Source organism: Phyllostomus hastatus, unplaced genomic scaffold (genome assembly GCF_019186645.2).
Source record: "Phyllostomus hastatus isolate PE091 unplaced genomic scaffold, TTU_PhHast_1.1 phas_scaffold_501, whole genome shotgun sequence".
NCBI classification, from domain to species: domain Eukaryota; kingdom Metazoa; phylum Chordata; class Mammalia; order Chiroptera; family Phyllostomidae; genus Phyllostomus; species Phyllostomus hastatus.
This window is the reverse complement of record NW_025334033.1, coordinates 47,165,428-47,309,606: the sequence shown is the minus strand read 5'-3', so window position 1 is coordinate 47,309,606 and position 144,179 is coordinate 47,165,428. Positions and strand designations below refer to the sequence as shown.

At 48.3% G+C, this 144,179-nt stretch overlaps 1 protein-coding gene and 1 pseudogene across 2 annotated transcripts; one reads left to right on the top strand and one right to left on the bottom strand.

Moving 5' to 3' along the window:
• Positions 1-24,224: 24,224 nt before the first annotated feature.
• SUSD6 (sushi domain containing 6) lies at positions 24,225-117,069 on the bottom strand. Of its 2 annotated transcripts, none has more exons than XM_045822515.1 (6): positions 116,785-117,069; positions 73,819-74,019; positions 34,926-35,123; positions 33,806-33,944; positions 30,114-30,541; positions 24,225-28,176 (listed from the first exon to the last, which is right to left on the bottom strand). In XM_045822515.1, exons 2-6 carry the CDS (start codon positions 73,937-73,939, stop codon positions 28,151-28,153), a joined length of 912 nt encoding a protein of 303 aa, XP_045678471.1. In that variant the 5' UTR covers positions 73,940-74,019; positions 116,785-117,069; the 3' UTR covers positions 24,225-28,150. The 2 variants fall into 2 exon arrangements, with proteins under 2 accessions (XP_045678471.1, XP_045678472.1); XM_045822516.1 differs by lacking the exon at positions 116,785-117,069 and adding an exon at positions 116,411-116,719.
• LOC123809066 lies at positions 106,330-106,419 on the top strand (annotated as a pseudogene).
• Positions 117,070-144,179: the final 27,110 nt, after the last annotated feature.

The following is a 144,179-nucleotide window of genomic DNA, read 5'->3' as shown; positions in this document are numbered from 1 at the left end:
TGTCCAACTTATTGGAGGATACCCTAATAATTACCTACTGCGCAAGGGATTTCACAGGGTTATCTCAGGTAACCATAAGATGGCTATTGTGAACCCTCTTTTATGGAAGAGAAAATATGTTCCAAAGGTCTAGTTCCCAAGTTCAATAACTATTAGCGACTGTGAGGGATTCCAACCCAAGCCTATCTGAGCTCAAAGCTCATATGCTCTTTCCATGGCCAAGGCCAATTCCTGTGTGGAATGGAGGCGTGGAGAGAGTTGAGTCGTGTGCCTTGGAAAGTGGGTGCTGAACGTGAAACTGAGGCTCAACTGAGGGAGTCAGACCCTGTGGGCATCCTGCCTAGTGTCTGAGCTCTGACCCTGGCTGCCCGCAGCCCTAACTCAGCACACCGCCGTTCTGACTCCACCTACCCCAGGAAAAGGGGGCTGACCAGACCAGGAGCAGAGTAACGAGATGGCAGCAACAGGGCTCGAGATTCTGTACGGCGATTCGTCTGCTGCGTCTCAAAGCAGTTGTCATGGGCACGGCCTGTCCCGGGAAGGTTTCAAAGGTTACCCGAATGTGGGGTAATGGCCAATGACAACAACAGCTCACGTTTATTGAGTACTCACTCCTCCTGGCCCTGCGCTCGGAACGCCACGCGCATCGCGTCACTGAGACCTCGAAGCAAAACGAGTTGGCATCAGCGCAGTCTGAGGCTTAGACCGTCATTTCCAAAGGGCACCTGACGAGCATGCGTTTGAACTCTGGCAGTTTGTCTCGAAAGAGCTCAAACTTTTACTACCCTGATAAAGAAATCGATACTAGATGGGTGCGGAAGGAAACCTTGGGGATGTACCCGGAGAGGTTTAAGGGAAGAATGTGTCACTGGAACAGGAGGGCGAGCCCAGGGAGGCCGCCTCCCACCAGAGGGCCGCCAGCGCGGCGCGGCGCCGGGCAGGCAGCACGGGCCGAGACGGGTCTCGAAAAGCAGCCCAGAAGCTGCCGCGGCTGCCGCCTCCTCGCCAGCCGGGCCGCGGGCGTCTTCCCGTCCAGGCCGAAGCCGCAGCAGCCGCTCCTCCGGCTCCTCCGCCTGCGAGGGCCTGGGGTCTGCGAGCCCTGGGGGACACACCAAGGCTTTCTCGGGGATGTCTGGGTGATGATGGTTCTATGTCCAGGGACCCAGCCGCCGCTCTAGATCCCTGTCTTAGTCGGTGTGGTCACAAAGTACGGACAGTCTGCGTTTTTCGGGAACCCTGGTTCACAGGGGAGGCGGCACGAGGCAGGCGCGGCTCAGAGAGTCCTAAGGATTCGAAAGGAGTGAGGCGTGTGGCCTTCCTTCCCCAAGCCTCTTAGACACGTTGTTTGAGGTTCTGTTAGAAGTTCCAGTCCGGCTACCGCCGGGGCCAGGAGGCGAACCCCTGACTACAGGAGGTGTAGTTCCCTTACTCCGAAGGGAAAAGCCACGTGTGGAATGTTGCACCCCGAGCCCCTCCTCCCAAGCTCTGCGCCGTCGGGAGATTCAGGTGGCTCGGTTCTGGTGACCCTTGTGACTCAGAACCTCAGGCAAAAATGGGACGGCCGGTCCCTTCTCACGGAAAAGAGTTCAAGTAGCAGAGTTCCTCCTAGCCACTGATTGCGGGACGCGGGGTTTCTCAGCCCGGTCGTCGATGATGAATAGCCCCAGCAGGTCTTACGGTTCCGAGGCATAACGCGTGTGAAGCGAGGCAATACACGCCAAGTGCCTGGTGCTTAATAAGGTCTCGATACCTGGCAGCTGCTCTTATTATCAGTGAGCACTCGTCTCGGTGTTCGTGTTCTTCAGCGAGGTTTCCTGGAACACCGTTCCTTTCCTTCTGCTTCGGGGGTGCGGCCAGTTAAAAGCTGGACCGTGTTTACTTTAACACTGAGCCCTCGGCAGAGCGCTCCTCGCGGAAGCCCCGCCAGCTCCGGGCCCAGGAGCCCCAGCGTCCCGGAGGGCCCCTTTCCATCCACCGCCGCTGCTTTCCCTACTGCGAACGCTGGCTCTGCTCCGCCAGGGCTGCCGTCTGCCCTGGGTTTGGTTTTTCATGTGCTGTTTACCTAAAGGCTTCTGGGGGAGAAGAGCCGAATTTCGTCACGAGTCAACCACCTATTTTTTTTTAATCCTCACCCAGAGACATGTTTTACTGATTTTATAGAGAGAGGAAGGGGGACGGAGAGGGAGAAAGGACAGAAACATCGTTGTTAGAGGGGAACATCGATCGCCTGCCTCCTGAACGTGCTCCGGCCAGGGATTGAACCCGTAGCCTAGCTGTGTGCCCTGACCAGGTGTGTGCCCTGACTGGGGGTGGAACCTGCACCTTTTGGTGTTCAGGACAACGCTCCAACCAACTGAGCCACCCGGCCAGGTCCAAACAGCTATTTCAACCCTGCTGCTCTAGATCAGGGCTATCTGCCCAAGGTAGCACTTACATGCACACACCCACACCCACACCCACACACACACACACACACACACACACACAGTGCTCCCCAGGTGCTGCTGGGTGTCCTGTTTCCTTTGCACCACACCCCGTCTGCACTCCGCTGATGCCACTCCCCTCCACACCTGAGGAAGGGGCGTGTCTTCCATCCCCACCCCCACCCCTCCCCGACCTGCCTTCATCCGACTGGTTTTCCCAGCTGCACCGCCCAGCCTCCGTATGCCCCATTGAGCGGTGCTTCCTGTTTTCAAAGCAACAATACTGGGCTTATAAAATAAAAATGTATATTTTTAAAGTGCTTTGATTGCTCTTAAGCAAATTGTTTACTTCTCTATTTGCATCTCATAGGGAAAAGTAAACAAAGCGATAAGCGAGAAGAAACCAAATGTCACCAAAGCAGACCCTGCATGCATCCACTAGCATGTTGTCATCATCTCTCCCGGCCTTCTTCCTGTGCACAGGTTCCGCTGTCAAGGTCCAAATTAGGATCTCCCTGTTGGCAATATTATAATTTATTTTCCCACTTAGCAAAACATACCCCAACGTCTTAGCCGAACAGAGTTCTTTGCTTCAATCCTCACCCAATGATATGTTTATTAGTTTTAGAGATTGAGAAGGAGAGGGAGAGAAACATCAATGTGAGAGGGAAACATCGATCAGTTGCCTCCTGTATGTGCCTCAACTGGGAATCAAACCCACAACCTAGGTATGTGCCCTGACCAGGAATCGAACCCACAACCTTTTGGTGTATGGGACGACACGCTAACCAACTAAGCCACCTGGCCAGGACTTCCCTACTCATATTTTTACAAATAGGTTCCAGTGTGCTCTTACACTCCAGCTTTAGTTTTCTGCCACCACACCCCAGTGTTGGGAATTAATGAATACTCAAGTTCAGTGGAGATGAGTAGCCAGCTTGGAGCAGAAGACCAATCAGGAGATTTAGGGCAGGGGGCCTGCCTTCCCTCCAGAAAAGCTACTGTAAGGTGAACAGGGCAGGCGGCAGAGGATGTGGAAAGGGAGCCAGCTGTTGTGCACAGCCACCTGGGCCCTTTCTAGGGGAGCCGCAGGTGCCCAGATGCTTGCCCACCCTGCCTCTGGCTCAGGCTGAAGGTGACACTACCTGTCTTTGCAGGTGGGCCCTCCAGGAGGGGCTGCCCCTGCGCCCACCGGACAAGGACCGTGCCTGGGTGCCCGGAGGATGCTTGGTGATGGAGACGGGGTGGGAAAGCTTCCCCAGGGAGCATTTTTGGCTTGCCCCTGCCTCCAGCACCCTTTGCCTACCCCTGCCCTGTGAGTGTGTGGCCACAAAGGACCCCAGAGCTGCACAGAACCGCAGCCTGTGCTGGCAATGGGGCCCCCAGGCCTGCAGATGTCAAACAAACAAACAAACAAAGGATTGATCACTTGCTTACACAGAGAACAAAAACCTCCACCCTGCAGACTTTTTTTGTTTGTTCTTTGTTTTGTTTTGTTTTGTTTTGTTTTTCTCTTTCATCTTTCACTTGCATAGTATTTAGAAACCAGAATAATAAACTGCTAATATTTGGTATAAGACCAAAGTTATCACTGCTAACAAAGCCTAAAAGTTTGTATTTGAGGGCTTGTTTAAAAGCATCTGGAGATCTGTCTTCAGACCTGTTGGCTGTGGGGGCCAAACAAGTCTCCCCCTCCCCCAGCACCCCACTGGCCTGGCTGGGGGGAATGTGAAGTCAGGACCCTTGGTGACAGACCCACAGAATGTCAGATCTTCTAGCCCAGAGGGCTCCAAACTGTGGGCCATGAAATCACTTTATTTCTAATGAACTAGAATAGAAGAGGGGAGAACAGAAGACAGGAGGAGAATCTGGCTATCAGAGAGCACATCAAGAGCCCTGTGTAAGATGCATCCTACAGTGAAGTGCATCAAAAACCAACCAACCCCTGCCAGTGCTGCTCAGCTGGTGGGCATCATTCTCCAAAGCGAAAGGTCATGGGTTCGAATCCAGATCAAGGAATGCTTGTGTTGGGAGTTCATTCCCCGGTCGGGGTGCATATACAGAAGGCAACCAATCCATGTTTCTCTCTCACATCGATGTTTCTTGCCCTATCTTTCCCATCCCTTCCCCTCTCTCTAAAATAATATAATATCAAAATATAATATAATATCAAAATAATATAATAATTTAAAAAGACTCTTCTTTTAGAGTCTTGAAAATTGCTGAACTAACCTAATCCTCACATTTTACAGATAAAGAAATTAAGGACCAGTGAGGAGAAGTGACCGACTCCAAGTCATACAGCAGCCCAGTGAGAGAGCAAGCAGGAGAATGTGCCATCCCTGACCCCAGGCTACCCACCTCACCTGCGGCCGAACCAGGCTCAACTTAGTATGCGTCAATTATTAGAAGGGAAAGACCCCCTGAAGAGTTGAAAGAACAGTACAAAGAACATCCATGTTCCTTCTACTCAGAGTCAACAATTGTTGACAGTCTGCCACACTAGTTTTATTAACTGACTGATGTGTGTGCGCGCTCATGCGCGCTCGTGCGCACGCGTTTGGCTTAACCACTTGGCAGTAAGTTGCATAATCATGATATTCACCCCTAAACACTTTACCGTGTATCTCCCAAACAAAGACATCCTTCGATGTAACCCCAGTGCCATTGTCACACACAAGAAAATGAACCTTTTCCTGCATGTTCATGTCACAGCAGCTTCGCAAACCCAGGCCTTATTCAAATGTCCGCAATTATCAAAAAAATGGCTTCCCAGGGGACAGAAGATGGCGGCTTTTCTCGGCTTCTGTGAAGAGGAGGGAAACTAGCAGATCGGTGGAGAAACAGAGCAAGTGGACTAGGTTACCGAATCACTTTTGAAAGCAGGACATCAAAAATTATTGCAAGCACTGAAAAACCAGACGGTAAGGAGACTGCTTCAGGACAAAAGGGGCCCAGGGATCAGCGCGGGGTCTAGGGGTGTGCAGACCCCAGGCCCGGTGCTCCGGGGTCTGCCTCAGGGCTCCTGGGAGAGGGGAGTCACTGCTCCCTCCCCTGAATACGGGGGGTGAGCAACTCCAGGGGAGAACGTGTTGCTAGAAGGAACAGATTGGCCAGTTGGACTGGGAAAAAATCGCCCAGGGACTATATGAACACCCGCCCAGAGACCTGGGAGAAGTGAGGGCCTCTAGCCGACAGGACCAGGGGCAGCCTGGAAGAGTGCCCGCACCCCTAGCCCGGTGGAAGTGCAGATCAGTGGAGAGTACAGGGCCAGGCTGTGCTCGGCTCGCCCCCAAAGGGAGGCCTGAATCGCGCGCTGCGATCCCGATCCCAGGAGGGACGTGGCGCTTGGTGCGTTCCTACAGTACGTGGCTCAGGGATTTCCAGCCAGCCGACCGGGGGAGCCAGGAAAGGCGCCAGCGCCCCTAGTCCAGTTGGAGTGCGGTTCGGCGGGGGACACAGAGCCGGAAAGGGCTCGGCTCGCGCACCTTCGTGAAGACTGACTCGCGCACGCTGTGAACCCGGAAGGGTCGCGGCGAGGCACTTAGGACGATCCTAGACCCCGAATCTCAAAAGTTTGGGGGAGGGGTGCACCCTTTTACGATTCCCAGGGAGGGCACAGTGAATCCCAAAACATTACGGGTGCCTCCTGAGATCATAGAGCTGGAACCCTGCAGGACCCCGGAGTCCGGAAGAATGTGGAAGTGAGATCCAGAGAGCCAGTGTGCTCGGGAGCGCCCAGGGTACCTGACAGACTTGCTGAGATCTGGCTGGGAGAGAGAGAAGCATTTCAAAGGTCCCTCAGCCAGCTGAAGCCAGCAAGATCAGAAAAACCGGTCTGGCCAGTTAGAAACCAACAAGAGGTTTTTTTTGTTTTTTTATTTTGTTTGGTTTGGTTTGGTTTGGTTTGGTTTTTGTGGCTGTTGTTGGTTGATTGATTTTATCTTGTGTTTTATGTGACATTTTATTTTTCAATTCTTATTATTTTTATCTCGCAATCCCTTATGTTTCTCTTCCATTCATCCTAATATTATTCTTTCCACTCCAAATTTATCTCTCCTGCCCTACATCTTCTGCTTTTCTTTCCTTTTTTTTAATCTTGCAAGTTACTGTAAATTTGTATTATCTTTTTCTCACTTTTCTGACATTTTTTATTTTAATAATATTTTGGTATTCTTTTTCTTTCTGTATAATCTCCTTTGCTTGGCTGGTTATACTGTCATTTGATAGGTTCCCCCTGGTATCTCAGTCACAAGGTGTTGATAAGTTACTATCCTTCATCTGTGTTCCATTAATACACCTCTCAAGGTTCTATACTCTTTATTCTTGTTATCTAGACCTCATCGATTCTGCCACAAGACTGTCACTTTACTATTACTGTTAGTAAGACCTAGTCTATACAATTGTAAATACTACTCAATACCCCTACCTGATCTCAGCCCACTTTGCAATTTTCTGAACTATACTATTGTGGGGGTTGTCTCTATTCTTTTACACACTACTCCTATATACTAATCTTTAATCCAACCCTACCTTAGAATCTGACCTCCCACAGCCCCACAGCTTTCTAGATCCAACTAACAATCCTCTCGTCCCCAATAAGAGTTTTACCTTCTTTCCATCCTTTCTAAAACGTGGATAGTGGGATGGAGGATCACGGTTAACACTATAAGGAGCCAAAGGATAACCCATCTCTTCTCTACTGGCTGCTAATGTAAATATCATAGTATACTGTCTTGCTGTCTTAAACCATTTTGCCTTACTCCTCCAAATGATCACAAAAAAGAGTAGGGGGAAGCTGTGAACACCAGGATACACGAAGGAGATTGCACCACTGAATCTCACAAATATTCTACCACAGAAGTTCACACCATAATTACAGGGAATCAGAACAGATCCATTTAACAAACAAGAAGAAAAAAGAAGAAACCCACGAACAATGAGAAAACAAAGAAACAACCCCCAATTGAAGGGAAACGAGGAAGCCTCAGGAAAAATGCTAAATGAAATAGAGGCAACTCAACTATCAGATAATGAGTTCAAAACAATAATTATCAGGAAGTTCAATGAACTCACAATGAGCTATCAGAAATTAGAGGGAAACTACATCAATCTCACTGCAAACTATATAAACATGAAAAAGGAAATAAAAACTCTCAACAAAGGTCAAGAGGAAATGAAGAATACAATTTCTGAACTGAAGAACACAGTAGAAGGAATGAAAAGCAGGATCGATGAAGCAGATCGGATTAGCGAGCTGGAGGACAAAGTAGAAAACAACACCCAGAAAGAGCAAGAAAAGGAAAAGAGGCTCAGAAAGAATGAAGAGGGATTAAGAGAAATGCAAGACAATATGAAACGTAATAATATCCGTATAATAGGGATACCAGAAGGAGAAGAAGAAGAGCAAGGGATTGAAAACCTAGTTGAACAAGTAATGAAGGAGAACTTCCCTAATTTGATGAGAGAAACAGTCACACAAATCCAGGAAACACAGAGAGTCCCAATCAAGAGGAACCCAAAGAGGCCCACCTCAAGACACATCATAATTAAAATGGCAAAATTTCAAGACAAAGAGAGAATCTTAAAGGCAGCAAGGGAGAAACAGGAAGGAACATACAAGGGAGCCCCAGTAAGGCTAACAGCTGACTTCTCAATGGAAACACTTCAAGCCAGAAGAGAATGGCAAGAAATACTCCAGGTAATGAGAACCAGAGGTCTGCAACCAAGGCTACTATATCCAGCAAGGCTCTCGATCAAGAAAGAAGGCCAAATAAGAAGCTTCCCAGACAAAAGAAGTCTAAAACAATACACCTCGACCAAACCAGCTCTGCAAGAGATTCTAAAAGGACTGCTTTAAGGAAGGGAAGGAAGAGAGAGAGAGAGAGAGAGAGAGAGAGAGAGAGAGAGAGAGAGAAACACACGTACATAAAAGACAATGAATAAGTACCTATCAATAATAACCTTAAACGTAAATGGATTAAATGCTCCAATCAAAAGACATAGAATAGCTGAATGGATAAGAAAAAATGACCCACATATCTGCTGTCTACAAGAGACCCACCTCAGGATAAAAGACCTACACAGGCTGAAAGTGAAGGGCTGGAAACAAATCTTCCAAGCAAATGGACAGGAAGAAAAAGCCGGGGTAGCAATACTCATATCAGACAAAATAGACTCCCAAAAAAGATCCATAAAGAGAGACCCAGAAGGTCACTTCATAATACTCAAGGGAAGAATCCATCAAGAAGACATAAATATTGTAAATATATATGCACCCAACATAGGAGCACCCAAATACATAAAGAAAATCTTAGAGGACTTCAAGAAAGATATGGACAGCAACACAATTAAAATGGGAGATTTTAACACCCCACTATCAAAAATGGACAGATCTTCCAAACAAAATATCAACAAAGATATTGTGGCATTGAACAATACCCTTGATGAAATGGGCTTTACTGATATATACAGAGCCCTCCATCCAAAATAAGCTAAATATACATTCTTTTCAAATGTACACGGAACATTTTCAAAGATAGACCACATGATAGGACACAAAACAAGCCTCAAGAATTTCAGGAAAATTGAAATCATACCAAGCATTTTCTCAGACCACAAAGGACTGAAGCTAGAAACCAACCCCAAGGAAAAAACCCCAAAACACTCAAAATCATGGAGATTAAATAGCATGCTATTAAACAAGGAATGGGTCAAGAATGATATTAGGGAAGAAATCAAAAGGTTTCTGGAAACAAATGAAAATGAACTCACAACAACCCAAAACTTATGGGACACAGCCAAGGCAGTCCTGAAAGGGAAGTTCATAGCGATACAGGCATACCTAAAAAGGTTAGAAACATTCCAAACAAACAACCTAACCCTACATCTACAAGAACTCGAGGAACAACAACAAAGGCAGCCCAGAGCAAGCAGAAGGAAGGAAATAACCAAGATCAGAGCAGAATTAAATGACATAGAGACTAAAAGCACAATTCTAAGGATCAATGAATCCAAGAGCTGGTTCTTTGAAAAGATAAACGAAAATTGACAAGCCTTTAAGCAGACTCATCAAGAAAAAAAAGAGAAGACCCAAATAAACACAATCAGAAATGAAAGAGGAGAGATTACAACAGATACCACAGAAATACAAAGGATTGTAAGAAATTACTACAAAGAACTGTATGCCCAAAAATTTGAAAACCTAGATGAAATGGACAAATTTCTAGAAAAATATAATCTTTCAAAACTCAATGAAAAAGAAGCAGAAAGCCTGAACAGACCAATAACAACAAAAGAAATTGAAGCAGTAATCAAAAAACTCCCAACACACAAAAGCCCGGGACCAGACGGTTTCACAGGAGAATTCTACAAAGCATTTAAGGAAGAGCTAACCCCTATCCATCACAGACTATTCCAAAAAATCCAAAAAGATGGGAGTCTCTCAAACTCTTTTTATGAGGCCAACATCATCCTAATTCCAAAACCAAATAAAGACACAACAAAGAAAGAAAACTTCAGGCCAATATCACTGATGAACATTGATGCTAAAATCCTCAACAAAATACTGGCAAACCGCATCCAACAATACATTAAAAAGATCATACACCATGACCAAGTGGGATTCATTCCAGGGATGCAAGGATGGTTCAATATTTGCAAGTCAGTAAATGTAATACATCACATAAAAACAAAGACAAAACCCACATAATCATATCAATTGATGCAGAAAAAGCATTTGATAAGGCACAGCACCCATTTATGATAAAAACACTCAGCAAAGTGGGAATAGAGGGAGCATTCCTCAACACAATAAAGGCCATATATGAGAGACCTACAGCCAACATCATGCTCAATGGGCAAAAATTAAAATCTTTTCCACTAAGATCAGGAACAAGACAAGTCGGTCCACTTTCACCACTTCTATTCAATATAGTACTGGAAGTTTTAGCCACAGCAATCAGACAAGAAAAAGAAATAAAAGGCATCCAAATCGGAAAGGAGGAAACAAAACTGTCACTGTTTTCAGATGACATGATAGTATACATAGAAAATCCTATAGACTCTAGCAAAAAACTGCTTGACCTAATAAATGAATTTGGCAAAACAGCGGGATACAAAGTCAATATCCAGAATCAAAGGCATTTCTGTACACCCACAATGAAACGGCAGGAACAGAGATCAAGGGGAAAATCCCATTTGAAATAGCAAAAAGAAAAATAAAATATCTAGGAATAAACCTAACCAAAGAGGTAAAAGACCTGTATTCAGAAAACTACACAACAATGAAGAAAGAAATCAAGGAAGACACAAACAAATGGAAACATATACCGTGTTCATGGATTGGAAGAATTAACAGCATCAAAATGTCCATGCTACCCAAAGCAATTTACACATTCAATGCAATTCCTATTAAAGTACCAATGGCATATTTCATAGACATAGAACAAACACTTCAAAAATTTATATGGAATTATAAATGACCCCGAATAGCTGCTGCAATTTTGAGAAAGAAGAGTAAAGTAGAAGGGATCACAATACCTGACACTAAACTATACTACAAGGCCACTGTAATCAAAACAGCCTGGTACTGGCATAAAAACAGGCACATGGACCAATGGAACAGAACAGAGAGCCCAGAAATAAGCCCAAGTCTCTATGGTCAATTAATATTTGACAAAGGAGGCAGCAACATAAAATGGAATAAAAATAGCCTCTTCAATAAATGGTGTTGGGAGAACTGGACAGCCACGTGCAAAAAAATGAAACTTGAGCACCAACTTACACCATATACAAAAATAAATTCAAGGTGGATAAAAGACTTAAATATAAAACATGACACCATTAAAGTCCTAGAGGAGAACATAGGTAGGAAAATCTCAGATATTTCACGAAGAAATTTTTTTACTGACTTGTCCCCTAGAGCAAGGGACATAAATGAAAGAATAAACAAATGGGACCTCATCAAAATTAAAAGCTTCTGCACAGCTAAAGAAAACAGTATCAAAATTAAAAGAGAACCAACTGTATGGGAAAACATATTTGCCAATGATACCTCAGACAAGGGTTTAATCTCCAAAATATATAAAGAACTTACAAGACTGCACTCTAAGAAGACAAGGAATCCAATTAAAAAGTGGGCAGAGGACTTGAACAGACACTTCTCCAAGGAGGACATACAGAAAATCCAAAGACACATAAAACGATGCTCAATATCGCTAGCTATCAGAGAGATGCAAATTAAAACCACAATGAGATACCACTTCACACCAGACAGAATGGCCATCATAAACAAAGCAACAAACAACAAGTGTTGGAGAGGTTGTGGAGAAAAGGGATCCCTAGTGCACTGCTGGTGGGACTGCAGACTGGTACAACCACTATGGAAAGCAGTATGGAACTTCCTCAGAAAACTAAAAATGGATCTGCCTTTTGACCTTGCGATTCCACTGCTGGGACTCTATCCTAAGGATACTAAAACACCAATTCAAAAGAACCTATGCATCCCAATGTTCATAGCAGCACAATTTGCAATAGCTAGATGCTGGAAGCAACCAAGATGCCCATCAGTAAATGAATGGATCAAAACACTATGGTACATTTACACAATGGAATTCTATGCAGCAGAAAGAAAGAAGGAGCTCCTACCCTATGCAACAGCGTGGATGGAGCTGGAAAACATTATGCTAAGTGAAACAAGCCAGGCAGTGAAAGACAAATACCATACGATCTCACCTTTAACAGGAACCTAAATAACAAAACAAAGAAACAAGCAAAATATAACCAAAGACACTGAAATAGAGGTCAGGCTGACAGTGACCACAGAAGAGAGTAGAGGGAATTCAAGGGGACAGTGGGAAGGGTTCACGGAAACAAACTTAAAGGACACATGGTCATAAACTAAGGGGAGGGTGGTAATGGGAGGGAAGTGGGGAGGGGTGGGAGGAGGGGCTGGATTGGGAGTAAAAAGGAGAAAAACTGTATTTGAACAATGATTAAAATAAAATTTTTTAAAAAATGGCTTCCCAAATTGTCTTTCCTCCCAACGCAGGAGCCAATCAAACATCACACCTTACATTTGATTGTTTGTATCTCTCCAGGCACCACCTGTCAGCCGCTTCCTTGAAGAGGGAGCAGGGTCCAAGGGCCTCCAGCTGCCCCCTCAACTACCCCAGCCCCGCACATCCACCACAGTGGGCCTTCCTTGTTTTAGCTGCTGTGAATTTCTAAAACAGTAGACATACTGATGCTTAAATGAATGTGAAAATCACTTTCTAACAGCACACAGAAAGAACCTGGGAGTATTCTAAGTTTTCACGTTCTCTCTCTAGGGGATCTGGATCTCCAGTTAAGCTCTGCTGCTATCTAGCAACATGACCTTGGCAAGCCCGTGGTGACAACCAGTAAACATCAGATGAGTGAATGAACAAATGAATGAATGAACAAAAAATAAGTGGATCAAACAATGTATTTCACTTCTCTGGATTTACCTTTGTAAGGAAAAAAATTCAGAGGATCTAGTCCAGACTTACACCTCTTATTATAAATTCCTGGTCCTGGAACACATAAACACACAAGTTATTGGATATGGACCTCTCGTCTTTCATTGAAAAATCCCTTATTCCTTAACATTGTCTTTTTACTGAGACCTCTTCTTCCAGCGGAAATGAGCTCCCAACTGCATGCTTAGCGCGCCACCTGGTGGTCATGCTGCATAGACGCAGTCTCTCTCTGGAAATGACTTAAGGTCCTATATGTCAGAAAGTTCTTCAAACGTTCTGAAACAGATGATGCCCCTCGTTACCAAATCCATTTTCATTGCCTGACAACCATTTGATGGACCTAAACCCATTTCTAAACTTCACCAGGGTGTTTATTTTACTTTGAAAGAGGACCATGTGCCTAAACAACTAACTATCCAAATAGAACAAGTGAGAACAGAGCTTAGCGTTAAAATGAGATGAACGCATTTGCAAAGTCAATGTGGTGCGTGTTTCTGATAGTGTGGGAGAGCGTCCGAGCACAGGGCAAGCAACAACGGCCAAAAATTCAGGGAGAACTACCTATGTGAACACTTGTAGTTTAAAATATTACTACGCTCCTCTATGGTTAAACAGAGACATTGAGGACCAGAGCAATATCATTACTAAGGCTGAGATATTAGCTGTATATAACACTCTGTACCTGGGAAAAATGGAATCCACATTCTTTTTGAGATAGGCAACATTCAAAATATAATAAGCCATAAGGAAAACCTCTACACACGTTAAAGGATCCTTACCATTTAGACTACATTCTTTGATGCCAAAGCAATAAAATTGGAAACTTATAACAAAAGTAGAGTTTTAAACAAAATCTCAGGATAAGCAAAGGTCTTTGAAATATTTAGGAGGATAGAAATGACCTCAAAAGTTTCAGAAAGACTTTGGTGGCCTAGGAGAACAGGAATACCATCTTTTGGATTCCCAACTGGCTAAGGCCAAATGCACAACAGATCTGAACAGGCATTTAAACCAAAAAAGGACAAATGAATGACAAAGAAGGAGCTGAAAAGATGCTCCACATCAGTAGTCAAACATGGAAATAGCCCGAATGTCCTCCAAATGGTGAATGAATAAACAAGTGGTACATCTTCCCTGACCTGTGTGGCTCAGCTGACTGGGCACCATCCTGCAAAGCAAGAGATCACAGGTGCAATTCCTGGTCAGGGCAAATGCCTGGGTTGCAGGTTCCATCCCCAGCTGGGGTGCATTTGAGAGGCAACTGATTGATGTTTCTCTTTCACATGGATGTTTCTCTCCTTTATCCCCCTCCCTTCCCCTCTTTCTAAAAATAAAATCTTTTAAAAAAATGATACATCCCCACAATGGATTCTATTTAACAATTAAAAAATGGCTTACTAATACATGGAACTGCATGGATGAAAATCAAATGCATTATGCTACATAAAAGAAGCCAGACTCATAAGCTACATAATGTATGATTCTACAGGGTCAGGCACAAATAATGCCCCTCTTTATTACACAGTCTTTTATGACAAAATCATAAACATGTAATTCTCTAACATAACAATATCACACTCAAGCACACCATATAACATTTTAGGTGAAATGTTCAAATTAAAACTATAAATTATCACACCCATATTATTACCCTACCAACCACACTCAAGCAGGCCTTACTTCTGCTGTACCCTGTATTTATGATGTTCTATAAAAAACAAAACTACAATATAAAGACAGAAAACTGGTCCTTGGTTGCCCAGGGCTGGTTTGGGGAAGGGCTGGCTCCAAAGGAACTGGGGGCCGGGGTGATGGGACGGTTCCGTGTGCTGACCATGGTGGTGGTTACACGATTGCGTGTGTCAGCCCTAAACCTACAAAGGGTGAGTTTCACTACATATAAGCTACATGTTAATAAACCTGACCCAAGCAAATAAAACTAATGACACAGACAAACTTCTGGTGGGACTGATCAAGCAAAAAGAGAAAGTCACACAAGAAAAGGATTTGTGAGGTTAAGAAGAGTAAAAGAGGACATGGTTACAGATAATAAAATTTTAAAAATCAAGACAGGATATTTTGAACTGCTTTATACAAGTGAATTAGAACATTAAAACAGATAACTTTATGGGAAATCACCAAAAGTATCTCCATACAATGAAAAATCTAATTAAAGCAATCATCATTCAGGAAGTTTCGCTGGAAATCAAAAGTTTCTCCCACCAAAGGACACCAGGCACACATGGTTGTACAGGGTTATCCAACTGTAAAAAAACTAATAAACTCTAGACTCTACAAACTCTTTCAGACAATTAAAGAGGGGATCTATGCGTTTTGTTTTATGGGGTCCACATAGTTCTTATAGCAAACAAGGACAAAAAAAATTGTAGACCATTTTCTCTTACTAACATAAACGCATAAGTTAAAAGCAGCAGTGGATTTCGAAACACACAAGCAATGGGGCCGCACGCTTTATTATGACCAAGCAGAATTTAGCAAGGATACAAGAATGGTTCCATGGCAATAAATTCTATCAGTACTCAACAGTCCAATGCATCACATGAACAGGCTGAAGAAAAGTATGTTAGCATCTCGAGAGATGCAGAAAAGTATTTGATAAAATCAAACACTGGTTCATTGTTACCAACACTCAGCAAACTAGGAATTAAAAGACAGTATCTCCACCACATTGATGCCCACAGCCAAGGACTATGAGGAGCCCATGTACGGTGATGCAGATTGGGTTCCTTGGTACTCGTTGCCACAAGAGGTTACACACCTCACTGAAAAGATGCTACCAGGGGCTTGTGGTACAAGTCAGGCTTGTGTTAAATATTTTGGGGAAGTTCCAAGGTAGCATGTTCTATATTCTAAGTGCCACCAGAAAGTGGGGGATGTTCTGTGATTGGATAGTTTCCTTTTTTCTAGGAGGTCTTCTGGCCTTGGCCTCCGTCTGCTGCACCGTCTGTACCCCTGGTCACTGTGACACCTTCAGCACGTGTTAAAACCTCCTAGGTTACCCCTCCACCTAAGGACAACATTTAAAGCCATAAGGATGGCCCTCAGAGCCGTTTATCTATCAGAGCCAGAGTCTCCAGGCCCATGCCATTTGGCAGTGTGCCCCGCCCCTGCCCATACACCCTTGCCAAACCACACTGAACCACACCCCCCCACCACCATCACGGCCCCTTTCACGGTTCTAGGCCACTGTTCACACTTTTAGCTCGGCCCAGAAGCCCTCCCCTTTCTGCCTGGCGAACCCCCATTGCTGCGAGACGCAGCTCAAATGTCACTTGCTCTGCAAAGTCTCCAGCCAACTGTTCTGCACCTCCAACCCTGTTTATCATCTCCCTCCTCATCATTCCTGCACCTTTATTCCCTCTCCCCTGCCCTTCCCCCGTCCTTCTTCCCCACTTCCGTGAAATACTGAGTCTCTGGGCCAGCCCTGCTGGGTGCCGAGGAACCAAGGGTGAAGCAGAGGCCACAGCAGACACGAAACTATTGAAGAACCTCACCGTGAGGACCTGAGGGACCGAGCAGTGTCCGTGGATCCAGCTCCCCCGGCCCAGCCCCCGGCACAGCCCGGGCACTTTGCAGGCGCTCCCGGACCTCTGCGGTAATGAAAGGAAGGTCCTGCGGGTTGAAAGGCGTCCCAGCAAAAGACAAATCCTAACCTAACCCCCCAGCACCTGTGGATGTGACCTTATTTGCAATCAGGTCTTTGCAGATGTAATCAGGTTAAGATGAGGTCGTCCTGGATTGGCCAGATCTTAATCTGGTGACCTGTGTCCTCAAAAGAGAGGGAAACTTGGACGCAGACATACAGGGAGGACCGCCATGTAAAGAGGGAGGCGGAGATTGGAAGATGCCAATAAGCCAACAAACGACAAGGATTGCTGGCAGCCGCCGGAAGGTGGGAGAGGCGAGGAAAGATTCTCCCCTACAGTCTTCGGAGACCCACCGACACCTTAATTTGGGGCTTCTAGAGTCCAGAACTGTGAGAGGATACATTTCTGCAGCTTTAAACCACACCTAGTTAGGGGTACTTTGTTACAGCAACCCTAGGAAACTAATTCAGTGTCCAAGAGTCAATGCTCATCAACTCCTGGGTCGCGTTTCTACCATGGCCCAACCCAGGAGGCAGAAGCTGCCCTGAAACCACTGCAGGCTGGATCTCAAGTTTCCGGTCCATCCCATCCATCCACCTGGCCTAAAGCCTCCCCGCATCCGACACTAGATGGCGCCAGCGGGCTGATCCGCCCGGCTCCGTGGGCTCCGGGGACTGCAAAAGGAGCTGATAATGGGGAGTCACCCATGGGCTGAACTCCCAAATCCAAGACAAGGATCAGACATCAAGTTCTTTACGTTCTCCCCAGAGAAGTGCCTTTTGTTCTGTCAGAGTGAGGAAATCGGATCCACTCCCCTGCACACTGTCCTGCAAACAATCCCTAAAAGCCCTTCGCAGCCTCAGAGTTTGAGTTTCTGGGGCAAGAAATCAGAGGAGGCAGATTGCAGCGCCGCAGGTTCTGCCCTCACAGGCTGGCTGTGCTTTGGACCTCCCAGTTCCCCTACATGTGCCTGTGGGCAACCAGCCACTCTCTTTTCCGCCCTGATGCAACTCCCTGAAACAGGCGCTGGAACTCCCCACCGAACCAGTGTGATGGCCCTTCCCTGGGTCCTGGTCCCTCCGTCCCTCACTCCTCCATGATTACTTAGGCTATTTTCAAATTCTGACTCTACTAGACAATCACACTGAATGGCTTGTATATACAGGATATTTCATATATGCAAGGGCATCTGTAGGGAAGGTTCCTGAAAGAATTTCTAGGCCAATGGGTGCATTGTAGTATTTTTAAGTAAATAATTTTATTTAGGAACAATCACAAAGTTGCAGAAACTTTTCTGAACCTTTTGAGTCTTTGTTGCCCAGTCCCCTTCAAATACTTGAACAGTATTTCGTATAAACAAGAACGTTCTCCCACATGGCCACAATGTAACCTACAACTCAAGGCATTAACAGGGAGGGATACATGTCTGCCATCCCGTCCTCACACACCATTCAAGTTTGGCCAATTGTTGCAATAAATAACATCTTTCATGACAAAAGGATCCAGTTCAGAATGTTGCCTTGCATTTCCCCTTGTGTCTCTTTAATCTTCAGTCTGAAACAATTCAGTCTTTGCTTGACTTTCATGACCTTGACATTTTGAAGATTACAGGCCAGTTCTTTTGTAAAATAGTACTGTTTGGGTTGTATCATTTTCTTCTTTTTTCTTTTTGATTGCTCTTCACTTTATTGCACTTTGCAGATGTTTCATTTTTTACAAATTGAAGGTAAGACCTTCCACCATGAAAAGGTTCTCTCACTGAAGGCTCAGATGACAGTCAGCATTTTTTATCAATAAAGTATTTTAAATTAAGGTATACACATTATTTTAGTCATAATGTTATTGCACACTTAATAGACTACTGTATAGTGTAAATACAACTTTTAAATGCACTGGGAAACCAAACATTTTTGAGACTCACTTTATTGCAGTATTTGTTTTATTTTTTTAATGTATAATCTTTATTGTATTTTTTCCATTACCATTTAGTCCCCTTACCCTTCACTGCTCCCAGGTGTTGTCATTTTTTTTTGTTTAGACTTACTTTGCATTTCGGTGGGAATATCGTGAAAGTGAGGACGGGTTCTCTCATTGCATTTTATCAGGTGGCACATGATTCTGATTTGTCCCTCTTGATTAAAACAGTGCCTACCAGGCGTCTCCACTATAAATGTTGTCTATATGGACTCATGGTCTCTTATTTTGCTCAATGAATCAGAACCCATTATCATCACTGTTTTCATGCTCAAATTGTTCCTGATTTGGCCAGGAAAGCCCCCTCGAGTGGGGGTCCTTTGGGCAAGAACCCATCATTCTTTGAGCACTTTCTTGCTTTCTGACACAAGAAAACATGCCCGGCTGCTCTTGGGATCTTCCTGCCTCGGCTCTAGAAGTCAGCCATTTCTCCGAGGAGTCCTGCTTCCTTTCAGTGGAAAGAAGTATTTAAAAGCCCAGATCTGAACTCTCTGTGTGCTCACTGCTATTGGAGTGTCACTGCCCCCACGCCCTCTGGGAAGAGCTCGGGACTATCTGAGCCTGTGCGTCTCTACATCCATTTACGTAGATTAGGAATCATGCGTTCCCGCCAGTCCCTGCACTCCCAGTCTGATCCTGCAGGGTCTGTCTGCTTGTTTTGCTTCCCTTTCTGCGTCTGTGGCTCAGCCCCCACTCCAGGGCTGTACAGTGGAATTGTTCAGCAAGGGAAGGGAAGAGGAACTGCGTTGCACTTTGATGGTTGTTGCCAAATTGCCCTCCATAGAGAACGTACCAGTTTACACTCCCACTAGATATTTTAAAGCTTTTTCTTTTGCCAACGTGATAAGTGAAAAGCATTGTTTCTGATGTTGAAACATGTATTACTATGATTGTAAGATTGCTTTATTACTCTTTAATGGTTCTCATGAAAAACAGAGAAGAAACTTGACAAGGAAAGAGTGTTGCCCCTGGATTTAACTACCACCCCTCCTATTTTCTGCCCTAAGGAAAATAGGAACAATGAGTGAAAGACCTGTCCACACTGGAACACTGCCTGGCTCTTGCGGCAGAAACTGGGTTGCAAGCCATGGGCGTCACTTCTGTCGTCTGTCCCAAAGAACAGCGGAACTGCTTCTGTGTGGGAGACTCGAGCCACGTACATGATTCGAAGACGCCCCCCACATCAGGGGACAGGAGCTGGTGGGCACAGCCCAGAAGGCCGGCTGTGCTCAGTGCTCTGCTTTTTCAGGAAACAGACTCTGGGACAGGAAATCCCTGGACCCCCGTCTTTGGGTCTCCTGAAATTTCTCTCTTGTGATTAAAATACTTAAAGTTCAGACGACCCAGAGAAGAAAGGCACTTCTAACTTTGGCAGATCTTACAACAATCGTGTGTGAGGTTGACATTGCCCATCTGTGATCTTTTTCACTGACCTGCATCAGTTTCATAGGATGCTGGTGCCTTCGTTCTGTAGTTCTCTGTAGCCTAGAAAAGGTTCTCTTCTTCACACTTCCCACCCCACAGCTCCTTGCTCACCCACCTCCCAGTTCATGCTGGTGCTTCACGAGAGCTCTGTCTTTCTAAATTCTGCCTTCGGTGTCAGGCGGTTGTTAACGCTCCCTCTCCCACACTTGCCTGCAAGCTCTTCCAGGGCAAACACTGAGTCGTACACACTGCAGTGCCCGGACCTAGTAACAGCCTCTGTGTAAAGTAAATGCTTAAAAACCAATTCTGGTTGTTGAATGCATTAGCAAATGAATGCGTGGGGAAATGATTGCAGCTGGGGTGGCAGTGGGCATCCCACAGGAGGGCTATGGAACCAAGAGTTCCTGCATCTCTTCGGAGCCCAGATGCTGAGGGGCTCAAGGGGTCACCCAGAAGCCACAGCAGCCCCCATGCTAGGTGTGTCTGGGTTGAGCCTTCCTACACACACACACACACACACACACACACACACACAGATGTTTAGCCATGGCCAACAGGCTTAACTTGCAAACAGGCTGCGTTTGCCGGAGGCGGTCCGGGCTGCCTGCTTCCCCCCGAGGCTGCACTGGGGAAGTCCATGCTTGCCCAACCTCCTGCCGTGCCCTGCCAAGTTGAGAATCATTTCCTACCCCAGTCTCAGCGACAGATCAAGCTGCAGATCAAGCTGCCCCGGGCAGGCCGCTCAGGACATTCCTGTGTTGTGAAATTTCCTTTTCTAGGGACGCTGGGTGTCATGGGAAATATGAAATGTCAAACAGCTGTTCCCCTCTTGGTGTGGGAGGGGACGGTCCCCGAGCCCTGTGACACCCGAGATGCCCCCCCCCCCCCACCACAGCCAGGAGCTGGGAGGGGCACCAGGCCTGTCCTGGGAAATACTGCCCGTCTTGCCCCAGGTTCAGATTAACTCCCTGCCTGAGGAGCTTTCGTTGAAATTCCGTGTGTATGGAGAAGTCAAAACTGTGATTCCCCTTCTAAATAAAATAATCTGTGTATTTTATATACTTTAGATTCCAGTTTTAGAGGGGAAAGCACAGTTTTGACTTCTCTCAAACAGGGACATCTTGGACATCAAACTTGGACAGTTTTTAACAGGACAACGGCCGCTTTCTCAGGCCCTCTTCCCCAAAGCTAGCTCGTTCCCGTGCAGCTTGACTGACCCTCATTGTTTTATGGGCCTTTATCCTCAGGACTAGAAAACTGCTGGGAGCACCCCGAGGGCGCAGGGGCCCCAGGAACTGACTGGCAGGCGTGTACCCAGAGATAACACCGAGACCCACCGCAGCCCCCCACTGAGAGACCCTGCTGTGCAGCCCCCCAACCACCGGCGAAGACTCGCAGCCGAGCCAGCCCCTTCGTGCCCGCGCAGCTGCGGTTTCCCGCACCGAGGCCTCCCCCGCCTCCCGCCCCCCCGCCGGCCCCGGGAAAGCGAAAACGAGAAACGTCGCTGTCCGCGCGCCCCGTGCCTTGCCCCTTCCACAGCCCGCACCGCTGTCTGCCCTGGCGGTTTCCAGCACGTCTCTGTTATGAAGAGCCCGCAAACATGTACTTTAAAAGTAAGACAACTGTGAATCAAAACAGTATCTTTTCCTTTCTACTGGCATTTATGTTTAAATCCTCACCCGAGGATATATTTACCGATTTTGGAGAGGGAGGGAGAAACAGCGACCTGACAGGGAAATGGCGGTCCGCTGCCTGCGGCACACACCCCCACCGGGGGTCGGACCCCCGCCCAGGTCCGCGCTGCCACCGGGGGTCGGACCCCCAAACCTTTGGTACAAGGGGCAATGCTCCAACCCACCAAGCCTCCCCGCCAGTGCCCCAATGGTATATTTTTTTAAGTTGACAATTGCCAGTGCTGGTGAGGTTGTGGGAACATGAACTTTGCCAATGAGGATATAATTTGGAATAAGTTTCCTTGTGGGCAATTTGAGGTATATCAAAAGGCCCGAAAATGTGCGTTTCTTTTGATCCAGCAATTTCATTTCCAGTCATTGATCCTAAGAAAATAACTTAAATGCTATCCAACCACTGGTCTTAAGATGATTTAAAAAATGGCAACCTGAGAGTCCAAATAACTAGTGTGATAGAACATTTTGCAGCCACTACAGTGATGTTTCATGGGATTATAATAGACTGAGAAGTTTAAAAACCAAAACACTATTAAAAAGTGGTCCTTGTAAAGAAGAAAATACTTATAGTCACAGCAAACAAGAACAGCACTGCCAATAGGAGCTGTTATTACGGGTGATTTGAATTTTCTTTCTATTGAGATAAAAATGTATGCCCTGGCTGGTGTAGCTCAGTGGATTGAACGTGGGCCTATGAACCAAGGGGTCATGGGTTCGATTCCCAGGCAGGGCACATGCCTGGGTTTTGGGCCAAGTCCCCAGTAGGGGGCACATGAGAGGCAACCACACATTGATGTTTCTTCCCCTCGCTTTCTCATTCCCTTCCCCTTTCTCTAAAATAAATAAATAAAATCTAAAAAAAAAATGAATTACCTTGGCGCATTTAAAGGAACTGTTAAGTAGTCTGAGGAAGACCCTGAGAGGTGGTTACTACTTCTGTTGCTGTCCAGGGGGTCTCAACTTCCCAAGCCGGGAGGTGGGGGCTCAGCAGCAGGGCAGGACATTGCTCCTCTCTCCTCCCATCCCCCTTTCCCAACCCCGGGGAACCACTTCAGAGACAGCCCTTCCCACAGCAGCTCTGCAGGTTTTGTGGGCTTTGTCATCTTTGGTCCCCACCCACCACCTGCCTCGAGAGCAAGGCGACAGCCCCTGCTGACCCCGTGTTGACACGTCTCCCCTCCGCGGCATTCCTCACTGGCGGGATGCGTCTCTGCCCGTTTCTCCCGAAGCTCGCTGCTTGGAGAGACTCCAAAAGGCAGGAAGGAGGTGGCGAGGGCCTTGGGAGGCAGGCGGGGCCTGGTGGGGCAGGAAAGGGGCAGAGGGGGTAGTCGTCTCAGCAGCACTACCGGGGTTTGAGTTCAATCTGCTCCACCTTGAGCGAGTTAGCGCCTGCCTTCCGCCTCAGTCTTGTTATGCGTGGCCTGGGGCTGCCGAAGGAACAGGCCCTGCTCCTAGGGTTGCTGTGTGGATTCCACACTAAGTGCTTTCGCCCTGCCGGGTACATTGCAGTGTCTTTGAAGTATCAGCTATTATCACCATTTAAGAGTTGGTGAAACGCTCTTCCTTTACCCTCCTTGCAACTTACTGATGGCAACGCATGGCTGTGTGGACCCTCCTGTGCACTGGCAGTATTGAAGTTAAAACTAAAAGGTTTCCCTCCCCACATAGTGTGTTAGAGAAACACATCCTGGCCACTGCCCCCAGAGCCAGTCGCAGCACAGGTGGTATTTTCTGTCCCAAGCACCCTGTCCCTCCCTCCGCTCACACCCGCACAGCCTGTTGTGACTGCCCCATCCTGTCAACCTCCCCAACCTGGCAGTGACCTCTTCAGCTCCACATCCTCTGCCTCTTCATCTTCAGACCTCTGACAATCGTCCCCCCTGCCCCGCCAGACTGGCCCCCCTTCTGTGCCTCAGAGGCTGCTGTTCTCCAGCAGCTGGAGCTGTCTGCTTCCCCTCCGGGCCAGCCAGTCCTTACGCAGTCCCCAGGCACAGTGTGCTTTATCCCCTAAATTCTCTTCCTCAGAGATGGCGGGAGCTCCCCCACCGCCCCCAAATGCAAAGCGTAGTAAGCCAATCAGCTACTTAAAGCTGCTCAGGCACCTCCCGTAGCCCTTGGGGGGAGACCTGCCTGCCTGGCAGGTGAGGCCCCCTTGCACCTGGCGCCTGCCTCCTCCCCCAGCCCCAGCCTCAGCCTGCTGTGCCGGCCCTTCCTCTCTCTGCTTAAATGCCCTTGTCCACAAGGAGCCTTGTGACGGCCCACTCCGACACTCCCTGACCACAGCCGTCACGGCCACGGCCATCCGTCCGCCTTCCCGCACAGCAGCAGCCACGCAGCTCCCATGGGCCTGCTCGCTGCTCAGCCCCAGCCTCAGAGCAGTGGCGGGCCCACTGAGGGCATTTTTAAAGACAGAAACACATTTCCACTCACATTCGTGGCCTCTCCTCCTTACAGCACGGGCCACCTCCCTGTCCCACCTCCATCTGTGGCCAGGGCCCCCCTCCCGGAGCATGGGCTCCGCCCCTTCATGAGCTCCAACCCACATTCGCTCTTTTCATCTCAGTTTCCGTAAAAACCATGAAAGGATCACACCTCACAACTGACTCATAAGAACCTTTTTTAATTATTATTTAGAAATGCAGTTATATACATAGAACAATTAAAATTAAATTAAACTTTGTACAAATATTAAAATACTATCTTCACACCCACTGCCATGTACAGGATACCAAAAAATATATATATATATATATATAAAATAAAGCAAACCCAAACTGATTGAGTGACATCCTGCACAGAGTCAATGATGCATGTGTTGCTTTAAACCATTACGTGAGTACCATTCTGCAAAGAAGTCCATAGTGGTGCGATAAGCCAGGGCAGGGTGTGGTGGGTGGCCCCGAGACCTGCACCCCTCTCTCCTCCCTGCGTGGCAATCCAAGTGCTTTGCCCCCGCCCCTCTCCAAAGAGCTCTGCTGCCTGGCGCAGGGTTCAACTTTGGGGTTTTCACTCATAACTCTACTAAGTCTTCAACTGGAAATTAGGAGGAGTTTCCCAGCAACGCTGAGCCCACCAAGCAAAACCCTCTCGGAGCCCTTCACTGAGCGCCGATGATGACTGTCCCGTGCTGAGAGCCGGGAGCCCCAGCAGGCCCCACGAGGGACACGCCCAGCAAGCGCATCTGGAGCTCAGCTGGCAAGCCTGCATACCACTTCCCTTCTGGGTTTATTCTCTTTAAGGAGGAACAGAGGGCGAGGGTGTGGAAACCTTTGCTGCACATCCCACTCCTGACCTAAGGATGTAACCTGGGAATGGAAGCGACGCTGTTGTGTGCAAAGCAAGTGGGCTGAGAGCTCGGCTGGGACTGGGAGGCAAAGGCCGAGTGCTGCCGATCCCTGTGCCCCCGCCGCCGGGGCGGGAAGGGCGCACCTCTGTCTGGCTGCCACTCAGTTCCACACAGAACTCTGGGGGGAGGGGGAGAACAGGACGAATGGGGAAGATAACATTAGTTCCAGTTTTGTTTGCAAATGGATTAGTAGAACACGTGCTGAAATGCCTTATAAAAAAACAAAAGATCTCACAGAGTGGCCAGGACTCAGCCCATTTCATAGTTCACACCGGGTGAAAGGGGAACACGGCATACGAAACTCAGAAACGGCAGAAGACAGAGCCTACGTGCGAAACTAAGGCATTGGAGAGGATGGGGATTTTAAATGGTTTCACCATGTACTGGCCCTTGAAAGTCACTGGAATGTAACCTCAAGTTGCCAGGATATACAACCTGCATTGAGTCAGCTCACATGTGCAAAATAATACCATTAAAAAAAAGTCCTTTGGTGCTGACCATCCGCTGGGACAAGCCCCCTGCTGCATGCACTCCCCTCAAGGGGAGCCCGGAGCAGCCAGGCCTGGGACAGCTCTCCTGTCTGCTCCAGGCTCCGCTGACAGCCTGCCACTCAACCCCGCCACCTCTCTCGGCCAGGCCCCACCTTAAGGCAGCTATAAAGTCTCCAATCCCTAGCAAGGGACAAAACCCAGGAGCCCCTGAACAGCAGCACAGGGTGAAGCTAGGAAACTGCTTTGAGGACTAAGAGCCATCTGGGATGCATGTCGGCAGCAGGGAGGACTCCAGGGGCGCCCGTTCACCCTTCTTCCTTTCCTACCAGGCGAACAAGTCTGGGTTTCTGACCCCTGGGACAGCGTTAGCGGTGGCTGGTTGGAAGAAGGCTCCGGAAAACCTTTTCACCTTCCCACGGTCCAAGTGGTAACCTACGTGGCTGAATAAACCCAAAACAAAAAGTGCAATCTCTTAGGGAGGAAAAAAGCCCAGAGTAATATTAAAAAGAGGCAAGATCTTTCATTAAAAGATTCTAGGTTAGAATTCAGGGTTTGGACGGTTGGAAATAAAAGCTGCAGGCTCCGCAGTGAGACCTGGGGCCCCACACCAGTCGCTCTGCTTTCTTTCCGGCGGAGGGCCAGGGGACCCCTGTGGGGAGGAGGAGCCCAGCGGTAGCTGGGCTGGCCGGGACCCACCGCCCAGACGGGCCGGAGCCAGCAGCTGCTGGCAGGCACTCTCTGGAAACGGCCTCGTAAGAGGCCAAGGACAGTTCCTTGGTACATTTCATCTCTCTCAAAGGCTTCTGCCTTCTAACTTCCGGAATCTTCGACAACCTGTTCCACATCTAACCACACTGACCGGGACTCTGGGCTCCTCGGCTGGGGGCAGGGAGAGGAGGGAGTGGCCGTGAGCCCAGCAGGTGCTGCCCTTACCCTGAGAGAAAGGAAGAGGAGGGGCAGCCAGAGGCCAGGAGAGAAGAGGCAGTAAAGTGCGAGCGTGAGAGTGGGGGTGGGGGGCTGAGAGCAGGCTGTGCCCCGAATCTCCGGGCCACGGGCCACCCACTCCTGGGGCTCCCCAGTTCTCTGGGTATTGAAAACATACTCTTTATTACTCTCTATTGCTCTTACCCCACAAAACAGAGACACTCGGGGGAGGCGCAGAAGTGCAGGGCAGAGTCCACTTTGAAATATCCTAGCCCCGATGTTTCAAAAAGAAGCTTTACTCAGTCATATCTTCTGAAGATGGAAGCAGCCTGCCCGAGCTGTGCCACCCTGGCCTTGTCAGCACTGAGCACGCGGCCGAGCAGAGACAGCCGGCAGGAGCGTCTGGGGCATCCAGCCCACTCCTCCGACACCAGGGCCCGGTGCCGGGCTGCTTGGCACCCCTCCGCCCACTGCCACCAGCCAGGTGAGGGTGTGTGTGAGCACTGTCTCTCAGCCTCTCCCCCAGGTGCCAGAGAAGATCAAGGAGCCGGCTGCCAGCTGTGCGCAGGAGGAGGGGACGGGCAGGGGTGGCAGAAGTAGGAAGAGCAGCAGTGCAGCAAGCAGCAGGATGCTTCCTGGGAATGGTTACTAAGGCACGTGACTGCGGTGAGGAGGACCCTCAGGACCGGGCTGAGCTGCCCGCAGCTGTCTGGGGACTTAGTCTGTGCCTCTCCGGTTTCCCTCCGTCACCACAAGCCCAGAACGGGGCAGCCTGCCCTGCCTGCCAGTGACTGGGTGGGTGACCCACGGCCCCTCGGCCTCTCCCGCCCCAGGGATGGTTCACCTCAGGCCTCGGGGGGCAGCAGGGAAGCAGGAGCTGCCCAGGATAAAACACGGCAGGCAGCATGCAACTTCCCCTTACACTCCAGGGAAAGACAACACAGAGGCCAGGGAGGCCCATGCTTAAGTAGGAGGCAAGAACTTGCATATTAGTAAGACAATCATTATCGGCCGCCTTCCTGCCTTCCCTGGGGGTATTCTGGGTGATTCCTGGAAACTCAATTCAGCAGGGCCAGGAGGCGGCACCTCTGGGCTAGACAGCCGGCACCGGGACAGCTTTGGCAGGACCTCCCACACCCTCCCTGTGGGTCCTCCGTTCCCGGTCAAGGAAACGTGCCACCACCAGTGCCGACCAGGGCCGGGCCGGGGACCCACGCTCTCGCTCCGGTTGGAGCCGTTCTTGTCTCCCCAGTGCTCACTCGTGGATCTGCTCCTGCCGGCCCTCAGGGGAAACAAGCCAGACGGAGGCCCAGCCCTTTGTGGGGCAAGGGCAGCAGTGCAGCCCGGAGGCGTGTGGGACAGCAATAGGCCTGCGTGATGGGGCACTGGATGGGGCGGGGGAAGGCACAAGTAAACACAGCGGCTCTCTGGCCCATGTGGGCTGGTGGAGGCTGCGCCAAACAGCTGGCTGGAGGGGGACCCAGAGGGTTCAGGGGAAGGAAAGGTTCAGTCCAGCACATTCAATTATGTCCCCGGCACAGACGGGAAGGCAAAGAGCCAGCTCCTCCAGCTGTCCAGCAGGCAGACGGCGGGAATCCTCCTCGAGTTTCCAACGAAGTGGGCCTGCAGGCCCTCAGAGATCCACAGATGCGCAGGAGGCAGCACACACGTCCAGGTGGGGCGGCTGGAGTGCAGGGTGCTCAAACCCACAGGGAGGGCGGGAGGGCAGAGCGGACCATTGCAGAGAGGAGAGAGGCTGGCGGCGAACCTCATGCTTCTTTCAACAGTGGGATATCTGCGGGAAGAGAAGGCAGGACACCCAGAGGTTACCACGCCTGGTCCCGCCGCAGGGGTCCCCACGCAGCCCCTAGTTTTAAGAAATAAAATGCACTACTCATACACTTTTAGGGAGTCTAAATGCTCTGCCTCGATTTTAGGCCCTTTTTGCTTCTCTCTCCCGCTGCCCATGTGATAAATCAGTGTTCAGTCTGACACTCAAATCCCTGCTGGTCCTACCAACTTGAAGCTTCCTCTGCCTTAACTAACTGCTGGTCTGGTTGCCTCTCCTTCTGTCATTAATCTCACCCTACGAGAGTCCTGAGCCCTGCTTACGTCCCCCCTCCTCCTAATGCCACCCTCAGGCTGTGTGACAGTGAACACACCCTCCGCCCTCTCTGCGGGGCGCAGGCAGCAGGGTCGGACCAGCCGGCGGGGCCCTGGCTCCCTACGGCGCTGTCAGTCTCACACAGCGAAGGTGGGGCCTGCAGCGGGCTCCGTGACCTGCGTGCTTGGTTTCCGAACCCCTCGCTCTGACAGGGGCCCTGTGACTCCTGGTTCCACTGCTTCTCAAGTATACACCCCATCTTCCCAACTGACCGACAGTCCAGGCGGGCAGAGAGAGTGTTTTATATTTCTCTGTTTACCCCTGAAAACTAATCTGGCACTGGGCACAAGACGGGCTCTCAAAAATGATCGCTGGGCACATGGAACAAAGCCAGGTGGCAAAGGGGAGAAGGAAAAAAGCAGGCATCATCTTCAGTCCGTAGGAAGGGTGAGGGCCGAGATCACACCTGGGCGCCTGTCCGTGTGTGTGGATACACAACACGTGTGCACTCGCACACATGGTATGTGTGGCTGGGGGCCCACAAGTGGATGGCTTCCACCCTTAAACCCGGGCCCTCTGTTCAGTGGCCTTTCCCAGCCCCACATGCTGCCGAGAAAAGGCAGACATGTTGCAGATCATCAGGAAACTCCATCAACACGGGCTGCGTTCAACCAGTTCCCATTTCTTTTCTTTCAGATAAGCTAAACCTTAGATGCCCACGGTGCCCAGGGGTTCCCAGAAGCACGAGGTGTCCTCTGGGGGGCGGGCAGGGAGGAGGTTTGTAGGTGCAAGGTCCTCACTGTCGAAAGGGAAACCTCTAGGCTTCTCTCTGCACCCCGAACCACACTGGGGCTTCTGTGAAGACTTTTCTTTAAGTGACAGAGTCGACCCCAACTTTCACCTCCCCAGGCCCCAGCAAAGGCAGAGGTGTCAGGAGGCGCCAACCTCGTCCCGAGGCTGCTGTGCCACAAAGGACCTGGCGTCTCCCGGGAGGCAGCGTGGCACCGAAGGGTTACACACACAGGCTGCGGAACCGGATCCACCTGGCCTCATATCCCGGCTCCGCCAGTTACCAACGGACGAGTGACTTACCCTCTCGGAGCCTCAGTTTCCCCTGTAAAACGAGGACAGTAACAATATCTACCTCTTAGGATCACTGTGAGTGTTAACTGAGGTGGCGTAAGAAAGCCAACTAGCACAGGCCCTGGCACACTCCTGTTTAAGAGGAAGCAGCTGAATGCTACGGAAAAGAAACAAGTGCCGGTTTTCTCTTCAATGCGACCCCCACGTACTCCTCGTCATTCCTGTCCTTTTAGGAATATGAGCATTACAAGAGGACAGACCCTCACCTCCACCCAGCTGTCTCCCCTTTGATCAGGCACCGCCCTGTGGGCATCATTTTTGGAGACTCCCAACTATGAAAATTCACAGACCGCGGTGCAAGCCTCCCTATGCAAAGCCCGAAGAGCTACCTGGAGCTGAGGGTGAAAGCCTGGTGTGCAGAAGAATACCCAGGTGTCGTCTTTCTTTGCCCCCATTACTCCAATCATCAGAGGGGCTCACATCCTTCCTTACTCCCAGAAAGGCCCTGGAGCCTCGGTAATCCGCGATCGGTGCGGCGCACCTACCGTCTGTGTAGTCCTCCGACGTGAGCGACAAAAGGCTCTGTATGTCACTGTTCTCTGAGTCTGGGGCTTCTTTGTGTGCCAGCTGGCTGCTCCCTGAGCCGGCCACCCAGGAGGAGGTGGTTGCCTGATGCACCATCACAGTCTCTGAGCCCCGAGAGCCCCAGGCTTCGCACAGTCCGGACTGCCCCGGGGCCTCCTCCTCTCCCCCCGCGGAGGAGCAGGCGCCCTGGTCCTGCAGCTGCTGCTCCCTGGGCCCGGTCCACCCGCCAGGCCCAGACCCTTCAGACAGCACAATCTGCACTCTGGGGTCGGCGGGCGGCACGCAGTGGCCGGAGCTGCCGTACACAGCCTCCTCGTACGACGGCAGTGCCACCTGAACTCCATCCACCACAATGGAGACCTGGTCCCCAGACACCCCTTGGTCACGCCTGCATCAAGAGGAGAAAAAGACAAGGGAGAATTAAAATGCACCGGAGACAAATAAATACCATAACACTAACAGTACCAACCATTTTTGAGCACTTACTACTATATGTCAGACACAGCACTAGGTGCTTTACATACTTTATCACAATGAATCCTCACCTGAGCGCTTTCAGGTAGAAATTCATCAAAAATGCAAATGAGGCTCAGAGAAGTTAACTGACTGCTCATAGTCACACAGCTGGTAAGGGAGGAGGCTGGGATTCGAATCCAGTCCCACCTGCTCCCAGAAGCTGTATTCCTAACCTCTGGACAGGCTGGTGCCTCGCTCTCTGGTCCTGTGCAGAACCAGGCACCGAGGGACCCGGGACCAAAGCCGCTCCTTCGGCACAGCCGGGTCGGGAAGTGAGCACATGATGGCTGCACACGCCTGCGAATACACCGAAGCCACTGCTGCGGACTCCAGTGAGCGCGCGGAGTGATCTGCACAGTGAGTCTCCCTGAAGCTCTTGTTTAAAAGGAGAGGGAAAAGCAGCACTATGGTCTGGAGATGGGACAACAGACTTGAACTCAAAAGAATTTTGTTCTTCTGACTCAGCCACTTTGCTTGCCTGTTATTATTAACTTTGTGAACTATTATATGTGAACTATAATACAAATATAGAAAAGAACACATAGAAAAATGTGCTACTCCCTGGTGTATTCCCAGGGTAACATTGAATAACCCCTACCTAGGTCAAGAAAGAGAACACTGCCAGGTCCCAACACCCCCGTACCAGGCCGATCGATTCCCGCTTCCCGCTGCCTACTGTAAGTGACCAGCATCCTCACTTCCGCGTAAAGCGCTCCTTCGCCTCTCACTTCAACAGCTGTAATGCCTGCCCCGGAACCCTCCCACACCAGCAACTGGTTCTGCGTTTCTGCTCTTCATGTGAACGGGGTGCACAGGAAGTCTGCGTGTGTGTGTTTGCGTGTGCGTCCAGTTTCTTTCCCTCAGCACTGTGCTTACGGGATTTATTCAGGCTGACACCGTTCTGGGGACCCCTCGTTATACACACACCCTTTTTTGCTACCTGAACCATTCTGAAAGTAAGTTGAAGACACTGAATGCAAACCTCCCACAAACCTTGTCTCCTACACAGCTACGGTATCATTCCACCCTGGAAATTTACCGTCGGTACAACACTGTCACACAGATTTCCCCGACTACCCGCACGCGTGTCCACATGTCCACCTGGGCTGTTGTCTGTCTCCCCCCAGGACCAATCAAGGGCCCGCACCACACCTGGCCGTCCTGGCTCTTACTTCCGCTACTCTAGCACAGTCCCCACAGCTTTTCCTTCCTGGCGGCGACATTTTCTCTGGGCTGCAGGCCCGCCGTCTCCGGGACTGTCACTGTCCCGCATTCTGCACTCGTCTGACCGCTCCTCTGGGACGAGGCGTAGGCCAGTGTGTGCTGGGCCACCACACGGATGGTGCGTCCTGTCCTCGCGGGAGACGCGCGGTCTGCGGCGGACTGCACTGCTGCCGGACTGTCACCAGTTCTCCCCCCTCCTCCACACCTGGAGACGAAGCCCCGGCCGCCCGGTTCGGACGGCGCACACGCGGTGAGCACGAGGGAAGTGGCCCTCATAAAAGTACTCGGAGGCTTCTGGGAGGAGGGCGAACTTTGACGGCACAGGGGCGTAGAAAGCAGTGTGCGTTCTGCCAGGTACTCAACCTTCACTGTCCAAAATGATTTTTTGTTTAAAAAGTAATACATAAATGCAGTACAAACTTTAAATAAGGTCTCATATGAAGACCAAATCCCCCTTCCACTCAAGTCAGGCAAAATCAGCCAGTTACTTTCAACAGACTTACTAGTTAACTACAAGGGGGGAAACTCCCTAATGTGAATAAAATGCCAAACTGACCAGCTTGATTTTATGTGGAAATAGCTGATTCCTTCAAGTAAATGGCCCCTTCCAAATCCTCTTTATTCTACTAATTGCTTAACAACCTCTCAAAGTAGCTGCTGCCCTTCCCCTGCAACAAAAGAAAAGAAAAACCACACACGGTGCACGGAGATTAAACTGAGCCCGGTCCTCGTCTGTAAATCCCAAACTAGAAGCATTCTGTTTAACGTGGTGCGGCCTGTTCCGCCCCCCCTCCGGCCTGGGAGTGACTGCAGTGAGTGACCACAATGAGGGAGGGCGGGCTCCGAGTCCACAGAAACTGGCCCCGAGAGAGGGAGCGTTACCGCAGAGGCCGTGGCAGCAGGGAGAGAGGCCCGTCCTCAGGGACCCACTGGGGCCACGCCCCCCAGGTGCCAACCCCTCACCAAACACACCCACCCAGTCTGGGGTGAGCCGTGCCTGACGCACTCAACCAGAAAAAAGTCGGGCAAGAAAACTGGTCCCCTGTTTCCAGTACACGGTACAGTGCACTGGCTGCACCTAGTGTCAGCCCAAGAGCTTTACAAAACACCAGTGCCAGGTCCTCACTCCAAACCCAACACACCAGGACAGCCAGGGATGGAGGCCCGGTGCCGGAACTTGTCTGCAACCCCAGCAGGAGCCTCTGCACACATGGCCAGGGCTGGAAACCAGGTACACGGGGCAGCGACCTGGGACTGCGCGCCTGCCTCGGAGCCACCTGGAGGGACTGCGGGACCCATCACCGGGCCTCCACCCAGCGTTTCCAACTCAGTGGGTCTGGGACGGGGCCTAAAAGTGTGCATTCTTAAAAGTTCCCAGGTGATACCAATGCCGCTGGAGCCACACTCTGAGAACCACTGACATAGGGAAAAGGACATGACTTTGGAGTTGGACAGATAGTTGTTCAAAACTCAGCTCTGTCGTCATCTAGAGCAGGGGTGCCCAACCTTTTGGCATCTCGGGGCCACACCGGAAGAAGAGTTGTCTTGAGCCACACATTAAATACACTGCAACACGTAATCACAAAAATATCTCATAATGTTTTAAGTAAATGTACGATGCTGTGTTAGTCCCCATTCACAGCCATCCTGAGCCGCACACGGGTTGGACACCCCTGAAGAGGGATGACCTTGAGTAAATGATTTAACCGCTCTGAGTTTTCTCGTCTGCGGCATCCCCGTGAGGATGAAGACAACGTATGCGAAGCAACCGGCACGGTGCCGGGCACATTCCGGGCATGAACGAGCCCCTCCCTTCGCCAGCACCCGCCTAGCAGAGGCGGGCGGACGTACCAGCAACCCTCTGCCAGTCAGAGGCCAGTCCCCATGGGGAGGCCCGCCACCCCGGGCTCACCTGCTGTGGTGGAAAGACTTCAGCTTTGGCTGCAACAGCACGAACAGCACCACGAGCAGGAGAATGAGTGCCACGGAGCTGGCGGTGGAAGCCACTATGGACAGCGTGGGGGACCCGAGTGATGTCTTGGTGTCTTTCTCTACAGAAACAAGTCATTGTCAGAAGAGGTTTACAGCCAGACACACACAACATGAGTCCCACAGCTGATCTTACCAAGGGCCCCTACCATGCAAGGATACGCCACAGCCAGGGGCCTTGCAGGAGTAACAGTACAAAGCACTTTACACACACACAAGGGCAGGGGCTGTCTCCCTGCCCCACTCCAGAATCTAACATCCCTTCACCGTGGGCCTGTGACAACCGCCTGACCCCTCACTTCATGAGCCGCTTCTGGTGATGCCCCCCAGGAGCCAGCTGGTAGACACCGACTGTTCAGTGGACACACTGGTCCACCGTTTTAAGTCCCACCCGTCTTCTCTCCACGTGACAGGAAAATCTGTAAGAACTGGGCTGTAGTAACCCCCATTCTAAGACCCTGTAGCTTTAGTGGTAATGCTCAGGCCAGCCCCCACCCTTCTCTGGCTGTGACAGCCTCAGAGCCCAGGTGCAGGCACAATGATGGCTGCGTGACACACTCTCTCCTGCAGGCAGCTGGATTTTCCTGTCATGCACGACAGCAGGTGGGAGGGGGCAGGCCTTCTGTCCAGCTGGACTGTAGCTCCATGACAAAACAGTCCGTTACCATTCAAGAAAAAATAACATAAAGGAGACGCTACAGACGGTGTCGGCATTGTGCTCCTGTGCTGGCAGAACACAGTCAAAGGTCACCGGCACGTGGCTCGGCAAACATGCAATCATGAGCAACAAAGGGACCTTATATAGCAGAACAGATGCCTTGGTAAAGCCACGGAGCCCCTCGGTGGCGCGGCCAAACCACAAGGCACACGCGCCAGCGACCCGGAACACCCTTCACGGGGACAGGAAATCCCAGGTGAAGGGAGGCTGCAGGGCCTCGAAGGGCCTGTACTGCCCCATACCACAGGGGACGTTCAGGGGAAGCGGGCGCCACTCCCCTGGGGTCAGAAGAAAACAGAACCCCTCTCCCATCGGCCCAACTGACCCTCATTAAGATGGCAGCTGATCTCCATGGCTGGTTTCCACTCGCCATTCTTACACGTCAGGTACTTGTAATCGCCCTTTAACATGTAGCCTTCGGCACACAGGTACTCGATGACACTGCCAGAGTTGAGGGGGTCTCTGCAGGGCCGGGGGTGGCAGACGTAGCCACCATTCTCTGGCTCCGGGGGCAGGGAACACACTGCAAAGACAAAGAGAGAGCGATGCCACGGTGATGAGGTTTTCAGGGGGAGACCCCCAGGGACTCAGGACTCAGTTCTAAAGGCCTCAGCAAGAAACACGCGAGGAGCACAGAGCCAGCCCCTCAGAGAGGCTGCAGGCCCGAGCCTGGGCGTGCAGGCTGCCACGAGAGAGGGATGGGCACAGGCAACAATGGAAATTCGGCTGCTGGCAAATTCCCCCGCCTCTCCTCACTATTCCGTAACTGCACCCGCGACTGAACGGCAGACTCTGACGAAGTCCTGCACTTACAGAGATCTGGCACCTAATACAGTTTTAGGAGCCCTACGGAGACACACAAGTCAGTGAAAGCGGACAGAATACTCCGACCCTGCCCGGGGGAATGTCAGCCTTGTCTCCAGTATCGATGCCAGGAAGGACTCCACCATGCGGCAAAAACAAGCCTCCTCGGTCGCAGAGGGGGTTTCTGACGGCTTTCCTGGGAGCACCTCCCACTCCCTGACTCACAGTCACTGCACCCCTTGTCCCAGCCCACAGCAAGTCCCACCTGCTTACTGAGGTAGGACTGCCTAGTTTTAAAAGCACTTTCCACAATACAACACACACATGATGTATTACAGAATTGTACACTTGGGTCTTACATAAATTAACTAATGCAACCCCAATAAATTCAATAAAAATATTTAAAGAAAAATAAAAGCACCATCACCTCCTATCCTATTAATTCACTCTGATGCTCCATGCAGTAGGGGTCATGACCCCCTTTGAAAATGAGGACACAGGCCCATGAGAGTTAAACGACTCCCAGCCAGGGAGATAGCAGACTAAATGGCAGACCTGGGGGCAGAGTCACGTCTTCTGGTTCTAAAACCTGTGCCCTTTTTCCCAGCAGACACTGCTTCCACCCCATGAGCTGAGCAGGCCTTTACACAGTGCGTCGAGTGCATCATTCAGACAGGTCAGTTAGGGGGATGGCAAGCGGTGCCTAGGCATGGTGGGTGGGAACCCCAGGGTGGATGAGCTGCAGCAAGGATCAGCCCAAGGAGCTAGAAGGCGGACTGTCTGAGCAGCCCTTGTGAGGAGAAGGCCAGCCTCTGATTCCACAGCCCACCCTTCTGACCCTGGACGGATACAGCAGAACTGAAGTCCCCAGGAAGTGAACGAAGAGGTGTACTGAGCCAAAACGGGAGGGGCACAGTGTGGGCGCTCGGATCGCTGTTTGAAAGACTAAGCTGGGGGAAAAGACCCGCTGGCAAGATGGCCAGGCATCCACAAACTTGACCTTTCCAAAGATAAAAGATGTGTCCAGACAAGGACCTGCCCCCACTCTGAATACCACAAGGACCTCGGTGTGAGAGCAGGAACTGTGGGTTGCCTTTCTCCGCAGCCTCTCACGGATCTGGAGTCTGTGTCCGTCCCCGACAAGGCCATCTCTCGCTCGGAGGCCCACCCCCCACTCGCACTCAGAGGAGCCCCGGCAGCCCCTCACCTCACGCCTCTTCCCTTCCACCTACAAACCGCCACTAAGCAAGCCGGCTGCTGCCCAGGCTGGGGGGTGGATCCAAGTCTAAAAGGAGAAGGCAGCTCCCTGTCCTCAAGCTGCTTATCACTAAGATGAGGACAAACTCTGTTTTTAAAGAGCTATTAACAGAACAAAGCTGGGGTGGGTGCTGCGGGGATGGGGAGCAGGCGGCTGGGCAGCTTCTCTGAAACCCGCAGATGAGCCTACACGAGTTTCCGCAGTCCCCTCTCGGGGTGAACCTCCTCCAGGCTGTTCCCAAGCCACCCACCTCGCCCAGAGTCATGAACAGGAGGGAGACAGATGCAAACGCTCCCTCTGGTGCCTCTTTATACTTCAGCCAAGTGGTTCAAAGAGCTGGCCAGCTGAATTTCCAAAGAAACCTCAGCAAACTGCCTCACCCTCTGCACTTGCCCTCTTTTGTTCGGGCAACAAGCCCGCCACAAATCCCTCCCGCTCTCCTCCAACTGTGTCTAATTGGTTCATTTCCGCTGCATAATTAATGCCGAGCACCCCAGGACAGCTCCTGAAAGCAGGCAGAAAGCAGGCAGAACCCATGCACGGGTCCAGTGTGCTGGGTAAGATGCCCTCGGGGGAAGAGCTGCTGAATCTAAAGCCACTCCTGCTTCACTGGGAATTTCTGCCCTTAACATCCGCATCCTCGTAGAATCTTTGAGCGAGACCCTGAAGGTCACCTGGCACTCACGAGTGAAACCTGCGAGGAAGTGACTGGCAATTCAATTTCATTTCAACTAATATTCATTAACTACTGTGTAGGGGTCACTGCCCCACACTCTGAAAAAGGATAAAAACACTTCGGGTACTGGTAGCCAAACAGGGATATGACAAATAAGCACACACTTACATTTTGAAAGTTATTTTCTTCATGGCACCTGATTTTGTGTCTTACTTAAGGACACGTCCCTACTCTGTAGTTACAAAAACATTCTCCAATATTTATAGATTGGATCGGTTACACAGATAATAATACTTTTATAGGGAAAAAACCACAGGAAGCATATACACATGGAATAAGATTTAAAAGCCAAGATGAGTGTACAGGCCAAAGGAAGTCCTTCTCCTGGTCCCTAGTCACTCGGTTCCTCTCTCCAAAGACCCTGTACCAGCTTCTGTATTCTTCCAAAGATATCCGACACAGATTTATTCTAAGACACATCAAAGGATGTAACTGGTGCCACAAGAGAGGGAGCTCAAAGCAGATCGCATCCGGTGTGGGAGAGACGAGGGAAGGCCCACCGCAGAAGCAGCATTTCAAGTGGGGCTTCAGCCCCTTAGGAGAGAGGGCAGCAGTCTGAAGCACATGCACTGACTCAGGAAAGCGAAGGTGAAGCCCGGCATAAAGGGGAGCCTCTGCAGCATCTCGAGAAGGGCAGCTGAGTCCGACAGACGATGGCCAGAGGGAGAGAGAGCCTTTACAGTGAGTCAACAGTATGGCTACCCTAAGATGGTAAAGTCAACTGCACAGAAATCTTGTATGTTGACCTGTGAAGGTCACACAAAGGAAACAAACTAGAGTATATGAGCTCCAGCATCACGAAGAGGCCACCCACCCCCACCCATTCTTTCCAATGAAAGAAATGAGGAGGACTCAGAAGGGAAAAAAAAAAAGCCATTTACGACATCAAGAACGCAAGAAAAAAAATGGCCCTCTTGCTCAAAGAGCACAGTGGGAGGGGCCTGGCAAAGGGCAGGTGTTGGCGAGGACCCTCTCCGCGATGCCTGGGGTTAACAGGAAAGAGAAGATCAGGAATAGCAAATAAATTATCCAGTGGCTTCCTGAAGCTACTGTTTTGGGCAAGAGGCTGACTTAATCTGAGCATCAGGCTCATTGTCTGACAACCCCAGGTCCGCAGAGGGAGTTTCAAGCTCTGTTCTTAACCCCAAGAAGACAATGAACTCATCTGATTTGGCAAAGCTGCCTGACTTTTAAGAGAGGGAGAAAGCCAGAAGATAGAAATTTTCAGGAAAAAAAAATCAATTCTCCTCAGCTTCCTTCTCTGTTTTCCATTATCTCTTACAGCCACTTAGGCCTCCGGCGCACACAGGAAGCAGTGACGTAACTCTTCAGGGACCCGGCAGCACGCCTGGCACCCGGCAGTCATGCAGTGACAGACCGTCCGTCCAGCTGTTGAGGGTGCAGACAGAGGAGACGCAAAATGCAGCTGACACTTCCACCTGAGTGAGCGTCGTCACCGCAGGCTCAAACCCTCAGTAGAAACCAACAAGAACCCTTGCAATCTGCCCTTCAAATGTTTTTTGCATTTGTTGTTTTGGAGACCAGCTTTTTAGGAGGAGGAGGCAAATTAAAACAGAACAAACCTTCATAAGACTGCATAAAAAGCCTATCAAAACAAGCTCCAGGAGAGACCAGGGGGTCACCATGTTCAGTTTAACAAACTGAACTCGAGTCCCTTCAAAATCAGAGTGGGGAGGAGGGCGTGTGAAGCTCAGCTTGAGGAAGGGAAGCAGACGTTTAAATACCCAGCACATTTTTAAAAGGTCTCAGCCGAAGAGGTGTGTGGCCGACGACAGGTGTGGAGAACACACGGCAACTCCTGCACGACGTGACTGAGGGCGAGCATGAGAGGCTGTGTCCGTGTGCACTCACCCGTCTGAAATAACGCCGTTTTAGACAAAACCGGTGCGGTAGAACTCGCCCGGGCACGGAGAAACAGGTTGCTGGAAAAAGTGTGGCTGGAGAAAGATTTCCTGGGAATTTAGGGGAGAAAAAGAAGTTCCCCAAGCCCAGCTACCCACATGGCAGTTGCAATCATCAGGGGCAGAGCTGAGGTAGTACTGTAAGTGTCCCTATTTGGCTGCAATCCCACCAAAGGAGTAAAGCAGGCCTCCCCACACAAGACGCCAGAGGAAGGCCATGGAACGGAATGTGACAGGACTATGCCCTCAAAAAGCTGGCGGTCCCAGGAGGACACAGACACGCTCACAACAAACTACAACGCCAGTCAAAGAAGGAAATGTTCAAAGATGAGCTTTCCTATCAGCCTGGGCGACCTTCCGGGCAGACACCTCATTCACCTGAGCCCTGCCTGCACCCAGAGGAAGGGGAGCGCTCTGGACAAAGACAGGGAACAGAGCGGAAAATCCCAAGGGCAGGAAGCGGCGGACAAACCCCACACATCTAAGTCAGCGCTGTCCAGCATAAAGACAATGGGACTACACAGGTCATTTTAAATTTCCTAGTAGCCACATTAAAAAGGTAAAAAGAAAACAGGTAAGATTTATTTTAATAATATATTTTATTTAACCCAATATATATGAAAGATTACTGGTTACACCTCAACATGCAATTGACATAAACATTTATTAATGAGATAATTTATATGCATTTTGAGTAGGCCTTTACAGTTACAGCACACCTCAAATCAGAGTAACCACATTTCAGGTTCTCAGAAGCCACATGGGGCTAGTGACCACTGTGCTGGACAGCACAGGTGCTCGGGGCAGGGCGGGTCTGTGTCCAGGACCCGAAAACGGGGGAGGGACTCGGAGCCACACCCAGGGCATGGAGCGTCCAGCCCGACAGCAGAGATGGACAGAGAGGGCACTGAGCGCTGAGGGTCCCTTCTCGTTGTTTTAAAAAGCACCGCTGTGTGCTTGCTCTCAAAACCTTTTCTTGGTATATGAAGGTCCAATTTCTACTTCTAGCCCTAAATGGTGTGTTGGGAACAGAGAGAGTCAGAAGAAAAGCAAGATGCAAACTGAGAAAAAAGGTGTTCAGGAGAGCACGTGTAGGGGCTGGCGGAGGGACAGGACCTAAGGCAAGGAAGATAATGACCATAAACAGTGCATTAATGGGCCAGGAACTCTCTCTGTACATGAAGCAGGTGCTGTATTTTCTTCATTTTACAAATAAGAACAGGGAGTCTCGGCTGAGTTGAGCAATTTGCCCCCACCACACATTTGTAAATGAGGAGGCTGGATTCCACAGGCACTCGGGCTCCTGAGCTGCAGGCCTGAGCCCTTCGCTCACCTGGGCTGGCTGGGCAGGACGTGGCTCCAGGTTCCGCTGAGGGGCTCACCCTCTGTGGCTTTTGTAACATCTAGCCACCGTGTGTGTGAAAGGGAAAGTCACGCTATACACTGCAAAGAGGCTGGTTCAACAGGGAGGTGATTCTCGTCAAGAAAGTTTGAACTGAGCATGCCAGACACAAGCAAACAGGAGTCGAGGATAGAAAGGTGATGGATGTAGTCACATCCGATTAGTCAAAAGGTTTCTTCTGAGGCCTCCTTTAAATCTCAGTAATAACATATTTATCAGCCACCTACCACACACCAAGCAATAGCCTAAGCACTTTCCACATATAACTCATCGTTAGAGCTTCACAAAACCCCAGTAAAAAGCATATACATTAGACAGGTGAGCAAATTGAGAGGTGAAGAAACTTGCTCCCAGTCGCTCAGCAGGGGGCGGTACTTGTTCAGGGTCATAGCAGCAGTGGGTTGGAACAAAGAATTTCTGAGCACAGCCTCTCCTCCCAGTCCCACATCTGGGAGGAGAGCCCAGTGGCAGACAGTCTGGGTACAGCCTGTGGACACTAGCCACTCTGGGCCTCAGTTTCAGTACATGAAGGCACTGAACCAGATGACCTCGGCAATCTCTTCTGGCCTCTGCAAATCTGTCTGAAGCGGGGCGGTATCTCCACCACACCATCGATAAGAGTCCTACAGCCACTGTGGTTTCTGAATTGAGCACAGAATGAGAGGCTTAACCAGAACATCTTGCCTGTGCAGAAGCTGCTGCATCCGTCAGGGCAGGTGGGAACAGGGAAACAGGCAGGAGGAGCTCCATTTCTCAACAGGTAGCCAAGGGCTCTCCAGTCCATGGCTCTCCCTGGCCGTCTGCCTTCCTGGCGCCCGCCCCACTCAAATAGTCGAAAGTGTAAAACCGGCCGCAGTGAGAGGGAAGAGACGATTTCTCACGCCATTTGCAACCTTCCTCTTCTCCACAACACAACTTCCCAGCAGTCAGACAGGAAGCTCATTGTCCAGCCAGGATTCCTTCTCTCATGAGAACTTCCCACTTGCTGGGGGAGGGCCAGCCTTCCCCAGAGGGTGGCCCTGAGGCAGGGGTGGGAAGACAGAGGGAGAAACCGCCCTGGCTTAGGCTGCCTGCTGCAGCCTCCTCGGCCTCCATCCCTTGCCTGAGACAGGCCCAGCCCAGCCCTGCAGCTCACAGGTGGGTCTGGCCTCAGAGCCCATCCACCTTAGTTTAGGTCCCTCCACTTCACAGGAGGGGGAAACGCCAGTCAGCAGCTTCAGAGCCAACGAGAGGGAACATTTTCTTTATTGGACCCTGGCCCAAACAGGAAAACTCCTGTCACCCGGAAGCTGCCACCAAAGTCCTTAGTCATTCTGAAAGAAGAAATGCTGTTTCTCTCTGCAGCCTGGAAACCCTGACCTCAAAGCACAGGCGGTCAGCTGGAACCACACCCATCTGTCAAGCTTCAGCCCTGTCGTACGCCAAGAAACCCAAGCCAGCCCAAAAAGAATGGCCAGAGGGAATTAAGCGGCCCAAGGTACTGCTCACCTGCAGGGGCCGAAAATGGGAGCGCCCAGGCGTGTTCTGCTCTGACAGTTACCCACAGTGTGGGCTTGTGTAGGTCTTCCCACTCCTCAGTTCCCTCATCTGCAAAATGGAGACACGAAAGGTGTCTCCCGCACAGGGCTGCTGTGCAGATCAATCATACCTGTGCAGGTAAAGCACCTGGTGTTGGGTCTGCAGTTTTATTATCCCTCTGTGTCCTCGTAGCGTCTCCTTCACTCCTCTCTGCGAACTACCGCCACATTGTCTCTGCAATTACTTTCTCATAGGTCAGTCCCTCCCCTACCCCTCTACACCCCACACACCCACCCACCCACCCCGCAGGGCAAGCATTTGTTCCGCTCATTTCTGTATCTCTAGTTCACGGCATAGAATCTACACAGAGTAGATGCTTAGTAGGAAACTACTTATCTTGCAAAACTTTGCCCACATTTCAAGGCACTGTCTTGTTTCCAACAGTAAAGGGTCACATAGTTTCTAACTTGAGATAAGTGTCAAGAACAGATGACAGCAAAGAGACCCCCAGGATCATGGCTGTGGGGTGGGGGTGAGGTGGGGGGGTCAGAGCATGGTCCTGGGTGCCAGGCAGGTGAGTCTGGGTTTGACCAGGGGGCTACTCTGCAACCCTGTCGACTGCCTGAACTCTTCCGAGCCTTACTCTTCAACAGCCCACACCTGCCCCTATGAGGCATCTGCAAGGACAGAGAAAACTGCCCTTGAAAGTGTCTGCATCTTGCCTGGCACATACCAACCACTGACAGCTTTTGTACATTTATTTTCACACAGCACAAACTAAACCCTTACCTCTAGTTTGTGGAATGGGGTAGGGCAAAGAAAAGAAAAAGGATTGTTTCAGAAATTTCTGGGTATCTGGAGAGGAAAGAAGCAGAGAAGAAAGCAGGATGAGCACTCTGGGAAATCGTGCTTTGCTCTCCCCTTGCTGCAGCTCAGTAACATGCCAGCTCCTTTCCTTACTTCCCTTCTCAGCAGAACAGACTGGGCTGCTCTTGGCTGACAAACGGCTTACTTCCACATGGCCTGTTACCCTCCCACCTCGGCGTGTTCTCGCAGCTCAGGAACTCAGGGGAGCAGGCTTCCAGGTAGGGCTGCACCCCCCCCAGCCCCTCTACTATATGACCGCTAAAAGAAGGGTGGGCAGGAGGACCACTTTCATTCATTTGTCCACGGTAGGCCTGGGTCACTCAGTGTCTACAGCCGCCCACCCAGTGCCGTGATCTACAGAGCAGAGCACACAGCTGTCCCCCACTCTCATTCCTAGGATGCTGGGGTGACGGCAGAGCTGGGGAGCCAGGCCGTTCCATGTGCATTAACAAACATTACTATGTCCCCCTTGACAGTGCTAGTTAAAGGATTAAGAGAAAACAAGTGACGTTCATTTACTTCCTCATCAGCTACTGCTGCTTTCTGGTTTCTCTTCCTTTACCCTATCATGGAACTAAGCTACACTTGCATTTGCTTTTCCCCTTAGAATTCCCACATCCAAGAGGATGCAGGCTGGTCCTCTGGAAGAAGAAGGTTCTAGGTATCTGTTTAAGGTACTATTCAACCTCAGAAGGGTGAACAAGTGATAATTTAGGAGTCTGCCTTGAAGTTCAAAACAGGTTAGGACTCTCAGTCACAGCTATGGTTTCACTTCCAGCTCCACAATCTAACTTTAACTCCTAATGCCAAATCCAGTGCCAAGAACACACAGTAGGCCTCCAAGAAACACAAATTTAAATTTAAAATAAATTTAAAGATGTCTGATATTCAACAGGGTAAAATTGAGGAATAGAGTTAACATTTATTACCAGGCACTACACAGAGTACTTTATATATTTTTTATTTTTTTTTAAGATTTCATTTATTTATTTTTAGAGAGAGGGGAAGAAAGGGAGAAAGAAAGGGAGATAAACATCAACGTGAGAGAGAAACATTGATCAGTTGCCTCCCTCATGTGCCCCGACTGGGGACCGAACCCGTAACCCAGGAGTGTGGCCTGACCAGGAATAGAACTGGCAATCTTTTCTTTTGCAGAGCGACACCCAACCAACTGAGCCACATAAGTCAAGGCTATACTGAGCACTTAAAAGTTGCCATCCTATTTACTTTTCCTGCCCTGTGAGGAAGGTGCTATAATTGCTCAGATGAAGAAACAGAGGCTTTGAAAAATTTAGGAATGGCCTGAGGTTACAGGGCTACTATGTATTGAGAGTCTAAATTCAAACTCCGGCTTGTCCTTCTATTAGAGTTTGCAGAGCGGAGCACAAAGAGAAAAAGCCCCTTCTGGTTACATATGCCACTGAGAAAATCTAACCCAAGACGCGCAGAAGTGTAACATGGGGTGAGGTGTATCTGGACAAAAGCTGCAGTGATCCCGTGTGGAGAAGAATGTGGACTGGTGAGTTTACTTGAGCCCGGAGGATTTGGCTCAGATCTCAAATGGGGCCACATTTTTCTAGAGAATTTGGAGGGAGAGGAAGGCAAGACAGATAGTTTCCTTCACTAACCTCTGAGCACTACAAACAATGGAGCTATTTAAGCATCACAGACACCAAAGCTGCAAGTGAGAAAGGTATAGGAGGGTTTTCAGCTGCGAACACAAGTCTTCCAAGGGGGTTATGTGAGAGGAAGGCCGCCACTCAGCACAGAGGGGCCTGCGACCTAGATGTGTGCAAAGGGCTGCCCTTCCGCCAGCCAGCTGCCCGGCACGCACAGGGTCGCTGGGGTGTCTCTGCCGCAGCCCAAAATAAACAGCCTCTGCCACGAGCCACCGGACAGCGACTGAGGCAGCACTTCGCTCCTCCCAGGTGCTCACAGGCCACGGCTACGCACCGAGGTCTACACAGCTACCCAGAGTGACAGGAAGTAACTGGTCAACTCCAGTTAGGAACAGTGGCAGAAATCTGCTGAGGTGATGGCCTAAAACCAGCAAAACACCATGTGGTCTGAAAAACACTTACCAGACACTGAGGGGTAAAGGTCTAAATGGACTTTCCTGAAGAAAGAGATGTGACTGGCTCTCCCGGCGACAGAGCAGGTGTGACTACCAGACCTCGAGGCGGAGGCAAGCCATGAAGTAAGCCCTGTGCGTTCTGTAGGGGCTGGCACCAGATCTGACCGGGGAGAAAGGGACTAGGAAATATAAAAGGGAAAAGCAAAGGTGGGGTTTTCTGAGAGGAGAGGGGTGGAATGAGGCTGCCAGGGCTAAGGGGCTTGCCTTTATAACCTCCGACACCAACCAAGAGAAGGACCACTGACTAGTGAGCATGGGTACGTGGAGTCGAACGTTACGAAGGCCACTCTCTGATGGGGACACTCTTCCTCCTCTGTCGTGTCGGGGTGGGAGTCCCCTCTTTACAGCGCCCGTCTCAAACTCCCCCTTCCCATGCAGCCACCACAGGAAAGGCGGCTTCTCACACCTTGTTGGTTTCCTCTGAAGCCCCCGGAGGGGGGAGCTTATCACCTGTGCTACCATCAGCTGATCAAGGGCAGAGAGGAGTCTAAACTACCCAGGGTTTTCGGGTGTTTTTTCTGTGGGTTTTTTTTGTTTGTTTGTTTTTCCACTTCCCTACTTCTAAGTATGTGGGTCTTCCTAAAGATCTGGACCGTACGGGGTAAGGACGGTCAGCCCAGGGGCTGCGTGCCACAGAGTACTCCCAGCAGATCCCTTTCCTCCACTCAGACGAGAAAGACCCTCTCCCCTCCCGTGAATTCCTCCCACATAGTTTCCTGAGAAAGCCTCACTGAAGCTTCTTTAAGGGACTTTAACAACAACAGGAATCCAAATAAACCTGCCGTGAGTCCAAGGCAGGGCACCTGGCCCCCAAGGTGCTTTCCCACAAGGCTGGGGCTCGCTGGCCTCTGAGGCCAGCCTGCGTCCTTACCAGCCTGGCTCTAGCATACTGTTGTGACTCCTTGGTCATAACAGAGCGACCTCAGGGCGGGCATTCTAGTAAGGATCGGCCCTTGATCGGGACAGAGTACGGGGCAGAGTCCCAACCCTGCTCTATTGGTCACACTGAGGCCCATGGCTTCCCCTTTTCTCTCCTGACCTTTGGACTCTTGACTCTGGCGAGTCACTTTGACCTGTCGGCGATTCCTGGTAAGTCGGGGCCTGTTGCAGCCTCACCCATTCCTGTATCAGCAGGTAACTATGTCCAAATGTCACACAGGTGAACAGAAAACACCCTTTAATCTTCTGTCTTTTAAAGAGTGGGTTTCATACCTTTCACCCAGAAGAGGGTAAAAACACGCACACGGGTTGATTCTCACTCTGTTTCACTGTCCTCGCAGGACCTCCTTCGTTAATGTAACAAGTGTCTGCCGAGCACCCAGCAGTGCGCCTGTGCATTGGACTTCACAGGGAAGTAGGGCTGGGACGTGTGAAGGACAGGACTCGGGCTGTGCCTGTGATGCAGGAGCTCGGGGAGAACGTGCACAGAGGAGATAAGGGGAGGAGTGAGGGCGGAGAAGCAAGAAGAGGTGGTGTGTGTATGGAGCCCAGCAAACGGCTCCCGGTTTAACCGGAGAACGCTGGGGACTCAGAAAATCAGGCTGACACCAGAACAAGGAGGGCCCTGGACACAAATCTAAAGAAAGAAAACCTTGGGCTCTTCTTCCATAAAACGAGATTTTAAGGACCTTCCCAATCCTAAAATGCAAAGTAATATATTGCTAATAATAAAATGGAAGTCTGTCCTATAGTACTAATCTAGCCAATGGAGCCAAACATATAAATCTGCCTGCCTACTCTGAAAACTATTTTTCAGTGGAGCTGGGGAGGCTGGTATGGTGGCGTGGGTAGGAGGACAGAGGGGAAAACTGTGAGTTTTCATCATGTTCTCAAGTTTGCCGGGAGGAGGGGACCAAGAAAGAACTGGAGGGACTGGACTGGAGCAGAGGAGAGAAACAACGATATCTTGTGGTCAGTTTCTTTTCCCAGGGTTCCCTCCCAGGGCAGCAGATGGCCTATCCTTGGAGGACTGGATCTCAAAAAGCAGCTGCTCCCAGGTCCTGACTCGAACAGCTGGGGTCACAGGACCTCTCCGCCGCGCTGAATGCCAGAAATCAATGGACTCCATTGTGCCCGTTTGCGTGAGTTCTCACGTCCAGGCTCCTCCTGCCCGACGCCTGCTTGGAACAGAGGGGCTGGGAAAACTAACACTACTCACTCTGAAAGACTGCGTCCTTGCAAATTAATGGAAGATACAGTATTACAAAGTCCTATTTTATTTAAATTACCTTGATTTTGCTAGGAAACTATTGAGATGCTAATTATCTGAGAGATAAAAGACTTTGCCCTTTATCTCTCAAGGGGTGTGGGGGGGCAGCATGGAGCATTGGGGGCAAAGGCGCAGATCATAACCAGTGGAAAACCACTAACTGCCTCTGGTCTTCTTCCTGCCCAAAACATGGAGTCTGGCTCCACCATACCAACAAAAAAGCAAGTTGGATGTTTCATGTCCTAGAAAAGAGGATAAAAATCCATAAAATGATATGTATGTACACAGAGGAGTGTAAGTGTATGATTACATAATTAGGCACATTAAAGTATTTATACTGCTGGGACTAAAAGCCCCCACTCAAAGGCATTCCACCAAAGTTGAAAGGGGAACAAGAAAACAGAAAATAAAGCATCTAATTGCAATCTCTCACAAAGCCAGACATCCCCAGCTGGTGCCACAGCTGAATTCTCTTAATTAACATGTTGTAATGGCAAGTATGAAAGACACTGTATGCTTATCAACTCCATGCCTCGGCCAGCCAGGCACGGGGGAAGCCTGCAACACTGCTCTAATTAAAGAGTCTTTTTCTCTATTATAATGGTACCCTGGTGTGGGGATGTTGGGGTTTTTTGTTTGTTTTGTCCTTAGAAACTTAGTTGCTTCAAGCACACACATACAATAAACTCTGTACCCACAAAGTTAGGTACTGAGACTGAAGAACATGGAAAGTTTACAGTCTAGGAGCTAGGTTATTTGTTGTTGGTTGTTCTTCTCTTACCACCCCCCACCCCCGCCAAATGTGGGGCTTTACCAGACAGAGAAGGCTAACAGTGTTTGACAGCTAAAATCCTAAGTTCAGTGTATCTAAATGGAAAGAAAGGTGACAGAAATCACCATGTAAACGAGTGCAGTGCCGGCGGAAGTCATGAAGACATCAAGGGCCAAAGGATGGACTCCGCATGGAGTCCAAAGTGGGTCCGCATGGACTGTGTGCCCAGGCACAGACTCTCGTTTTTGGTCAGGCCCTGCACGCTTACAAAGAGGGTTTTGTTTTGCACGACTCTCAGTCATACCAGAACCTGGTTATAGGTAGTCCCATTTCCCTGAAAAGGCCTCCCAAAGTCAAACAATAGGGTTTATAAGAAAGTCAGAGAGCCAAACAAGATTGTAAAATGCCTAATTATACTCTGCTTTTTAGATATAGTCTTGGACAATATAATTGGAGCATGTTATACATTATTCTTTAATTCGTTTTTCATCTTCACAACCGAGCAAGGCTCTTGACTTACAGTCAGCGAGCGTTCTGCTGGCACTAATGACTCCCCACTTCTGACATGCTCACTGAATTTCAGAATCTTTCCCTCAGTTATATCAGCTTTACAAAACCTACCCTCCTTGCAGCTACCATTGGCAATGTCATTCTTCCACATTCAGCTCATCCTTACAAAGTAAAGGCCCCAACACTCAGCTTACTGCCCCCGCATCCGCGGCCCCACAGATGGAGCAGGCAATGCCGTTCAGGGTGTGCCGCGGGCTGGCAGGGAGCCATACCTCAAGGCTGCTCAGAAGGTTTTCTCAGCTGCTGCGCTGAAGTCCAAATTCATTACACAAAGGCAACTGGGGTGTCGATTTACAACACGCTAAAGTACAGGTTGTTCCTAAGACAAATGTTTAAAAGCCGACTGCTCAGCATTGCTTCAGAACCACCTTGCAAACTACCAAGTTTGGATGTCTTGCCTCCTCACTCCCCTAGTTCCAAAGGCCCAGAATCATTTTGGTGAGCCTAGAAAAAATATATTTAAGTAGGCCCGCATACAAATGAAGAATGTATCCAGAACCAATAGCCCCTGGCACTCAGCAACAAACACACACCTGCATTCAACAAAGAAGCCAGGACTGCATCCAGGGCTCAGAGGTTTGCACTGCACTGAGGGAAGTCACGCTAGTCAGCACCTGCCACAGGCCTGTTACTCAGTCTGACAGCTCATCCTGGGTTTTCCCAGCCTCTGTGCCTTGTTGATGGAAAAGGCCTGTCACACATGCAATCAGGAATTCTTCGGGCCCTTGCAGATGCCTCCGGCCAGACCTTACAGCAGAATACTGTTAGTAAAACAATCGCTCCTTCCCCAACTGGGAGCAACTTGGCCTATGGGAAACAATCAGTGTGCCTGACAGACTGTGCAAGTGGGTAACGTGCTCCAGAGCTAGTTCATTTGTATTACTTGCAGCCTTTCTGCAAAACTAAATGAAACCATACACCCCAAATGACACAGAAGTTGCAGAACAACTAATCCTGAACTCTGGGCCTGCTGCTCTCTCCCCTCACCAATCCCCTCGATCTTCCCAGCTGGCCTCATCTCTCAGAGAGACAGAGAACAAAGGTAAAGACCACCGGGCTTTCTGCAAATGCAGCAGGGCCACTGAAACCCACGCCTTCCTTAAGGAACCGCCCTGTTACTCAACTGGAACAAAACGATTACTCAGAACAGTTGCAGTAGTTTATCTACCAGCCATCCAGAATGGAGTATCAGGGGCTTCGCAGCTTTCACCAAAACGGAGAGCACTGGTTTTTAAAGGCAATGACATGAGGCACACACTGAAGACTCCAAACTGCAAGCTCAGTGTTCCTCCCTAGCACCTCTCATGCACAAGGGCCCGAACCCCTCAGCTGCCAGTGAAGCCTCTGCCTGGCTCACGCCCTGGCCTGGCAACAGCTGCGACGATCCCCAAAGAGGAACTGCTCGCAACAGGGCTGCAGACACGGTCTGTGCCAGGGAGCTCAGGGTGGGTCAGCCGAGTGGCGGCCCGGCCCAGGCCCAGCAACTGGTACTGAAACTGGTTAATTTTCCGATTAAAGAACCTGGGCAGTACCTCCCATGACAGTCATTTCCTTCTCCCTCCTTCTCCTGGAAATTAGCAGATACTATGGAAAGTGTAACAAGTTTGTGCTTGCTTGTCTCTACCAATAATCTCAGCAAAAATCCATTTTTCACTAACAGCAACTACCAGAGAGACACACTCCATTAAGAAGAACACTTTCTGACTGGTCCTCTTTGACTTTACTAATAACCCAAAGTTACCCAAATTCCTCATTTAAAATTGTTAAGGGGGTACAGGGCACACAGGAAGGTGGCAGCACGCAGCACTGGCAGGGGTTTTGGAAACAGCATCTTTCACTGCTGATTAGGCATGAGGTGACTGCTGTCACCTGGGCCTAAGCAACAGCCCCTGGCCAACCACATTCTAAAATGGCCAGCTGGAGGCCTGGGGCCTGCTGCCCGTTATGCCTGGGCCCGCCGGACCCGCTGTGGGGTATGGCCTCCACTGATGAGGGCCTGATCGAAGCTTTACTGAGGGTGGCACCCGGTAGGTGGTCTCCTCAGCCAGCAACAACCGTATGGCCTGTGTTGCTGTGCCCTGCCAGGGGGAGCTGCCGAGGGCCACAGGGCACACGTGCTATGGGACCACGCTCACGTCAGACAGGAAAAGCCTTCCACCAGGCAGCACCTAACGCCACAACGTCCCTCCAAGAACTATGGATGAAGTGGGGCTCCCTCCTACTGCCCACCTAGAGGGCATTCCAATTTGCTTTGGTAGGCTAATATTCCCCCCAATACATTTGTTCCTCCTGATGCTCTCTTGCCAGAATATTTAAAAAGCTGCCAATGTCTTTCTACAAGTCTTAAAATGTGTCTACTGGATGTGCAAGACTCTCCATCATTTGGCTTCTTCCATTTCCCCAACATCAAGTCCCACTAGGCTCCCCCCACCGGCCTCATTCACCCATGATCATGGCCTCAGATCAGCCTCCTGCCTCTTCTCAACTCCTCTCTCTCCCCTTTCTCCAAAATCCTCCCATTTTTCCTCTGTTAACTCAAATCCAGCCCTTAGTGCAAGGCCTGATGGCCTGATCTTAGTGTTCTCTTCTATAAAAATTTCCTTCCTCTGAAGCAAAGCAGCCACGGCTACGTGATCGAGCACACAGTTACATATCTGTCCGCTACTGACAAATGCGAGTTGGTCCTGCCTCTCCAGGATACCATGAGCATCTCCAAATGGCAGAGAAGCCACCTGCATCAGCCTGGGCACAGTTAAGGCACTGGACAAATATCTGATGGAAACTGCGTCTTACAACTCGGACTGGATGCTTAAAAAGACTCCGGCTTTTGCATCCCATGGAGGCTCTTCTTCCCGCATTCCACTCCCGGACCCAGTCCTGGCAAACTCGGAGACTTCTGCCTGCAGACAGCCAGCATTCCTGCTTGCATCAAAGCAGCAGACAAAGGATTTCACAACACCTCCACACCCCTCGGCTCCAAAGCTCTTCAAGGGCACCCTGTTTAAACAAGACATACAGTATATTTTTGGGAAATGATGAAACAATTTCCCATAAGAGGCAAGAAAAAAAAGTCCCCCTGTGCAAAAAGGCTTCTTGGAAAACCAATAAAACAGTTTCCCTGCCAGGACCGAAAGAAAAGATCTGACATCCAGGCTCTTCATCCTTGGCAAAAGAGCCTGTTGGGCAGGGCACGGGAGGGACGAGAGGCGCAGGGTGAAAAAAGGAGGCAAGTGCTTACGACCAGATGGAGAACTCAGCCCAGTTTTCAGAGGTGGGGGCCCAAACTAATGCTTCATTCGATACTGCCCAAGGTGCTGGCGGGAGCTACCCCCTCTTCTCGTTCCCTTACATGCCTTAAACAACAGATGTGACCCTAAAAAGTTGGGTGCAAATGCAATCATTTTATATACACAGGAACACTTGCTACTTAAAAAACACAGTGACTCCTTTGGCACATGGTAAAATCCTTTTGCACTAACACTTTCTTAAAAATTGGGAGGGTTAATTTTGTATTTCATATATTTGGTTTAAAGATTGTTTTCTCATATATCTGAGTACCTGGGTTTCAGGGGAGAGAGCATGGGCAAACTAGGGTAGATCGCTTTTGCTTTATCTTCGATGCTTATCTAACTACTACTCGTGTTTCACTTTTAAAACTACTACTAATCAAACATTACAACATTAGCAGCACTCTTCAAGGAAGAACAAAGAAAAGCATCACCCACAAAGGAAAGCTCTCAGGTTCATGTTGGTATGAAGACCTAGCGTAAGCTAGTAACAGCATTTGTGGAGTGTTCAGGCCTCACTTCTTTGGCACAAGCCCGAGATTTCTCCTGGACCTGAGAATTCATACCCACCTGACCTGTCTGCGTGGACTAGAAGGCAGTGTGGAGCAGATCAAATCCCGACTTTGCTCTCACCAGCAACCTGAGCCCAGGAGTAACTAACTCTTCCCCTTTTGTTGTCGTATTTCCCCCTCCTACCTAGTGACCACTCTCAAGAACTAATGAAAGGGCCATAAACAAGCTGCGAATAAAGCCAGCTTTTTCACATGCAAGACTGATGTGAAGAAGGTTCCTGCAATCCTACAGTCTCCGGCTTGCTCCCCCGGCAGAGACTTCCCCTTCCCGGTTCCCCACCGCAGCCTTCGCTGCAGGCCAGCCGCCCGCCCGCAGTCTTTCGGGCAGAAGGAGCCCCTTTCCTCTGTGCCCGTGCCCGTGCAGACTTCTGCTGTAAAGCTCTTTCAGAAGATAAAAGTGAATCTACCTAATTTCCATCTCTAACAGATTTCAAGGGTTTGTGGAATTTTATTTTTTCAGGCTGCTGAAGGGGCGTCAGGAGGCTGGGTGTGGCTAACTGGGAAGAGCAGCACCCAGAACTCTTACAGTGAGCAGGGTCTGCCTGCCGGCAGCACTAACTCACACGTGTGAGTCGTGAACCACCTTTTAACTGTGCCAATCAGTTCAAAATAAATGTCCATTTATTATCATTCCAAGTGAGCACTAACTGCACCCGTGGGGCGAGGGCAGTGAGGACTAGGCGTTGCCATCCATCTGTTCAGGGCATTCCCTCCCTGCAGGCCAGACGTGAAGACAGTTCATCAGATGTCTACATCAGCTCCGCAACCACAGAAAAGAAATTCCCCCTCTCGCAGCTACTGAAAGAACGGGGCTGCAGAATGACAGGGACCACTCCTATAAGTAGAGTCTATGCAGAAGGAACTTATGGGAAAGGGAGGGAGATGCAGCAGCTGTCCCCCAACAAAGCCACAAGTGAAGCAAACTCTGAGCTAATGAAAATTGGTTCTGAGTTTTCATTCTGCTTGGAAAGGCCGAGTCCCTGGGGAGACCAGGACGAAAAAGGAACCATCCTCTCAGCATCCACACTTACTGAGTTTGTGGGGTCTGAGAGGCAAGCGGGCTCCCCTCCAACAGCCAAATGGAAAACATTTGAGGTGGAGGGAACAGCACAAGTGAGCGAGGCACCGGGGCACATTCCATGACGCATTATGGGAATGATAAAACTCCTGGTCAAGGTCCAGGACGGAGCCCAGAACAGGGAAGCGGTGGGACAGCAAGCTGAAAGCACAGATGAGGGTTATGCTGCTGAAGAGAATGGACCCTAACATAAGCCTTATAGGGAGAGAGCCCTGAGTTTGTTTCTTCTAAACAGAGCAGTATGGTGCTTCGTGTCTGAGATTCTGAGTCACTGGGGCAGCAGGGCGGAAGACAGATTTGAGTGAAGGGAGGAGGGTAAGATGCCAGAGACAAAGGAACCCAGGAGCCTGGTGAGAGACGTGAGGCCTTGGCGTCAGCAGTGTTAGCTTCCTCCTGGGGGGGCCACCACTTATGCCCCTGACTGGAGTGAACCTGCTGGCTGCCCACCCACCCGCCGCCACCACGGACGCCAACAGGGAAGAAGAGCTCTGGTGCTTTCACGCTAACAGAAACCCAAGCGTCCAGTGGAAGTGGGGGCTTTGGAAAGGGGATGTGCTTCCAGAGTCCCCATCACTGGTGAGTTCTGGCCCTCTCAGACAGCGAGCTGCAAGGAACTAATGAACTCAAGATCCAAACGAGAGTGTACACCACCTCAAGGACAGGCTGCTGTGTTCTGCAAAATGCCTGGAGATGCTCCTGAACCACAGGGGTCTGGAGACGGTGACAGAAACCCCTGCCTGCCCTCCCCCATCCTCTCACACACCCTCCCCTCCTCCAAAACAAGAAAAACTAAAAAAAAAAAATTCTATTATAAGGATAGATGTGAAAATGTTCTATTCAGGCTATATAAATGTTTTTGAGAAGGTATAAAATTTTTAAAACTATTCCTAGTGGCCAAAGGGCCTGGGAAATGGCAGATGCCACCCACAAAAATACATTCCATAACTTCTCAAAGAAAATGTAAGAGCCTATCTTTATGAAATCTGGAAAGGAGTTCTTAAGTCAAATAAAACACATTCCAGAAGGAAAAAAAATACTAATCAAGCTGACACTGTAAAGCAGCAACAGTTCTCAGACTTTGTTCACACGGGCCCCTTCACACAACTGAAAACGACCGAGGACCTCCAGACAGCTGCCTGTGTGTTACACCTATCAGTATACACCACAGTTGAAAATAAAACTAAAAAAATTTTTTACTTTTGACTTAATTTAAAAAACAAGAACAATAGTCCCAGATGGTGTGGCTCAGTGGATTGAGTGCTGGCCTGCAAACCAAAGGTCGCCGGTTCAATTCCCAGTCAGGGCACATGTCCGGGTTGTAGGCCAGGTCCCCAGTAGGGGGCGCATGAGAGGCAACCACGCAGTGATGTTTCTCTCCCTCTCTTTCTCCCTCCCTTCCCCTCTAAGAACAATAAATATCAGAGTGACCATGTCAACACATGCCATGTAGCCTCTGGAAACGCTCCCTACACATCTGTAAAAGAATGAGTTCAGGAAGGCAAACAGCACCTTAGTAATAATAGGAAAATAGTTCCGACCACGTCAATCTCCAGAGAGGATCTCACGGACCCTGGAGAACCACTGCCAAAGAAGTAAAATGATCTCCAAACTGGGAGAAGATAATCAAGGAAATACAAAATTAAAGCCACATGGGGATTCCATTTTACATCTATCGAAGTGGCAAAAATCGTAACGAGACCAGCTTCTGCAGAGCATGTAGAGAACTTAGAAGTGTCTTACACATCACTGGAGGTGTGAACTAATATGGCCAGTCTGGGGCGCTACTTGGCAACATGCAGAGTTGAAGGTGGGCACGTCCAGTAATCCAGCGGCTCCACTGCTAGATGTGTACATCAGAGGAATCTTGTGTATGTACTTGGAACACAGTACAAGCACTGTAGCTCCTTACAGTACCATCCCTAACAGTGACAAACTGAAGTCACCTACACATCCACCAGTGAGAGGAGAGGCACGGATTTTTCCAGTAGGTTAACACAACGGAATGCTACACTGCAGGTAAAACAAACCTGTCGACATGGCTACATTCAAAACAATGTTGCGTGAACAAAAGGAGGCTATGGAAGATCACACACATTTTAAAACATACAAAACAACACTCTGTCCTGCATAGGAACTCGTGTTTAGGAATACAAAACCTGTGTGTGTAAATGCACGTGTACACACAAAAACACGGAAGCACGGCTGGAAGAATACACATTAACTAAGGACACTGGCAGGAAAAGATCTGTCACAAACATGCCACAACATTAAATCTGAGTGGCAAATACCTACACATGATATTAGTCATACATTTTAATGTATGAAAATTTTCTTTGAAAAACTGAAAATAGGGTAATAGATTTAAAATGGCCACCTTAACACCAAAAAAATGAATCTAATGCACAAAATAAACTGACAAACAAAACAGAAACAGAGGCACAGGGGCATGGAACAGACTGACAGCTGCCGGGGGGAGGGGCGAAGGGGGAGGGGGGCTGGATGAAAGGAGGTGGAGGGATTAGTAAAGGAACACTTATGCATGACTGGTAGACACAGACAACAGTGGGGGATGGCCAGAGGGAAGGCGGATGGGCAGAGACAGGCAAATGGGGGGACATGGGGACATCTGTATCAGTGTCAACAATAAAAAGAAAGGGGAAGAAATGGGCAGAGGACCTGAACAGACGTTTCTCCCAAGAGGACAGACATACAGATGGCCAACAGACATATGAAAAGATTCAGCATCACTAATCATCAGGGAAATGCAAATTAAGACCACAATGGCATAACACCTCACACCTGTCAGAGTGGTTTTCATCAATAAATCAACAAGTAAGTTGGCAGGAATGTGAAGAAAAGGGAATGAACCCTTGTACACTGTTGGTAAGATTGAAAATTAGTTTAGCCACTACAGAAAACAGCATGGAGATACCTCAAAAAATTAAAAAGAAAGCTGCCATATAATCCAGCAATCCCATTTCTGGGTATTTATCTGAAGAAAACAAAAATATTTTATTAATTTGAAAAGATATATGCACCACCACGTTCACTGCAGCATTCCTAGTAATAGTGAAGATATGGAAGCAACCTAGATACCCACCAACAGATGAAATGGTAAAGAAGATGTGATACACACACAATATTGTTCAGCAATAATTAAGAACAAATTTTGCCATTTGCAACAGCATGGATGAACCTAGAGGGTATTATGCTAAGTGAACTAAATCAGACAAAGACAAACACCATATGATCTCACATGTGGAATCTAAAAAAAACAAAATAAATGAACAAATGAAACAAAACAGAAACAGACCCATAGATACAGAGAACAAACTGAGTTGCCAAAGGGGAGGGGTGAGAAAATGGGGAAAAATAAAAATAATGTGTAGATATAAAGATAAAATAAGTAAACTTGTTGAGAATTCAAAAATAATAAAGTGGCTATTACCTGGAACATTACTGCACGTGTAAGTGTTAATTCTTTTCACTATATAAGTATTTTATAACAACCCAAACCTAACACATGTCATTTCTTAGCAAGGTATTCGGTAACTTTTCTAATCTTCACAACTACTCTAGGTCCCATTTGGTCTCAAAATACAGACCGAAATTGTAAGTTTCACCAAGACTGCCAAGTCCTAGGGACTTACCTTTTCCAGCGCTCTCAGTGTATATGATGCTGAATCGCAAACCCATTTCCACTCACCCACTGATTGACCCCGGACCCCTCCTTTGAAAGCTAAACTGCCAAATAATATCTATAAAAACACCAAACAGTCAGAGGGAGGTGCAGTAACTCTGAGCACGGACTTTGTTCTAAAGGTGCTCAGCTTTGACACCCCACCACCTGCTCTCAAGTCAAGGTGGCAGCCAGAATGACCCAGGTGCTGTCAGAGTCAACTAACCTCGCATTACTTAATATCCACTCCTCCCATGCCTCCTTAGTTTATCCCAAGCCCTTAGACCTCAGGAGTGGGGCTTCTATGACGTCAAACCCGGGTTCCCACTCCCTAGTGCTCCCCGAGACATGGACGGTCCCAGTATTCCCTCAGGGTGGTACAGTGTTTCTCCAAGGGCAGGCTACTCTCACCGCCTGCCACAGAACTATGGCGGCAACAGCTTCTGCCTCTAGAACGGAACAAATGAAACCTGCGCCCCTGGTTTCTTTTCAGGGGGGAGAAGTGAAGGGCTGGGAGCCTGTTGCATATTATTTAATAACCTTTTTAAGGACTGTAGATTGCCGGGCTGCACCCCAGACCATATGAATAATTCCTTGTGGGCATGGGGTGTGGGAGTCTAATTTTAAAAGCACAGACGAGCTGGAAAGCATCATCCCAGAGGAAGCATCTGATGCAGGAACCAAACCCAACTACCTTCTCTGCACCCCAGAGTCTCGGCAGCCAGATGCCAACCAGACTCCCCTCCCCCCTCCCCAGCTCTCCCGTGGTCGGGATCCTGCCTTCCCACCAGGCCCAGTGTAAGTCTCAGCTCTTCTGGAAGCCGTCCTGGATGATGTCGGGTTAATTCTCTCCTTTCTAACAGCACTCAGTCCCTGAACCACTCGAGAGGAACAAAGATGTGCTCCGTCCTATCTGTTCCCCAATCAGACTGTGAGGCCCTCAGTTCCTGGCAGACGGCCCAGTGTACATGGAACAGCTTTTTAACACTTAAGTGGTTGAAATAATGCTAAGGACCATGGCGTGGGGAAGTCAGTATTAAACACACACACACACACACACACACACACACACACACTGTAGTACAAAAAATATTATATTTGCAATGGGAGGACCGGGGTTCAAATCCCAGTTTTATCCTTTAATGGCTATGATAAGTTTATTGTGAAGACACCAATGTGAAAATATACAAGAAACTGTTTTACATCTTGTCAGCTGCTGGTAGTGGTAAGCTGTTACAGCTATTGCTACCTATCATTTCTCTGTTCTCAGAGGTGGTTCATATTATTCATCCCTCTTTAGAGCCAAGAAAGGGAAAGTACAGAAATAGGCATTGCAACCATAAAAACACAGAGAAAGCAAGCCTCAGAGACTGCTGTTCCCAAGGTCTGTGGGTAGCCACCACCCTGCTGGAACCTCATCTCCTTAGGCCTCTGTGCTTCCACCAGGGCAGGGAGGAGGTGCCAGGGAAACACTCAGTAACTAGAACAGTGCCTGGCACAGCCCAGGAGCTGTGCAAACAATGTTGAGTGCTGAGAAACTTGCATATACTGCCTGGGACAAGAGAGCATTCATGGGGATCCTTTACACCTGTGCACCAAGAACTAAGCAAGCAGAGTTTTATAGGGGCAAGGTGAGTAGGACTGAGGCCCCCCGAATGAGTGGGAACTTAATCACAGCAACAGTCTTAGCTTCTGGGAGTACTGTCAGAGGCCATCATTAAAATCCTCTTCAAACCGCTCTCCTAGTAAATGGAAAGGCGAAGTGCAGTAAGCACCCAGCTGCCTCAGATTAAAGCAGGGCAGTGGGGTAAAATGAAAAACAGAATCAGGACTTCCCATTACTGCTAACAGGAGGGTGTTCAGAAGGGAGGAAATTAATGGACTCATCAAAAGGCTGGTGATTTCACTTAAAATGAATTAAATCGATCCAATCTTTCACCATTTCAACAAAGACCTAGGGTTACTTAATGCTTGAGCTGCCTGAGAGCTGGCTACCCAGACAGGATCAGAGGGGCTCAGTGACCATCAGCCACGGCTGGGAAACCTCCCCTGTGCCCCTTCAGACAGAGGCTGGGCCACAGTTCTGCGGCGGGATGTGCTGGTGTCCTTCCGCCTGCCAAGACCCACAGCAGGAAATAAAGGCTGAAAACAGGTCAAATTCGATCTGAAGAAGAGCAACCTCCCCTAGGACGGTGCAAATGTTCTGTGAGTCACAGCTAGCCTAGATAGTGGACCAGGGAGAGAAAAGGAAACGGTTTGAGTAGGATCTTTTGTGATCTCCACAGGCACACCCCAACCCTTAATACCCTCGACATACAAGCGTGGAAGGCCCGCTCTGCCAGAGTGCAGAGGAGCTGAAGTGAGTACAGTGAAAGGAGAGGGAGGCAGGATGCAAGGCAGAAGAGATGAGGAGAGAAAGGCAGAGCAGGACAATCACACCAAGTCAGGGAGAAGGGGGGAGGAACTAAGGAAAGGAGAAGAGGCACATGGGTACAACCTTCTATCCTATTCTGCCAGCAAACACTGACACAGGCCCACCACAGCACAGTGCCAAGCAGCGAAAAGATGCGCACTGATGGCCCCCAGCACCCTGGGCACTAGCACTGATCAGCCAGCCTGCTAAACCTCCCAGTCAGATGTGGAGACCTGGGGTACAGGGAGCGGGACCCGACAAGAATGCCGAGTCGTTCCTCTCTGGACACAGGTTTTAAGGAAGCAGCACAACTGCAGAGGCCAGAGATGCTCTAAAAAGCAAAGTAACTCAATTCCCAAACTTTTCTCTAGTTTCACTTTCAGCAAGCCCATCTCTGAATGGGATTCTGATTCAGTAGAGCTTATTAACAGAAGTTCTCACACACCTAAAAAATAAAAAAGCAAGTAATAGGCAAGCAATGTTCCTGACCCTGGGGGAGAAAGTGGTCAGAGGAATCCAGGCTATCAGAGCTCAGAGGGACATGGACAGCTAGTCCAACCCTCCCTTCAGCCTTGAGCCAAGAGAGGGGCCTGCATTTACTGCTCATCAGAGGTGGTGCTGGAGCTGATGCCCGGGACGCAGCTCAAGGCCCTGCTCTTCACACCACGGCCCCAAGCTGTGGAAAAACTTCCTAAAATGCAGACATTCAGAACTCACTGCTGTATAGAGGGCAGAATAAGAAGTGGAAGGAGGAGATAGAGGCCCAGCAAGGGATGACCCAGCGAGGGGGACCCACCAGTCTGCCTCCCATCTGGAGGATAACTCGCAAGGACAAGAATCAGACCAGAGAAGGTAAGAAAGAGACCTGCCAGCATCCTCCTTCATCGTTTAACCTTTTCCCAGTTTTCACATTACGCTGGTCCACCTGTAGCATCCTACTTCTGAACCACCCCTCTCTCCAGTGCACTTAAGGCCATTCCATTTCTCTGTCTCCACCCGATCAAAACTTGCTCTGAAAAAGGTAAGATGGGCTTGCTCACCCAAAGTTCCCAAACTGGCAGTTCCCAAAGTGGGGTCTCCAGATCACCCTCTGCAGAAATGCAAATTCTCAGTCCTTATCCCAGACCCGCTGAATCAGAAACTCTGAAAGTGGTGCCCAGTGATCTGGGCCCTTCAGGGGATTCTGATGCACAAATGTGAGACCCAGTGAAACACATAACCTAGAAGGTTCAGCCTGTTGTTCTCTCTCAAGTATGGGAGCATTAACTGGCACACCTGAATGACCTCTGGAATTTCAAGCCTAGGAGCCCATATGGCTGCCACTAGAAGAAGGAGGAGTGTCCCAACTCAGCGCATCTTTCTCCTGCAGCTAGAGTTCAAGACCCTGTACAAGAATGCACACAAACTAACTTTTAAGCCTTGACCAGAGGCGAGAAAGCATGGGCTAGGGGAGAAAGGTCCTGATGGGCCTCACGTGGTACTGAGGAGCAAGCAGAACCTCTCTTCCCCAGGCCTTAGAAGGAATGAAGGTGGGCCAGCAGGTCCAGCCCTCCCCCTGACTGGAGGACTGACACGAGGCCAACCTTCCCAGATGCCATCCTGTTCAAGGTAGGACACAGTGCTGCTTCTGCAGAAAGACTGTCCTGGGCCGGACAGGCCCTCGGGGAGGCTCCCGAACCCACCTTCCTGGGGCTTCACCACAGGCGGTGCAGAACAGAACAAGCACCTTCTCTGGGCCTTCCCAGCACTCTCTGCGGCATATCAGAGTGGCAGGTAGGTTTCTACAGGTGTGTACCAGGGAGCTGGCATTGGGGTGCAGAATCTGGCACCGCAGGTACCACCAGCCACAACCTAAACAGAATTAAGAACCCTTCCAGCTCCCTTTCTGCTTCCCTGCTCTTTGCCCCAAACCTGCCCTGATTAGCCCTCTGCTTCTCCAGCTTGTACCAGGTCCTCATTCCCAAGAGGGACGCTATGGCTTCTCGATGGAAAACGAATGTTAGATTTCTAGGTTTTTCAAAATTCTATGACACCCTTGGCTGAGAAGACCAGTTGTCTGTAAGAAAACATAATTTTAACAATCCTCCCTTTCCTTTCTCTAGTCCCGGAAGTGAGGCATATCATACTCAGAGGTCCAAGCTTTAGATTTAGACTCCATAGATTTGGGCTTCAAAGTCAAGATTTGGAGCTCTGTTGGAAACTTCAGTTTGATCCCCGCCAGGGATGGATGAAGGATTAACCAGTTAGTGTTAACTCAGGGTTTTAAGCAATTCAGAAAAGAGATGCCAACTAAAAAGAGCATTATAATAATCCCTTCAATTGAAATAGGCTTTTATTGTTGACCCAGCAATTTTACATACAATACCTCACTTAATCCTATTAGTCACAACCTGACTTTTCCCTGCAAGGCCAGGGTCTGCCCCACTGCTGGCAACAGAGTTTCTGAATGCCAGGGAGAGGGGCCGCCAGGCCTCTAAACTGCCTGCCAACAAGGTGCCGAGAACACCAGCACGGAGAATGGGTTCCTTTGCTGAAAGCCACTCTAAAGAAACCTGAGACACCTCTCCGCTGGAAGTCACAACAGCTCTTTGCACCCCTGAGCACGTCAAATCACAGACAGCCCTCACCCCACTGTCTCCGGTTACCCCGGCCTGGTCCGAGATGAAGAGTGCTGGAACCCGTCTGCAGGCCCCCGACGCCAGCTGCCCCTCCGCTCTCCCTCCCTCTCGGGTGGTTGGGCACCTCCCGCAGCCTCTGGCCTCCCTGGGGAATTTGTGACTCCATCTAAGACCCATGTGGGACCCTGGGCCGTACTTCAAACTGGTTGAACTGAGGGGTCCTTGTCGGACACGCCTCACACAGGCCTGCGGGGCTGAGGAGGAGGAGGATGAAGGGCCTTCCCCAGGGCCCCCCTCCACAGCCTCACGAACCAACCACTTCCTGTTCCCTGGGCACACAGGGGCCCGATTGTCATTCTCCTTAACCCCAGTCTTCTCCACCACTTGTACCAAAATCAACACCCTCCTCCAGCCCTCCATTTCCATGTTTAGACTCACTTAACCCTTAATCCATTACCTGGTGTTTGTTTTTTCTTTAACCCTGTGATCTTTAGGACACCCCAGCACACAGCACAGGAACTTGCTCCTCCCCTTCCTCCTCCCCCTCTTCTTCCTTCTTCCCCCTCCCTCCCTGGTGACTCTGTCAACTCAAGAAGACATCTGCCTCCACCATCAGCACCTCACCCCTCTGGCTGCTTCCCTCAAACTGTGCCTTTGGGGATGTTCCGCCCAAATCTCTGCAATCTTAGGCTAAAGCTGCATTTTATTTTTCTCTTTTGAAACTCCAGCTTCTCAACTTCAAAGAAGAGGAGCGTCAAGATGAGCAGGACAGACACTCCATAACTCCCGCCTCCCCTCCCCCCAGACTGCCCCACCGTGCTGGCCTGGCCGCACCGCCACCAGTAAGTTGCCACACAGTAACAATGGTGATACCACCACAACCCTATATGGTAAGTATGTGGCTACCCCCGTCTCACACACTAAAAACCAAGGGACATCACCTTTGAGAAAGGCGCTCAAAATTACACAACATGTTAGTGGCAGAACTAGGATCCTAACCAGCCTGTCTGGCCCGAGAGACTGCACTCCTGCCCTTACTATGCCGTCCGGTCTCCCCTACTCACTAGCCCCTCCCTGCCCGCAGGTCTTGAAGCATGCGTCTCTCCCGCCGAGGAGTCTTCCGTGACCTTCCCAATCTGAGTCAGGTACCCCTCATCTGTGTGCATTCTAGTGTGAGTCAGTGCCTTCCCTGATGACCGCACGTCTCACACAGAACTGCAGCTGGCACAGGCTTGGCACTCGGCAGGCGTTCAACAAGTAACTGAAGAAACCAGGGCACTAAACCACCAGCTCCATATTCTTCCTGATGCAGAGTGCCGTTCCTGGCTCCGCCGCCCTCCTCTCACAGGCTGACCGTGAGGACCACACCACATGTCATAACTTCCTTTGAGATCCAGCCTGGTACCTTGTCCCTGAAAGCTCTCCAGGGCATTACATGTCTCCTGCTGCCCTACCTGCCCCCTATGTCAGCACACACTGCCTAAAAGAGTTAGTGCCATTCACAAAAACACCAAACCCAGTCTGTCCACTGCAACCCTGGCAACCCTCGGTGGTCATCTGGGACAAGCCTGTGGGATGCAAGTGTCACGATCTGCAGAACAAAGGCTTCAGGCGCCCCAAAGCCGCAATCCCCGTAAGTCTCAAGTTCCCCAAAGCTGTCCAATCCCTTCAAATTAAAGATAGTCATGACTCTGGGGAGCAGAATCCTGTCCATCGGAAACCTCTCTGACATGCTCCCAGAACAAAGACCTGAGACCAGGAGCTCCTACTAATTCCATTCAAAAAACAGACACAGCCCTGGCCCAGCTGGTTGACACGTCACCCCGTACGCCAAAGGTTGAGGGTTTGATCCCAGGTCAGGGCACACATGGGAGGACACTGATCGATGTGTCTCCCCACTCCCCGGACCGCCATCCCCTCTAAAATCAATAGACATATCTTCAGGTGAGGATTTAAAAAAATTGTTTTTAAACACACACACACATACACACACACACACACACAAAGCCTACTCTCCTTCCTTCAGACCCTGCTGATTCTAAGGGTAAAGGGGCGGATGGTGTCTCACAGGGGATGGGACTTTGAACTGGACCTTAAAGGATGAAGAGTAGTTTGGGCAGGAGGGGAGAAGGCAGGAGTCCAGCCACAGGAAGAACAGGGTAACACAGGCTGGGGGGTGCTCATGTCCAGGAAAAGGGGAAAAAAGGAGTCCCCTTAGCCTTGACTTTAGGGACTAAGCTAGAGGGAACTGTGGGTGAGAAAGGGAGGCCAGACCCATCTAGGCTGCCCTTCCCCGGGCCCTCTCCAACGGTAAGGTATGTTTCAGAGCCATTTGTCCACATGACCTTTACTCCCCGTGGGTAAAAACGGTCTGCTTTTCCTCCCTCCTCATCACTGAAGGGGACCTCCACTGGGTTTGAAGATCTTCATCCAGGTGGAAAGTTGGGACACTCCACAATAAACTCCTCCAGGCAGCCTGCCCAGCTCCACTTCTTTGCCCTCAGAAGAGCCCCAGCCACATGCATCCCCTGAAGCATGGAGACACTTTCACTTCCCAGACCCTCATGGGGAACCGTAAATCAGCAGGAAGGCCCCACCACAGCTGCGGACGTGTCCTTCTGCTCCTCCTCCTCCTCACGTACAGGACGGGCCGTGACTCTGCACCATCCTGCCTGGAGTGACCCCTCCCCCCAGCATGTTCTCCAGGATGTATCTGTGGGGTCCACCTGGGATGATCATTGGCCTAGTTACAGCAAAGTATAAAAAGCTGTGACTCTGCTTTCAAGGACCTTATTTGCAAACACAAAACTAAGAACACAGAACGAGAACCAATACTGAGACACACGTGCATAGGAGAAAAGACCTCAAATATCAAAGACTAAAGGTGTCCGCTATATGAGGGGTGTACAGAAGAGATTTACACAACCCCACTGAAGTCATGGGCTAAATCCACAGGCCGTTCACCAGCAATTCCGAGCAGCCACACATGGTTATCAGGAGCCTTAGTGGGGCTGCATTGGCTGAAGATGCCACAGGGTCCTCTGTAGTTTGGTCTCCAAGGAATTGAGATCGACTGGGAAGCAGAAGCATCCAAGGCTTCTCCCTCACCCGTCCCGCACCTCCCTGTTTGACAACATCGGCGCTCAGTAAGCACTGCCAGGCGGTTCCCTGCGCCCGCTCAGCCCCTGTCCGGCCTGTGGCAATCCCAGAGACATCCTCCTGGGCCTCCCACCACTCCCGGGCCAACAGGGCCAAACTGTCAGAACTCAAAGCCAGTGACAATAAACACACAGGTCCTGCCCTCTCCCAAGGAGACATGTGTCCACTACACGTGAAGCCCTGATCACATCAGGCCCTTTGTGTTTCATAAAGCATTGTTTACTCATGATAACATAGGCTCCAGCAGGATTATTTCATAACCCTGTTTGTGCTTGGCCATAACTTCCTGAAACACATTTCCCTTCCTGGGTTGAAATGCCTAAAATAGTTTGTGAGTTTTTTTTTTTTTAAAAGCTTTACAAAGAAGAAAAGTATTAAAAGGGATCTGTGTATCTGTTCTGCACTACTTCCAGAATTTTGAATGATTAAACAATAGTACTTTAAAAGACTTGGCTACTGGCAAAGCTTAAAAGTCAAAGAAGTTAAACGAGGGAGAAATACCCATCTCTGGGGCAGCACATGAATCTAGGTGGGAACGGCTCTTAGAAAAGGAATGCTGCAAATACAGAGAAGGAAAGTAAGAGGAGGCAAAGGGTGACCCAAGGGAGAGAAGACCAGGGAGCTCTTATTTTTTCATTCTGACATTGTATTCTCCCAGATGCATTTAGGAATCTTCTGAAAGGTAGTCCTTCAATCGTATCTTGGTGCTAACGAAATAAAACATGTCTTTCAAAAAGCAGATGCTTGGCATCCTCAAATTTATAAGGTTTCAAAAACGACTCCAGAAGTCCCTAACAAACAGCAGCTTTGAGGAGCGCGGGCCCTGACATGCCGACAGGACAGCCTCGCCGAAGGGAGCGGCTTGTGGGGAGGCTGCCTGGTGGGCCCCAAGCACCAGCACTGCGCAGGGCATTCCAGCTCTTTTCCACTTGTCTTCGTGGGTGGAAGGCCAAGATGTGGCATTTGAGAATTAAAAACGTGAATTATAGATAACTCATGCAGTCTGCAGGATGTCCTCAGTCAAAGCTGAGAGACTCGAAGGATGCAGAAAAAAAAATAAGGAACTTTCTAACCCTGAGCCTGTTTGAACTACTACTGGGTTGGCCAAAAAGTCCATTACGTTTTTTCCATACAATGGCTCTAGCAGTGTTTAGGTACCTTTAACTTCATTCAAAACAATTTTGTTAGGTTGTATTGTGACAGCTGTCATATCAGTGCACATTAAAAGAACGCTTATCAAAATTGGAGGATTTTTGTGCAGTCTGTTAACATTGAAGATGGAAGAAGATACGTAACATTTTAGCGTATTATGCTTTATTACTTCAAGAAAAGTAAAAACACAACTGAAACACAACACACAAAAAGGTTTATCTAGTGTATGGAGAAGGTGCTGTGACTAACTGAACGTGTCAAACGTGGTATGCGAAGTTTCCTGGTATATTGACATTTTGGCCAAATAATTCTCTGCTGTGGGGCTGTCTGATGCACTGGAAGATGTTTAGCAGCACCCCTGGCCTCTACCCACTAGAAGCCAATAGTGGGAGATAGCTGACATTCTCAAAATACCCAAATCAATAAAGTGATTGATGAAAATGAAAAATGTCTCTTTTGTTTTCCAGTAAAACGTAACAGACATTCTGGCCAGCCCAATAATTAGCCGTGGTGTCAGAAGTACAAGTTGTACCAATTGGTGCTACAATCTGATCTTCCAAGCCCGGGATTACTTCTCTGTATGCCAGGCACTATCCTAAGTGCTTTACATACATACTATCTTATTCAATCCTTGAAACAATCTTATGAAGTAGGCATTATCATTCCTACTTATTATTATCATTCCTACTCTAGGGAAACATCAATAGTGAGGGCAGGAAAATTACCCAAGGCAACACAGGCAGCCAGGAGCAGAGGTAGCATTCAAACACAGGCACTGTGAGTCCAGAGCCCCTGCTTTTCATAAGACTGCACAGCCGCTCCAAAAACCAAGGGGTAGGGCTGGGGCATAATGACAGTGAAATACTGCACTGAGCTGTACTAGTGACCTCAGTGGCTCCATGAGAGCTCACAGGTGGCATTTGCCATTTTAAGGCATTTATGAATTGAATCCTATCCTACCTGACAAGAGATAGCTATGTGAAGAAACGCCAGAGCTTTTTTCTTTTTAAGATTTTACTTATTTATTTTTAGAGAAAGTAGAAAGGGGGAGAAAGACAAGGAGAGAAACATCGATTGTCTGCCTTCCGTACACACCTCGACCAGGGACAGAACCCACAACTTAGGCATGTGCTCTGGCTGGGAATCAAACCGGCGACCTTTTGCCTTGCAGTATGACACCTAACCAGCTGAGCCACACTGGTCAGGGAGAACCCTAGGGAAAAACCCTAGGTTTTTCAATAGTTGTAATCTCAGCCTCATCTCCCAGTGAATTCTCATTTCGTACTTTAGGTTTGCTTAAGGGGAGGCAGGTGAACGGGGCTGGGAGAAGTCAGCAGCCTGCACCCTTCTCACTCACACCACACTGCAGACAGGTCGTCTCTAAATGCCTCTGTCCCTCTGGGCCTCAAAGCTAAACATGAGGTGGGTCAAGGTCACCCCTGATCTGGCCACTGTCCAGGCAGCCAGCCACAGCAGCCCAAGCCACCTGAACTGGGAAGGCTGCTCAAACCCTCTGCAGGCTCAGGCTTCTGACTGATGAGGAGGAAAGGAATCTTCCAGTGGTTAAGAGGGGGTGAAGAGTTCAAGTACAAACCTACTAGAAGTAATTAAACCCTAAGTGCTAACCCTAGTTTTTTTATTAGCACTCTGGGATTCTCTTTTGCAGAAGAGTTGGGCAAGGAAGAGGATAACCTCCAAGCTCTGAAGTTAGCCCAGGACAGTGGGGCACCTCTGCCTGGCAAATGGGATCTGTGTTTAACAAGAGCTTTAACCCAATCAAGACCACTCGGGTGTTCAATCTGGTGGACTCCTGGTTTCTTTTGCTCACAAGCTAGAGTGCAAGATTTGTACCACGTGTTTGTTCTGTCCTAAACATGGCACAACAATTAGCCTGCAGACATCTCAATGTCTTTTCATGACACCAGGATGTAACAAGCCCTATAATGACCTACCCAGCCTCCTTCCACAGCCCTCCAGTCTTTTTATAGTCACAGGTAATTACACCATGGAGAGATCACTCCCTTCGTCAGCAGTGTTTACAGCTGAGCCGAAGATGCTCTCAGTATGTTTTCGGAACTACGTCCTCATTTAGCAAACAAGTTGCTGGGGTCCCTATCAATCCTTCCCCAGACCAGAGCTGCCTTGACAGATCTTTTGCCTAAACCAGGAACCAGACAATCAAGGGCCATTGTAAATAAGAACAGAAACCACCACTGAGAGAAACCTGGTAACTCTTGCACCCTTTATCCGGGAGAGAAAACTGATGGTGCTTTTCTTCCTTTGTCAAAACAATCTCCTAAAGGTTGATCTGAGCGCTCCAGTAGTGCAACACAAGGAATGGGTCTCCCAGAAGCCTGCGCCTTAGCACAGGTAACGTGGTTCTCAGCAGACAGACCATGGGCAACAGAGTCAGACAGACTGGGCCAAATCCCAACCAGCATCACTATGTACAATTGCCAATCTCTGAGCAAGTTATCTAACCTCTCTGTGCCTCTGTTTCTCATTTGTAAAACAGATACATGACCACCTACTCCAAAAGTCCTCTGAGAGCTCTAAACGGGACGATGACACAGAGCCTGACAAAGAAATAATGTTCTGTATGTATCAGTTTCCTACCTGTCCTCTCCTCTCAGTTCAGTGTACAGCACCTGACTCCAGGTCCCTCAGAGATGGGGGTAGGGGGGCGTGAGCCAGGGCCACCTGTCAGCATCTTTCTTCCGTGGCAGTGTCAAAGCCACAACCGCATCGTCCCCCCGAGAGTGCAGTTCTCCGTATTTTCCTTCTTCAATGAACCCGAAGTGCCTGGCTTTCTCTCTACTGTGCAGAAATACAGATTGCTGCTTTCCCTGCTATTTTAAATTTGCTTTAGGTTCTTGTGTGATGTTTAACATGGCCTAAAGTGGCAGAGCAACATTTTAAGGGGAAAAAAATCAGACACTAATAAAACACTGAGTTTCAACCCTGGCTGAATGGCTCAGTTGGTTGGAGCATCGTCCCATATACCACAAAGATTGCAGGTTCGACCATCGATTGGGCACATACAGGAGGCAGCTGATCAATGTTTCTCTCCCACACTGATGTTTCTGTTTCTCTCCCCCCCACCCCTCGTCCCCCCTTCCTTCCCCCTTCTCTCTCTTAAAATCAATAAATGTATCATTTCCTCAGGTCAGGATTTAAAAAATTAAAATCCTAAGTTTTTTCAGTAAATATGCCAAGGAAGGGGGCAAAGAATGAAAATCAAAAGGTTTTTGCATGAGTCAGCAGGCCAGCTGGGTTGAGACGTGGACCATGCAACCATGGAAGACAAAGGAGGCCCTGGAAGTAATCGATCCTGCCTCACCCGTCAAATTTCACACCTTGCCCCAACCCCAAAAATGACTCTGCATCTTCAGTTTTGTTTTCTAAAGGCAGCAAATGAAGTCATCCGCATCAAGTCTCCTGCCCAGCATGACTCAATAGTGGGTCACATACCATCTCTGCTGTTGTCGTTTGGGATTGTTATTATTACCCCACACATATTATATGTTGAGTGCCTTCCAATCATTTTTAGTCGTCTACACACCACGGAACTAGCATGCTCAAGTATCTTGTTCCCGTTTTATAGAAGAGACAAAGAGGTCAAGTGACTTGCCTGCGGTCATACAGCAAGTTTCTTGAGATCACAGGTAAAGGGAAGGAGCCGTGAGACCTGGGAGAGGCTGCTGCACAGCTGGGACCCCAGTTCCTCTCCAGCCCCGACAAAAGGCAAGTTGGGCAGTAAGAGCACTGACCTTATTTTTAATTCTGATCTTCCCTGCACGGGGCGACCAGGTGTGAAGAACAGGTACGCTTCCTTTGGCCAACCTCAATTGCTTCTCCCATCTCCACTAAAGGAACGGCCGAGGGAAGCGCCACCCAAGGCCTGGCACCTTCTCCTTTGTAACAACAGACCCCGAACTAAAGACAAGAGAAACCAGGATGGAAAACTGGACTCCAAACATGACATACTTTTATTCCAGAACTCTGACGTGTGTCTTCGTAAATGAGTTTTTTCTTATAAAGCTGAGCAGCTATGACCAAGACTATGCAGATGAGCTGCCCCCCAGAATATGCCCACTTTACCAATGTCCAGTGGGACCCTCACAGGCGTGAATGTGCACATTCACACAAACGTATTCAGGGTCTACTACGGACCACGGATATCCAGGCTGTGTACTTCACAAGCACCTCATTTTACAATGCCTCCCAACTGGGCACTCAGGGGCAGCTCAGAAACACAGGAAGAGGAGGATGAGACCTTTCCTGAACTAAACTGCCTTTCCCTGACTTCGAAGTATCTGAGAATATCAGTTTCTTGGCAAGCCTGAGTGGCACGTTGCTCGCAGCAGGCAGGGCCATACAGGTGTGCTCTGGATTTCAGGCCAAGGAGTGGGCACCGTCCTCCCCCAGAAACCACTCCAGAGAAGGGGGGAAAACGTTGGCAGCAACTCGGTGCGCTGGATCTAAGAAATGGCACAACTCCTTCCCCCGCCTGCACCCTGCTCTGCGCCAGTACACATGTTTTACGGGGATTAGAAAGACTTGGGGGTGGGAACAGCAGCAGAGGGAAGATTCTCTGCAGATGGGAGAGGGAATGAAAACAACAGAGCCAACTTTCCCATCCTGAGTTGAACCCACACTATAGACATATTTTTCCACCCTGTAGAATAATCATCCCTTTATCCAGCCAGGCTGGAACCATCAGTCCCTGATAATTGATTTCAGACTTTAGATGGAAACTTGGGAAGGTGTGGATAGTTGGAAAATGGGAAGAGGCAGGGGTGAGGCCCACAAAAAGGAGGGTGTGGTGGAGGGGATGACTGAATGAAGATAAGGAAACTAAAGATGTCAGACACAGAGGGCAGACCCTAATCCTGCCAGGAAACAAGCCAAGACCGCCTCCCGAGTGGAGTCTGGGAGGGGGACAGTCGTGGCCCGGGCCCTGAGACCCTGGGCAAGTGCACAGCCTCTCAAGTCCGTCCTAGCTCCGGGCCAGTCCTAGCTTCCTTCCTTCCTGCTGACCATCAGTCCATTCATACGCCTACTTATTGAGCACCATTTGTTCTAGGCTGGGGTAGAATGGCAAATCTATTCTACGAAGGGCAAAATATTGTAAAGTCTAAGTATTTTAGGCTTCGGGGGCCACATGGTCTGTATCGCAACTATTCAACTCTACCACTGTAGCAAAAAAGCAGCCGTAGACAGTACGTACGTTAATGAACTCTGCCATCTTCCAAAACAACTTTTTATTTGTGGGTATTGACTGTGAGTTGCATACAATTTTTATGTATCGTGGAATATTATTCTTTGGACTTTTTTCCAATTTTTTAAAAATCAGAAACCATTCTTAGCCCACAGGCCATAGAAAAACAGACAGCAGGTAGGATCTGGCCCGCGGACCAGTTTGCCAACTTCTGCTCCAGGGACACAGTGGTGAGCAAGAGAGGGTCTCCACAGGCTATGGGTCTGCACTTGCCATTCTAGAAGCTTCCTCTGGCTTTGGGGTGGCCCTGTGAATGTAGGTCCTGCTTAGTTTTGTTGCACATTGGTGTGGGCTGGCCTTCCGCTCCTGTGAAATCTCACATAACCACGAAGTCCACACTGTGGGATCCCAACCGCTAGAGGCTCCCTTGGTTGTGCCAGGGGCTTCTCACAGCCAACGAAGTCTCAGGCTTAAGGGAAAGGTTTATGTCAAGTGTCAGAATGAGGTAAATGAGAGGCAGAAAAGGAAATCTGCATGTGGGTGGTGAGGAAAGCTGTGATAGAACAAAAAAAATCAGTAATTGTTTCTCCCAACAATTTGGGAGGAAAAAATAAGATTAAATGAGATCGTACGATTATTATGTATATGTTGGGTAAATGGGTGGTGGGAGTTAACAGAAAGGGAATGAAAGAGATAGCGCTGAGCTATGGAGACTCTTGAAGCCACACTGTATCACACCTGTCTCCTCCAAAGCCACTTCCAGACTCTACTCCAGAGGAACACTGGCCGAAGAAAACTGCCATACACATGTCTCTATGGAACTCCGATAGGGGCACCATTATTAACGAGCTTAATCATAACTGAGACCCCTACCAGTGTTTGCAGATACAGAGGCAGGTTCTGCAGCATCACCCAGAGGCCTATAATACACAGCCAAATACGCCCTTTCCAAAAGGGGTACCGGGTCTAGAGGACCACATGAAGAGAACCTAGAAGGGTCTTCAGAGCACTGCTAAAGGCAACAAAGACCATGCAGACCTCAAAGGCTCACCTCTGTGTTTGCAGCTCTGTTAGGCAGGGCTCCTCTAGCTTACAATTTTCAACCAGAAAGTCCTTAGAACCATGGAAGTATAGACTGAGGGTGCTAAATGTGTCCCTAAAGGTTATCCAGGCCAACCCTTTCATGTGACAAATGCAGAACTGAGCCAGAGAAGGAGTAAGTGGCTTGTCCAAGATCACAAAGTTTGTGGTATCAACAACCAGGGCTGCTTCACTAACGTACAACACCTGCATGCTTTACTTATTCGGAGAAAAACAACAGAACAAGAATCAACTGATAAAGGAGCTAACATTCAGCAAGTGTTATTGTGTTATCTCAGTCCATCTCACAACCACCTCAGGCACTGTTATTTAGCCATTCTGCAGTTCAAGAAACTGAGGCATACATAAGTTGAGTCTTGCTCAGGGTCACAGCATCAGCAAGCAGCAGGACTGGGTCCTGAACACCGGCGGTCTGGCACCAAAGCCAGCACCCTCCCCTGGACATCATGCTCTGAATCCCTCCCCTCCGTCCCGCCTGGTAATTACAGCAGCGGGGAGCAGGGTGACAATGCCGTCACCAGTAGAGTCCCACACAACCGTCCTCCACCCGGGTCACTAGGCCCCTGGGTGGCACACCAGGAGTACCGGCTCCCTGCTACACCACAGCACCAAGGCCTCCCCTCTAGGCTCTCCCTCTAACTGCCTGACAGACAGAGAACCCCCTATCCCGGGTTTTGGGGGAAACAAGGGTATTATTGTGTCCTGTGTCCTTTCCCTCCCACAGACAGAAGGCAGGCCGGACTCACCTGAGGCAAACCCTTCTCCAAGGAGGGTGCTAAGGATCACCAGCGGAAGGAACACTCCATGTCCCACCAAGGCCGCGGCAGACGCTGAGGTGCTCTTTGGTGCTATCCTGCCATGGCACATCTTTTATCCGTCCGAGTTATTTTAAAAAGAAGAAAATTAAAAGCCAGAAGAATTCTAAAGTCAGCCAGGGGTAGATTCACCTGTAGAAAACAAACAAAAAACAAAGCATGAGTGAAGTGAAAACTTTACCCACATGTTAGTTACAAGCAGGCACTTCGGTCAAGAAGCCTCATGTAAGCACACACAGAGTTGAAAGAATTCTAGCGACCGAGTTCCTGCTTTCAGAGGAAGACACAAGCACGTAAGTGGCTTTTCAACTCCTTCCTGGGGAAATACCAGGCCTGAAACAGCTGCCATCAGTGTAGGCATCTAGGAGCCAGATACTTGCGATAGGACAAGGAGACAGACACCAGCTCACCAGCTCTCCCAGAGATCAGCGGGGCACAGCCGAGCTTTCAGAGACGGCCCAGGCGCTGCCTGACGGCCTGCCTCAGAGGCTGCAGCAGCGAGGAGAGAGGCAGCTGCTGACACAGAGCTGCTACACCGGAGTCTGGCTTTGCATTTGCCACTTGTACCCAGAGTAAGTTCAACTTAACCAGCAGAGAGAGAGAGAGAGAACACAAACACGTGTCTTAAAGGGAGAATACACTGCCTAGAGAAGGAATGCAGCAGTGAGAGCCAAGGGCCCCCAGCTTGGCCTGCTCAACTGCCTGAGGCTGGATGAGCCCCTGAGGATCTGGTTCTGGCTCTGACTTAACAGCTCACAGGTGACCCCAGAGGCCATGCGAGTTGGCTGGACCTGCCGATGAGTGGTGGCAGGACAGCTATAATTGTTAATAAGCCCCACCACCCACTCTAGTTCAGACAAAAACTTCAGAGGAGCAGGCAGCATAAAATAAAAAATCAGGGGTCAAGACTTTTAAGGAAGTTTATCTGCATGCCTTTAGGGAAGCAGTTGGCTTGATGATACACTGTGATATGGGCCTATTCTATTTTACTTAACTCATTTGATTTCATTTATCCTAGTTTATAACATGTATTCCAAATAATAAGATTACACTCCTTTTTTATTTTAATTCCATACACACCTCCTTCTCTATTAAAAAGACCTTATGTAAACAGACGGGAAGCCTACCATCTGCAATCCCAATAAAGGACGCCCCTGAGACTCTGGCAGAGATATTACCCAGACCTGACTTTAATCCACATTTGCAGCCTTGACTGGGGCCTATGCTCTCCTTATAAAAAGTTACTGCAAACAGCAATGCGCTGCCCAGTCCAGCAGAAAAGCAGCTGTGAGGGTCTTCGATGAGTAGGAGCCTGGGGTTCAAGAAGAGAGCTAGCCCCTGGGATCTTACCCACTGCCCACAAATATTTGTGACTGCAATCCTCTGTCCCAGCCCTTACCCACACTCCACATTGAGCCTTTACAGCTGTACAACAGGATGGTTCCCAGAGAGTTCTAGGGGTGGGGTCTGTGAGTGACCCAACACAGTATATAAAACTGTGTGTATGTGAATGTGTGGAATGTGTGTACACTTATGCGGCTAAGATCCACAGAGTTAGAATGCCAGAATCCAAATGTTTCTTATGTTATAGCCAAATTACTCTCCAGCCTCAGTTTCCTCATCTGTCCAATGGAGACAATAACCATGTGTCTTCACAGCATTGATGAAAGGATTAGGATCAAAGTACTTGACTCAGTGCCTGAACTTTACAAGTCCTCAGTAAACCCTGGCTGCTATTGCTACTGTAATTAATAATGAGATCTGAGCTGTGGGACCTTGGAGGTTATCAGGCTTCACCTTCTCATTTGATGGATACGAAACCAGGGTCTGAAGGTTAATGGATGTGCCCAGGGCCACCGGCCAGTCAGCACTGGGCCCTTTGGTGCTGCTGTCTTACACGCAGCCACTGCAGGTAACCCCACCAGCGGTCACCGTTCCCTCAAGGCAACCACCAGTGGATCATCAACGACACCTGCTTATGTCACATCCCAGCACATGCACAGCAAATATTTCTGTAGTGAATGGACGAGGCCAGATCAGAGTGGCGCCCAGGTGTTCGAGGCGGAGCGGAAATCATCAGGAAAGACTGCCCAGGGGAGGTGACGCTAAGCTCACTGCTGAAGGGTGTGCCTAATGAAAAAGGAGATCCAAACACAAGCGCGTTGAAGCAATGGGAGCACAGCCCTCCTGGCGGAGGATGGAGGCAGAGGCTCGGCTGAGGGGTTTAACCTAAACCCTGAGACCACGTGGACCTTACAAGGGTTAGAAACAGGGAAGTGACACCGCCAAATTCATTTAGGAAGCTCATTCTGGCAGGGATCTTAGAGGACTGCGGGAGAGGGAGAAGCTACATGGTAAAGAATTTTAAGTTTATTATTTTATAATTAATGCAGAGCTCTTTGACAGTATCTGTCAAAATGCACATATTCTCTAACTTGTCAATTGTGCTCCTAGAATCTACCCTCAGAAATCTCACATGCATAGTGATGTATACATGCAAGATATTCACTGCATTATGTGTACTGGCAAAAGATCGCAGGGAGACTCGCTAAATAAGGGGCCGTACACGCATAGAGTAAGCACTATGCAGTGGTTTAAAAAGAACTGGGCAGTTCAGTCTGTAGTAGTACAGAATGGCTTCCAAAATTCATACGTGAAGAGAACCATTTGTGCGTATGAGTGTATGCTGAAAGGACACCCTCCCCCATCGCCCCCACACGTGCATTGAAAATCTCTCTGGAATAATGCACAAGATACCCATAGCTAATAACTGCCTTCAGGAAGGGGAACTGAGTGGTTAACAGAGAAGAAAACTCATTTTTCACTGAATGTATTCCCTTTTAATCTCTTTGAGTGCTGAAGCACTACCTACTTAAACAGATAAAACATAAAACACAATCAACGCCACAGGGTCACCCTACAGACCACCTGCTTCCTTCCTCCACAAACTGACACTCAGATAAGCCCGACCGTTCCCTCTGACAGGAACACAGTCACTCTCGGGGCGCACACTGGGTCACCTCCTGGAAGAATTCTTTTCTGGCACCTCACACCACACTCGCCTCCGGCAGAGCTAACCCCGTTCTCCCCCACCCACTCATGTCAGAAATACTTGTTGTGCACGTGCTATGACGTGGCACGAGCAGGTGTCCGTCTCGATGACCCGCTGTTTGCGGCCCTGAGGGAATGGTGACCGCCTGGTAGGGCTACCTGCTGTGGCTGCATACAGAGGAGCCAGTGCAGAAGCAGGGAGAAGACGCACACCCACGAACTCTTGTTTTGTTTTTAAAGAAACAGCTGGCTCCTCCCTTATGGCCAAGGGACCAATTCCACCATGAAGCCTAAAACCTGACCAAGTGCAGAATGAATGGGGTGAACAAAACAGGGGCTTTGCACCAGAAAAAGAGGGACGGGGCAGGGGGGCAGTCATTGGAGCGTCTACATGCAGGTCTGGCCAAGGGTCAGTGCTTCAGAAGCAACACAGAGAAAAGTGAATCCCCACAGCCCCAGGGTGTGGCCCACAACACGAGAATCCAGCTACTGTGGAGAAAGGGTCACACTACACATCTAGTAACTTTAAGAAAGGCTCTCTTTGAACACAGGAAGGAAGGGAGAGACGGAGGGAGGAAGGCGGGAGGCCTGTCCTTGAACTGTGGCTTTAGACCAAGTCAAAAGAAAAACACGTTAGAACAAATCATCCCTAGAGAAACACATGGGCAAAAACTTCGGAAAAAAAAAATACATTTCACTTCAGTATTCCTTTGGTGTGCTAGTGATTACTTCCCCTAATTAAAAAAAAAATATGATTAAGTAGAATGCGGGCATCAGGAGGGTGGAATAGGAAGCTACGCTGTTTGATGGGAACAGAGCTCCAGTTCCACGAGATGGGAAGAGTTATGAAGACGAACAGCAGTGACGGTCGCAACAGCACTACGAATGTGCTTAATGCTACTGAACTGTGTGCACACTTAAACGTGGTTAGGATGGTCCATTTTGTGTGTATTTTACCACAGGAAAAAAAAAGGAAAACATTAAGATTAAAGAGGTACTGGGAACTAAGCTCCATGTTCAAAGCCTGCACTCGCCCAGCCCTGCAAGGCCCACACCACCTACACTGACAGGTGAGAAGGGGGGAGCCAGCCTGGGGCGACGGTAAGTCCCACCCCTGACACCAGCCACAGGGCTGGTCAGGACGCGCTGGCTGCCACTTCCACATCTAAAAAGGCTCTAAGGTTTCTCTCAGTCACAGAATTCTTCCCAAACTTCTCTTTGGGTAAACTATCTCTTCCTCCAGCAGCCAGCTCTCCCCTCCCAAACACGGAGTAAGGAGTCACGGAGCATCTGTGCTCACCCTTCTTATTTTCCTTCTTGGGACGAGCGCTGCTGCCCCAATAGAATATGGTAAAGGGAGACACCACGAGCTACACTGTCAGCCCCTCAAGGGCAGGGTCTGGCCCCTCCCGCCTCTGTAGAGCCACATCACCAAAAGCTGGGTGACTGTGCCGGGCTGAATGTGATGTCACGACCCATCAGATCCTGTCCACAACGGCCCTCCAAGAGGAAGACCACTGCCTTAAGCCGTGGCTCTAATCTCGGGGAAGCCACTTACCTCCTCTCTGCCCTTTTCCTCATCTGTAAATTGGTATTGTTCATTGCTTTGAATATCTCACTAGTCTCCGGTGAGGCTCAAAGAGACACAACATGAGGAACTACTCTATACACTGGAAAAGACTCAAGTCCTTCTATGTACAGGCTGAGCTCAGAAGCAATGATGGAGGGAGGCTATCTGAGAAACTTCTCATCATAAAAGCGATGACGACAAGTATGGGAGGTTTACGGTGTTAAGGTCAGCCTGGAACACGAGCCCAAAGTTCCCATGGTCTGTTTGCTTGCTGTTGTCATAGATGCTTCCAGGTTACCCAGAGAGCCTCCTAAGATTCAAGGTGCCCTGGAAGTCACCTTCAAAAACAGCTGAAAGCCTGGGGAGGCAGCAGCAGTAGGTGGGGCCAGCCGTGAAACAGCAAGGGCACCCAGGCTCCTGGACACCCCAGGGTCCAGATCTCCTCAGGCCACGTGGCGGGCTGCACTGGGGGTCTACCCTGCAGAGAACGCCACAGTCCTGCTGGAGGAACAGGGTTGGGTCGCACTCTAGGGAGCTCTCTTCCGGGAGGCACAGGGGAACGTATGTCAAGGCTGGCTCCCAGATCCCAGGGGGCGGTTATCTACAGTTCTGTGAGGTCAGCCTAGTTCACAGGTGGTTTTCAGGATAAATGATTCCTGAAGCTTGGCCCATTTCTCCATTAGTTAGGAGAGGGGACTGGATCAGTCAAACCAACATAAACTCTTTTCTTGCCTCAAATGAGCCCAGAAAAGGAATGGTGGTGGTGGAACGTCTAGAACAGGAAAGCTTAATCCCCTGATTAATCTTCCTTGACCCTGACACTGCTGCGTGTTGGGGGGAGACAAACAGTTGGTGTTCGAGAAGTGTGAACAGAATTTAATTAGTTAATTACTTTCTGGAGTGTACAGACAAGAAGTCCCAACTCCGTGAAGCCCAGAGTTCCCCAGAGCAGAGTGGCAAGAGAAGCAACCAGCGTGCTAGGGAGGCCCGCCCTTCCCTCTCCCTTTTTTCCCTTCAGCGTCTCCCCTCTTCACTGCCGCCCACCCTGAAGTGGCTGAGCCAGGGCAGCAAAAGATGTCTGAATGTTGATCAAATCTTAATGCCTCCTACTCTTTCCCCCAAATGACAAAGTTAAGTTACTTCCAGATGTCTCCAGTTTACACCCCCCCACCCCACCCCGGGGGTAAATGGCTCCTTCCAGTCTTGCTGGCCTCTCTACCTTGCCCTTCCTTTTGCGCCCACGGCGTCTGAGCACTTCCACAGGCACAGGGTCTCCCGAGGGGCTTCGAGATCATTGAGCGCAGTATGTTACCTCATCCATTTCCGTTTCATCTCCAGTTCCAAAGCCCAGAAGACACAAATATCAAAGTCTCGTTAAAACTCACTTCCTACGGCCCTGGCTGGGTAGCTCAGTTGGTTAGAGCATCCCCCCCACACCAAGGTTATGGGTTCAATCCCCAGTCAGGGAACATATAAGAAAAAAGCAATGAATGAATAAATAAATGGAACAACAGATTGTTTCTCTTTCTTCCTCTCTCTCTGTCAAGAAATATTTTTTTTAAATTTCACTTCCTACAAATCACAAAAATAACCCTTGGCTTTCCTCATAGGCCACATGAGCCACTGTAGGACAGGTGTGAGAGGGTCCTTTTTAGTTGCTCGGATTTTTCTTGTACCCTTGTCTTGCTCCCCCAGAACTGCTCACCGCATCCTCTGGTTGTCACACTTTCCACCTGCCCTGTTCCTCAGGCTTCGAACAGCAGGAATACCAGCAGACACACACCACTACTCCATCCCTAAGCCTTCTCTTTAACCGTCTCCAACATCTCTCTTCTACAGCCTAACAGAGGATGGCAGCAGCACGGCCCTGAATGTGGGAGGGAGCCCTAGATCCAGTGCACAGTGAATTAGCCTCACGCTTCCTGCTGCTCAGGGATGGGCCTGGATGATCCCTAAACGCCCTTTCAGTTCTAAGAAATCTGGAATGTCTTCTAGGGGTAGAAGAGATTCTGGGCAGGGGCCCAGAAGTATTTCCTCCGAAAACAGAAGGTAATAAAAGTTCTGACTGGAATGAAGAAACATGAAATCCAGCCTCTTTGTTCTGTGTGAGCCGTCCTTTCCCCCAGCACTTCCGTCTCCCCAGACCTGTTGTAGCATCTATGTGTCTCTGCAGTGCAGCAAGCGAAGGAGACTCCACTTTCCCATTCAGAGTTTAATCAATCCATCAACACATTCATACAGGCCATCTGTACACAATGTTCCTAAAGTACTTTCCAAAAATAACAAACATCTAACAAAAACCCCAGCCCTCACACACAAAGGATCACCGCAGAGCTGCAGTGGCCAGAGAGAAAGAAAAAAGATGCAGGAGAGGACAAAAGAGAACAAACCAAGACAGACTCAGGACAGGGCAGAAAACAGGAGAGAGAAGACAGCGCGCCTATGAGCAGGAACTCGGCTCGGGCTGTAAATTTCCGACCTTCTGAAGGCAGGAAACCACTTCTCCAGGCCCAGCTTCATCAACAACCGATAGGCTGAACTAGGACAAATCACGTCCCCCCTGCCCCCCATGCCTGTTTCCTCATCAGTAAAATGAAACAGTTCAACTAAACATGGCTCAGGGAGGCTGTGACTGTGGAAAGATGCTGCCAGACTGGGCTGGAATATCTGATCTGCTTGGAATTATTAGTTCAGTGGTCTAGGGCAAGATAATTTCAGTTCCCATCTATATATAAACTGGGTAAACAATACCCACCACACTGAGTTGTTGCAGAGTGGAAATGAGGTAACTGTGAAGGATTCAGGACAGCATCTGGAACACTGGACGCTCAAATCAGTGCTGGTGAAGGCCCTTCCTGCTCTAACAGCCTGTGACTGAGCCCCCACCAGACCCCCAGAAGGCCCTGTTTAGCTGGGCTGGAAACACAGGCTCTGACACTAGGCACAAAACACGAAGTCAGTTTAGACAAAAGAAAAGCCAACAGGTTAAACAAGTGAATCACCAAGGTTCTCTACCCTGACACTGTGAAAATACTTTTAAAGAATTTAACAATCCCGCCCCCTCCCAATTACATAATTGTGTACATGGCTATACTCAAGTAATATTTGTGTCCAAGGGGACCTAGGAGGTTTTCTGGCTCGAATATGTTGAAGGGAAGGACGAGGGCATGGAGCTTACATGTGTAATACACACACACATACAGACTTGCTACCTCATTAAATAGATGCTATTGCCCCTATTTTACAGATAAATTGAATCCAAGGGGACTAGTAGCCTTTCCTCCTGCCTTCTTTTTTTTTAAGATTTTATTTATTTTTAGAGAGAGGGGAAGAGAAGGAGAAAGAGAGGGACAGAAACACCCATGCATGGTTGCCTCTCATGTGCTCCCCATTGGGGACCTGGCCTGCAACCCAAGCATGCGCCCTGACCAGGACTCAAACTGGTGACCCTCTGGTTCACAGGCCTGCATTCAATCCACTGAGCTACACCAGCCAGGGCTCCTCCTGCCTTCTTACTGCAGAAGGCTCCCTGCTCTTTTGTTTCCAAATACATGTCAAGCTTAGTTGCCTCCCTTCTGGGAAAACTCATGAATTCGGCCACATGCATGAAGGCTTTTCTGAACCTCTAGCAGAACTATCTGGACCCTGAATGGGACAACCAATCATGCCCCTCCCCAGGGTCCACGCACAGTAACTTAACTGCTGTGTGCTGCATTTACTGCAGGCAGTAAGTTCCTGTAGAGACCACCAATTCTGCCTCTTTCTGTGCCCCAAAGTGCTCAACATTTACTTGTTCTCTGAAGGGAGGAAAAAAAAATCCAAAAGACATAATTTGTGTAGACAATACCGGAGGGCTAACTAGCAGCAAACATAAAAGAGGAGGGTAAAAGGGTACAAATCCCAAAGTTTTAGCCAGATGGCAAAACAAATGCTTGGCAGAAGCTGCTGGAACTGGTCTGTAGACCCCAGAGATACATCCATGTGTCACCATGCCCCTCTGATGGGTCCCCATTACAACTGACTGGAGCAGTCTTCAGTACCCCCTTGGCAAATACAGTCTGGGAAGCTGATTTGCTAGATCTGACTTCTTAGGTCTGGCTCTGTGTTTGCAGGGCCAGTACTACAATTCAGCAAATATTTGCTGGCTATCTTCATTGCAAGGCTTGGGTGAGCACAGATGAAGTGGGGCACAGTTGTCACTGTCAAGGAATTCACAATCTATGTGAGAGGAATTATATGTTTATCTGTATAACACTGTGAAATTGTTACTAGAACCCAATAAAAAAAAGTGCTATGAGAACAAAGAGGAGACGGGACCAAGAACTAATTGGCAGTAGAGGGAAAGTGGGAGAGAAAGCTTTGAGCTGGACAGTTTTGCATGCATAGTGCTGATTGTAAACAAACAAAAGGAAATAGAAGAACAATTCACAAAATCATGGCAGGGAGAGAAAGCCGAGGGGAGAGGGAGAGCGGGGTGGGGGGAGACGTAAGGAGAGAGGGAGAGAGGGAGGGAAAAAGTGATAGCTCTGTCTGCCAAGCCCCATGGAATGCTGCTGTCTGGTAACAAGAAATAAGTATCTGTATATACGTGTACATATATGTTTACTCAAGGGGATGTTTAAGTGCTAGATTTGGGGTTTCAAAGTATTCATAGCTGTGCAGGAAACACCTCCTCCAGGTCAGAAATAGCGAACCTAAGAGAACAGGCTTGTGCACTGTTGTTTACCTTTTACCATCTCTGTGGATTGCTTTCCAAGGCCTCGGAGTGGGATGGTATAAACAGGTCTGTGTCACTTCCTGGTTCTCAGGCCTTCTGCTACATTCCCAGTCAGTCTGGGAAGGCTGCCTGTTTAAAAATAAACTTTAAAACCTCACCAAAAACCCCAACTCTAAACCACCCTTTCCTCTATTTCATTCAATTTCACTGAAATTAAAAAAGGTTGTGTAAGAAATAAGACAAAGTGACCAGAAAGAATGAGTTCTCATGTCAAAACAAAAATACATGCTCAGAGTTCAAGGTCAGGAGATTTGGAGTTTATGCTATGTCTGCCTCTAACTAGCAAACTTGACCTTGAGCAAGCAAGATGTTTCATCTTTCTGCACAATAGCTGCTTCAGCATACTCTCAAGGCCAATGCAGTTATCCAATCTTTCTGGACTTCTAAAATAACACCAACAATAGATACCTCACAGAGCCAGTGTAAGTACTATATGAGGAAATGCATGTAAAGCACTTGGCATAGTACCTAGCATTTAATGAGTGGTCAAAACTGATAGCAGGCATTATAGGTATCACCATCTATCATTATTATCATCACCATCATTTGAAAATTTAAAGGTTGAGCTACATGACTGCAACTTGAAGAACTTCTCTGGCTCCAAAATCCTGTAATTCTGTAAGTCATTTTCTCTTTTATTTCTTTTCTTTTAGGGGGCTGGATGGAAAGGAAAGGAGAGAAACTTGACAAAGCATGACAGCTACAAACACACCCTCAGTGTTTGTGAAAATAGCAGAATACAATTAGAAAATGTACAGTAAGTAAAAAGGGACAAATTTCCCTCCCCAATGGAAAGGACTTAACCTGCTCCTTGCATGAAACACACAGCATGTGGCAAATCCACCCACAACACACTGCCTCTCGCTCCCACGAGCACCGAGGACAATGCCCTCCAGGGCCAGCACACTCCGACTTTCCCAACCTCAGCGTTAACTGTCAGCGGGCCCTTAGAGAAGCCCTGAAAGACAGCACAGTGGCCAATCCACCCGTTTCTAATAATGACTAATCCTTCAACAGAGTACTCCTGTTTTAAACAAAAACTGCCTTTTACTTAATATAATGTGAATGTAGCCAAAAATCAAACACCCTTCCCAAAAGTTAGCCTATAACCACACGTGTTCAGCTTTATCAAAACCAAAGTACTAAACTGTAATTAAATTCAGATGCAATTATATTTTCTTTTATTCATTCATTCAGTGTCCATGATATGCCAAACACAAAAGATGCCAAAAACTAATAGGATGGGATATGCGAGGACAATAAAGATGACACCCAGGTTTCTGGCCTAGGTGACTGGGTGAATTGTAAAAGCTATCGCAGGAGAAAAAGAACACAAGTGGACAAGCAGATTTTGCTGAAGAATGAATGAATGAATTTAGTTTAAGTTATTCTTGGATATGTTAAATTGTAGGTACCTGAAGGATATCCAGGTAGAAAGGTCTGAGCATGAAACTTTGCAGAGAACTCTGAACTTGGGATATAGCCACAGCGTTACAGGCCTGTAAGTGATGGCTGAAACCATGCAAAAAAGAAGAGCTCACCCAGGTAAGAGAGTTCAGTGAGAAGAGAAGAGAATCAAGGATGAAATCCTGGGGAGCACACTAACTTTTTAAAGTGGTATATTGGCTACAAAGAAATCAGGTGCATCACAGGTGTCAAAGAAAGGATACAGAAATTCAAGGCAGATGCAGCAATGGGCCAGTAAGACGGAAGACTAAAATTTGCCCATTGGACCCAGCCACCAGGAGATCATTAGTGACTTCATCAAATTAGAGTGCGAAGGGCAGATCATATTGACTTTACCATGAATCCAAAGTGAGAAGGTAGACACAATTAAGGGCAAGGCTGTTGGGTGGTGGGACAGGAGTTGGAAAAGAAAGGAGAAGAAAGACTGGATGATGGGCTAGAGGGAATTTGTATCTTGTAAGTTGTACCTTCTCAGTTAACCCAAGGACTTCAGTTAAGGCTTCCTAAACTGTCTAGATAGCTCAGAGACACCCCAGGGACAGTCCCTCTAAAATGACACTCCCAAAGGCTGATTGGCCAAAGCCAGGGAGAAGCTGGGAGGATGAATATTAAAGAGTTGCCTCTTCCCTGAGTGTTCCACAGCAAAAATGCCTCCCCACCCTGTCGCCCCTCCTCTGAAATTGGTACCTCTTCTGTAGACTTCATGAGTGAGAAGAAACAGTCAACCTAGAGGCAGGGCCAGAGAACTGACCTTTTCCTAGTAACTCTCAGACCTTAAGAGTCTCCATAAATATGGTGCCAGTTGCTGCCATTTCCCTCCTTCCTATTCTACTGTCACCTGAGCATCTCCTCCTGAGGTTCACTCAGCTGTAGGAGTCTAAGAACATGTTCCTCCCCTCCATCTACTGAAGATTAACAGCCCCAATGTGGCAGGCACTTAAGCCAAACAAGGTACTGTCTTTTTTGGCTCCAAATGTTCTCCATCTTGTGTAAGTTCCAAGAAGCCTCCTAATTTATAACCAAACCATGACTCTTCCTGCCTTCTTCCTCATAAATTACCCAAACTTCCTTTAAACTGTCAAGATTGCACTGTGAGGCCCCAAGCAAAAATGAGAAGCAGGAACTTGCCCACTGTTCCTTCCTCTTTGATTAGCGGCCCGGCTGTGCCCTTCCTCACAGAACCCTGCAACTGCACGGAGTCCCTCCACCAAAGCCCACATACTCCAGTTCCAGCTTCACTCTTATTCCCAGCTCTCTCCACGTGAGGCTCTAAATCAGGACCCTGGAAGAAAGGAATTTGATTACTTCACATGGGATATTCCCTTAAATCTCCAAATAGAGACTCCAAAAGTAATCTTAAATTAGTCAAAGTTCACGAAGATGTACCAAATGAAAAATTCTATAAAGTCCAGGTGATGTCTTGGAAGATGTTAAGAGGGATTATGATAAACATAGCAAATGAGAAAGAAACGTCATAAATTAATGAGAGAATCTGATATTCTTAATATGTATCTTTCTTAAGGAACTTACTGACTTCACTCAACACATATATCGAGCACCTACATACATTACATTCTATGAAAGGTACAAAAATGGTGAAAAACACATGCCTTTAAAGAGGCATGGCCTCTCCGTCAGCCTTTACAGTCAGCCCTGGCCCGTGTGGCTCAGCTGGTTGGGTATCGGCCTGAACACCAAAAGGTCATGATGGGATTCCTGGACAGGGCACATGCCTGGGTTGCGGGCCAGGTTCCAGCCAGTTGGGGGCACACAAAGGGTGGCCAATCGCTGTTTCTCTCTCTCTATTTCCCCTTCCCTTCCCCTTGCCCTAAAAATAAATAAATAAAATCTTTTAAAAAAAGAGTTTATAGTCAATTTGGAAAGATAAGACACATACATAAATAACTACAATATGAGGTAGAAACGCATGGATGATATACAGCCAAAGTGTCAGAGACGACACAGGAAAACAAGCTGAGTCCAGAAGAGAGAGGTGAAACAGTCAACGACAGGACCGATCAATGTGGATTTGAGAGTCACACCAAAGGGAATTTGATCCTGATTCCACCTCTTGCTTCTTCCAGTTCCCAGGTGCACTGCTACTCCATTTTGCCACATACAAAATTGGTGTATCAGTACCTATCTTACAGAATTGTGAAGTGTCCGTGTCACCGATATAGAGAGTTTAATACAGTATCTGGCACAGAGTGAGACTAGGTAAGATGGAAGAGTCGCTGCATGTAGAGTGTTAATGCTCCTTCCTTTCCCCACAGGGCTATTTGGGCCTAACTCATGCAAAGGCAGCTGAGCATCTGCTATTTGCTCATCAATTGTGACTATTAGTTCAATTAGTTGCCCAAGTTAAGTTGGACTATGGTCAGGAGGTACAGGAGGGAGGCTTAAAGTGTGTGTACGTGCCTGTTCACACCAGGATGACACCCTTCTGCTAAAAGCACAGCATCAGAATAATGGAAAAGTTACCTGCCACACACACCATGATACTAAACTGCGCTGTTCTTTTTTTAAGATTTATTTATTTATTTATTTTTAGAGAGCGGGGAAGGGAGAAGGAAAGAGAGGGAGAGGAACATTGATATGTGGTTGCCTCTCATGTGCCCCCTACTAGGGACCTAGCCCACAACCCAGGCATGTGCCTGACTGGGAATCGAACCAGTGATCCTTTGGTTTGCAGGCCAGCGCTCAATCCTCTGGGCCACACTAGCCAGGGTTAAACCATACTATTCTTTTGGACACAGTAGGTGTTCAATAAATGTTCAGCAAATTGACATGTCCTGAACCTGGCTAAATTCTTAATAAAATCTGTCTCAATGTCTCCATTTTTAACAAGAGAACAAAGAGGAAAAAGACATCCCAGGTTAAAAACTGGTCTGAGGATCTTCTACTTCTAGTCATGATGGAATAACAGGGACTAGATTTACCCTTTCCTTAAGCAACTAGAAGCTAGGTATAATATATAAAGTGATGGTTTTCAGACATTCAATCGCAGGCAGCGCAGGGCAGTGATGCTGGGAAAAGTAAAAAGAAATGTAGTGCCCCCTACTAGGGCCCCAGCTAACTCCCTAAGGATTTTCCAGGCCCCAGAGCAGGAAGAAGAAACCTAAATGAGTCCAATAATCTCACTGATTTAAAGAGAACACTGGGAACTTAGGGCAGCCACAGTGGCTAGAATTTGCAGGGCTAAGTAACTACAGGAGGGAGCTGCAAGGTGAAAAAAAACTCCAGATTTGCAGAGGGATCCTCTTGAATCTTCAGTTGAGTACTGATCTGTGCTCGTGTGAGGAAACCGGCTGGGTAGAGAAAGAACCAACTGAAAGAAGTAGGTGGCATAACCCCCAGGGCTCACAGAGAGCCAGAAATAGTTCATGTTCCCACCAGCCCAAGTGGAAAAAACTCCTAATAGGACACTGATGGAATCTCCAGAAGGGGTTAGCCTCGGTACTGGAACCATCCTAGCTGCAGGTTAGAGGCTGTTTTGGACCTGTCCTAACAAAACTGGAGAGCAGGCCTTGAAAGGATCAAACCAATTCCAAACAATTGGAACTGCTTCTGAGAACAAAGTCCAAAATTTATTCAGAGGAATACAAAAAGTTCTAGCACCCAGCAACATAATACTCACTGTGTCTAGCTTTAAATCAAAAATTAACAGGCATGCCAAGAGGGGGAAAAAAAACCAGACCATACTGGAAGAATAATCAAACGATAGAAACAGATCTAAAAATGACACACGATAGAATTAGTGAATAAAGACGTTAAAATCTCTACTATAGATCTCCTTCATGTGCTCCAGAAAGAAGAGGAAGGCACACGATGAGGAAAGAAATGGAAAACATAAAGACCCAAACTGACCTTCGAGAGCAAAAGGTACAAATATCTATTATAAAATGAAAAAATATATGAGATGGGACTAACAGATCAGACGCTGCAGAAGAAAAAATAATAAAGATTGAAAACACAGCAACAGAAACTGCCCAAAATGATAAACACAGAACATCAGTCAGCAGCGGGGCGATATCAAGCAGCCTAACATATGTACAATGGACGGGGTGCAGGCACAAGAAATATTGTAAGAAATAATAGCTGAAAATTTTCCAAATTTGACAAAAAACTATAAACCCACAGATCCAAACTCATTAAACCCCAAGGAAAAAAGAGCACAAAAAAGAAAACACGGGCACATCACAATCAAAAGCTGAAAACGAGTAATAAAAGAAAATCTTAAAAGCAGCCATGGGGGGTTAGGGTAAGGAGAGACACACTGTATTCAGAGGAACATAAAAGTATAGTAAGTTTATTATCAGAAACAATGCAATCTAGGAAGCAACAGAGTATCATGTTTAAAGTATTGGAAAAAATCTGACTCTGGTTAAGGCAAAATTGACAAGAACTATGAAGTTCCCATCACTAATCCTTTTTCTGTTCCGGAATATTATTTTTCAGGAAAGTCTTGGGGGGAGGACAATCCCACTGACCTTAAAAACACATGTAAGCACCACAGCCTTCGAGGAGTACAACGGGGTAAAGACCCTTTCTCAGGCCCACAAAAGGGGCCGTGACCCATGTTTTGCATGCTCAGAGCGTTACAGACTGTAGCTCTCATGCAGTCCTATGGCAATATCGCTTCACACGCTGGAAAAGAGACAGAAGGATCTGCTGGAGGACACATCCCTGAGCAGAGAAACTCAAGTTAGAAATGAAAAGCAAATCTCACTAAGGAATGAGTTAGCCTTACCAGCACCAGGTTTGAGTAGAACGGCTCCTCTTCAAGTGTACACATCTATGGTTTAACGTGCCTGACCGACCTTTACAAGTTCAGATAAAATGTTTTCGGAATGAACGGATGCTCCTTGAGGAGGAGGTAAGAATAACTGAAAGTGTGAATCAGAGTTGCTCAGTTCTTAGCTACACAATCTAGTCCCTGGCAGCCAAGTCTCCTCCTCATTAAGTACCCTGGGCAGGTGCCCCATTCTTCCGAGTCCAGCTTGGCGCTCCACAGACTGGAGAGAACGGGATGATGGCCATTTATCTGCTCCCTGATTGGTCTGGTCTCCTCGCTAAACTGTAAGGACCCAGGAAGGCTGGAGCCCCACCTGTTTTATGCTTTCTTTGTAACCCTAAGACCAAAACACACTAAACAAACAAACAAACAAACAAACAAACAAAAACAGAGTAAGTGCCCAAGAGGGACCCTCCTCCCCAGGTAACCTGTTGCCTAACTAGTGGTTCTCAACTGGGAGCAGTTTTACATCCCTTTCCAAGATGTTTGGCAACATCTTCAGGTAATTTTGAATGTCATAACTTGTTGCAGGGGGCAGCTTCTGACATCCAGTGAGTAGAGGCCAGGGATGCTGCTACACATCCTGCAGTACACAGGACAACCCCCATAATAAAAGACTGTCTGGCCCCAACGTCGACGGTGCTGCAGCTGAGCCCCTGGCCCGAGCGAGTGCTGTGCCGCAGCGGACGCCAGCAGACGCCTGTGGTGCAAACTCCATCCCAGCACGGGAAAGCTTCTCGTCCTACCTCCAGTTGTCAAAACAACATTTTTTAAACAGTTGTCACTTATTTATTTTTAGACAGAAGAGAAGGGAGGGAGAAAGAGAGGGAAACACTGATGTGAGAGAGAAGCATCAACTGGTTGCCTCCCCTAAGCACCCCAACTGGGGCTGGGAATTGAATCAGTGACCTTTCGCTTTCTGGGATGACACTCAAGGAACTGAGCCACACTGGTCAGGACTCAAAACAACATTTTGATTGTCCAGTTGTAATAAGCCTGGAGGGAGAAGCTCAGGGGTTCAGACATCTTTTAATCCCAGCTCTGCTACTGCCGATTTGGTTCTGGGCATGTCACAAAACTTTTCTGGGCCCACTTCTTCCCAATAAAATAGGGGGGCTGGGAAAGATGATTTAAGAGTTCTTCCAGCTCTAAAATTCTACTTGCAGTACTTCACTTGGCCTTATCTACATACAGTGAGCCAAAGAAAAGGGGGAAGAACTCAGTCGTCTTGTATGCACATCTACCCTCTTAAGGACAGAGGTTTTATACTGTGGAAACCAACCTGGGCCGAAGTAGCCAGGGTCAGGCTCAAGGGACCCAGGAAAGAGCTCTGCAAACACTGGCTGAAAGCCTGGCCCAGGCTCTCAGGTTTAAAATATGGAAGTCCTAACGAGCCTCCCTCCTCCCTAACCCAGGTCAATCATTTTAATGGGTGTAAGAGGAGGAGGAAAGCTAGGGCCTTGCTATTCAACCGATGGGTATGAGCTATGGTACAGCAGTGCTGACACCATCTTGGAGCTTATTAGAAATGCTGAGTCTCACCCTTCATCCTCATCTACTGAATCAGAGTACGAATTTTAATAGGATTGCCCAGGTGACTCATATGCTTAATTAAAGTTTGAGAAGTCCTAGTTTAGGCTGTCCTTCTATTCCCTGCTTTGTCACCTCTTCACTTGAGAAAGATGACCTTAAGGTTCTATCCACATTCTCCCCTGATCCCACCTCCTTGCATTTGTACCCCCGCCCTCCGCCTCCACAAACACGTAAGTCCAGAACTTGCAACCCCAGAGACATCAAGAGTAATGGGGATGGGTTACTTTCTCCTTGCCTCTGTCCTATGTCCACTCAAGGTCAGAAAGAGGCAAGACTTGGAGCATAAGAAAAATTAGAGCTTTTCTTGTGAATGATTCAGCCCACCCCACCATTCAGATTCCCCAGGAGGAAGGACTGAAAAAAGGGGTGGTGAACCCAAAGGTACAAACTCCAATGGAAAGAGCCTCATCATTTGCATCTGGTGAGAGACCAACAGGGGTCCAAAGTTTCATTTCTCAAATTGTTTTGCTTGCTGCTGCTCTGTCTTACATTACATAAAGATTCTTGGGGACACGGGCTAAAGGGCAAAGCACACACTCAGAAGTAAACAAGTGCAGCAAGGGTTCTCCTGGCAGAGAGGTGTGGGGCAGCAGCTGGAACAAAGGCAGGACCTCAATGGAGAGTAGCATAACAGAGCCCTGGAACAGAAGACAGACATGGGGATAAGGGAGGCTGGACCCTGCCCCGTTGTCAGGGCAGTGATGATCGGGCTGCTGCTCACCTCTCACCCCACCCCTGGCACAAGCAACAGATGGTCCAGCTCTAGGCAGCTGGCCGAGACAGCAATCTGTGCAAGCCTGTCTGCCCCTCCCCCCAGGGCTGGAGATGGGGAGACACAGGGCAAAGTCTGGGGCCCATCCCAGGTGGAAGCTACACCTTGAAAGTACAGCTAGGGCAGGTGGCAACATCACCCAACACTTTGCCACAAAGACAAGAACCTCCAAAAAAATTCTCAGCATTACCCAAGGTTCTCCAGAACCCACAAACAGCTCATCAGAAAAAGGGCCTTGGTGAGCTGGGGACAGGGGAAGACCCAGAACAGCTCCCAGAGCGACTGGGGCGTTTGACTTAGGAAGGATCATGTAATCATTCAACACCACATTCTAGAAACCTCGCCATCCAACTGGGGATCCAGTGGTGAGAGCAGACAGTCTCCGCCCTCTGGAAGCTCACATCAGGGTCAAGAAAACAAGGAAACAGACAGTAACACAGGGGGAAGTGCTGAGCATGGGACAGTGTGGCAGCACACAGGAGGAGCACTGCCACCAATGCAGGCGGCAGTCTAAGCTGACACTGACTTTAGGAAGGTGTTTGCCAGGCAGAGCAGAAAGAGGTGGGTAAAGAGGGGATGAGAGATATTCCAAGGAGAGGAAAGAGCACATGCAAAATCTCAGAGGCAACAGAGAACTGGGAACTGCCAAGTTCTGTCCCATCCTGTGCTGCTTCTGGTTACCCAGACCAGGAGCAGACTCATGTATCTGTCCTGCAGAGTCTAATTCTTCCATTTTAATAGGGGAACTGAGGCCCAGAGATGGACCATGACCTGCCCAGGGACACAGCGCTTGTTAATGACTGAACCAGAACTTAATTCTCCTAACTCTTCACGAGCAAAGCTCACTCAAATATCTCCCAATCAGAAACTGACCACTGAGCCTTGGCTGGTGTGGCTCAGTGGATTGAGCACTGCCCTGCAAACCAAAGGGTCCCTGGTCTGATGCCCAGTCAGGGAACATGCCTGGGTTGCAGGCCAGGTCCCCAGTGAGAGGCACGTGAGAGGCAACCACACATTGATGTTTCTCTCCATCTATTTCTCCCTCCCTTCCCCTCTCCCTAAAAGTAAATAAATAAAGGGGAGGGGGAGAGAGAGAGAGAGAGAGAGAGAGAGAGAGAGAGAGAAAGAGAGAAAGACAGAAAGAAAGAAAGAAAGAAAGAAAGAAAGAAAGAAAGAAACCACTGAGCCCTCTCAGACAGAATCAGCCCCAGCACTGTTGTCTGTTGTGCTCCACCCCTTCTGAGCACCCAAGGTGTGGCTCCCATCCAGACCCCTGCTAGATGAGGAAGTCCAGCAGCATTAGTCTCCAGGAACTCTAACGAGGCAAGAGCCATTCATGAAACATCAAGAGTGGCTACTTGCCTTTTCTGGAAAGGAGGCAAGAGGCATATATAGTAATATTCAAGGTAGGTTGAAGTTCGGTGGGGGGGTGGTTGTTTTAGCAAAAATCATTCCCCCTTGGAAATGAAGAAAGGTTATTCTGAGAGCTGAAGGGAACTATCAGCCAACACAGAAACAGGAGGTGAGTCTGAACTACCACTGCCAAGCCAGGCGGGCTTAATTAAGAGTCAGTCCTCCACCCTCTTCCCTGGGAAGCACACCCCCTTCCCCTTCCCTGGCTGGTCACACTAACCTAGCTGGGAGAAACAGTCATTTCAGGGAAACTGCAGGCCTCCCTGCTGGCCCAGCCTCAGGGGATGGGCCATTAGCCAGGGGGCCAAGCCACTGGAGCGCCAGGGCACAGCTGCCCTTACCATCACCTCCACATCCCCCAGACTCCAGCCTGCCATCCCCTGTAGATCAGAGTGTGCGCAGAACGGAAGAAAGTGCTCGCCAGCTTTTCCAGTGTAACCTCTATGAAATCTGAATAGAAGGCGCAGTTACTCACCTGCAAAGCAGAATTCCTCCCCTACTCATAACAAAATGAAAATGCATATCAACAACCAGCTAGCAGGTTAAAAGGGTGTGGCAAGAGGCTAAGGAGCATTAGGGTTAAGCCCATTCACTAACCTCATCCAGATGCCTGGTGAACCTCCAAGGCCTGCAGCACTGGTATGATGAAAACATCCTAATGATCAGAAATCTTTCCCGCCCTGAATGTTCTCAGATGCTGCCTCTGACCCCACACTCAAGTGCAATCACCACAGGCTGGTCCTGGCCTCAGGGTCAACACCAGCACATAGACACTCAGGGCAAGAGTGCAACCTGCCAGAGAGACTGGCTAAAAAACAATGTTAGGTTTAGTACAACAGTAGGGCCATAATGGGCACCCTCTGTCCTAAACGCCTTCACATCTGCCTAAAGGAACCTCTGGGTGGAGGGTGTGTATGTGGGGGGTGTCACTGTGGCCAGACTTCCTTCTTTTTCACCCAAACAACCCTTTAGACCTTGCCCTCCTGAAAGGCGAATGCAGGTCTGACTTCCAGACCTCACTGTTTGAGAGAACTTCTTGTTTTCTCTCACTGCTTTTTAAAATAGATGAATGCTTCCCTAGGGAAAAAGCCAGCTGTAAATACAGGAGAGGATCAAAACCGAATCCTGCTATGAGTTCCAGGGGAACCATTATACTATTGTAAAAAGCCTTCTCAAAAGAAGCAACACACCCCATTACAAATAAAAAGCACACAACTTCTTTCAAAATATTTCTCTAAAGTGTAATCTTTGGGCAGATGATTTGTCTATACTCCGTGGCTGCTTCCTCCTCTCCTCAACACTAAGACCTTAACATGTAAAGTGAGTTTCTCCCTGGGAGTCTTAGAACGTAGTAGCTCACAACTCAGTGTACCTGCTACTGAGTGTCTATTATTACTGCGAACAAAAAGGGAGCCACGCAAGAAACCTGACAGGCTAATACGCAGGATCCCACGGCAGCCTGACCAACTCAGAGATGTAAAGTAACCACACAAATCCCTAACTTTGGGCAGGTCGTAGCAGGCAGTCACTTACCAGGCTTAGCAAAGGCTAATCTTTACCTAAAGTGAGGGCTGTCCATTGTTCTTATGCATCTAGGATGACATACCTTTAAAACAGCAGAGTAATTTTCTCTCCCGACCCCTGGAAAGCACAACTGCTGGCACCACAACAAGAGACCACAGAATCCCTCGTCGTTACCTTGTTCCCCGCATGCCATCTCTACGTGCTGTAAATGCTCATTATTAACTATCCTGGCCCCACCAATGTAAAACCACAAGTTTCTCCACGTTGCCTTTTAAACAATCCTAGAGAGTCCCCCCACCCATCATCCTTTCTCCCACCTCCTTCACTGACCACCAAAGAATTTCATGTAACTCTCATGTCCCCTCCTTTGGTTCTAATGCATAAAGTAAGCAAAACTGCCATCCTCAGAAGTTATTTTCTCAATCCACCAAGATTTTGCTTCCCAGCATAGGTCATCAGTTTGCCTCAAACACATACAAATTCTCTACAAATGTGGACATTTTCTTATGTCAACATTATCAGCATCATCCTTAAAGGGCTAAACTTCATTACCAAACTGCTACAGACATTAACACAAACTTAATCCATCCTGTTCTAGGCAGACTGAGGCCACAGCATTTCCCAGCTGAGAAGAGAATGGGAAGAAGGTGCAAATCTGCGGCAGGCAGTCTGGCTTCTGCACTTATTGTGTTCCAAAATGAACAGCGTTTTTCAAAGGCTCCGGACTCTAGGAAATCACTCTCTGGTTTACTGTACCCCTCCACCACCAGTAAGGAGGCTGCCATCCCGATACCTATTTGCCAAAAATAAAAGCTAAGGAGGTATTTTAGAGAAAATCTGTGAAAAGAAAATGCAAGCTGGTTTTATTTTCCTACAAGCTACAATTAAATGGCTTTGCCTTTGCAATCATACTTCCTATGTAGAATTCCAGTGAGCTTAGATGTGCCCCATAGATTTAAACAGAATTATGAAGAGTTTGGTTGACTGAAACTGGTCCCAGCCCACAGACGTCACTAGCCTGTTTCACAGCACTAGGCGAGTCTCAAAAAGAAAAAGGAGACTGGGGTGGTGGGTGGGGGGCAGTCAGCACAATGCTTAAATATCTGCCAAGTCAGAAAAGTAAGACACTGCTTTCAATTTCATGCAAGATTCTATCATCCAAAATAAAATGCAATATAAGCCTATAAGCCTCATCAGTGACAAAGTGAAGAAAATGTTTGTATTTGCAGTATACATTCAAATCCTCAAACTTGCTAGAGGAATCTATACAAATGCCATTCTTACAAATAAATCCAATTCTCAGTCTGACAGGTCTACTCACTGTTGCCCCTCAACTGTTGTTCCCTTCAGCTCCAAGCTTCCCCATAGCCAGGGACCTCCCACACCCTCCTTTGAGAGGATCTATCACACAGGTATCCGGCCTCCCCACAACTCCCCAAGAACCTGGCTAACTGCTGGGATGCACACATTTTCCACCAGGGTTTCAAGAGAACCTTCAAATGAACTCTTGGGCAACACGCCCGACCCTTTCTGTCCTTTCCGTGTTCTCTCAGGTCCTGTTTCCACAGTCCTAAAACTCCTGTGTGGTCTTCAGGCCTCCAGCCCTTGCTCTGCTCCAGGCCATCAAACCCTGCTAGGATCCACACTCCCAAAGGACTTGTCAGGTCACCTTCCATCTCCAATGGTTCCTCGGCCTGCCCCATACATCATCGTTTCCTGACAGTCTCTATAGACAGCTTGCAAAATGCACAGAAGGCACAGGCCCCAGCTCACCAGGAACTTTCAATGGAGCTGAGGAGGCTGCAGACCCAGGCAGTGAACAATCAAGGCACACAATAAGGAAGGAGTATCTATTTCAGTATTCTGTGTGGGTGCAGTAAAATGCTGAATTGTGAGGTATGAATAATTAGAAAATAAGAAAGAACAAGCAGCTACTTGTGAGTATGGACAAAATAATAAAGGGGGAAAAAAGAAAGATAGCAGAACCAAGACAATCAGAGACGGCCCTAAAAAAAAAAAAAAAAAAGGGAGATGTGACCTGAAAGTTTTAAGGGCTGAATAAGAAAGGGGTAATGGGACAAGAATAAGGGAAGAACAGGGAAAAGTATTCCACTTGAGATCCTTCAGGGCAAGTGACAATTCTTGCCATTTCCCTAGTATCTACCACAAAGTATTAAGCATTCAACTATATACTTTCAGTAAGGCCAGTGTGTACAGGCAGGAAAAAAACAGGCAGAGGAATTCAGCCTTGATTCAGTAAGTAGTGGGGAGCCAATGAAAGTTCCTGAGCAGGAAACTCAACCTGATCCAATTCAACAATCACTAACTGAAGGCCTACTATGTGAGAGGTACCGGAATACACGGTCCTCACTCTCAAGAGGCCTGCCGCCAGAGGAAGGACTGGTAATACTACCTCCCCTCCAACACAGGACTTCTTCCTTCTCTTACCTAGTCTCACCTGGGACAAGAACCATGTTCCTGGGAGATGGGCCTGGCAGGAGAGACTGAAGCAGCCTGGGAGGCCAGACAGGACGATGAGGTCTGCTGACCAGGGTGGTGAAACCCACAGAGGAAAGAACTGGTAGGCGCTGCTTAATGACTGGAAAGGGGGGCTCAGCGATGATGACATAAAAGTCAGAGAACAGGCAGACTCGGGTTCCAGCTCCCAGATGGTGACGTTCTCTTCAAGCCATGCTTTGGCTCCCTCGCCACGAAAAGCTAAGGTCACTCAGCCTGGCCATTCTGCCTGTTTCTGGAAATGGGGGTTTACACATTCCATCCTTCCCGTCTGCCCAAGGTTTTCTGTGCTAGTTGTGATTTCCTGTAATTCCCATTTGTGAGGGGGTAAAGGGTATTTACACAGAAGAGCTGACAATTCCTTTGTCCATCACAATAGGGATAAATACATCTCAAGTTTTAGTCCTCAAGTTTTACTGGCAGCTCTTATTCTGGGAAGAAGAGAAAAGGAGGAGGAAGCATTACATTTAAAAAGCCTTAACACAAGAATAAACTCAAAATGGTTTTTTTTAAAAAAAAGCCTTGAGTCACTGTTCTCCTTACAGAATAAGTCTTCCTCCTAGGAAGAGCCTTCCCAGCTGCATTTAGTGAGGGAGGAGGGTTGAGACCGAAAAGTATCAACCCTGACAGCCAATACCCCTATAGCGGAAAAGAGGCCCAAGGTCCCTCACCATTTGGCTCCGTGCAGAGTGAGTACAAAACCAGGAAAGCAGAATCTACATAAACCAGGCCGAATGCTTGAGCACGCAGCATCACTGGAAATCAGCAGTTGGCCTCCCACACAAACTGCTCTGAAGGGGAGGGGACACTTGGGGACGAAGGTGTTGCTGAGTGCCCGACCCAAAGCGGGCTGCCTGGTGCAAAGCTAGAACACAGGAGGGCCAGACTGGCTCCCAGAAATGTGGCTCTTCCCTGTAACACCCTGTGGGCCACTCTGGCACCCCTGACCATCCCAGACCGAAGCAGCAAAATAACAGGTGAACAGCGGTAATTAATCTCTGGAAGGGAATCAAGTTTGAGATGTGTACCTTTAGAAAGGAAAAGGGCAATGAGCCCTTTCCTAACCATTAGACAAGAATGGGGGAGGGGCGGGGGGGCAGTGCAGATTGAATGAAAAACAAGCAGTTGGTTAAAATGACTTGGAGTGTCTGACATTTTCTAAACAAGTACTTCCCGCCCACCTGTGACAGATCCCAACTGCCTGAGAACAGTCACGCCGTACCCTTCACACGGGGTCCTCAGAGAACTCAAGCTAGAACGTGACTGGGATTGTCTATTACCAGAGAGCATTCTGCCAGCGCTCTGCTCAGGCTTCCTATGGGCAACAACGGTTGGGGGTTTTTTTATAAACCTGTGTCTGGCTGTGTCTGTGGGGAGTGGGGTGTTTGGTCGCCCTGCAGGACTCGATTCTGCAGCAGGGTGGTTATACTCATGAAACCTCAGCATAATAGTAGTAACAGCATCATTATCAACTGGCCACTGACTGCTTGATCACTGTGCATGGGTTTAAGCATTTTCGTTCTAATATCTGATTTAATCCTCACCACAACCTTGAGCAGTAGCTACTCTTACTATCTCCGTTTTAGGCAAGGCAGAGAGGTTAAATTTGCCCAAGGTCACACAGATAGCAATTCCTGAGGCCAAGATGGCAAATTAAGCTATTTGACACCAAAGCATACAATCTTGGGAGAGGTTCAAATTTATTCCATGTCAATGTGATTCATTCATTCATTCATTCATTCATTTTTAGAGAGAGAGGAAGGGAGGGGGAAAGAGAGGGAGAGAAACACCAATGTGAGAGAGAAACCACAAGTGATTGCCTCTCACACGTGCCCTGAAAAGGACGGAACCTGCAACCCGAGCATGTGACCTGACCAGGAATCAAACTGGTGACCTTTCGCTTTGTGGGACGACACTCAACCAACTGAGCCACACCAGTCACAGCACTGTCATTCATTTTAAATACTAAAACCATCCTGGATATATTATGGAACAGGAGGCAAAATTCCCACACATTATAAAAAGAAACCAGGAAGCGTTGAAGAGTATTCACACTGCTCCTTGCAGTTCCACACCCTCTGTAGGTGGGCTTGGGCTTGGCTTCCCAGCTGGGTATCAGAACCAGAGCACGGAGAAGTGTGTTTGCACACCATGGTCCCATCCACAAGGGACCTGATTCCCCAGGTAGGGCCTTGGGATTCTGAAGCACACTTTCAGAAACACTGCTTTGGGGTATTCTAAGAAACTTCTAAAGCCACTGCAAAATTTGGGAACTAGGTCATTAAAGGCTGATGGCTAACTCCCCTGAACTGCTAATGAGACAGATAATCACTACAGGCTAAAAAAACTGTTGACAGAGTGGAGCACAGTGAAACAGAAATTCAGAGACATTAACTCCCAGAGCTCTCTTTACCTTCCCACATGCAGCGGATAAAGAGACTGTCTTCTCTGCCCCCAATCTTACACGTTAAAAATGACCTAGCTAGAAGCTATCTCAAAATATGAGCTTGATTTCTCTGAAAAGTAAGTGCCAAAGATGGACACACTGCATATTAATGATCCAATGCAGATATCCTTAATAGAAACTTCAACAGCAACAGGCTGAGAGAGGAAGAGTTATTTTTTTTTAAATGTGTGTTCTTTAAAAGTCCAAACACAAAGCACATTGCCTGGGATCTTTGTACTGGTTTGTAAGTTAAATACAGAAGTGCTTGCTGTAAAATTCTGCCTCTGTTTCAGTCAGTCAGTAAGTGTCTGACACAAACGTGAGCTCACCACCTCTGTCCTTCCTCCTGGGCTTTGGTTATCTATCTCAGTTGCACTACTACCCGAGAAAGAAAGTTCGGGAACAGTTTCGGTAATCTAATTAAGTTGTGCAGAAACACTAACGCTCTCTCAAGCACCAGCCCGACCTTTCCCGGCTCCTTTCTGGCCTCCGAAGGTAAGTCCCGGCTGCTGCCTCTCCTTGAGGCGGAATCCCCCGTCCATTCTCGGATTTCCTCGCCCTCTTTGCAGGGGCCACATGGTGTCAACAGGAGTTCAGACCGCCTGGCCCTGCTACTTTCCAGCTGTGCAGCCTACAAAGGTGTTCCTTATCCTCTTTTGGCAACACTTTTCACAACTGTAAAATGAGTGTAATATAAACAACCTATTGTACTTCAAAACTGCTGTGGAGATTAAATAAACTAATTCATATAAAGCATTTAAAACGGTGTCTGGCACACAGAAAGCACTCGATGTGTATTATCTTTTATTATGAGCCTACCTTGTAATATCAAGAAAGTTTTGCATAAATCTAGAGCTTTATATTTTTCAAAGCAGTCTTCAATTCATTACTATTCCTGCAATCATTGCTCACCATGACCATTTAAGTTAGACAAGACTGGGAGTTTATGAACACTTCTTGCTGTAAGAAAAAGGAACCAGGCCCACCACTGGAGCTGTTTACTTAGCATCCCGCTCCTCTCACTGGGTCAGCGGCCTGCCTTAGCCATCTTTGTATCCCATCCCCCACACACAGACTAGCACGTGTCAATAAATCAGTGTCGACCTGCACTGCGTGTAGGGCAGTGCAGCCCCAGCCTAGTGGCAAGGAACTGGGAGGAAATCAGACTCACCATTCTAGGGAATTCCTGGCTCCCTTGAACACAGATACAAGAGGCTACCTTTTCCAGTCCTGACCGCAACTCACCCCTGAGAAGGAAGGGGACACGGGCAGCAGTGGGTGCAGGCAGCGGGTAACTCAGAGCGGACTGTCCCTCCACAACCTCTGAGGCAGCAGGGAGTCGTGATGATATAACGGCACTACCCAGCCTCTCCGGCTGGGCCAAATGAGGATCTATGAATGCAGTGTCTCAAAGGCAGATAATGCTGCCTTCGCTAACTGAAGTGGGAGCTGCCTTTCAATAGAGTACAGGCCAGTCTATAAATACCAGGGATTAAAAGGCTTTCTGCAGGGCCCAGCTGCCACCTGCCTAAATACAGAGACTATCTATCTGGTTCTCAAGGCCACAAACAAACCCCACGGAGCTTCCTCCGGGGAAGAGCTGCCTCATACCAATGGTATAGTCCTCTCCAACCTTCTTTTCCCAGTTTAGTTTATTTTTGTTAACAATCCTCTCCTTCCCACACCCTGCAGCCAGCACCATCCACCCCCAAGAACCCCTCCAGGCCGCTCCCACCTGGCCCCGCCCTCCTCTCTCCAGGCATTTGTTTTCTATCTCCCTCACTGCTTCACTCTTTACCCCAATTGCCTTATCCTCATATATTTTATCTGCTCTGAAAAAAAAAAAAACACAGGCTATGGAATCCCTCCAACTTTGGTTTTTAGCTCCAGTCCAGTAAATTGCAGCACTCACCTCCCTCAGCTGGGGGTTCTGATCTGTGTGCCGTGAAGACAAGCCGGCCTCGGCACACCTGGCACCTAGCGCAGTGCCCGGCACAGCACGTGCACCGACACTCCGCCTTGTCCCACTCCCCACGGGGGTTTTCTTTCTTCCTCTCTGGGCTCTGTGACCCTGATACAGTCCCTCTTTCTAGGTTATCACACCTGCTACATCCAAATGCCTTAACTAACCCACAGGAATAACTCGAAAGATGAGTATTTTTGACAGTAATGTTACCTGTTTACCAGGTACATTCTGGGCACATGGTCACATGAGCAACCTTCCAATTACACTAAAGAGAGGACTGGTCACCTTGCCTCTCCCCACCAGAAATGACCCATTTGGTGAGGGGAGTAGCCAGAGGGGATGGGAAGACGTGGAGCCGAGAGTCCCTTCTGGCCAGAAGCAAGAGATAAGAAAAGGCAAAGGGAGCACTAAAACCCCAAAAGAAAGATTCTCAAAATTCTACATTTACATGTAAAAATGTTTAATTCTGACAGCAAGAACATTTGCCAGTTTTACTAGACACACCGTCTGGTTCACTCCTTATAAGGCCCAGGCATGACTTCCCACAGGCCAGGGACTGCCTACAACATGGTCCCCGAGAGGTGGCATCCCAGGCGATGGCTCCGCGACAGTGTGCCACTCCTCCCTCCCCTCGCCCTGAAGATGCCCCTGCGAGTTCACGACTAGGCCTGAAATAAACCCGGGGCTCGGTTCTTCTGTAAGTATCTCCTCCAAAGCTTCCAGGCAACCACCCTTATAATCAGAATGAATGTAAGCAAGTCTACCTTCAAAACCCAGAGGCAAGTACTAGGGCAAGTACTACAGAAACACGAGAGACGGCCTGAACAACCTGTGTCTTCAAGAGGTTTTTATAAAGCAGCTGGGAGGGTGGCTTCTCTACTGAGGAGTCTTATTTTGCGATTAGTTAAGAGGAAGAGGGTCCTTTCCACAAGGTCGTTAAGGTCCTCCAGGAATCTTACGTTTGCCAAGCTAATAGGAAGCATTTTGATGCCATCAATAAGGAAAAGAATCCAGGCTGGGAGTCGCAGCGGACTCACCTAGAAGTGCAGTGACTGGGTTGGTACTAAGTGTCAACAGTGAGCGCCTCAACGGCAGGCCCCTCACATTCTTCAGAGACTGGGGGGGTTGGGGGGAATGCGACATGTGAACTCAGCACCTACACCCAGCACCCCGTCCGAAGCAGCACGGACTAAATGTCTGCAGCACCACTAACTGCAGATTTGGAGAAAGTGTGTAAGAAACACAAACACTGTCAAATACAAGAGTCTGAAAAATTGCACGTTCCTCATCAGTCCACTCGGCAAACTCAGACTGGCACAACTTTTGACACTGCATTGCCTACGTTTTTTACCAACTGGTGAGTATTTCATGACCCCTGGGAAGAAGGGAGCAAGGTAAATGTGGCGAAGTCTAATTCAGAGAGAACGCAGAGAATGAAGGTGAGAAGCGTACTGTACAAACCCCAGGTGAGACCCCGGGGGCACAATCAGCTCTGGCCCCCCAGAGTCTCAAGCATGGAGACAGCAATCTCCCACTCTCTGCAAACAATACTGGGCAGAAATCATTCAGGGTTTTTTCTCTCAAATGTGAATATAGAGAACAGGACCCCACAGCAATGATCAAAACCTGTGTCCCACCAAGTCTGGCTTCAACTCAACCATTAGATCCCACCAACAGGTAGATAGTTACGGGGCAGGGGGGAAGTTATGGGCGGGACCAAAGTGGTGTGGAGAGACACCCTGCCTTAGGGAAGCTGAGCCCATCCTAGTGCAGGCCCTCCAGGACGACAGAGTGAGGGTGAGCAGACTCGGCTGATACGGTGTCAGTGTAGACTACAGCAGCACAGCAGCTTAACAGCAACCAGACCTGCAGGAGCTGAGACACCTGAACTTACAAGGGCAGTGGTAAGGAGTCTACCGCCTGCCAAGCCAGAAAGATGGAGAGAGGAAACAAGCCTCTCCCTTTTGTCATCCTGGCTGCAGCCATCCATCCGTCTTGGGAAGCAGAGAAAGGATGAGGTCCTAAACTGGCCTCTCTGCCACACTCAGCCCCACCAAGGTGACCCTCCACAATCTCCTGTCCAGATTAGTGGTGCCCTTTTACATCTGTGGCCCTGGTCAGCGCCAATAACAGTTCGTATTTACTGAGCAATTACTATGTGCCAGATATCAGGCTGACTGCTTTACACGCTTCTTCCATACTGTTATCCCCATTTTCAGGTAAAGAAGCTGGGTCTTAACGAGGAGGCTTACCCCAGGCCACACTAACCAGACACAAAACAGCACTACAAGAGCAAGGGTTGACTACTGATTGACATCCCTCCTCCCCAAATAAACTGCCAGCTGAGTATCTTTTGGTGTCAGGCACTGCACCTAGTGTTTTAAATACCCCATTTTGTTCGATTTTTATAATAATCCCACAAGGGAGTACTTTCAAATGTAATTTAATTAAGTTAGACATACCAGTGAAAAATTCAAATGACACACAAAAAAAATTTAAGAAGTTATAGTTTCCTGTTACCTTTCCTCGCCCTGGAATTCCCTACCCCAGGCATAATCATTAATATCTCAGCAGCTGCCCTTCCAGAGAGAGGTAATGTTGACATTACCATCTCCACTTTACGACAAAACCATAAGCGGCTGAGCCGACACCAAAAGCAGGGCCTGTCTGATCCCAGAGCCCACTAGTCTCCACCGCCTCCCACTCAGTGCCCACCCCGTGCAACAGCCGGCGATTTCCATTCAACAGAGGAAAAGGGGAAACTATGCTTGGCCCGCAGCCAGCCTTACTCCTCCACTCTCCCAGCTAAATGGAAAAAGAGACGGAGCTGGCCAAGCACACCCTGTCCCAGGAACACGAGCATGACTTTATGGGTCCACAGATCTGAGCTGTCCTGGGAGAGGCAGGACCTCCACCTCTCCCCTCCTTCCTGTCCTCACGGGCTCGTCCTCTGCCTGGGAAAACCAGACCAAGGCAATGGGAAACAGGAGATCAAGCCTCACCTACAGGAGAGCCTGGGTTCTTGAGCCAGCAAAAAATAAAAAAGGGAGAACACTCCTTCAGGAACCCTCATGAGTTCCTAAGGCAAGACAATCCCCTTTGGAAACAGCATGGGGGTAGGGGGCACATCTCAAGGAGTCACTGGACCCACTGCTGCTCCCTGGAGTCCGAACATGCCTGCAAAAAGACAGAAAGAAGACTGCAACAACGTGTGGCACAGAGTAAGTTTGCAGAACCGCTCCAAATCCCCATCACAGGGTCCTTAGAACCCAAGGAACTCAGAATTTCGGCTCTGGCATAGCCCAGCTGGACCCTCTACTAACCGGAAAACTGCATGGATTTCTAGATACCAGGGTTCTGTCTGTATAGCCTCCCCTTCCTCCAAAAACTAAAAATCAAAGCCCCCCAGACTACATGGAGGTGCTTCTTCCAGAGCAGATGAAAGCTGCCCTTTTCCAGTTGTGTGTACTTTCACATTTGTCCCACCTGTACACAAAAACACCCCAGAGTGCCTATGCTTACTGGGGGTGGGGGAACAGGAAAGGGGCTGTCACACTGCTTTTCATGAGCAAGTTAAAATTTATCCAGTCTGCAGTTCCAGGGGGTTTCCTACTTCCCTGAACGGGACACCAGTGTTTGACCGAGCCTTGAGCCCCAGCTGACTCGGGTCACTATTTGCATGTGCGGTGAGTGGCTGCTGAGTGTCTACTGGTCACTAAAGGCCTTTGCTTTCCCACTTAAAAAATGGGACAAAAACCTTCCACACAGTATTATATGATGTCTTGTAAAACGAAAAAATCTTTATTGCTATTAATATGGATACCCAGACTGCAGAGGAAACTCAAACCAGCCCTTGCCACCCTTAAGGAGCTGCAAATCTATGAGGGTGAGAGAGACTTACCAACACTCTGGAGAACGATTCAAAAAAGGTGTTAGATTGTGCGCTGCCAAGAACCCCCGTGAGGGTGGGAGGTGATTTTACGGGAAAGTGCATTCAATAAACATTAGTTCAATTACTAAACGTGTTCAGAGGTACTGCTTAAAAAATATCTACCTTGTTGCTTGTTCTTGTTGCTATTCACAGAAAATTTTACCAACACCAAAGATCCTGAAATCTGTTTATTCTGCTTTTGCTCACACATATCCCAAGAAAAGCAGGCAGCATTTGTAGAGAGCAGCCTTTCTTTCAAAGATGTGATTTTTCAAAAGTGCACCCAGACCTTCAAAGGAGGTGACCCACATAATCACATTTTGTAATTCCAGAAGTAACAGACCACCCCCGAAAGAGCTCCATGCTGGAGAACAAACAGAAACAAGACTGGGTTAATTACCCTGTTGCCTGTGACTACCTCACAGTGGATGCTAAATATATACATATATTTACATATCTATGCAGATAAGGCCAAACTAAGAGGCACATGTGTACACTGAATTTAGGTCGTGACTAAGGCCTCCTGGGGCGTCTCAAAGAATGGCCCAGTTCCCAAAACAAAGACAGACCTGCACCTGAAAACCAGGAGGGGTTCTCTGATCTTAGATCAGAGTCCTTAGATCCTTCTGTAGTTCACAGGTGTGGTGATCGGGTGTTCCCGTTCTGGTGTGACGTGTGCCTCCCACAAGCCTTGTTACGACATCATGAAAAAAAATTCTCAAGAGGTCCTGTGGTTTGTGTCTGACTGACCTTGCCGAAAGATTCCGAACAACCTCCAGTGCTCTCTCTTTCCTTCACCTCCTCCCCCAAACTCCGTGGTTCCTGAGCCACCTTCTTTTCCTGGCACCAGTCACAGCGAACTTGGTGAATGTTAACAGCATTTTATCACCTAGTTTATATTTGCTTTTCATTCAAACCGGGCCTCCTTCCAAGTGTCTCTTTCTAGAATTTCATTAATACTATTCTTTGATTCCTCCTCATCAAGGCAAACATCCTCAGAATCACCTTGCTCTCTCACCTTTTACTTTAATCCTCTAGGCCTGGTCAATCACCTATCAATTAACAAATTAATTCAAAAGCTGAGTACAAAGAAGTAGATAAGACAGTTGTCATCCTCAGGGGACTTTCAGTCTCAGCCTGGAACCTGGGCCTACACAGAGGTGGCTACATATACAGGTAAAATCTATGGGTATATGCATTTCTTGGGAGCCTTGTTTTTGCCAGTATTGTATTAGGTCCTTGACTGCCTCCAGCAGGTTACACAGCCACAGACATATCAGGAAAAGGGACATCACAAATCAACCTTTATATCCAAAACTGAGGCTTAGGAGAGATGGTAGAAAAATGATTCCCTAAGGAATTCATGCCACTGATCCCATTTTTCTCCTCCTAATTTCTCATGGTTGAATCCAAACCTGCTTTTGTGTCTTAATAAGAAAAAAAAGTTTTCATTCCCACATGAAAAGCTGATTGGTTAAGTAAAGCCGGAAAACAGGAATCCTCACACCAGATCAAACTCCTAGACCTAGCCCACTCTGCAGTGAAAAGCAATTTGCTTTCTTGCTCAGGATGCCAGGAGAAATTCTCCAAGAATATTTTTCAAGCCCTCCTCCCTTTCAGGGCGATTACTGGTGTGGCACACAGATGGCACTGAAAAGTCAGAATGACGCCTTCAGAGTGGTCACGCTGCAAGTCAACTGTAGGCAACGGATTCCTCCGATACTACTCTCACGTTAAATACCAGTGGGTATTCCCCCACATTGTTAACTCCAGGAGGGCAAGTATCAAAGTACACCGAGCACGGATCACGGGTGTTCACTAAATACTTGCCTAGCAAGTGATTAGATTTACTTCCTTTCGGTTTCTGCAGCAATGTACCCACCTCCCACCAGCCTGATGTCACAAGCCAACCAGATTATCAACTCACAAATTATTATGACTTCAAGGTGCAAGGAAGGGGGGAAAAGATGGACCCATGAACTCTTATGAAACCCAGAGCCTGTTTTTCTTGTCATACTGCTGCGTAACAAGCAAAATCCCCACAGGACTGAAACAAGGAGGTAGATGGCCTTCCCATGGAGGAGTTTCTACCTGGAGGTGGATGGGAATCAAGGACTGATCAAGGTGTGGACCAGCCAGCATACCATTTCTTAATTCTCTGGAAATGCCTTGGGCATGCCAAGACACCCAATGAAAGCCTGAAAGAGCAGCACCCAATGAACATAAAACTGCTCAGTGGTTTTCAGGATAGGGAAAGGCAGCATGTTTCCTTCCTGGCTGGTTAGAGACAGTCAGGGAGGTCTGTTCCCACTGCATTTGATGGGTGGCTGATGCCACATAAAATAAACCTGAAGAAATAAGAACCACAGCCATGAAGGGTTCTGGTCTGCTACTGTGGTGGGAGGGAGGGAGCATCAGCCCTCCCAGACAGCACGTTCCCAATCATTGGGCAGTTCCACTACCCCTAGGATGATACCAGTTCCTGCCACTGTCATGGCTGGGCAACGGGCACACAAAGAAGAAAATGACTCAGAGGACACATATTGGTCTGGAGGCAGATGCGGTTTTCAAACTGCAAAGAAGCACAGCACAGAGACATCAGAGCCCATTTTAGGCACAGTTCTACCCTTAAAGACTCTCTCACCTTTGTAACAATAATTTCACTATTAGATTCAAAACCACAGCCGCAGGGGGGGCCTGAATTTGTTCCTAACAATATGAATCACACACTCTGCTTTGCTCCCAGTCCCCTTTCCTGGCACAGGCCCAGAGAAGAGAAGCTGAACACGCGTGGGTAGAAAGAGCACTAGACCAGGAATCCGGAGCCCTGGCTTCCTCCCTGGCCCTGTCGCCACACAGGGAAGTCAGCTCTGAGAACCCACTTTCCATTTTCTGTTCTGTAAAGTGAGGAGGCAGAATGAGGTGATCTCAAAGTTCCATCCTTCCAACTCCAGCCTCTCATGAGCCTCAAAGTCTCTCTGCTGTGCGAGAAGTTTAGTAGTAACCTCTGGATACTACAGTCAAGAATTCAGATCTTCAGGTAAAAATCTTGTGTCACTTCACTCAGCCTTTTGAGACTCCTAGGACTTTGGAATAGACTTTGCATTAACAGGTAGAGCCCACTCCAAATCCAAAACTTCTGGCAATGAATTGTGACAGGAAAGTTATGATTGCATCCACATGCATTTACATTTACACACACACACACACACACACACGACTACTTCCTGGAGGGACTGATCCTTGGGCGTGGCTCCAGGTACAGTGATCTAATACAGGCATAAGAGAAAATAATTCAAGTTCCTGCTTTCTGTTCAGTTTGCTGGACAAAGAGCACGTGCCCTGTGTCCCACATATCTCTCTCTGGGGTGGAACCACCTTGACCCTCTAATAAAAAAATAAGGTGGCCTGCCCTGGCTGGGTGGCTCAGTTGATTGAATATCATCATGTACACCAAAAGGTTGAGGGTTCAATTCCCAGTCGGGGTGTGTACAGGAAGCAACTAATCAGTGTTTCTCTCTCTCCCTCTCCCTCCCTTCTCTCTCTGTGAAATTAATAGGCATGTCCTTGGGTGAGGATTTTAAAAAAAACAGTAAGCATAAAGTTTACTCTCTATTTTTGTTAAAGATTTTACTTATTTTTAGAGAGAGAGAAAACCGATCGGTTGCCTCTCTTACGCACCTAGACCAGGACTGAACTGGCAACCCAGGTACGTGCCCTGACTGGGAACCGAACCAGTGACCTTTTGCTTTGCAGGACAACTCCCAACCTACTGAGCCACACAGGTCAGGGCAAAGTTTATTCTCTATTAAAATAAAAAAATTAGGTGGTCAGCATATGCATGCTTGATCTAGGAGCACAGAAAGCAAGACCAGCTACTGCACTATTTTAGTAACTTGGCTGGTATGATGTAAAACCATCCAAGGGCAGATCCTGTAGAGGAAATGACACTCCCAGCAGCACCATCTGTTCTTCTTTGTGTCTCGCATGGTCTGTATTTTTAACCTCTGGTGCAACTGAGGTCCACCAGCAAAGAGCCCTCCCCACTACCTGGCTGGCTGGCTCTCTATTCAGTAAGCATTCCACTCCCCAGCCTAGCAGAAGCCTCAGAGCAGGTGCACTAGCCCTGGCATGGGATTCTTCATACAGAAAGGACATGCTTCTGAGAACCATAAATTACACTTGTTAAGGAAGGCTCTGTGGGGTTCACAGTAAAATTCTCTCCATAAAACACATGATGTGATTTAGAACTGAAGCTTCATGCTGAAAATGCTCTTTAAAATTAAAAAAAAAAAATAGCAGCACATGTGCACTGGATTCAGGCATTACTGCACCTGTCAACTTTCACTAGTGTTTGAAGTTCTGCAGCAAAGATTTGGAAATAATGCTACAGGAGAGTTCAAACTTCATAAACACAAGATTGTGTGTGTGTGTGTGTGTGTGTGTGTGTGTCAGTGTGTATGAAACATCTTTTCTTAATTCAGGGCACTATCCCCAAGAGTTTCTGTTAGAACCCTGTTCTTCCCCAAACAAATGACATGACCAAGTATAATTGTAACTCCAAAATGCAGCTCTTGCTACAGAAACATGAATGCAGCTCTTAAAATATCTCCCTGAGAAATAGAAATATATGCCCACAAAAAAAAAAAACTTCATGCATGGATGTTCACAGCAACATCATTCCTAATAACCAAAACACAAATAACCAAAGTGCCCATCAGCTGATGAATAAACAAAAGGTGGGATACCTATGATAAACAGAGTATTCAGCAATAAAGCGCAGTGAGTACTGCTATATGGCACGATATAGGTAAACCTCAACATTATGCTACATGAAAGAGGTCAATTACTAAAGACCACATATTGTATGATTCTGTTTCTGTGAAATGTCCAAACAGGAAAACCATAAAGAGAACAGATTAGTTAGTTGTGGCCATGGCTGGGAGCATCGTAGAGGAACAGGGAGTGACTACTAATGGGGTTTCTTTTGGGGGTGATGAAAATGTCCTAAAGTTAGATTGTGATGGTGGTTATACAATTCTGTAAATATACTAAAATCCACTGACTTGTATAATTTAAATGGGTGAATTTTATGATAAATTATCTCAATAAAGCGATTTTAATGAACTATAGAAATGATCCCTGAAAGTATAGTCTTTAAAGCTGTTTTTTAAAAATTAGACAAAATAAAATCACCCCTCTGAAAAAAATATCCTTGAGCAAATTTAGAAATAACCTTAGATGTATAAGAGATGATATTTAAAGCAAAGATGATCTATTTGATGGAATATTACAAAGCCATTAAAAATAATTACAAAAGGCTATATGCCACGATAAGAAAAATATTTACAGGCCCTGGCTGGTGTAGATTAGTGGCTTGAGCGCAGGCCTGCAAACCAACAGGTCACTGGTTCGCTTCCCAGTCAGGGCACATGCATGGGTTGTGGGCCAGGTCTCCAGTAGGGGGCGTGCGAGACACAACCACACACTGAAGTTTCTCTCCCTCTCTACCTCCCTTCCCCTCTCTCTAAAAATAAATTTAAAAAATATTTTTTAAAAAGTTTTATGGGATAATGCTAAGTAAAAAAAAAATACGAAACTGACTATAATCATATTACCAATTAAAACAAAAGGGAGAACGCATGGAAATGATGTTTGTGTTAAAAATGGTAGAAACATGGAGACTTTTTCTCCTTTATTTACCAAGCTTTCTGTCAAATCGTCTCAGTGAACTGATTTTTTTTAAATCCCCCTCAGTCTTTCTTCACACAGTTCGTCTAGCTACAATTTAAAATGCAAAATAAAACCACTTTGTTCTCTTTTTTCAAGTTCCCTTTCTTAACCTCCACACACTCAACGCACTGAGATCAACTCCGAGCAGCCCAAAGAAGGGAAAGTGGGATAAACACTGCTATCCCGTTCCCAGAAGCCAGTTTCACTTCACTGGCTTTGTTGAAAGCCAAGACCTAGTGCAGCCAAAATTTCAACAAGGACAGTCTCCACACTGAGCAATTCTGCGCCGGGATCTTAAACTTATATGGGTGAAGGCAAGTCACTGCTGGCAGGAGGCTGGACCTGAAGAGACTGGACGTTCCCTCTCACAAGAAAGAATGGGAAGAAAGGAAGGACTGGAAGGGGCCCCTGCTTGTGTCTCTTACGAGGTTTTGTGTCCCATATCCAACTACAGGAGAAAAGAACCCTGAGTCATTTCACTTTCACCACAGAGGATCCTCTTCTGGGTAATAAAGAATTGCCAGTCACCAGCCCTACCGTCTGCAAACACACTGAGAACCTATTACTGTCATCAGGAATCCCAGGCTAACTTCTCCCAAGTCAAGGAAACAGGCCCTGCCAAAAAGAAATACAACACTGGTATATGTATGTGGGAGGTGGTGGTACATCTAAGGGCACACACCTATCAGGTAATTTTAAGGATCTACTAACACTGGCGACAGTAACAGGGAAGTACATCTGTTTCTGCTTGAGAAAAATGCTTCAATAATATCCTGTTTCTCATTCTTGGCATGCAGCCTTCAGATTTCGAGGGTAGCTATTTTCCTCTTTTGAGATTAAGAGCCAGGGTGAGAGAAGACATCACAGGCAACACCAGACTCTTTGAAACTCATTTAGTTTCCGCTGCCATTGCATTTTCTGCTGTTGCTATACCAATACCTTCACAGGGACTCAATTGTCCCCCGCCCCCCGCCCCAACAACAGCACAGGTGGCCTTTCCTGGCTGAAGAGAATCAGCTGGGTGCCACCGCAAGGTCTACCAGCAGAGTGGAGACTTCCACATTCAGGCAAGAACCGAGGATGACCAAACAAACAGAGGAGCCCCGCTGGCTTCTAGGCCAAAGGACTAAAAGGGAAAGAAAAAGGACACCACCACAGAAACACATTAGCACAAGAAAAGGGAACATCCACAGGTGCCTCACAGGCTCTGTGCAAAAACTTAAGGCTCATAAGAGGTGTAACTCTTTCCCCGGCACCTCTACTTTTGCAGATAAAAACAATCACAGAGATACAAACTTACCATCATCCTAGGGAGCAAAGGCTCGTGTTGCCTTGAACCCAATTCAAGGTAGGAGTGAACAATCCTGATGCTCAAAGACAGTAGCCCCAATGACGTCCTGAAATTGTTTCACTGGTCTCAGATTCACAGCTGTCAGCAGCTTCAAATGAACATCACAAACCCCTCAGTCCCAACCTCAAACAACATCCTTCACTGCCGCCCATGAGAAAACAGCCCTCCTACATGACAGGCATTGTTTCTCACTGCTCTAGTTTCCCAGTTCCCTGCAATGTGGCAACCTAACTTAAGAATATTAATTTTTTAAAACCATTCTATTAAATGAAATCTCCCTACAGTGGAATATGTGGGTGACCCCTAGACCAAAGCCATCTTGAGGAGAAACTGGGGGAAAGAGTCTCTACTATCACATATGCATTTGCCCCACTGCTTACCCTTAAACCAAGTATCTTAACCCTCACCATTCAAGTCTGTACCAGAAAAATATTTGCTTTCAAAGTTAAAGAAAAAAAGGCACTTGGCTTCTTATTTGTTCCCTCTCATCTTTCTCCTACTGCTTGATGGAATACCCCCTAAACAAGTCCTCCCGACTGCCCAGGGAGATGGAATAGGGAAAATGAATGCTGCCTGTCAGCTTCAACTGGAGGTCACTTGTCAGTTCAGGAGCTCAGTAAAATGCTTCATGCATGGCAACTACGCAACCTGGCCCAATGAAGCTGCTGAAATGCGGGCCTCCAAGTAAGCATTTCAGATCTATGAGAAGGCATTGTAACCCTGCTGCCTCTCCGTGAATGGTCCCTTGGTACCAAGGGAGCTAGAGAGAAAAAGACAAGCACAGGTGCTCTCTGATCTTCATTCTCTGCCTGCAAGGGGCTCTGCTAAAGACCTTCCCCCCAATTCACTTGTTTGGGTAAGGAAATGAGGAAGATTATGTGGTCCAGTCATTTTTTTTAAAGATACTGTAATTCTCTGAGCCCCCTAACAGACACCAATAGACACCTGGTTGTCAGAAGAGCTAAGAATATGGAAAAAGAGCACAAGGAAAGATCTAAAACATAAGGCAGGTTTTTACCTGGGAGACAGAAAAGCATAGAGAGAGTGAAACAGTGTGTACTAGCAATAAACCTGAAACAAGTTCTTACTTTTAAGAGGCCACATATGTGTATGGAGGGGGGAGACAGCTGTAGGAATCGCTGCCCCAGCAACAGGAAAGAAGGAAAACCACTGCCAGGAGATGCACCATTACATAAGAGCGCACGTTTAATCACCACGAGATGGAGACCTGCCAGGAAACCATAGTGCTGAGGTCTCTTCAATCTGCCGGCCTGCACCCGTAACACCTTATTCTACCCCTCCTCTTCTGCCAACCCAAGTTCTGGGCTTGGGAAAGGCATACCTCTGCAAATAAGTTGAACTCTATCATTTGACAGTGAGTTTGCTCTCAGGATTCAAACACTTAAGGCCAGAAGTGGGGGTAAGGCCCTACTCTGAGCACCCAGGGACCTGCCACAGTCTAGCTAGCTGTAGGCGAGGATTTGTTTCACATCCCATTTCTACTATAGCATTCAGAAAGTGGCTGTGTAGACAGGAAGTCCTATCTATCAGGCCTCTAGTTAACTCACTGGGCTAAGGTTCCTTAAGCAGCAAATGGCCAACAATAATATTAACAACATAAACAAAAACAAAATTTACTTAAATACTGTGAACTCCATGAGGGCATGGCTGGACTCTTAGTTACTCAGTATCCCCAATACCTACCACAGCGCCTGACATACATTCTGTATCACATAAATATTTGTGAGTACTGAATGAAAGAAAGAATGAGCCCCAGCCGGTGTGGCTCACTTGGTTGGGCGTAGGTCCCGCAAACTGAAAGGTCAAGGGTTTGATTCCCAGTCAGGGCACATGCCTGAGTTGCGGGTTCAGTCCCAGGTCCTCCCAGGTCCAGGCAACCAACTGATGTTTCTCACATCGATGTCTCTCTCCCTTCCTCCCTTCCCCCTCTCTAAAAAGTTAAATTTTTGAAAAAAGAATGAATTAATGAACAAACAAATGTACTGCAAACACACCGAAATGTGCATCTTGATGGAAGAGTTAAGGGTGCTCAGTAGTGCTTTTGGAAAGACTGTAGATTTGCAGGGGTGCCCAACCTCTTGGCATCTCTGGGCCACACTGGAAGAAGAAGAGTTGTCTGGGGCCATACATTAAATATACTGAGACATGTAATTACAAAAAAATCTCATAATGTTTTTTAATTTTAATTTATTTTTAGAGAGGGAAGGGAGAGAGAGAGAGAGAGAGAGAAACATCCATGTGCAGTTGCTGGGGGCCATGGCCTGCAACCGAGGCATGTGCCCTGACTGGGAATAGAACCTGCGATGCTTTGGTTCATAGCCTGCACTCAATCCACTGAGCTACGCCAGCCAGGGCCATAATGTTTCAACTAAGTTTACGATTTTGTGTTGGGCCTCATTCATAGCCCTCCTGAGCCTCATGCAGCTCACAGGCAGTGGGTTGGACACCCCGTGTGACTCCACTTTTACCAAAAGATAAGCAAACTACGAACAGTAGAACACAGTAGTTAACAGTGTGGGCTCCACCACGCGCAATCTCTGTGACCTTGGGCAAGTTATTTGTTTGGCTTTGGTCTCAATTTTAAAAAATGGGAATAGTAATATCTACCAAAAAAAGGCTGTTGATTAAATGAGATCAAGTCCTTGGCACAAGACTTGATACACGGTAAATCCTCAAGAACTTTCCCCTATTCCTGCTACTATAGTTGCTTTATTAAATACCTCCTTTACTGAGGTGGAGGTAGACACCCCCTCCCAAACCCTGGAAGTCTCACTTCTGGTTGACTATGCATCTAGCTAAAAATGCAAAGCCCATAAAATTCAGAACTCAAGGCCAAGCACATGTCTCTACTAGCCTCCACTAGATGGTGACAATTTGGGGTGGAATTCCCAAAACAGAAAAAGAGTGTGTGCGTGTGTGTGCGTGTGTACATCATTCATACACACATATGAAACCAGAAGAATGAAAAGATCAAGAAATGAATTATACTGTGAAGGATGGAAAGACCCACTTCCCACCTCTGTAGATTTAAAAATGGAGTAAATACCTACGGTTTAATTTTGTGTGCACCTTTGTACAAAGCACACGCAAGCCCTGTTAGCAGGAGCAACAAAGCCCAACGAGCCGCCTGTCACCAAGAGAACATTCTATGGGAACAACAGCATTAGGCCAGAGACCTGACTTGAACGCCTCTTTCCTACTGGGTCTTACGGCCCCCCAAACCACCTCCCCCCCCTCCATCTCCACACAGGTAACTTTTTCCTCTTCAGCAGCCCCACAGCCACAATCCTACCGGAGGGTCAAACCTACACTAATATTTGGAGTCTCTAAAAAGCAGGAGTAAAAAAAGAAAGTCTGCATATGTAAACAGGAAATGGTTTCGGTAAGTCTCAGCCGGGATAATAAGAGAAGTTTTTAGATTAAAGACCAGACGGGACGCGGGTGCTGCAGAAAGCTCCGAAGCTCACGAACACGAACTACAAGGTTTGCTCAGGAAATCCACCGTCGCTAAACAAAACCTGCCCACGCGCGGGACCCGCAGCTTTAGTCCGCTGGCGGGGAAAATAATAGTGATAAAAGAAAGGGCCTCAGCCTACCTCCTTCCCGGCGATCCGCCAACTGTGGTCTCCACCCTGAACTCCCAGGCAGCAAGCGCGACCCTGCACGCCGGGCGAGGCCAGGGCAGCGTGCCCCGATCCCGGCCACCACGCTCCCGGCCGCAAACCGGTCGTCCGGTTCTCCTCGCGGCCTCGGCACAGTCTACCCCGCCGCTCTCCGGGCACCGGGCCCGACCGGCCCACGCCGGGTGACAGCGAGACAGCGCAGAGCAGCTGACGCCGGGCGGCGGGCCGGGGCTCCCCAGAGGCCCTCCCGGGCGGTGCGCGCCGACCCCGAGCCGCTGACAGCCGACCGGGAGCACCAGTGACACAATGCCGGACCCCGCCGCTCCCCGGCCACGGTGACAACTTACCGGAGGAACGGTGCAGGGACCTCTTGGAGGGGGGCGCTCGCAGCTTCCGCGGCGCCGGGAACTGCTCTACTGCCTGCGCGCGGCCGCAGCTCTCTCGAGTGTAGGCGAGACCCCGCGAGCCCCGCGTGCCCTTGTCCGGCTGGAACTAGACCGCGCTGCGGGAGGAGAAGGCGGGAGCCAGGGCGCGAGGCTGTCGCCGGCTGTGGAGAAAGGAACACGGCGGCGGCGGCGGCGGCGGCAGCAGCAGCTCCCGTCACTGGCCCAGCTGTACCGTGCGGGCGGGGGCTGAACCGGAGGGGCGGGGGGAGGAAGTGGGGAGGGGCGGAGCCAGGCGCGTACGCAACAAGCACCGCCTTCCCGCCGCCGCGACCGCCCCGCTGGGAGGCTCCAGCGTTCGACAGCCGCCAGCACGCAGGCGCCGCCGGCCCGGGAAAAAGGTGAGCGGGGTGGGGGTGATGGGAGGGCCTTAAAGAGACAGTCACGCCTACTGCTGCGCTGGAGTGGACTGGGCGGTGGTATAGGCTCGGACTGTAGCAATTGCAGTGCGTCCTCCAATTCTTTTACTATTATTACTAAATTTTTTAGATATTATTTGGATTATTTGGATTACTATTATTTGCAAAGAATTCGTCTGCTTTCAGACTCACAAGGTACTTCCTTGCTTATTGCCTTACTAGCTTTTAAATCACTTGCCAGACTTACTGCTGAGACAGATCATTGTTTAAGCAGTACTTCCCAAAGTATGACACATAGACTGCAGACGTCAAAATTGCTCGGAAGGGGTGGGTGTAAAAGTGCAGATTTGGGGGTCTCACCTCCAACTCATTTTGATTAAATAAAACTTGGGCCAGATTTGGGAATCTGTTTTAATAAACATTCCGAAGTGATTCCTCAGCACACTAAACGCACACGACGAGTCTCAAGGTTGAAAAAACTGAAGTTAAGAGCTAAGACAGGCAGAGGCCTAGCTAGAATCCCTCCACACTCCTAACTTTATTTCCCATCCAGAGTCTTGCTCCTGCAGCTGTTTTCCAGCACCTGCAGTATGAGTAGTTTGCACACTGTGGCTACAGCAATTACGGGTGAACGCACCGTGATCCTAGGAGATGTCTTCCCCTGATAGATTTACAGGGCTTGTGGCCCCTTGATGGTGATGATTGTGATTTTTTATCTTTGTGCCCCAGGGCCTTGAACAGTGCCTGTCTCACAGGTGCTCAGTAAATGTTGACACCTTCCTACTTGGTAATCAGTGCCAGAGTCAGCACTTAAACCCACAACTTGTGGAGAAGTCAGTCATCCCAGTTTGCCTGGGACTAAGGGAGTTCAAGGGACTAGGACTTCAGTGCTGAAACCAGGACAGTCCTGGGCAAATTGGGATAAGTTGGTCATTGACGGGGTATATAAGAGGACACCATATTCCTTCTCTCCCTCCCAGGAATCTAGTAGATAGGCCCTTGTGCCTGTACCACTTAGAGACCAGGAAAGAGGAGCTTGGCTCCCTGAAAGTGAAGGAGAGAAAAGGTTCAGAATTAGTATATCGTACCTCTGTTGCTATCATTAATTATAACAACAGGAATGATGACAGCACCTATTATTAAGAACCTACTGTGTGCCAGGTACTAGGTATGGACTTTTATACATGCAACCACCGTCAAACGAACTCAGAAAGTGTCTGTAGGCTTTGGCTAGAAATAAATGATTAATATTTATTCAAAAGTCTTAGAGTTTGTAAACCTGAAACACAATTAGGCCATACCCAGAGTGTTCCAAAGAAGAAAGAAAAGCTAAGAGTTCTTTTTTTAAAACCTTCAGCAAAGGATATGTGTATTGATTTTAGAGAGAGGGAACATAAGACAGAGAAACCTTGATGTGAGAGAGACACATCCATTGGTTGCCTCCCGTACGCACCCCGACAGGGGATTGAACCCACAGATTTTTTGTGTATGGAACAATGTTCCAACCAACAGAGCCCGCTGGGTAGGGCAAACTAAGAGTTCTTATGGTAAAAAATACATTCTTGAGAAGAATCAGTTCTGCATTCTTAGCCTCTGGATTGATCTGCGATGGTAATCCTCTAGATGACCTGTGGTCTAGATAATGGATGTCAGGTGATCTAGATACGTGCACATTTTTTATTTAGTCCTTCAGGAGGGAATCAGAGGGTTATCTGAAGGTTTAGTATATATCCAGGCATTGAAACGACTGGAAAGTTCAAAAGATTAAGTTGCCAGGCTAGTTAAAAAAAATGAGAACAGAGTAATTTCCTCATGTCTCAATCGACCTGATTTAGTATTTGGCAGAGTGACTGTAGTGACTCCATTTTATTTCTTCACTCTATTATTCACAACTAATTTTGACAACAATCCTCCAACTTAAATACCATTGACACCATTTTACACATGAAGAAACAGGCTCGGAGAGATTTTTATGACATCAAGAGCTGTATGGCATGTATGTTTTTGCAAAACCAGAATTCATTCTTGTTTGTTCCAAAAGTCACATTTTTTTTTCAAATAAATATATGGTCCCTCCTCCCTCCAATAAAAATAGCAAATAATGACCTACATTGTCTTTACATATCTCTTGATCCTTTAAAAAGGGCTTTCTTGTATGCCAGCTCATTTTATCTGCACAACATCCCCATAAAATAAGACATTGTTATTCCCCAATTTTACCTATAAGGAAGTTGAGGCACCAAGCAGATGACTGGCTTGTCTGAGCTCAGACAGGAGTCAGCGTGAGGTTTCCCTTGTTTTGATTCGAGATTCCTTGGGCAGCCTCCAAGGTCCTAAGGAAGTAAACAAGTAAACCTGGTTGTCCCCAGGGGAGGTGGAAGTATTCAAGACATGTTACCTCAGAAAGTCAGAGTCCAAGATGGGTGGACCAGCAGGGCTGGGCCAGCACAACTGAGGGGCGTTTCCCACTCTGGGAGGAAGAGCCTGAGCTCAGGCAGTTGTCTGGATGTGTGGCCTGAGCCATCACCGGGGCATCCCTCCTCTGACATGTCAGGAACCTATGAGAGCCAGGCTTGGTGTCCCCGTCCCCATTGGCCACTGGTCTGAGGGGGCTTTGCAGAAGTCAGAGCTCAGAGCAGGGCTGGCCAGAGCAGCAACGATGATTCCCTGCACACCCCAATTCTGAGCCCAGCCCTGGAAGATGTGCACCTGAAGGTGCCCAGTCAGCACGTGTGTGTGAGAAGGTGATCCAGCCCCTTCTGCTTTTCCTGAAGTCCTGACAAGGCTTTGATGGCGTGTTTATTTCTGACACAGATCAGGTAAGCTGCGTAAAAGTATGGGCTCCATTTTACACTCAAGGATAAGCCAAGGTGGCAAAGAAGAGTGTCTACCTGCTGTGTCTTCATAACTGCCTAGGTGCCCCCTCCAACCTGATTACCTGCTTTTCCTCCCCGCCCTTTGCCCAAGGATGCAGCCAGTTCACACAACAGCATGGATGAATCTCACGATATAATCTTGACTGAAAGAAGCCAGACCAAAAAACAAACAAATACGTACTACATGATTCCATGTCTATAAAGTTCAAACACATCGGCAGAGTTAATGTAAGGTGTTGATGTCATGTCATGTCAGAAGTGGCAGTAAGGGTGGCAGTCACCCCTCGGAGGAACTGTGACCAGAAGGGAACATGAGAGGACTGGCCAGTGCTGAGAATGTTCTGTTTCTTCATCTGAGTGCTGGTCACACAGGGGTGTGTTCACTTTGCAGAAGTTCATAGAGGTCAATACTTATGACTCACTTTAAAAAACTTTTTTTATCCTCCCCCGAGGATGTTTTTTCATTGCTTTTTAGAGAAAGAGGAAGGGAGAGAGAGAGACCTCAATGTGACAGAGAAGCCACAATCTTCCGGTCATGGGACAAGGTTCCAACCAACTGAACCACAGAGGCCAGGGCATGACTCACTTTTCTGAAGTATGTAGTTATTCAATAAAGAGTTTACTTTGAAAAAAATTAATCGACCCAATGCTTGCACTTAGAATCCCTAACTGTAAGTGCAGACGGCTGTACATGCGAGATCGTCCTGCCTCAGATGCCCTGAGCGACGTTGCTGTCTATTGTGTGTTCTTTCTGAAATGGTGATCTCTTGGGAGAGTGCTGAAAAATAAAGCACACTCTTCCTGCAGTTTACATGATAGTCATATTTCTGATCTCACCACCAACAGGTGTTTTTCTCTACGTAAATAGCCAGTAGGGCACACAAGAGCCCGTGGAACACACGATCACAAGACGGTTCCTTGCCGTGTGGGGCTGTCCTGTCCCTAGCGCCACCCCCCACCCCCAACAATACTTTCTCTGAAATGGGGATAATGACAGTATCTACCTTATAAGGCTGTTGTAAGGATTAAATGGCCCTGGCTGGGCAGCTCATTTGGTTAGAGCATCATCTTGATACACCAAGGTTTCCAGTTCAATCCCGATCAGGGCACATTCAAGAATCAACCAATGAGTGCATAAATAAGTGGAACAATGAATTGGTGTTTCTTTTTCTCTCTCTCCCCCTCTCTCTGTTCCCCTTCCTCTGTCTTTCTCTAAAATCAATCAAAACATGTTTAAAAAGAGATTAAATGAGTTAATTTCAATTAAGTACGGGGAACAGAGGCTGGCACACAATAAGCACAAAATAGATGTTTGACAATACTTTTATTCACCCTGACCCCCCCCACCCACTAAATGCCAAGGGTGCCTTCAGTCGACAACCAAAAACACCCCTACAAGTGTCCAAACAACCCCTACAGGATGACACTGCCAATTACAAACCATGGCTTTAAACCCACTGGTTAGCCAGAGTTTACAAGTAGTAGTGTCATAAACTCATTCATTCACTCATTCACTTATTCACTCATGAGGTATGTGCTGAGGACTGCTCTGTCCTAGGCCCCACCCTCGAGTTGCCACCAGGCTGAGTGGGAAGACAGAGACATCCACAAATAATGGCAATACCACATGATGTGTGTACCCAGCCCAGCAGCAGCGAATATGAAGCCTGTCTGCAGAGGGGTTTGGTCTGCCTTGTGGTTTGTTTGTTTTAATTTTTCATTTAGCTGCCAGTATTTGAAAATCAGAATTTCACATTAAAAACCCAGACTTTCTGCTTCTCTTTAAAAATCCAAAGCTTTGGTGGAAGCAAGACCCATGCACAGGAGTGGGGACAGTGACTCAGGTGACCCCATCTGGAGGCACGTTTCTTGCAGGGGCACTGCACCAACCACAGGGAACCACTTTTCACAGACAAGCTAAATTGGCATCCGAGAGCAAGGCTCCTAGCTTCAAGTTCAAATGGTGGAGTAGGAAGATCCCGAGCTCATCTCCTGTCACTGACACCAAAACTGCACCTACATATTAAACAACTATCTCTGAGAATGGCCTGGAGACTAACAGGACAGATTTCCCACAACTACAGACATCAAGTAAAAGCCGCATTGACACAGGCAGCAGGGGCAGAGACTAAGCCATATCAGGACCTAACCCTACTGCCCACTCCTCTTGCAGTGACTCACGAGTGGGAGGGTTATCACAACCCTGAGGTCATCCCCAAACAACGAAGGGTCTGAGCCCCAGCCTGACGGACCTGAACCAGAAAGTGGAGCTCTCACAACACCTGGCTTTGAAAGCCAGCAAGGCTTACGTCTGGGAGAGCCAAAGGGTTGTGGGGAGCCCGGGCTGTGCTCTTTCAGAGTTCTGGCACGGAGGCAGCAGTTTGAAAAGCACCCAGGCCATATGTGGAGGTGACACACTGACTAAATTTAGGGTGTGTGCTGGAGGGACAAGGGTCTGTTGGAACTTGCTCGTGTGCCAGAGGGGCTGGTGGGCACCATGTTTTTGCCTTTCTTTAAAATAGCTGGTCTGACACTGGCAGGCGCCATATCTGACACTGCCCATTAACTTTGCTAACACTCTTCACCCCACCCTGGCATTTGCCTGAGGACCTACCCACAGTAGCACCCCTCCGAAGCACCTCCTGCCCTGCCACACCCAGTGGGTGGCATCACTCGGCACCAGCACACGCAGTGTGTCTGCAACAGGGGGGTGGGCTTTGCAGCCAGCTGCATCGAAGGCCCTCCCTGCCCACCAGTGAGCCTGCAACAGTTGTGGCCGGGCCTCACAGCCAGCAGGCCAGAGACCAGCCTTGCCTGCTAGTGTGTCCACAGAAATTGTGGCCCAGCCACAACAGGAGGCTGCACTAGTCCACCCTCTAGAGCACCTGGCTCTGGTGACAAGGGGGACATCTTCTAAATAAGGGTCCCACAAGAAAATAGGGCCACTTTTTCAAGACCAGGAGATTTTGATTACCTACCTAACACAATACATAGAAACAAACAGGCAAAATGAGGATAGAAAAGAGTATGTTCAAAACAAACAAACAAGCAAACAAAAAACAACAGGACAAAACCCCAGAAAAAGAACTAAAGGAAACTGAGGCAAGCTGTCTACTAGGTGAAGAGTTCAATGTAACCGTCATAAAGAAGCTCATTCAACTCTCTAGGCAAATGAATAAACTCAGTAAGAACTTCAACAACTGGAACAAAGACATAAAAATTCTAAAAAAGGACCTATCAGAACTGAAGAATATAGCAGCTGAAATGAAAAACACACTGGAGGGAATCAACAGCAAATCAGGTGACACAGAAGAATGGATCAGCCATTGGGAAAGCAGGATAGTGGAAGTCACCCAACTGGAAAATCAAAAAGAAAAAAGAGCTAAAAAGAATGAAGATAGCATAAGGGACCTTTGGTACAAAATCAACTGTACTAACATTAGAATCCTAAGAGTCTCACAAGGAGAAAAGAGAGAGAAAGGGATGGAAAACCTATTGAAGAAATAATGGCTGAAAACTTTCCTAACTTGGCAAAGAAAACAGACATCCAAGTCCAGGAAGCATAGAGAGTCCCAACACAAGATGAACCCAAAGAGACCCACACCAAGGCACATTATAACTAAGTTGTTAAAAGTTAAAGAGAGCATTTTAAAAGCAGCTCTTTAAAAAAGAGAAAAACAACTAGTTACATGCAAGGGTATGCCCAGAAGACTTTCAGCTGACTTTTCAACAGCAACTCTGCAGGCCAGAAGGAAGTGGCATGATATATTTGACCCGATGAAAGAAAAAAGAACTACAACCAAGAATACTCCACCCAGCAACGTTATCCTTCAGAACTGAAGGAGAGATCAAGATTTTCTCAGACAAGCAAAAGTTTAAGGAGCTCATCACCACTAAACCAGTGTTTCAAGAAATGTTAAAGGGAATTATTTAAGTGGAAAAGAAAAGGCCAAAACTAGAAATAAGAAAATATTTGAAAAAATATCTCATTGGTAAAGGCAAACATAGCAAAGATAGCAGAGCAGCCCTTTATAAATCTAGCATAAAACCAATTAAAATGGCAATAAGCACATACCTATCAATAATTACTTTACATGGAAGTTGACTAAGTGCACCATTGAAAAAACATCAGGTGACCCAATGGATTTAAAAAAAAAAAAAGACCCTATGTATACTGCCTACATAAAATTCCAGATTGAAAGACACATGGAGATGGAAAATAAGGGACAGAAAAGATATTTTGTGAAAATGAAAAAGAGAGAAGCTGGGATAGCAATACTTATATCAGACAAAGAAACTTTAAAACAAAGGCTATACAACAAGAGACAAAGAAGGACCCAACAATTCCACTTTTGGGGGTTTATCTGAAGAAAATGAAACAATTCAAAAAGATATATGCGCCTTTGTGTTCACTGCAGCATTATTTACAATAACCAAATTACTGAAGCAATCTAGGTGTTCATCACTAGATGAATGGACAAAGAAGAAGTGGATGTGTGTGCACACATGCGCACATATGCACTGGAATAGTACACAGCCATGAAAAAGAAATAGCTCTTGCCATCTGCAACAACATGGATAGACCTAGAGGGAATTATGCTAAGTGCAATTAAGTCAGAAAAAGACAAATACTGTACCATTTCACCTACGTGTGGAATCTAAAAAAAGAAATGAACAAATAAAACAAACCAACCCATAGACCCAGAAAAATTGACAACTGACAATAGGTTGGACGGTGGGGGTTTGGGCAAAAAGGTTAAGGGGGTTAGGAGGTACAAACTTATAAATAAGTCATGGGGATGTAAAGTACACAGAGGGGGGTTTAATGTTATCACAATGACTTTGTACGATGACAGATGGACAGTGGATTTTTTATTGTGATCACTTTCTAAGGTATATAAATGTGAAATCTCACTATCTCTACACCTGAGACTAATATAATATTGCATCTCAACTGTACCCTAATTCACAAGAGTTTTACATTTCACAATAAAAATTAGACATGAAGCCAAAAAATAAAAATAAAAAATAAAAATCCAAAGTGGTGTAAACACTGGGCCTGCACTTGTTTATAGGGTCAGGAACCCTGCATTTGCCAGGGCCCCCATCCCACCTTCAGTTTCTTTCCCTCCTGGAATTTGCGGCCACTGCCACAGACCGGTCTGCTATTAGTTATGGGGGCCTTGAGGAAAACCAAAAGCTTCCAATGGGGCAGAAAAGTAAGTCCTGGAGGCTCAGCCAGAGGCAGTTCAAGTGGGAAGGGTCACTGGGAAAGAAACAGCATGCTCAAAGGCTGTGCTCCAAAAACAGTGGCAATGTTAGAGGGCCTGTCCCTGATGTGTGGAGGCACAGCACCGAGTCGTCAGACCCAGGACAACAGAGGGAGGCCTGGGACCCGCTGGGAGTTAGACCAGGGCTTTGACATTTCCAGGCCTGAGACCAGCCTGGTGTCTTTTCTCTGCATACTTACTTCACAAGTTCAAAACCAAAGGCTACTCACAGCGTCCTTGCAACTGGGCCTGCCTGTCACATGGCAGAGGTGGGGCAGGGCATCAGGATGGGGGGTGGTTTGGAGACGGGCGAAGATCGGGAGATGAACGAGAAGCGTGAGAAAAGTGGCAGGAACAGCATGGTCCTCGGGGTCCCTGTATGGTGGGCATGAATGAAGAGTCAGAGAAGGACCCCCTCCCATGGGTCTAAAGTATACCATTAGAGACTCACATCTCCTAGCTCAGCGCCCCTCAAACTTTTATGTGTGCACCCATCACCTGGGGGTCTTTAAAATGCACATTCTGATTGAGAGGGTTTGGGCCGGAGACTGAGAGTCTGCATTTCAAACCAGGGACGATGCTCTGCTAGCCCAAAACCACAACTGGAGACTCTAAATCAGGGGTTTTCAACTGCAGCACTATTGGTACTTCGAACCAGATAATTCCTTGTTGTGCGCTGTAGGATGTCCTGGCTTCTACCCACTAGATGCCCATAGCAGTCCCCTGGTTGTGATAACACACAATGTCTACAGATACTGCCACATGTCTCCTGGAGGAAGGACAAAATTAGCCTCAGTTGAGAACCACTGCTCTGGCGTCTAGAGGAACTCAAAATACGAGTTTATGTGTCTATGGGCTTTGCTAGAATCTAGAGAGCCTTCCAGGAACTGAGGCAGGGCAGAGCACGTAATCTGTGGGGCCCAAAGCAAAATAAAAATCCTCTGTTCAAAGAGTAGCAAAAAGGGGCAGCTCAAGGTCCTAGAAGACAAAGCTTTTGCCTTTAGAAATATTTTATTACTTTAAAAGGTTATAAGAGTAATAGTGATACATGAGTAACAAAAACTCACAAATAGTAAAAGAGTATTTTGGTGTCATATTTTATAAATGTATGTAGTAATACTTTGTTAATGTTAGATCTTGACTGATCATAGAAATTTTCTGGCTTGCTTTTCTGCAAATTCATTTATTAAGTGATCAAAATTTATAATTTAAAAAATTATATTTTAGCAACTTTATTTTCAATGAGTATAATTGAGAATGGTAAGTGAAATGCTACGTGAGATGTTACCTGCTCTTTGGCAAATACAAGACTGCAAATGATTTTCAATAATTTTAAATTTTGGCTCTGCCCGGTGTGGCTCAGTCGGTTGGGCATCATATGGCAAAGCAAAGGGTCACCAGTTCGATTCCTGATCAGGGCACATGCCTGGGTTGCAGATTCAGTCCCCAGTTTGGGCAGGAACAAGAGGCAACCAATCGATGTTTCTCTCTCACATCGATGTTTCTCACTCTCTCTTCCTCCCTTCCCCTTTCTCTAAAAACAATAAAATCTTTAAGAAAAGAATACTTTGAAAATAATAATAGTAATAATTTTTAATTTTGAAGAAGTTTTTGCTGAGACAACTGTTACTGAAGCTATTTCACGGGCTGTGACAGCCAGCGCTGGAACACATTCTGACCAGTTACTTCACGCACAAATTTTTGTGTACTTAGAGATGCTGAGTCTCATGGAACAATCTTTCTAAGCAGAGTTAAGTCTTCATACATATCAGTTCCACACGAAAGTCCGAATTTGATTTTAAATCTAAGTTTACACAATAGACTTTTAATGTTTCCTCTGACATTCCCTTGTGGAAATCATACAAAAAACTGAAAGTGCTTTCAACTTTTGAGTATAATTTCAAATACCTATTCATGCATTCTTTCATTGTATCTTCAATTATAAGAAAAAAATTAATTTTGAAGTTGTTTTGCTTGTTGATTGGTTTATCCAACACTTCATATGAATGTAGTGTTCTTTTCCATTGAATACAGCAACCTTCCAATCTAATTTCTCTTTCTAAGCCTGTGAATATTTGCTTTGCAATTTCACAGCCATTTTTAAAACTGAAGATTCTGAATATTTTTTTAATTGTACTTTTATTTTTGATTTTAGAGAGAGGGGAATGGAGGGAGAAAGAGAGGGAGAGAAACATCAATTGTCTGCCTTCCATACATGCCCGCCAGGGACCAAACTGCAACCCTGGCATGTGCCCTGACCGGGAATAGAACCAGTGACCTTTTGGTTTGCGGGATGACACTGAACCAATTGAGCATCACAGGCCAGGCCACCTTGGAGAATTTTAATAATTCCTTAATATGCTCTCCTGCAATGTCTATTTACATACTTTTATTTTGTAATAATTACTGACAAAGCTTATCGCCCGCAGCTAGCAATTCCTGTCCAGAAGCTCAGGCCAAGAGTCATTTGTACACACATTTCAAGGATGGGCTCCAGGGGCACAAGTGGTCCCCCCACCCCTCCTGTAGAGCCCCTCCACACTCCTGTGGCTGCTACTGCCACCAGTCGGGGCCCAGGTCTGGCCCAGACACACTGGGGTCCAGTAGAGCCCCAGCTGCCCCAGACACGTGTGCAGTGCGGGGCCACAGGACCCACCGCACTGTGTTCCTGCCGCCTGCCGAGCCATGTGCTGTCGCCAGATGTCTTATCTCATGCATGTCCCACGGATCCACTGAATTTCACTTACAAAACATTATCTATTTCAAAATTAAAATTATTTTTTAAGATTTTATTTATTTATTCTTAGAGGGGAAGGGAGGGAGAAAGAGAGGGAGAGAAACATCAATGTGCGGTTACCTCTCATGCATCTCCTTCCAGAGACCTGGCCCACAACTGAGGCATGTGCCCTGGCTGGGAATTGAACCAGCGACCCTTTGGTTTGCAGGCCGGTGCTCAATCCACCGAGCCACACTAGCCAGGGCTCAAAATTAAAATTATTAAGAATTTCAAGATAATGACAGAACAAGAGGCTTAAACTAAGGCAGGGTCTTTCTGACAGAGCACCAAACCCTGTGCAATCAATTACACAGGTTGCACAGCCAGGAAGCCCGCCGTGCACTGGGTAGTGAGAGGCAGTGCATCAAATGGGCCTCGGTAAAGAATCTGTGGGCCTCTCAGAGGCAGCTGGAAGGCATACGGGAACAGGAGCCAGAAGACTCCATGGGTGAATGTGGCACTGATTTTAGAATCAACACAGAGGCATCCCCTGCACAGGTCCTTGTGGACAGGCTGCTCTGCATCTTGGCGGGGACAGGAGTCCCTGGGAGAAAGCAATGAAGGGAGAGGTCCTCCAGCCGGCATACCTGTCTGGTCCCTCAAATCACCTCTTCCCAAAGGCAGTAAGACCAGTTCTGTCTGAGCCCCTGGCCTCCGTGTGCAACAACGTGGTTTGCAGATATGGTGCCTACATTATTTCTACCATTTCTCAAAGCTTGGCTTCTTTGCAAGTTTCAGGAATTATGTTGTTTTCATTCTTAAAATGGGGAGGCTGAGTGTCAAGGTGGGAGAGGGGAGAATATCCACTGAGTACTGTGTGGATGAGGTGTCAGGGAGGTGTCCGCAGGGACACTTGTTTTGTGCCCTTTCTTCCCATCTGAAATGGCTCACTGTGATTCCAGTCTCTTGGGCACTGAGCAGGCTCCCCCAGAGACTCCTGACAGCTGATCCTGCCTGGGCTTTTACATCTATGAGTCTTTGTTCACCAGTTTTGTGAGCTACCCAAATCCCAGTCCACGCCTGCTGCCCGCACAGACCCCCGCATGCTGGTGACTCACAGGCAACATCTGCTCCAGAGGCTTAATCGAGCATTTGGAAGGTTTCCCTTCCCAAATCGCTGGCCTGGCACCACTCCCAGACCAGTCAGCAGAGAGCTGCCGCGTTTATGTGGCTTTTCCGGCAATGGCTTTGTATGGTCTAGGGAGCAGCTTTGATCTCCGCGGAGCTGGGAAGCGCTGGGGATGGAGGAAGGAGGCAAGATGAAGAGAAGAAAGGAGGGCCTGCGCACACTTGCTCCCGCTCTGGACCTTCCACCCAGCACTTGAAGGCTGTGTACCGCCCCGAGGAGCCGACAGGTGTGACCGACACATTGAACGTTCGGTTTTGATACCAACCCTCAGGCAGAAATAGTTGTCAGTGCTAGTGTTGTGCTATGGAATTTGGAGTTAAGAGGGGTGTCTAAAAATGCACCTTTTCAACTGGTTACAGAACATTTGAATATTTTGTGATCATATTAACAGACACTCTTTCCACAGCACTGCTCCCTGGGTTCCCGAGCTTTACAGATTATTCAAAATATCGCTCTGTAATACGCCTCGGAAGAAGACAAGGCTTTTGTGACAAATGATGACACAGACGGCCAAAAAACAACTAGTAATTTCATGGAGGTCACAGCAGTTTTGCAGGGGAAACCTAATATACTTAATTAACAATCCAGTGACTTGCAACGAACAATTTAGCTCAGGAGCCCAAGCTGCCTATGGTCTCTGCAGCAAGTCTTCCAGGCCCCTCCACCCAAGCTCCAGTCCCCAAGGGCCCTCCTGCTCTCTCCCAGCGGGTCCTCTGCAGCCTCTCTAGAAGCACTGAATGTTCGCTTTGGGAAACCCCCCTAGGGTCGCTCAGGCTTCCCCCCACCACACGCGGTCCTATGGCCTGCCTCAGGCTCAGCCCTCTCACTCTAGCCCTCCAGATGTCCAGTCTAGTCTTTCCTGGGGTCCCTCAGAGCCAATGCTCTCGGCAACCACTGCCCCCTTCACCCCAATTCCATTGCATCCCAAGCCTCATAGGACTGGCTTTCTCAGGACCTGTAGGATTAGGTGAAAGCCCATCACCACTGACTGGTCCTTCTCTGCACATTTTCCAGGGAACCAAGGGCCCTCCTAGGTCCTTATATCCACACCCTGGAGGCCTTATCCCTCTCTCCCCAAGACAGGCATTATTGGTTAGAAAGCTGAGCACCAATAAGTCTCTCCTGAGCACTTCTTTTCCATGGCAAGGACTCCAGCTCTAATGGAGGCTGAGGGAATGTCAGCTCACTCCTTCCTGTTGGGCATGTCCGTAACATCATCAGAACATCTCCGTGAGTACCACATCTTTCTGTGTGCTCTTATGGGCTTTTATGACACTTTTAAGTCTTCAGGCAATTTACTAGAGCATTGCTTGAGTCAGTGATATCTTTAAAAAAGATGTAACTACTGTGGCTTAAACCTACTGAAGATAGCTGCCACTGTTCCAGCCATCACATCCACATTCCAGCAGTAAGAAGGGGATGGGGTGCTTTCCTGGAAGCCCCACCCAGCCACTTCCAATTACATCTTCTTAGCGACCCTTATTTGCTACGAAGTGGAATATTTTAGCTGGGCACATTTCTAGTCCCAATAAAATCAATCTGGATTCTGTATTAAGCAAGATGGTAAGAACAGATATTAGGTAAGCAATTAGCAATCTCTGCCCTACTACTTTTAGTTTTATATTTATATATATTTACATATATACACATATACATATACAGAGAGAGACTGTGTGTCTCTTTGGGCTAGATATGTTTTGGAAGTTGGAGTTCCTCAGATCTTATAAAGGAGATATGGAGCTTATGTTGCATCTTATGCGGGGTCTGGTGCAAGCACTGTGTAGCCCACACATTCGCTTTTCTGTAGTGAAAGGTTTGAACTGTCTTGTTAAATGCAATACATAAACCCGTAAGTGACTTTATTTCAGTTCAGGTCAGATTTTGTCACTTAACCAATTTTTATGCCAACCTTAAGGGGAAAAAAAACTCTCAGTTTTTAGAACTTATGGGATTTCCAGTTATGAATAAGGAATTGTGACCCCATGTCCTTATTTTACTTAGGGAGAAGCAAGATTCTTCTTCCTTACAGGAGTGAGGTAACTCACGCAAGGTCTGCAGCTGTAAGGGGCGGAGCCAACACTGGAACGTGCATTTTCTGACTCCAGGGCAAGTGCGAAGGGAAAGAGGCTGGTGGGGGAAGGGGGCTCTCGCTCGGACAGTGCCCAGAGCCACCCTGAAACAACACAGAGGCCTGCTCCACGGAGAGAGCTCAGGCAAGTTTTACAAAAACATTTTACCTGCATATGGATAAGCTTAATTTGTAAAAAAACCGTATGTTATACATTCACAGCAGTCCAAATGACTAGAGCTCTTTATTTCTCATATAGTCCAAAGAGCCTACTCTTTACCGGTATTTATGTAAAATTATACTGTTACATTACATGTACACGGCATGAAACTCACTGTGCACCCGTGTGAGAAGTACAGCCAGCCTCCCGCCAGCTCTTCCCAGAGGCAAGTGCGCTGACTTTTCCGTGTCTCTTCCCAGAGGTGGCCCCCAACGTAGAAACGGCCAAATGTCATCAGTGGTTGCCTCGGGCTAACAGGATTAAAAGTGACTTATATTTCCTTCCTTACTTTTTTCTGCTTTAGAAAAATGTCTGCACATACTCATTTTATCAGCAGGGAAAAAAAATCTTATTCTTTAAAACTCCTTCCCATCGATCCTAGATTTTCCTGGAGACAGCTTGCATGCCTCCCTAAATCTTCTCTACCTAAGACAATGACTTCTCTGACCTGTCCTGCTCACCATGCTGGTATGGTGGTCCCCTAGGGCGACAATCTAATTTCTCTATTGACATCTTAAAGCACAGTGTCCAGAACACACACAAACCTCCAGGTGGGGTCTGACCTGCTCAGAGAGGACAGGGTCATCCCCTCCTCCACCCCGACCCCACTTCTATCAGAGCAGCTCAAGATCGCATTAACCACTGGGTCAACTGAGACGGCTTCTCTTCCCCAGGCCTGATTTAAGCAAGTCCATCATGTCCATGTTTAGGCAGTTGCTGTTCTGAGCCCGAGTATGAGACTTCACACTTACTCCAGTGAAGCTCTCAGAACTCAGTCTAGAATCACGGCTCACTTACAGTCCATCAAAGACCAGCACTCTGTTTCTCAAAGGTGCCAAGCCCACTTCTGCCCAGGTGCCTCCCCTCTGACCCCCACTGTGGCTCCTGGTTGCACAGATGTCACTTCCTCAGAACCACCTTCCCTGACCGTTCAGTCAAAAATGGCCCTATGTTATTATCCCACTTTATTTTTTATAGCACTCCTGTGCAATTATCCTTTCGACTTGTTTTCTCCTTCACTAGGATTTAAGCGAAGGATCTCATCTCCCTACTTCAAACATTTCCTGGAACGTGGAAGGACCTCATTAAATTATCCATTGAATGAATGAATGAGTGAATGAATGAGTGAATGAATGAGTAAATAAATGGATGAATAAGGGAGTGGGTAAATAAGGGAGTGAATGAATGAGTGAATGGATGAATGAATGGATGAATGAGGTTGTGAATGGGTGAATGAGGGAGTGAGTGAAGGAGTGAATGAGGGAGTGAGTGAATGAATGAGGGAGTGAGTGAGTGAGTGAATGAGTGAGTGAATGAATGAGTGAATGAGGGAGTGAATGAGGGAGTGAGTGAAGGAGTGAGGGAGGGAGTGAATGAATGAGTGAATGAGGGAGTGAGTGAGTGAATGAGGGAGGGAGTGAGTGAATGAGGGAGGGAGTGAGTGAATGAGGGAGGGAGTGAGTGAATGAGGGAGGGAGTGAGTGAATGAGGGAGGGAGTGAGTGAATGAGGGAGGGAGTGAGTGAATGAGGGAGGGAGTGAGTGAATGAATGAGGGAATGAGTGAATGAGGGAGTGAGTGAGTGAATGAGGGAGTGAGTGAGTGAATGAGGGAGTGAGTGAGTGAATGAGGGAGTGAGTGAGTGAATGAGGGAGTGAGTGAGTGAATGAGGGAGGGAGTGAGTGAGTGAATGAGGGAGGGAGTGAGTGAAGGAGGGAGTGAAGGAGGGAGTGAATGAATGGATAGAGTTTGTCGGTGCTGGTGAACAGCTTTAGATGGTTTTCCAAGCCCATCTTACCACTTGCTGTCTGTGTGAAGGACTTTCAGCATTTTAACCCCTCTAAGTCTGTTTCCTCTCCTGTCTGCTGGGGACAGAGGAGGAATAATTCCCACTTCTTGGGGTCACCATGAGCATTAAATAAAAAGAAGTGTGCAGCCAAGTAACACACACCTGGCATATAAATGCTAACTACGATTGTTTTTATTATCTCTCTCCCACGTCAATGTCATCTTTGGCCACCCGGTGTACACACAAGTTGCAGGTAAACCCTTGAACAGCACAGTGTGCAGGGCAGCACTGCCACCAGAGATGATACCGTCTGGCTACAGTCCCACCAGGAACATGCTTCCCCACCCCACCCACAACGCGTACCCAGGATCTCGCCTGTGATTGTCCTGACTGCCAGCATTGCCCTAATCTGCCAGCCTTGTCGAGAAGAGGAAGTAAATGCAGCCTGGCTGTGTTCTGGGTGAGCCTCCTTTTCCCTCTGAGGCTCCCAGACCATCTGTTGGCTGGCCTCACCCAGGGCTGACGTCAAGTTCACTTCTGCCCTGGGCTGGGCTGGGCACCACTGCCCAGTGAGGGAACACCTGTGAGTGCTCTCGGTCCCCTGGGTCGCCCCAGGCGCTGGCCTCTGCCAAAGCAGGAAGGACGGGCTCTGGGTGTTGCCGCTGGGTTGCTCTGGTAGGGAGAAGCTAATGGACCCTGTGACTAGGGAGAGAAGGAAGATTGCCCTGTGGACTTGGGGCTGAAGGTTGTGCGCAGAATGGAGACAGCAGCCATGTGTGGTTCCCCCAAACACGGCCAAGAGCGTCTCCATGTTTAGAATCCGTTTTCTACAGACAGTTCCTCTGCATGCATCCATGAGGAGAAGGCAAGTGCTCCTTGAAAGGGACCCGTGGCTCAGCTGCCATCTCAGGGCGACTTCCTTGGTGAGAAGGGGACTCTATCTAGCTTCTGCAGTCAGTTGAGAAGAGGGCCAGTGGGGCTGGACTAGGACGTCTGGGAGGTGAGACAGGGAGCTCTGGGTGGGGTCCCCACATGGGGCACCCCACGAGTTGATGGGGAAAGAAGATGAGCTTGGGTGGAAGGATGGAAGGATTCTCTTCTTCTCATGCTCTTGGTCTGCTAGTTCCCATTTGTCCTTTATATATCTTGGCTTCAAGGTCACTTCCTCAGGGAAGCCCTCCCATTGCCAACAGTGGGCTAGAGTCCCCCGTTATTCCCTCTCATAGCCCACACTTTTCATTAATAGCCCCATCCCTGGTTGCTGTGTGTACCTGTGTCTCCCTCCATCTGGCCCACAAGCGCCACAGGCCCTGCGAGGCTGAGGCCGAGTCTGCCCACCACGGAGCCCCAGCACCTAGCCCCAACCCTGCACGCGGAAGGCACTCGAGAATGTGGAGTGCTGAATGAATGGAACAGACAAGTGGGGGAAAGAAGGGACAAAGGGAGGCGGAAGGACACAGCGCAGGGGCCCTGCAGCCCTTCTCATTTCACCTCAGCCAGTCTGGCCCGTGTTACCAGAATCGGAGGGCACAGGCGTGCAGGGAGGCTGATGTTCCGTTTCCTGTGCCCCGCAGGGAGGGCCAGTGTTTCCCAGAGACCCGTGCTGTCATTGTTCCAGCTCCATAATGAACAACAGCCGTTCTTCCCCACGGATGAAGTCATTTTCCTGGAATCAACATAAAACCCACAGGAAAGGAAATGAGCATTGTTGCACACCTACTATGGGCCAAGCGACTGGACATCTTATTGAATTCTCGCAACAGCTCTGCGAGGCAAACAATTTTTATCTTTGCAGATGATGCAAATGAGGCTCAGAGACATTAAATAATTTGTCATGTTCATTTTATGACAGCTGAAACTTGGACACGTTTGTGAGTGGTTCCAAAGCCCACACCAAACTTCAGTGGCACAGAGTGTTGTGGCAAGCCACACCCCGTCCTGAGTGCCACTGGGAGTGCCCATAGCTGCTCATCAAAGACTGGAGGTGCAAATGGGGAGAACTCCCCAAAAAGGAGGAAAGAGGGAGAAGAATATGGATAGAGAAATGGGACCAAGCATACTTCCACTTATTCCACAAACCTTTATTGCGTATCTGTCGGGCACAGGGGCTGTGGACAAAATGCCATAAAATACAGGTCCACTCCTCACAGAGGTCACCATCTAGTAGGGGAACTGGATAAGAAAATCAGAAATTACAGTTCCATGAGATTGACATTACTGCATCATTTACTCTATATTTTTATGTTTGGAGCTCTAGATAATAGGATGTTTAAAAGCATATATTGTAGCTCCATCCAAATGAAATGCTCAGGGTGTGGTGAAAACACGGAGGAGAGGCACCCAACCCCAACTAACAGGCCAGTCAGGGAAGGCTTCACTGAGGAGGTGACATCTGAGCTGAGTTTTGCTAGATGAGAAGGAGTTAGTGAGACAAAGTCCTATGGCACAAGTATTGCCCGCAAATGGCACGTACAGAGAGAGAAAGACAGAAGCATGAAACAGCATGGCCTGCTTAGAGAAATGTAGGGACAAGTGAATTCCTACAGCCAAGACAAGGAAGAGGTCCTCTTGAAGTTCCCTTGTGAAATTGTCCTTCTGGTGCATTGGGCATTCCCTCGGGGTGCTGGGGATTTGGTCTGGTGTTTTCAGACCTGGTTTCCATCGTTAGAGGCCAATGCGCAGAGGAGGGCGCCACCTGCCGTGAGAGTGTGGAGTGAGCATTGAGTTGCCAGCTCAAAATTTACCTTCTGTAAACAAAATAATCCTGCCTTCTACCCAGTTCTATCAAAGAGCTGAGCACCAGGGAAATCCTTTGATCTCCAGGAATAAAAGGTAAAATAAATAGAGGGCAACGTTTCCAAATGGAGGAGAGGAACTAAAATCCAGGTTACAGACATGATCTGTGCGAATCAACCAAAGCAAGCTTGGATTTGCTCACAATTTTATTCAAATGTAATAATGATAACAATGACCTGCCATTTTTTTTAATGCTTACTATGCACCATGGGTAAGCTGTGCTATGTGCTGAACATATTTTACCTCATTTAATTCTCAGCAGCAACCTTACAAGGGATATAGGTATTGCTATACCATTTTACAGTGAACAAATGGCAGTTCAGAGAGGTTCAGTGGCTCTCCCAGGATCACACAGCCTGGACATGGACAAGCTGGGATTCAAATCCAGTTTTGTGGACTCAGAAGCTCATGTTCTCAACTACTGGGTTAGATGCCTGATATACTCGGCCATTAAACAGGTACAAAAAGGAACTCCTCATATTCACTCAGAGCTTGTTCCTCTTTGCCCTGATCGGCATGGCTCAGTTGGTTGGGCATTGACCTGTGAAGTGAAGGGTCACCAGTTCAGTTCCCGGTCAGAGGACATGCCTAGGTTGCACGCACTGGCCAGTCCCTGGTTGGGGTTGAGCACTCCCTCCTTTCCTCTCTCTCTAAAAATAAATAAAGTCTTTTTAAAAAAGCTTGTTCCTCCTCCATTCTCACACCACCACATCCAGTCTTTGATGGCACACCTAACCCCTCACCCGTGTTGTCGATTCTCTCTCACGGATATCTTTAACGTTTTTCTGTTTCCACTATGCTCACTGCTGTGGCCTTAGTCCAGGCTGTGGCTGTCTCTTGCCTGATTGGATGCTTCCCAGAAGTCCCTCTCCTTCCCAGCACTTGAGTGACTGATTTATAACCATCTCTGCCATTGCAGACACCGTGACGGTGGGGCTCTGCCAGTGTGGTCCCAGTGCTCGGCACACGGGAGGCAGGCAGCCGGTATTTGAGCAAAGAGAGGCAGAAACCATTGTTTTCATTTCATCAGGGTTACGGGCTGCACTGCCGCCCCCCAAAGTCCCCTGTTGCGGTCGTCACCCCCAGTACTTGGCAGCGATACTGGAGAGAGGGCCTTTGTCGATGTAACTAAGCTAAAGTGGGATTGTTAGGACGGGCCCTGGCCCCGTATGACTAGTGTCCTTACAAGAAGAGGAGGTTGGGACATAGGAGACACAGACACAGGGAAGACCCCCTGAGGACACAGCAAGAAGGCAGCCACTGCCAAGCCAAAGCGAGACCACAGAAGAAGCCAAACCTGTGGACACCATGACCTTGGACTTCTAGCCTCCAGAATTCTGACAATAAATTTGTGTCATTTGAGCCACCCAGCCTGTGGTATTTTTTGATAGCAGCCTGAGCAGGCTAATACAAACAAGAAAGGAAATCAGACTCAGAGGTTGAGGGACTTACCCAACATTAGCTGATCATTACTAATTAGCAATAATTAATTAGTAACAAACTAATTAGGGATGATTAATTAGTAATGCATTATTCACATCCCACCATGTGTCATCACTCTTTTATCTTGTGTATCAAATCTTGTACTGACTTAGTTCTTTTATCATTTAACTTCTTGAATGTTTGGGCATTTTTACTTCCATTGGCATTCAGGGCAAGACCCTGTCTCACCCTTCACAGTGTTCCCAGACTCCCTAGCTCAGCTTGGTACCATTTAACAATAAGTCCTCGGCGAGTTTGTTGTTGTTCTTGTGTGACGGATGGGCACATTTGGAAGGGTAAAAGGAGCCTGGTGGCAGATTGCTGACCCTCCAGAAAAACATGCAAAAAAGGGGCCACCATCTCCAGTAATGGGATATGACTTATCTCCGAGTCTCCAAATATAAACATAAGGATGACTGATCTAAGACATTACGGAAGGCAATGGTGTACAATGTTTGAAGTCAGAATTGCCCAGTTTTTTGCTCTGGCTGGTGTGGCTCAGTGGATTGAACGCAGGCTGCAAACCAAAAGGTCGCCAGTACGACTCCCAGTCAGGGCACGTGCCTGGCTTGCAGGCCAGGTCCCCAGTGGGGGCCATGTGAGCAGCAACCACACATTGATGTTTCTCTCCCTCCCTTTCTCCCTCTCTTCCCAGCTCTCTAAAAATAAATAAATGAAAAAAAATTTTTAAAAAAGAATTGCCCAATTTAAAAAAAGCAGAGAGGGAGGGAGAGAGAGAGAGAGAGAATGTGTGTGTGTGTGTGTGTGTGTGTGTGTGTGTGTGTGTGTGTGTGTGTTGGACAGTGGGAGAAGAGGCCTGAGGGGAACAGGAGCTGTGACCTCAGAGGGGCCCTTTTGAAGACAGAAGGGGCCTAACGCGCCGAGTGGGCAGGTGGCTTCATGCCAGGGACCACGATGACCCAGTAAGAGAGGCGGAGAAACTGGGAGCCAGTCCGACTCCTGGGCAGCAGCCCACTCTTTCTAGCGGACCCACAAATGTCTCACAGACAAATGCCCACAGGGCAGCACCCACAGGGCATGTTCATATTCAGGAATGAAGAAACTTCTCCAGCACCACACAACATGGGGTGGGGTGCAGCCCTTACAGAAGTGAGAGAAAACTCCCATTACCTTAATCGTAAGAGTCCCTCCAGATTTCCCTGCTGACGCACCTCCCCGGTTTTACTGCAGATTGGTTTCTCCTGTGCCCCAAGACAGTTCTCAAACGTGAGCTTCACCTGCATAAAATGCCTAACTCTGAGGATTCTTCAAAGTGGCTTCATGGCTCAAAATACTGTGACAAAGCCAGTTTCAGGGTGCATATGGCGGGAAAAGTAGCTCTTATTAAACCCCATTCCCTCTCGTTGATGCATTCAGCAAGAGCGCCTACTATGCGCCAGGCCCAGCAGTTGTGAGCAGAAACAGACATGGGCCTGTCCTCCTGCAGCTGACAAGTCCCTCCCACTTACACTCCACACTGGCAGTCTTTGAGTGATTTTTTTCCTTCCTTTTTTTCCTGTACTTTTTAACTTCTTACTGTGATGAACATATACTACTTCAATAAAATGTGAAGTAAAACCCTTTATTTTGATCACATATTACCTTTACCTGCTGGTTTGTGTCCTAAATTCCTTCTGAAGGCTTTAGTCGCGAGAATTAGGAATGAGCACACTTTACGCCCTGTATTACTCTGGGTCTAATCAGGAGACAGAACCCACATAGTAACTTAAGCACAAGAAGCTTAATATAAAGAGGCATTAAGCTGTGAGTAAATATAAAGATATAAAGAGAACTCGCAAGGGCTCCCTGAGGCCAAGGGAGATCAAGGAAGGACAACTTGGAAGGGGAGCCCCTTCAGAAAGATTGGGGTTCAGACCTCACTGGAGAAGGTGTGATTGAAGCCCACAGGGGCAGCGCAGAATTGTGTTGGGGACATAGTTGCTCTATAGTTGCCAGACAAGCAGGAAATAATCTTCAAGGGTGGGGTGAGGCTGGTGAGAGGCAGTCAGGGCACAGGGCTTAGAGCACATGGTGTCTGCCTCAGAGAGGCTCACTAGGGAAGGTGCTCACCAGGCCCGCACCTGAGCTGCGAGGTCACCGAGAGACTGCTCCAGTCACGTAGTTGGAACAGGATGCCACGGGATGTCCCCACACACCTGCACCTCTCGTCATGCAGCAGCAGTAGCAAGAAAAGGCAAAAAGCACAGCACACAGGAACCAGAAAGACAAGCACCTTTCTCCTGCAACATCCCTCCAGCTCCCTCTACTGGCCAATCTTAACATCGTGCTCATTGTCAAGTAGAAAATGCATATTCAGTCCATTATCCCAGAGCAGGTAGTAAAGAGTGACTCTAGAGGAGCCAGGCAATAAATTGATAACTGCCACAAGCTGTTATCAGTCATTATAACAGGTATTGGTAGCGTTTTTCTGTAAAGAGCCTAATAGTAAATATTTTAAGCTTTGGGAATATACAATCTTTGTCAAAACGATTCAATTCTGCCACAGTTTCCTGAAAAGCAGTGCAGACAATATGTAAACAAGTAAGCATGGCTGTGTTCCAATAAGGCTTGATTTACAAAACAGGCAGTGGATGTGGCCCACAAGTCATAGTTTACCACCAACTCCTGCTTTAGAACTTTGGAGTGAATGATCTCTACTCTGGGAACAGAATTATGCTAAGAAGGGGAATAAACACAAGCGCACAGAGCTGAGGCGGTGGTTGAGGCTCATGAGATGGAACTGAAATGATAACAATGTCTACACAGTATATGGTCTTTGGTCGAAAATAACTGTGCTATGGACTGAATGTTTGTGTCCCACCCCCCTTTCCTAGTCACGTGTTGGAACCCTAAACCCAGTGTAGCAGTATTTGGAAATGCGGCCCTTGGGGGTGATTAGGTCGTGGGGACCCGTGATGTATTAGTGCCCTTATAAGAAAAACAAAGGTGAGAGTTTGTGCTCTCTCTCTCTCTCTCTCTCTCTCTCTCTCTCTGGTTTCCTCCATGTGAGGGTACAACAAGAAAATGGCCCCTGAAAATCAGAAAGTGAGTCTTCACCAGGCATCAGATCTGCCAGCTCCTTGACCTTGGACTTCCCAGTCTCCAGAACTGTGAGAAATGAAGTGTTGTTTAAGCCATTCGGTGCATGACAACTTGTTACAGCAGCTCAAACTGTCAGTGGGGTGTTACATTAAAGGATCTAACAAGATATTTAATGAATTATTTTCTCTAGATGGTAACTATTTTCTGTAGACAGTATATCTCCACCTATATAGTATGCACTCCTCTTCTGAGGAAACTGCAACTCAGAGGGGCTAAGAAACTTGTCTCAAAACACACAGCCTGCCTGAGCTGGCATTTGAACGATTAGTGTGTCTGATTCTTAAGCCTTCCTCTGGGGAAAAAGTTGAACAGGTTTGCTAGGAGTCCCCTTTAAAAGACTGGGGTTTGCACTGGCCAGTGTGGAGCACTTGGTCGGAACCTCATCCCATAAACTGAAAGGTCACTGGTTTGATTCTTGGGAGTGGCACATGCCTAAGAAGCAGGTTCACCACTCACATCAATGTTTCTCTTCCTCTCTCTCCCTTTCCCTCTCTCTAAAATCAATAAGTATGTCCTCAGGTTAGGATAAAAATAAATAAATAGCCCTGGCTGGTGCGGCTCAGTGGATTGAGCTCCAGCCTGCAAACTAAAGGGTCACCGGTTCTATTGCCAGTCAGGGCACATGCCTGAGTTGCAGGCCAGGTCCCCCATAGGGGGCGCTTGAGAGGCAATCACACACTGATGTTTTCCTCTCTTTCTCCCTTCCTTACCCTCTCTCTAAAAATAAATAACTAAAAATCTTTTCAATAAATAAATATACATATAAATAAGCAAACATAAATAAAAGATTAGGGTTTACTAAGAAGCTTAAGGTCATTCAGCTGTGACACATACCCACCGTATGTGCCGAATCTATCTGAGCCCACCTCTTCATTGCTCCATGGGACTTGGGGAACGAGGTGAACCAACAAAAACATGAACCTCATACTGCCCTCTGTACCACAGGTAACAAAGTCCTTTGTTTCTGATCCAGGAGTCTCATGTCTTCTTCTGTCAGCACCTATGACCCTATTCACATGGAAGTAGTACAAAATCCCAAAGCCTTCCGTCTGTAACAAATGCCATCCAAATGTCAAGAGTCAGTAACTCTCTTTCTCACCTTCCATTGTACCTTGGCCTCCTGTGGTTTGGCATCTGCCCCCAGCACAATGCTGCCACATTTTTTGCTGGTATCACCAAAGATACTCTCACCACTAGTTTCAGTGGGCATTTAATTCCAGGCAAAACCTTCTGGACCTCTGCGGCCTTAACAATAGGGCACACCCTCCTTCTGAAGTGCTCTACTATTAGTGTCCACGAGCCCACACTCTCCCGCCAATCCTTCTTGGTCCCTTTTTTGGGGCTCCTTCTCCCTTATCAATGCCACCCCATCAATGCCCTGCCCACCTCCCTATTGCTCCACCTGACCTCCCTGGGGGATCTCAGTCACTCTGTTGGTTTGGGGAACCTCAAATATGGTGACCAGAGGCTCTAGGTCCAGTCCAGGCCTCTGACACAGCTTACCCAGTCACCAGCTGAGCACCAACACCTCCAGCTCAAGTGGTCCAAAAGGAACCCATCCTCCCCTGGCCCTCCAAACCAAGCACCTAATCCTCCCTCTTGGATCCAAGCTCTCAGTTTGTGGTATACCCAGCCACCTCATTGCACCTATAAGTCATCCTTGACCCTCAACTGCTCCTCACACCGAGAGCCAAGCTATCTCTGAGTATTGCTTTACTCTCCATTTCAGAGATCTGTGCCCCCACCCACTGCCTGACAATGTCAAGGCTATTAACAACATGGCTCGCCATGCTTTCTAATGTTATATCCCACCCACCCTCCAACCCCTCCCTCAAGTACTCCTCCCATCTGTCTCCCAGGGCCACCGTCACTCAAAAGGGGCGGGGGGGGGGGGTAAAGAAGAGGTGTCTCAAAATAATTCTCAGTACATGGCACTAACTGGTTTTAATTTGTATTATCTTGAACCAGGCAGTCCTAACATGTTGCATTAAACACTAGTCACACATCCTATGCCTGCCTCAAACCCGTCTGAATGTTCTCAGTTTTTCTTTATAAATAACCTCATAATTTGGATCGGGAGCCATATTTCTACTCCATTAATCACTATCCTCTTGAGAAACAAACCAAACTATCCCTTCATTCTACCCAGTTGAAGCACTGAAAGAAATATTATATAGTATATATTTTTATATATTACATATACGTATGTATTTTAAGTTTCTCTTCTGTCACCCTCTAAGCGAACAAACCAACACCCTTGAGTGTCCACCAGGAGGCGCCCGGGGCATAGAAAGACCTGCGGTACTTGCGGGTTGGAGAGGCGGTGGTGGATGCAGAAGCGATGGAACCGCTTCCTTTTTTAAGAATCAGTGAGAGGGAAGGGAGCGGAGCTGCGTTATTTTAGGGAAACCTTGTTGCACTCCCCCTCCCGCGTGTAGGTAGCGTGTGCGGGCCCCATGGAGAGACGCTGGCGGTGCCTGCGGTGCCCGCTGGGGCCACTATCGCGGCTGCATCCAGCGGCAACTCGACCCCGCCGGCACCGGGACTGAAGAGGTGCAAGGGAGAGCGGCGAGCTGCTAACAAAAGCCCTCGGCGCGGGGCCCAAGCCCGGGACGTGCGGTAAGTGAGCCGGCCCAGACCCCGGGAGCGGCCAGGCTGGATGAGACCCAGGAATCTACCTCGCTGGGATAGGCTGGGGGGACTGGAAGGATGACCGTGGGCAGGTGTCGGAGCCTAGACTGGGGTGTATGGTGCCTTTAGCACATCAGACTTGGAGGGGATCGGGTGCATCTGGGAGGACCTAGGCGCCTTCTCCATCCCCGGCAAACACCGGAGGGGGCTCAGGGAGGAGCCGGGCACGGCTCCTAGCAACAACCCCTACCCAAAAGGCAGGAGGAAGATCGATCGTCTCTCCCGGAGAGGCCTTTTGGGGACTGAGGCATTTCTCAGTTCTTCCATCACCCCTGGGCCCCATGCCTGGGTCTCCTTTGGCAGGGGGAAATCAACCATAACTTCTTCCTTAGGCAAATAGGGTCCTCGCAGCAAAGCACTGTGGGGGATGAACAGGCCTCTTTCTTTTTTGTTCTTGCAAAGCTGCATCCCTGGTTGCCCGCCTAAGCTACAAACAAATGGACTAATCCTCCCAGGAATCCTCCAGCGCCTCCCTGGCCGGCTACTCCCCGCACCTCAATCTTTTAATTTTAACTTACAGCAGGAAGGATGCATCTAACGGGCCAGACGCCCTGGGGAGCTTGGCCACGGCCTCTGCCCGAACTCCGGCGCTCGGGGAGATCCAGCTGCTCTCTCTCTGTGCACCGGCACCGAACCCCCGCCCCTACTGCCTCGGTTTTCTGTGCATCCGCGTTATGATTTACGTTCCACCGGGCCTCTGAGCCTAATCCAAAGCGGATTAAGTTGGAACCGGGGAGGGAGG

What these genes read in the sequence shown, in the direction of transcription:
- SUSD6 (XM_045822515.1), bottom strand. Translation starts at nt 73,939, where the DNA reads ATGTGCCATGGCAGGATAGCACCAAAGAGCACCTCAGCGTCTGCCGCG. An exon ending in TGGAGAAGGGTTTGCCTCAG is followed by an intron (nt 35,124 to 73,818) that starts GTGAGTCCGGCC and finishes TTGTCTTTGCAG; the next exon opens with TGTGTTCCCTGCCCCCGGAG. An exon ending in CAGCTGCCATCTTAATGAGG is followed by an intron (nt 33,945 to 34,925) that starts GTCAGTTGGGCC and finishes TTGTTTCTGTAG; the next exon opens with AGAAAGACACCAAGACATCA.